This window comes from Rhyacophila brunnea, unplaced genomic scaffold (genome assembly GCF_057557595.1).
Source record: "Rhyacophila brunnea isolate RB1 unplaced genomic scaffold, BYU_Rbru_1.0 scaffold_6, whole genome shotgun sequence".
In the NCBI taxonomy this organism is placed as follows: domain Eukaryota; kingdom Metazoa; phylum Arthropoda; class Insecta; order Trichoptera; family Rhyacophilidae; genus Rhyacophila; species Rhyacophila brunnea.
In genome coordinates this window covers 1,817,171-1,939,066 of record NW_028233276.1, presented here as the reverse complement: position 1 = coordinate 1,939,066, position 121,896 = coordinate 1,817,171, and the positions used below count along the sequence as shown (strand labels likewise).

At 32.2% G+C, this 121,896-nt stretch overlaps 1 protein-coding gene across 4 annotated transcripts; it reads right to left on the bottom strand.

Annotated features, from left to right (window-relative positions):
• Positions 1-14,811: 14,811 nt before the first annotated feature.
• LOC147065090 (scavenger receptor class B member 1-like) lies at positions 14,812-93,872 on the bottom strand. Of its 4 annotated transcripts, none has more exons than XR_015071718.1 (13): positions 93,730-93,872; positions 51,044-51,483; positions 32,964-33,055; positions 31,692-31,855; positions 27,918-28,059; positions 25,799-26,005; positions 22,945-23,072; positions 21,828-21,948; positions 20,645-20,795; positions 20,280-20,430; positions 18,355-18,451; positions 16,163-16,525; positions 14,812-15,928 (listed from the first exon to the last, which is right to left on the bottom strand). XR_015071718.1 is itself a non-coding variant. In XM_085956288.1 (12 exons), the coding sequence occupies exons 2-12, from the start codon at positions 51,378-51,380 to the stop codon at positions 16,313-16,315; spliced, it is 1,803 nt and encodes a 600-aa protein (XP_085812414.1). In that variant the 5' UTR covers positions 51,381-51,483; positions 93,730-93,872; the 3' UTR covers positions 14,814-16,312. The 4 variants fall into 4 exon arrangements, 2 of the variants coding, with proteins under 2 accessions (XP_085812414.1, XP_085812415.1); XR_015071719.1 differs by lacking the exon at positions 93,730-93,872 and adding an exon at positions 52,685-52,937; XM_085956288.1 differs by having other exon boundaries at positions 14,814-16,525.
• Between the last annotated feature and the right edge of the window lie 28,024 nt (positions 93,873-121,896).

Genomic DNA, 121,896 nt, shown 5'->3' with positions numbered 1-121,896 from the left:
CCCTGATCGGTCCATATATAAGGCGGAGAATTTTTCTTTCAAAAATGTTCAGGGCTCGTTCATTTCGCAGAGTTAATGTCCAGGTTTCCGATGCGTAGGTGAGCACTGGCTTTACAAGTGTCTTGTGAAGAGTACTTTCAGTTCGGCGAGATAGTATGCGGGACTTAAAACAGGCCAAAGTAGCATTTATTCGCAGACATGATTCTCTTGTTGATTTCTTCTGTAATATCATTATGTCGAGTTACAAGAGATCCAAGGTATATGAAACTGTCGACCGTATCAAACTTGTATGCACCAATATCTAACTTTGGTGCGACTTCTCGTGGTGTGACATAGAATATATATATATATGTCGATGTTTAATTATATACATTTTCTTGTATTACCTGCATATATATCTTTCAAACTCTTAGTAAGTTGAGATATTGCCAGATTGGCATGCGTCATATTCTCTCAGATTTAATTCTAATTTAACCTATTCATGTAACATCTTGTTACATCATTGCCTGTTTGGAACAATCGTATGCGTTAAATACGTAGGCATGTGTATGTTTAGAATTTGGTTGACTATGTGAGTATTGGAGATAGGCATTTTTGTTCTAAATAATAATACAGCTTATTAATTGTATAGTGTTGATTTTATATAACCAACGATTACTTGAAATAACTAAATTACTTATGGACAATAGTTATGCCTTGAAATAAGAATGCACAAGCTATTTTTGTTGATTTTTTATTCTTAGTTTTGATTTGTGAAGGTAATTATTATATTGTAATTAATGCCGCTTAGTCATCCTAATGAAAAAAAATGACTTAGTTTGACGGAAATATGTGGCAGAAAATAATATTATCTAAAGTCCAAATTAACTAGAAAACCCTATAATGCTAATTAAATGATTTACATTCTTACTTAATTCTACCTGAGGAAAATTAATGGGAAATCTTTGTATGGAAAATAATATGGAAATAAAAATAGATTTTACTGTATATATTTAAATAAACTATTAACCTTTTTCTTTCCAATCACACTTTACAGAGTGAAGACGTGGACCCTGAAACACGCAAGGTTACAAATCTTGAATATGTATAATGTATGATCTGGAATGATAAAATTATCATCTTTTCTTTCGACCATGCTCGATCCTAATACGATCATATGGGCCTCTATAGAGTAGAGGCCCATATGAGTCCCTACAGATTTTGTTTTTTACGAGAAATGGATGTCAGCCACTTGCTCAACCTATTAAGTCCGTATCCTGACAGACACAAATTGAAAAACAATATGTGTACTTGCCAGACCCATGATTCGAACCTGGGACCCACGGCGTTATAGTCCAACGCTTAAGCCGCGCGGCCACCGTGGGTGTTATCAACATGGAGGTATAAATAGTATACGCTGCATAACTTTGCACTCCGGCTCTAGGATGAAAATGCTGTAATATATGCGAAAATATTACTTTTTTACATATATTATATATTTATTATTACATATACGTATTAATACAATCATTTGATCTAATTTTATCGGAGGTAATCGGGCGAAGAGGCGTATCAAGTGTAAAAACGTACACTCTGAATATCAAGAATTAAAAAAGCCAAAGACATAATTTAAAAAAATATGCAAGAAAGCTAGCATGTTACTTTTGACCACGTGATAAGACACCTCGATAATTCTCAACTTCTGCATTTATAATAAATTATATGCAATGGAAAATTGCCATTCACGAATCTCCAGTAGAACAAGAATGTATTAATTTACTAAATAATCCCAGGCACTGGTTTCAACTGCTCTGAATCAGGTAATGGAAGTAGCATAACAATAAGAAAAAATAAACTATGATCTAAAAAAAATTGTATTGCACGATCTTATAAGTTTCGATGGGCGGGAGAGAATACTGAGGCAAGAGAAAATACATCAAACATCATGACCATGTGTGTAGTTACCACAAAAGACCCAATTTACTGAGTAAATTTGAAAAATTGGAGCGAAATGAATTCGGTCAAGTCTTGATTTTGGCTGTCATGCCAAGGAAAAAAATAAGTTGTATAATATCGACAAATTTAATGGATATAACATATTATTGTCAACGAATTTTACGATTTGTATATGATATATCTACGATTAATAATGTTTTAGAATCACGGTAAATGTACCGCAGATGAGATTCTATAACTTTCTTTTTAGACCAAACTAAACCTAACCCTACCAACCCAAACCTAATAATATTACCTAATATAATCTTAGTTGAATGTGATAATGATGCGTCAAAATGTATGAATATTTCTAATTTTAAATTAACAATCACTGGATCGAAAAAAAAAAAAAAAAAGAGTGCGGCACTTCGTACCCTTGTGGCACAGCCTCAAGGGTTCCGTCGCCGTGGCCGGCCCTCCATCACCCTATAGCGATGCTACAAAAGCGACCTACGTGCTGCAGGTCTGACATGGCGGGAGGCACAGGAGTTGGCGATGGACCGAGGGAAGTGGCGCCAACTTGTGCTTGCCCTATGCCCCAATGTTGGGACGTGACAGGGTGAAAGAAAGAAGAAGGATCGAAAAACCTATGCGCCAACAGAAAAAGTTAATTATTATAATAATTTTCTACATGGAATAAACTATTTTCGTAAAGAAAAAAAATATAAAAGCTCATGGCCACCTCTGTGGCACAGTTACCATTAATTGTAACAATATGTAATATAATTAAAATCTACGAGTTAAAATACTACTCTCTCAAATATTGAATATGAATACAATATAGAACCTTCGCGTATCAACAAAACTGGATTAGGTTTTTAAACTGGGATTATATTATTCACGTTTTTGCTCAAACTGGGGATTCAAACATACACAAGAATCAACAGGTGAATTTTCCAAGCCGCGGGAATTCAGCCTTCGAACACTCGTTTAGGAAGTTAACTTGCTAATTTTTACTTTAATTTTACGTCTTTTTAATGATATAAACTGCAGTAATTACATAAAAATAAGATTTAATCCATAGCTATTATTCTACAAATTTTCGTTATAATGTATAAAAAAGGCAAGCAAAGTTAAATAATGCTTCATTCATTCGATATAAAAACAGTGTGTAGTTTGGTAAAAATGTAACATTAAAAACTTAATCAATAATTATAATTGTATTAAAAATAATTAATTTAAAAATTTACCATGTAAATATCCGAAATCCACAGATTTTATATTATATTGAATAATTATTCATCACAGATAATATATTAGTTTTGAATTTAATAATAATAATATAATATTTATTCATAAAACACTTTTTTATATATTTTTAAGTCCAAGTAGACAATTTTTTTTTTCAGAAAAATATTTCTTTAAAACACTATTATTTCATAATTGTAAATTTTGTAATGTTTTTTATTCACGTTTATTATAGTAAAAGGTTTTTTTTCCTATCGATGTAGGCAGTGCAACGCGACTGTTCCCGAAACTAAAGTCGGACTGAACGCGATATGCAGCTTCGATGTAGGACAAAGCAAAAAGTACGAATACTGTTAACATTTTCGAGACGACGGCGTGTTAAACTTCTCTTCGAATTCATTTTAAATCTTTAATTATTATATAAAAAATAAATATTTAATCAGCTTTGGAAACATTCTGTTTAATATTTCAATTGTCGAAAACACAATTGATTATTCGTTATTTATCTTTATTTCACGGTTAGATGAAGGCTAGTAAATTCTTTAGAAGATGTCGCAACAAAATATATTGTTATTCAGAATAATATAAAACGTGCTACATAACTGACATTTAAGGGGGATCATATTATATGCCAACAGAGAACCTAGCGGAAAAATACGAAGCTTGCAATTTGAGAATTTTTTTGATAATTTACAATTTCAACTGTATTAATTAATAAATATGTATCTGAAAAATTTAAAAAGATTTTTTTTAAGTCAAAGAAAGATAAACTTACAATTGTAAAAAAATGTGAACTTGTCACATATTTTGGTACGTAGCTTTCGTTATTATTAGATTATTTTTATGGTTACTTTTATTATTAAAATTTAGTTTATTAAGTTTTAATATTTTTATATATATTTAAAAAAAAAACATCGATTTTTATAATAAATATTAATGTGTATAACTTGAAATCCTTTTTATTTATATCAAACACGGATGTTCTTATACCACGAAATACGGCATAGTTCTCTGCTATCAAGTTTACACTGATTTGTTTTACCTTTTTGTGAATGTTGCATTATGAAATTCAATATTATAAATAGTATTTTTTTTAATTTCTTAGATGCTGTTAACTGTCAATAATTCATGGTCAGAATGCATTTTATTAATAATTTAAATAAAACACAATTTTATAATATAATAAATAGGTTGTTTCTTTGTATATATGCGAATTTTAATAAAATTTTAGGAGTTAAATAGTATAGGACATTTACGTGTCTGGGACATGTATTCCAAACGCCGCCAAAGTGTGCTTGTACCCTTCTATCACATACTCAAGGGTTCCGTCGTCGTGGTCGGCCCTTCCTCACCCTGCAGCGGTGCTACAAAAGCGATCTACGCTTTGCAGGTTGGAGTGCACAAGTGGCGCGAGCTTGTGCTTGCCTTATGCCCTAATGCTCGGTCGTAACAGGGTGAAAGAAAAAAGATGTTAAATTAGTAAAGCAGGTAATAAAGTTAATTTTATCTATTCATTTTTCACATTTTCTACATATTTTCTAAAGTATTATACTAGTCAGTAAAACTAACGTTTGAATATACTTCCTTCCATCACACGGATTTATGATTCTGAATCAATTTAATGAAAATAATAGGTAACTAATTAATTATATGATACCAATATTATGGTTTATTTTTTCCGTTATTCAATATAATGTTTGATCGCTCAGAGCAGGTTAAGTCTCGACTGTCTCTACAATCTACAATGAGTGGTCGGTGGTCAGAAAACGTGATGAGCAGTAGCGTCCAAACTATTAAAAACTATTAGAAATTATCAAAGATTTTCATTTAGTTTTAAAAAATACATCGGCACCCATACAATTTATTTAATTTAAATAATCATCATTCAGTTTAGCCGTTTCTGGGTCTGGCTTTTAAACTTTTCCAACATCTTGGGTCCTACTAGTAGATGATCAGATTTATGGCCTTCACCAGGATGGGAGGCTGACAGGGCACTAGCCTGGAACTCCGAGCTTAGGGGGGCTCACAAATCACCTGCGACGCTGTTTTATTTCAATAGTAATAGTGCATAGTAGTAATTGTAATAATAGTAATTGTGAAATTCAAGTTATTTGTTGTGATATGATAATTCATATAATTCAATGATAATTCACGAGTAGAATTATATTATATAATCATTTTTAGTGCGTTTTTTATCCGATACAAATTTCACAAAAGTGGATAGCGATCTTGTACTTTATAATAATATGATATCAAGTGCCGACAACTCAATAATATTATTATAAAGAGTTATTTTAAAATACAAAATATATTAAACTTATACATAATACCCTTAATTTTACATCGCAGAACCCTGGGGGTCCGCGGAATACTATTTGGGAATAGCGATAAGTAAGGGAGCCCGCCAAAGATCCTGGCCTGGGCGCCCGTTTCAGGATGTGGGGGCCATGCTGATATTAGTAACTGGAATATAGATCACCACGTCATTTTAATATTTCAGGCTAAGAGGAATATTCAAATATACTCCTACGCCTCTAGTATATTCATAAGACTGCTTTCCACCGCTACGGCAGCTATCTAGGGTAGGTTTTTTATCGAAATATTAACACTTATTCTAACAATTACAATAAGTTAGCCGTCTAAACAGTCAAAACTGTCTCGCTCTAAAATTTACCACAGCCAAAAGAGGTGTTGTTAAAATATAGCACTTATTGTAACAATTACAACTAACTTATTGCAATTGTTACAATTAGTGCTAATAGTTCGATACAAACCTACATAAGATAGATGCCGTAGCGGCCGCAAGCAGTCTTGTGTATAGAATAGTTGCGCTGATCCCCTTTTATAAATATTATTTCCTATGTGTTTCTTTCTGAGCAATGTTAAAACATATTATGTAAAAATAAATATGTTTGCCGCCAACCCGGCTGTGTAAGAATAGTTTGCTGTTATTCACACCCCCTCCCAATGAAATCATAACTCGTGAGTTTCTGCCTGCCTCGCAGATAACCCGTAGTTATAACATTACAGTGTATACAATATTATCAATGTGTTATTGCTTAAATTTAAATATTGCGATTGACAACCAACGATAGAATGCCTGATTTAAATAAAATTTCAAAAATCTCACAGACATTCAGTAACGATTTTGCCGTTTAAATGATATTTGTATCCTCGTGGAAAATTGCGGAAACTCCACTGGCGTGCGAGTGTCTGTAGGCAGGTAGATAGGTATTACGAGTTACGAGTAGTGCTCGCAAAATGAGGCTCGTTTTTGTCAAACTTTTTGCGCTTACTTTTGATCGGCAAGCTACTGTGAACAGTAAACACTCTAGGGCTGACACTTTTAAATGCCTACTCAACCTGTATCTGTTTTATAATCTCAATTGTACCTAACTCTTTGTGAATGGAAGGGTAGATATATGTCTGAACTGTTGAAAAATGAGCCAAATGTCGAATCAACGATTCTGAACATATACAAAGTTGTCTTCTTCTTTCGCATACATTGAAGTTAATGGCTCCACCAAACCGCACCCGCCCCGCATCACATCCCGTCTTAATCGGGCGTATCACGCGATCCTACGTTTGCATGTGAAGCATCAATTTTTTATGACTGGGAATGTCTCAGGAGCAGTTACCTAAGTACTGAGGTCGCCACGCTCTCAAGTGAGCTTTGACTGAGTTCACTGATTGCAAAGTGCCGGGGGAAAGAAAAGGCACATATAATTAATAGAAAGAAAATGAATTTAAAATATATATAATAAAAAACGAAGCTAATTATACGGAAAGCAAAAATTAAGTGAAGATCTAAAAGCAAGATAATTGGCCTTTGTGGCGACTGTGCCCGCACTGAGCGTGTCCAAAATTTCGTTCCACCTATAGTTGAAAATTATTTGCCGTTTAATAAATACGACCCTGTGTATATTCATTCAGTTTGTGATGAATAATGATTAAATTAATGATAATAAAACACATAAATAGTCAAATAAATGTGTGAGTAATGAAATAATAATAGTAAGTACGGATATCACGATTGATTTATTAAAATAATTTAAAAAAATACGTCGTATATAAACCTCCTGCTATATTTATGAGAACAGGACAACTGTAATATTATAAATTGGATTAATTTACACAATAATATACAAATAAATTATTTTTCCTTGAAGCGTTTGATGACCCTGCATTCGATTACTTTTTTCGATTCTCATATACTTACCTACGTATATAAGATTATTTGAGAGTGGGGATGCAAGCGCTCACTACATTATTTTATTCTTTTTTAATTTGCTTGCATCAAATCAGTTTACTTCCTCACTACTTCCACAAGATTCGTTGTTACAAGTGATACGTATTTATCACTTACATCTAAGAAAATACAGCAATTCCGGAAATCCACTATTGTCTCCGTACAGAATGCTATAGTACTTTACATTTTTTTTAGAAAATCGACGTTTTTTCTTAAATACATTAAAACCAGTGGTGCAGTGGGACGGGGGCGCATGGAATCGGCGCTCCCACACTTTTTTTAGACAAAATTTATCACCATTGTAAATTTTTAAATTCCTTTAACATTACTGACAGAAAGAAGCTTCTTCTATTGGATGAATTTAGTGAACAGGCCTAGATAGATAATTTATTTATTAATATTATAATAATAATATTATCCACTATAATACTTAATATGTTGAGTTATATTGTAATATTTTGGGGGAATTTATTTGTAAACGCTATTGCACAAACATAATATATTATTTGAGTTTAACTAGTTTGGTTTTGATATTTATTGTAACGTAAATATAATGAAATTATTATTGTAACTATTTATTGGAAGAACGTTTTGTTGGAAACTTGTTTTTGTCTTTTGCTTAGCACTAAACCATAATTAAAACTATGAATAAGTATTCAAAAATATGTTCACTGCTTCATTGAGTGCTTTGTTAACTAAAATGTAATGATAAACAAAACCATAAATTAATATGGCACCGTTAAACTTTAACGAATTCACATTTTAAATATATTTTTTTAATTGTACGTCTTCTTCTTCTTTCGCCCTGTCGCGCGCCAGCATTGGAGCATAATTTCGCGCCACTTTCCTTGGTCTATCGCCAACTCTTGCGCCCCCTGCCTTGCTAGACCTACATCACGTAGATCGCTTTTGCAGCACCGCTCCAGGGTGAGGTAGGGCCGACCAAGGCGACGGAACCCTTGAGGTTGTGCCACGATGGTACGAAGTGTTGCAGTTACTGTCGGAGCGTGAAGCGTTTCTTCGTGATTACTTCCATCACCAATAATTATACTTACCTATGTCAATCTTTGATTAAAAAAAAAAAATGTTTTTGGATAGGTTCGTACTGGTATTAAAATATCAATTATCAATAATTAATTTGTTTCAAATTGCAAACTTCTTATTTTTCCTATAGCATTCGCCTTAATATTTCTATAACAATGACCAGTAATTTAAAATACCCATATGATATTCAATTAGTAAAAATATTTCTTATAGTTAAGAAACTATGTATATATTTATCGACTGACTTTTAATAGCAAATCTTTATAATGAGGTTTGTATTACGAAATATGTTTTCTTTCATTTTCTTTACAGTGCTATTAATAAAATTCGTATACTTACGACAATATATGTTTATTCTTTTATTTTTTTAACTCAATACGACATTAAGAAGACGCCCAATAACCTCATTATCTAATGTAGTTTAAAAAATACGGCCAACGAAACAACAATCAACAAAAAGTCTTGAACGTGAGTAATAAATAATAACTAATCGAAGCGTTTGAACTCGTAAAGTGAGAGCCTATCAAACTGTCTGTATTAAATTATTTGATACATATACCAGAACTTTTTAGAATGGTTGAAATGGTAACTATAAATTTTATATGTCCCACATGTTCATATCGTCGCCCCAAAAACAAAGGGCACATGTGCAATTTTTACGGTTTTGAGTTATGAATGCAGTTTTCTTCGTAATTTTTTTCTCTACATTATGGGCAAAACGGTATTTGTGAATCAAAACCCACAAATTCACAATTTAGCAAAGAAAATAAAGGTTACTTGTGTATTTGTAAAGTACTGATCTTCATTTAATGTATAGGAAAAAGGTAACATGTACACGATTTTAGGAATTATGTGCAATGTTTACAAAAATATTATAGGAAAAAGGTAACAAGTGTAATTATTTAAAAGTGAGTTAGGGCTTTTGTACAAAAAAAAAAATTCTTTGCAGAAAAAGGGCACTTGTGAAATTTGTGAAAAAATTAAAAACATGTTGGCAGCGGACAAAGAGGCCCAAATAAATATTTTGGAAGATCACAATAAGCGTAAAGTGGACGCTCGCAAATCAAAAGATAAAGCTATTCATAAATGCATATAGGAAAAAGGTAACATGTGACTTAAAACCACTTAAAAATCAATAATAATTGACAAATTATAAAAAAAAAATTGCATTTCAATGCAACGAGTAATTAGGTCACATGTGTTCCAAATTTCATTTCAAAATATTAAGTAATAATCTCTCCACGATCTTTTTTCACTCCAAAAACACTTAAAATGCCGATATAATTCTAGGGTTATGTACTGTTATTACGTTATATGATCCCAAAATTTTGTTTTTGTTTTAATCTTTTCTCAGCGAATAATACAAATTTTATATTCGAATATCACCAAAATATTTTTGTAGCATTATGTAATTTTGACTCCTTATTACCCACTTACGCTTTAACGCCCCCACCCCCATGATTTTTCACTCTCCACTTTAGGAAACCACAATCTAGATAAATAATGTAGCGTTATATGAAAAAAATATTTTAGGCATATACCTAACACTAATGTAAAGTGTTATGATTGATTTAAATTTCAAATTCATTTATTTTACATATTATAATGAATATGACAAATTATAATTTCAAATCGTTGACGACATGACGTAAAGTAAGTGTAAGTAACAATTTTCAAATAAAAATAAACTGTAATGTGAGTAAATAATACGATAATAAAATATGAAAAATAAAAGTACATGGAAACACACAGAGTGAACTAGGTTGATAGACCCTATCTTAAAAACCTATAAAATAACGTCCACCTAAATTCACTCTCAGAAGTGATATGATTAAACATAGTTATTGCCCTCCCAATTGGCATTACTAATGGCAGGTTAGTTCTGCACCTTGGGAGAACAAATAACGGATGCCCCCGATTTCAGTGTAGCCCTAGCATTACTATGGTAGCCGTTTTTGTCTTCACTTTTCACGACCCTCCGCCAGAGCAACTACCCTCCTTCGTAACACGAGCAAAATCAACGGCGATTATGCAATCTTTAAGTTTCATTTTATCGAAAAGTAGATCAACGAAATCCAATGTTAATTATGTTTCTATTTGGAAAGTGTCCACTAGGAATCTATTAGTGAATATTTCAGATCGATGGCTTAAGGCTATACATCATTATCACCATTGATGCGTGGTCTAAAAAGATCGTGGCTAGGCGACGCGCGGATTGTGCAAATGACGCGTGCCGAACGAAATATAATTTGTTATAAAAATTCAACATGTGTCCATTTAATTTTATGTTTATTGTTATATTACTAATAATAGTAGTATATTCATTGACATGTTTTCTTTTTTAAGTACATACGTAAAGTTTTGTAGTCATCTTTACATGATTTAATAATATTTTCATCCAACGCCATGACAAAACAAATCGACGTGCGGACACCTCCACTGTCAGTCTCCGATTGGCGACTAGTGAGAAATTTCGTCGCACCTACTGTTGAAAATTATTTGCCCTTTCACTGAGGTACGCTCTTAATCCACAACTAAAGTTTTTTTAAACCATTCAATATAATATATTGTATTAGACCGGGTGCAGCGATCGAATTCATGTACATAATTAGAGAAACGCTCTTGTGATGTTTGTGTTGTTTCAATACATTTTATTTTTTACGTGATATGATTCATATGATATCCCATTTCAGGTCGATTTTAATGTAGATACCTATATAGTTTAATTAGCATATCTGTTTTTTGATGTTTTTATACATTTTCCTTTAATTTATGGGTCTGTTAAGAATTGTGATTTGTATTAATTGAATTTACTTATTTCTTATATTTTTGTCTATAATTCCGCCATTATAATATTAGAGCTCGCGTTTAGTATGACGGTCAGCCACTGCAACACGTTGCAACAGCTAGTGTGTATACATACCCACACACTCAAAGCCTCAATGACATTGAGCTACTTTACAAGCTGCTTGTCGGCGAATTTACAATCTGCTTGTAAACTCGCCCAGTGTCATCATCGAACTAGCTAACAAGCAGATTGTAAACAATCTACCGAGAAAAGTTGAAAGCCGGGCTACTTTACACGCTACACGCTGGCGTGTGGGCCGATATGCGTCTGCGCAGTAGAGCGATAGTGGCAATCTCCCGGTAAAAAATCGAACTACTCAATACGCCCTGTCAAAATATTCCAAAAATCACGGTTTCAACTCGCTAGCCTGTTGGCTTCTGAGCGATTGGAAAGTTTTGTGTATCATCATCACAATCGCACCAACTGACTCGCCCGCTTTTAAACTCGCCGACGAACAGCTTTTAAAGTAACTCAATGTCATCGAGACTTTATGTGTATACCAGACGTGGACAAATGCGGCTCTTCGTAAAAATGTAGGTTTCCCTATTATTTTGTTTTTTCTTTCTCATTTTTCTATTTTCTTATATACGTATTTCTTATACTTTATGTAGCAATTAAGATTTGTGCAGAAATGTAATTAAATTTTTAATTTGTGTATTTAATACTACGTGAGGGCATGACTATGGTGTGGCTCTTTATATATATGAAAATCCAGAATGTGGCTCTCGTTGACCTTATGTATGCCCATTCCTGTGGGTCTATTCTATACCTATCGACCGCTAAAGTGATAAAGTGATAAATATTATCAAACTTAGGGTAGGTTTGTATTAAAATATTAGCACTTATTGTAACAATTACACGAAATTCGTTTGTATTGTTGCAATAAGTGCTATATTTTAACAGCACCTATCTTACTGCTGTTAAAATAAAGCACGTATTGCAACAATAAAAACCAACTTCGTGTAATTGTTACAATAAGTGCTAATATTTTGATACAAACCTACCCTAAGTTTGATACTATTTATCACTTTAGCGTTCGATAAGTATAGAATAGACCCACTGGTGTATGCTGTATGTGTATGAAGAAATAGGAAACGAGATAAAGCGAGGGTATCGCTGCGGAAGTAATAAAGCGATATAAGGTGTGTATGAGGTCACACGGGAGTAATACTATCCACCGAAACGTCTTCTGGTTAGCCCACCAAGCGTTTCGACATGTTGTAGCGACTAGTCGTCGTAGTGGGCGTAAGATGTTACCCATTCATATCTCCAGTCATTGGTGATTAAAATAATTCTGATAATTCTGTACTTGACTATTTTTATTATTTTAGCCATGATTTATTCTGGATCGGAACCGTTTCCTCATGTCAAGCCTATCAGGCATGCATTTTGTTTTTGAAATTTTACTTTTATTAATTAACAAATAATGTTGGAACAACATTGACATCGATATTACCCATTTTATATTTCGTTAAAACATAATAAATATATTATTTAACAAAATATAATAAATTGTGTTATTTCTTTCAACTAGAATATCCTATCCACCAAGACACTAAAACTAAAAATAAAACAAAATTTAAATCATTCATATGAATATCACATATTTATTAGGTACTTAATTAATATTTACAAAACATTAAACCATAAGATTATATTATTATTGTACAATGATACCATAATTTTAACAACAAACGTCGAAAAATATTCAAACTATTATTAAAATTGAGCGATTATAATTTTTGATCACCTATGTTTTTTTGCACCAATATACTTTCAATTAATTGTATATTCTGTGCTTTTGGGTGAAGAATGATTCAAATTATTATATATACATATTCCAATAAACATATATCTATATTGCTACAGGTTTGATACAGTAGTGTAGGTACATATACTATTATATTATATTTTTTTTAGTAAATGCATATATCTTTTTGAAATTCAAAATTAGGTACTAGTCTGAAGATTTTCACTGGCAATAAAAATTGATTGGACGGTTTATTTTGTTGTACTTATTATTTGAGCAGTTCCTTATTATATATTATTTCTAACAGTTTTATTCTTAAATAAGTACTTAATTTTTTTTTTATATTAGCTTAGGTATAATATTAATATTATATTGTAATATAAAATTTATGACAACGTATTTATTTAAATTCTAATGATAACACCATCTGAATGATTTTCCACACAACGTCATCGATTGGTTTGAATCTTTAATAACATAGATTTTTACAAGTTCTTGGAAATAAAGATAAACAATGCAAATAGAAAACTACATTATCGATGGTATCAAAATATCAACATATTATTTATTTACTATCTATTGTATGCTGTTACATAAAACATAATATATACAATGCAAATTTGGATGTATGGGTTGAATATTTGTTTTCATTTATGAATAATAATAGTAGGTAGTTCTTTTATAATATAAATAGTAAATCTATATTCTATAAAATTAATGAATAACCTAGATTTTTACTATAATAATATCTGACATGTCGATTTTAGTTATTAGATTGAGCAGGTTCGTATAAAAATTACATTTAAGAAAATATCAGTAACAATAGGATATAATAATTTTAATTATATTTTATGGAATGTAATATAATATATACTTTACATAATAAGTATTTAGTATCGATTTAACATTATTATAAAAATGTTGCTATAATATATCAGATTCTTATACATAATACTTTCTAACGAATTGATTGTATGTTGATTTAAATTAAATGCAAATAAATATTACAGTATGTTACTTATTTTATGGTGTTATGTACATTATGAATTATATCTCGATTGGACGACTTTCGTGGGAAAGACACGTGCAGAATAGATAGCAGCAATACGTTCAAGTAGATTTTTCGCAAAAGAAAGACGCTCGAGGATTCGATTGCTTGATGGTATCAAAATGCTTTGAATTGGCGCTTAGCAGCGAAGACTTTTTGAGCTTGGAAAATACCACTTTAAGAGGCTGAAACCCGCTCTGCACTATAAAGCGAAAAACGATGATGATACTATTATATGCTTTGAATGTTACAATATGAAGGAGGTACAGAGTATTCTATTAAATTATAAAAAAACTAGTTTTTTTATTAATTCCGTTAATTCAAACATGATAATTTAGATTGTAGCAATGAGTTTATTATTGTTTTGATTACATATATCTACCATGGGATTGTTTTTTTAAATTTTCTTACTATGATAATATATCCATTACTCTACATGTGTTAATCGAAAAGGTAAATCTGTCAGAACGTTTTGTATAAAACGTCATGTCTTAAATATTAAACCAATAACTTACTTACATATAAATAAACAAATAATATTAATATTATATGTAACAAATCAAATCTTTATTATATTTTATAAAATAGTGATCGGCAACAGGCGGCTCGTATACGGCCCAAACGTGCATTTTTCTGCATATAAATGGTTGACCTAGCAAGCAGCCTGTATGTTGAATTATTATCGTCCCATGAGTTTTAGAATTTTTTTTCTCGACTGACTGATGTTTTAATTCGAATTAGGTTTTAATTTTTAATTTGGCTAAAGGAGAACAGCAACAAAAGTTTCATTTGCCAGTTAGACATACATTGAAGTATGTATGACCTGTATTTTTTAAATCTTTTATTTTTATTTTTATTCACTATTATTTTTTCATTCGGTTACGTTTTTATAAATCGTATCCTTTTTTTAGATAAAAATAATAATATAATCTCCTCGTAAATACTTGTAGCAATTATATTTAAATTTAAAGTCGAATATGGCCAATACTTATAAAACGGTTGCCGACCACTAATATTAAATATTATAGACTCTGTTACTGACCTTAGAAATTCCTATAAAAGAAATATACGTTTATTTTTATTTTACAGTGTGTTTGGACTTCACTTCTAACTAGCTATATAATATTATAATTCTACCACGTAAACGACAATTTCGTTTGAAGATCGCGACCAGGTGATTTGGCCGTCTGACAGCCTTCTCCACAGCTTTAGTCCATCTCGATCGGCAATCAGTGAGTAGTACGCAAAGTTTTCTTCAATGTGAAAACTATGGCACCCTTTATTTGGTCTGTCTATCTGAATGGAGGTCTTCTTTACCCTCTCCAACCTTCAAGCCGACGCAATATCACTAGTTTTTTTCTGTTTCTTATATGCGGGCTATATGATCAAAAAAACCGTCGGAGGCAAACCGAGAATAGTCTGTCACGAATCTGGAGTTCGCTGATTATTGAGTCGTTGGTTCGTTTTGACATCCACCAGATTCTCAGCATCTGCTTTCAGCAACACATTTCAAAAGTGTCTAGCCTTTGCTATTCTCTTTCTCTCACTCTCTCACCCGTAATTAAATCCATTTTAGTAGTAGGTAAACGTAAGTTTTAGAGGTGTATATTATATTTATACAAATCGGAAATACAATAACATCGCTAATATTTTTTCTTTCCTAAATTGATTTCAGTTCAACATTTTTTACCATTCGCAGTCTCTTATTGATATCAGTAAATACCAATAGTTATGTCAATAACGCTCGTTATTTAATTATTTAGAATAACAATTTAAATATTCTCATTTAAATCAACTTCTTTCTACTGTCCAATACACATACCGTCGCTGTAGTATTGGTTTCCCGAATAGACCAAATGTTCAGGAGACGAAAAGCAAATTTCATAATCCTATATTTAAATACATGGAGATATTTAAATTGTTATTTTTACAGCATATGAATGATGTATTCGTTACCATCACAAAGTAATTTAAAGAAAGGGATGGTTCTAGTTCAATTAGATACAAAAAAACATTCTGCATTAAAAGGTCGATTTCGACAAAAACGGATATTCGGGAAACCAATCCTATAGCGACGATACATAAAACTGAGCATCGATTTATTTTTAAATTTAAGTATCACATTATCAACCGTTAATCTCAAACTGGATAGTTCAAAAGTCAGTCTACCACTTGCACTTCAAAATCCACAATCGATCACACTCCTGGTATTCAGGATTTATTCCCAAGAGTCGGCACCTTGGTATCGCTGTGTCGACTGCTTCCGCAATACAGCAGGCGATTCCTTAGCGTCATCAGCAACGCTCCGAGAGAGACGATCAGGACAGCAACGCAGCCCCAAGTTAATGATAGTTTGACGACGTTTGCGCTGAAGGTTCCATGGTACACGATATTTCTCAATTCTGGAGGAAGCTCATCTAATGACTGAAAAAATAGTGCATTATAATGGTTAATAAACTTTATTTTTGTCTTCAACATAAACATAATAAAAATATAAAGAAAAAAAGAAAATGTAAAGAAAATGTGCCAAATTATGTGATAGATTTTCACCATAAGCATAAGGCATTATTAGAAAAGGGGAAATGGAGTAAGTCTATTCTACCATCACCATGGTTGGTGCCCTGGTTTGTAGAGTCTCCTTTGACGAGGAAAAAGCCTAAGTTAATGCTGAGGTTAAGAACAGGGCACGCAATGGGCAAAAGATTTGATGTCCTCATGGGAAGAAGCAATTCGCAGCTCTGCAATGAATGTCATGTTTTAGAGGACATTGTACATATAGCACTACAATGCCCTAAATATGAACTTCACAGAGTACAGCTGCGAATTGCGGATATCTATGAGAATGTCGACGAATTGAAATGTGCCCTAGCGGTGGGTAAGACGGAAAAGCTTGGCAAAATTGTAAAGTTCCTTAACAGAATAGGAGTGAGTTCCTGATCGGCGGACCCATTCTAGAAGAGAAGAGGCGATATGACAGCGAGTCGCAGTCAAAGCCTCGGTAAAATCACAAAAAAAAACTACAAGAAAAAAATATTCTATACCGAATACATAAGAACGTTTGACATTCGGGCCCATCCATATTATTATGATATCACGTCTTAATGGGGAGAGGGAATCTGATATATTGCAATAATTAATAATAAAGCAATAAGAGGAAGTTGTATAAAATATCACATCATAAAACCAACAAACTTTATTTTTTACTAATAAAATAACTACTTTATTTTAACATTATACTGAAATTGATAATTTTGGACGAATTTATTTTATTACGAATGATAGGCTTCCAAAATGTGAAAATAATACTAAAAAAATACATAATTTGAAAACACCTCAGATACATGGCTACTAGAAAAAATCTTCTTGAAAAATATACGCCGCCCAGCTGGACTCGAACCCGCACCCAATGGATTCGCACCGATGTGCTTTACCAATTGAGGTATATGTATAGGTATTATCTAATAATGACAAAATTAACTATGTACCTAATATTTTAATTTAAAAGATAATACGTAATTATATCTGAATTGTTTTAAAATTATATGTTCAATAGAAAAATGTTTCATTGTCAACCTTATAAAATATTATTATTCGTTGAATAAAAAAATAGTTTACTTAATAAATAAATGACATACTATGAAAGTGGTCAGACAGAAAATTGTAATATTTTACAACGTTTTTATTAGCTCGTATTCTTGTTTGTCCGGCGGTTGTTTGTCCAGTAAAAGTCTTGCAATCGATTTTTAACTAACTTCCCGACTAGCTAGACATTTTAAACTTTTAGAATATATCAGAACACGATGCCAATGCACTCTTTTAATACTTTTAGCAATCTTTAAGCATAATTGAATTCATTTTCAGTTAATTCTGTTTTGTATGGAAAGTTATTTCAGAAAAATCCGTAAAAAGTAAAAGACTATTATTGGTTGCTAAGAGGGGGGTCTTAGCAACTAAATTATTAATATGTACGTGCGTTACTATGGAAATCAAAATGAAATCTCAAAATGACATTTCAGTATTCTATATTATTGTTTGTTTTTTATTTACTTCATATCAAGTACAAGTTTTAGCATATTGAACATACTAATTCAACAGAAAATTTTAAAACTTGTATATAAAAAGTTCTTTTTATCTTGTAATTATTTTTATGAAACTCGACTTACGGCCAAAGAGTAAGAACGTATCTCGGTTATATGCCGTGAAATGCCTATATAATGAAAAGAACATCGTAGTTAAAATTCTAACATAATTACCATTTCAATCCATATGACTGGCAACATAATTCCATTGGGAAGGAAATCAAGACCGCCAATTCCAGCTCCTTTTCTCACTTGCACATTCAATTGGATGCTGAAAAACAATTTTGTAATAATTAGTATTTTTTCAAACAATATAATGTTATCGTATTAATTCGCATCCACGGTTAATGTTCTTTATCCTTTTTTTCATACCTAGCTTTTATCATCAATTTCCTATTCGGTTTACACTATTTTCCGCAACTCTGTACTACGTTTTAAATGGTGGCTATCTATATTCTAGAGATACCGGCGATAATCTTTGACGCAATCAATTTGTCAACAGATTAAAAGGGGTGCCTCAAAACAGTTCAAACCTGTCATATAAAATAACACCATTAAAAAAAATGCGCATTTCTTACCCAAAGCATAACAAAATCTTTGTTACACCTATATATCGTCGCTATCATCGTCGATAATAAATATATTTACGTACAGTAAGTGATTCTATGAAAGAGACATTGATATAATATTTACCAGATTCTTTTGATAGTTGGAATTCATGACTTGTATTTTATTTTTCACCGTAGAGAACCTCAAAATCAGTCGAAGCCTCGGACCTCTACGTCCCTAAATCTACCACTGTCTGGAAATCTAGAAATTTTCTAGATTTACTCTATGTACACTTTCACAACTACCCAGATTAGTGACAAAATCAACTTTATGATGTTCATTCATCTAATGTTTAATAAATCTTTTCAGAAGATTCAGCACATGATTTCAACCCGTGATAATTTTACAGAAATACGAAGCTTGCAATTTGAGATTTTTTATGATAATTTACAATTTCAACTGTATTAATTAATAAATATGTATCTGAAAACATTAAAAAGATTTTTTTTTTAATTCAAAGATAAACTTACAATTGTAAAAAAATGTGAATTCGTTGCAGAGTCACATCTCATTATTACATTATATTTATGGTCATATTTATTATTACATTTTCAATTTTTTAACGTTTAAATTTTTAACTAGTTCATCGTTTTAATATTTTTTATATTTATTTAAAAAAATGTAAATGTGTATAACTTGAAATCCTTTTTATTTATATCAAATTTTATTTTAGGTATGGTCTCAATATTGAAGCTTGATTTGATACAAATAAAAAGGATTTCAAGTTATACACATACTACATATTTTTATAAAAATCAATGTTTTTTAAAATACAGTTGAAATTGTAAATTATCAAAAAAAATCTCAAATTGCAAGCTTCGTATTTTTCCGCCAGGTTCTCTGTTGGCATATAGGATCCCCCTTAAGAATATCTTTCTACTCTCGTGTGGCGACATCTGCACTAGGATTTGTAACAAAAGACGTTGTCGCCACTTACATAGTAACGGGTTTGCACCGCCAGATGGCAAAATTAAAATCATTCCACCAGCTTGACTAGTAAAATAGAAAATTCACTGATTAATTGTTAGCTTCAGCAGAATCTTTACATTAATTACTTTACATCATAAAGTCATCCGAGCAATAATGTACCTAATTAGATTCATATTATTATATAAATATATAACATCAATGTTTCACACATCATTTTTCCGGCAGTTCAAATCCATATTAATATGTTTTCCATTTTCAGTATACAAAGCTATATATATATATATATATATGTAATTATAGCTTAGGTACTACAATCGATTTCATCTAAGCAGCCTTTCACTATTATCTTGCCTGACTTCCGTAACCGCCCTATGACATTGACAATAACAATTATTTATAATAAATTCAAACATAAAAAATCGTATAAATTAATCTTAAAATACTGTGGTGAATACTGTAAAGATTGATGGTTTTTATATTACAAACTATAACAAAATCATTCTTAGCCTTGCCACCATTATTTTTTCTATATAATATCATGAAGTGGATTCAATATGCACCTGCTTCTTCCTGCAAGAGCAATTCCGAGACTTGGATGAATGTCAACGTAGAGTGCATGTTTGTCAGGACTTGGCTCCAACCCATCGATGGCGTCAACAAGAGCCTGGTCTCCGAGGTAGAAATGAGGGAACGATGCAAATACTGGAGCATCTGAAAGAAAAAACCATAATATTGTTACAAATTTTCAATTAAGTTGTTTTATTGAATCGTATCATCATGGCTGTAATAATCAGTGTTTTACCATCATTGCTGGTTACATTATCAAACCACAAACGTGAAATATGTGAAAAAATAACGTACAGTAGAAAATGAAACGTGAAGAAAGAAAAGAATAATAATGATATTTTATAAGAAATAGACTCACTGAATGCACAAGGACTAGAATTGAACACTCCTTTTGCGGCACACGTGGCTGAGTCCATATGGCAATAGCACTGGTTTTCAGGATTTGTTTCAGGTGTGTCGAAAATATTTTTTGGCGCGGAGTACCTCCATCCTTTTACTCCATTTTGGACCTGGAACAACGGTTACATGAATATTTTATAATTTTTCTCAAAAATTGTCCAATTCTCAAATGTTCCAAGTTGTCAAGTGATATTGTTCATATATTTTCTACAGTATTTCTTTAGAAATAAATCACTATCGTATAATATATAATAAATTATGATAAATAGATATTACGTAGTTTTTTAATGCGTAAATAATAATATAATTTTATTGCATTTATTAGCTTATGATTGCGAAAACTATATTATTTTCTTTTCTGAGTATCACTATTTTATAATTTTGGACACCATAATAATATGGTTATCGTCAAGTTAATGGTAGATTGATGGTGAAAGCATAATTTCCACACCAATGGGTCTATTCGATACTTATTGAGCGTTAAAGTGGTAAAGTGATAAATATTATCAAACTTAGGGTAGGTTTGTATCAAAGTATTAGCACTTGTTGGAACAATTGCAATTACAACCAACTGATTGTAATATAATGCTATATAAGTGCTAATACTTTGATACAAACCTACCCTAAGTTTGATAATATTTATCACTTTAACGCTCGATAAGTATAGAATAGACCCACAAATTCAGGAACTCTACCACTCGACTACGGACGTAATCGAGAAGGGTGAGTAAAATATGTATAATAAAAAACCTTACAATTTTATTACATATATATTATACCAAATTTTATTATGATTATTTTTAATTTATTGTATTCTTTTATTTTTTATATTATATATATGTTTCCATGAAAACTGTATATTTTTTCTGCCTACATAGGTACAAAAAACTTTAATTTTATATTTAAAAAATAATATGGTTGAATGAAAAATATAAGTATGTAAGCCAAGTAATTAAACTATAACCCGGCCATAGTATTCTGATTTGAAAATTTATACAGGCACATGTATGTTTTCTATGAATGGTAAAGAAGAATTTAAGTTTCTTAGTTGTTAGGTATAAAAAAATATATATTTGGTATAATGTACATTATCAGTAGAATCAATTGAAACATTGTTATCATAATTAGCGTTTACTCCGTACCTCAATTTCTTCTTCGTATTCCAACGGTATCCTTCTACAAATCTCTTTGTTGAATAAATAAAGTCTCTGCTTTTTGTCCAACATTTTTGGCGGGAACATGGAACCATCAGACCCGTCGATTCTAAAAATGAATAAAAACAAATGTTATTAGCAAAGTTTAATAACTCGTATTACAGCATAGTCGTGAAAAAAAATTGGAATGAAAAAAACCGTTATTTTTGTTGGAACTAAAACCGGAACCGAACCGGAAAAAATCGGTTTTTTAGGTTCAGTACATGTTCAAACACGCGCGTTAATATGATCTTACTCCCCATTTCAGTCGTCGTTCAGTTGGCGTAGGCGCAACACGTCTTATGTATTGGTTATTGGAAACATTTTAAAAAAAATAATCACTCGGAGCTGAACCGAAAACCGGAAAAATCATTATTTTTTTCGGAACAAAAACCGAAACCGAACCGATATATATATTTTTACTTGAACCGGAACGAAAGCCGAAACAAAAAAATCGCGGTTCGAAGCCCTGGTAACGAATGAGTTGTAATTTTATTAATATACTGATTTATTTAGAAAAGGTTGAAACAATATATTTCATAAAACTTACGAAACAAAAATAAATTAAAAAATATGTATACCGATATTTAATACACGTCAAGGTAACCTAATATATCCTAACCAAACAGGAAAAATATGTTCCAACCCCCTTGCGGAATCAACTATACCCTAACTGCATCATATACCAATCCTAACAAAAAAAAAAAATCAACTACCAATGTTCACTACCAACTGTTTGATCCCATATAGGGCTGAACACATAATTGCCTGTTCAAGTCTCAAGAAGTTTTCTGGTTTCTGTCAATTTACTGGCTGATCCAGACTAGGCAGATGAATAACCACATCAAACATAGTGACTTTTTAATTTACAATACAATATGCCATTAGGCCCAGTATTGAAATAGATTACAGAAATACCCAATCATCAGAAAATCACATCTATGTATCACATGAACCTCTGGTAAGAAAAGCCAATTAGCAATTAGGGCATTGAGCTACGAGTGCTGTCATTAGTTTGATTACGAAATAGATGTTATATTAACCATAGCCATTCAAATTGAATTACCTGTTGCACTCTTGTGTACCCCAATGTCCCATTGAATTTTGTCCGTTAACCATTTCGATGAGTCCCAATCGGTTTAGATCGACTTCTCCTGTATTTATTGTGATGCGATCTGCTGAGGTACCGTTCCGCTGAAATAAAATAATAATATGCTACATAAATAAAAATTTTATTAAAAAATAAAATCAGTGTTTCCTCAAATTAACTATATATTTATAATGAAGGTCTTTCATAAATGACGTCAAACGGTGTTAGATATGTTGCCTAATTTAAATCCCACCATGGTTTAAACCACTCCCTCTTAATCGTTAAAAATAAATTCCTTAAAAATTATTAGATTACTGTCGTCATATTTTCTCAAATCCCCCCCATGCCCTTCGTCATAAAAATGATATTCTACTATCTCTCCTAATTATGACAGGATACAATTTATAGTTGCTCTCTATCAATCTCTGACTAAGAGTAAAACTATGACACGGTTATGACATTTATATTCAATGATAAAATTATTCAAAATAATATTTGATATCATCAATAACAAGCAAAGCAACTGGCCGTTATCAAATATTGATTGAATGAATTCTCACCGCATACGCACCTGTATTGACAATTATACTTATCAGACGACACGGAAAATATGCGAAAATGCAAATTAAGTTAAAGCGAAGTTCAAAGATTAAAGTTTACATACGCGTCGGCTTATAATGTCGTGGGCCCAGGTTTGAGTCCTGAGTCTTGCAAATACAAAAATTATTTTTCAATCTGTGTTTGGAGTCAGAGTATAGACCTAATAGGTTGAGCAAGTAGCTAACATCCATTTCTCATAATAAAACATTTCATCACCTTAATAATACATCTAGATAATTTAATTTTCACTGTTGTTGCGATAGATATTGAATATGAATCTACATTTCCTTCTCTACTAAATGATAAAAAAACTAGGTAAGTCATAAGTAAAAGTAATGGAAACTGCATTAATTTTGTGTTTGAAAAAATATTAGATAACTTTAAAACCATAATTGCATTTAATAAATACAATTAAATATCTACAATATTTTTTCATTTAATTGAACATTATTTAATTGTTATTATATTATAATCAAACAAAGTACAATTTCCCATTTTTATTTTAAATAATACGAGTAACTATAGCCTAGATTTATATTAATCAAGTAAAGTTTAAATTTCATTTTCCCAACAATGACCAAATCAGAGTTATCTAGTTGTAGTATTGAGGTGACGATTTGTTGATACAAACCACCATCTGCGGAGGCCCATAATAATTTATGATCCTATTAGAATCAAATATTGTCAAAAGAAAAGAAGAATAATTGTACAATCAATCAAGTGAAAGACCAATATTTTATTGTCTTCCTAGATTGAGGGACTCTTAATGAGCCCTTCACCTATTTTACTTGACTCCATTTTTCTGGGTCTATATTTCTTTACGCTGTGTTTTAAATCCAAAAATAAAACTCAAGTTTCGCCTTGGGTTCATTGTATTCTAGGTACATACGATAATTACTTTTTTATGAAAGTCTTTGTTAAAAATCTAATGAATTGCGTATTTTGGTTCCGTTGTAAACACGATGTGTGATATCTATAATATTTTTTGCCCTGCATAGGTATTTAATATCAAGGGCCTCTCATTGTAATATTTATATTTTTTATCTGTCTGTATAATACATTGAAGTATTTGAGAGGTCACGGTACTATCTTGTTGTAGTTTATTTTGTTAAAAACGGCATGACGTATGCATACGTCATACTTTTCGATTCACTCGTTTTTCTTCGCTGTTATAAATAAAACCTGTATCTGTAAACTGAGTATCATTAAAACATACATATATGTTCTAGATACTTTACTTTTTTAAATACCCTTAATAATTGGTACTATGTTAGTCTTTTTTTAGTTTTTTACCATTAAATATATTTATATATACATACTTGCGCCCTGTGGTTATAGTGGTATTGTTTGCTGACATTACAGCAAACAATTCTTACAAGTGCTAATATATTCCGATTTGTCTATACCCACGATGGTTACATGTAAATAATTATTCCGCATTATTAATTAATAGGCCGCGCGCCTTAAGGGGGAGAGGCATGCCAGCAGAAAACCTAGCGGACAAATACGAAGCTTGCAATTTGATAATTTACAATGTCAACTGTATTAATTATTAAATATGTATCTGAAAACATTAAATAGATTTTTAATTTTTTTTAATTTAAAGATAAACTTAAAATTGTTAAAAAAATGTAATAAAATGTGAATTCGTTGCAGGTACATTATTACAATATATTTTATGGTCATATTTATTATTAAAATTTAGTTTATTAAGTTTTCAATTTTTCGTCGTTTAGATTTTTGACTAATTCATCGTTTTAATATTTTTTTATGTTTATTTTAAAAAACATAAATGTGTATAACTTGAAATCCTTTTATTTTATATATTTTATAAAAATGCATTGGCATCGTGTTCTGATATATTCTAAAAGTTTCAAATGTCTAGCTAGTCGGGAAGTTAGTTAAAAATCGATTGCGAGATTTGTACCGGACAAAGAACCACCGGACAAATAAGAATACGAGCTAAGAAAAACGTTGTAATAACAACGTCGCGCCTCGCTTACTCTTGAAGAATGAGATTGGAGAGACAGTCAGCACTTTTACGTGTAAACAGTTATTATCATGACAGTTTAAAATAAGCACTATTGCCGACAGTAAATCCATGCACATGTACAGGCGCTATAATGATGATTCACTATTGAATCGACAACAAAATAAAATATACAAAAATTTTTAAAATAATTATTAATGAGAATGTAAATAGTTTTATAAATTGACATGTCATTCTTACCGCTGCAAGTACTCCAAACTTCTCGAATGGCAGTTTTCCTCCCAACTTCAGCAAAGGTTTCGCCATGTCGATCAGCTCGTCGTCGTAACCCCACAGGAACCTGTGCAAAGGCAGCATTCTGAAGGCGTGTACTCCTACGGTGCTGAATAGAGCCGACAGTCCCACCTTCGCTAAGAAATGGGTTTCCTTGGACATTGACAGGGCACTCTGAAAGAGGGAAATTTACATAGTACCTAATTATTTTGCGTTCTGTTTTTAAATACATATTAAAATTAATTTATTGTTTTGGCATCTTTTGTTCATTGGTTTTTTTTTGTTTTTTTTATTAGTTCTTATTAATTGTCATGTTATTTTTGTGCGTTTTGTGAAAAAAATGACTACAGTTATATACAGTCCAAACTCAAAATAATGGATCATTTCTCAACTATCTTCAGAGTATCATTATGAACATTAATGGGATAATACTGTACGAGTTCGATAAATCGTTGTAACCAAATATATTCTAATCTATGTACTTATAAACCCAAAAACTACTCGACCAATATTTAATAAAAAAATTGAACAGCTTATGAAATTTATTGTTGGTATAAACTTAATGGACTTATATAATTTCAGTGGCGAAGGGTGGAAGTAGGCTGTAAAGATCCGCCATAAATCTTCTTCTTCTTCTTCTTTCACCCTGTCACGTCCCAACATTGGGGCATAGGGCAAGCGCAAGTTGGCGCCACTTCTCTCGGTCCATCGCCAACTTCTGTGCCTCCCGCCATGTCAGACCTGCAGCACGTAGGTCGCTTTTGTAACATCGCTGCAGGGTGAGGGAGGGCCGGCCACGGCGACGGAACCCTTGAGGCTGTGCCACAAGGGTACGAAGTGCCGCACTCTTTGGCGGCATCCGGAATACATGTCCCAACCACGTGAATCGTCTCTTCGTGATAACTTCAATCACCAAAGGCTGTTGTGTCTGCTCACGAACTCGGATGTTAGTAACGCGGTCGTACCAATGTACCCCTAAGATTCTGCGGAGACATCGATTCTCAAAGCTCAAAAGCCGAGACTCTTGAAGCTTAGTAAGATGCCATGTCTCACAGCCATACAGGAGCACAGGTAGCACGCACGCGTTAAACAAACGACATTTGGTCCTCACAGAATACAGCCTTGACCTCCATGCGACTCCAAGTTGGTTGAACGCAGAGCCCGCCACACCCATGCGGATTCCAAGCTCACTAGAAATACCACCGTCATCCATCCACCGCCATAAATAGTGCACATTAAACTTTGTTAGTCGTACGTATTTGTTTTTATTAAAGACTATAACTTACAGATGGTATCGGTTAGTTTTTTAAAAATCAATTAAACCCTGCCTAACCAAACCATAATAGTTTTGGTATATTTTGGGCAATACAACAAAATTTTGCACACTTTTTCATTCATACTTCATTTGTTTTCGTTGGATTAAGAATACATATCACACAATATATTGTTGGTTCATTTTTTTTTAATTCATTAATCCATGCCTAACCAAACTATATAATAGATAAAAAATATTATTCTATCTATAAATATTCAACTTTATGTATGATTTAATTGCTTAATTTCAGATCATACATAATTTTGAAAAACACTTCTGAGAAAATATATTATAACCAATTGAAAAAATCTTTTTGAAAAAAGTAAGTCACCCGGCAGGAATCGAACCTGCATCTCTTAGGTTTACGCTCCGTCCGCGCATTATCCACTATGCTACGAGGTGACATACTAATGGCGACAAATTTTAACTATTGGCATTTTAATACCTGCTCATCAACGCTCTTCTTCAGAATTAGAATGGTGAATTCTTAAATCTAATAAATTATTCGTTGAATAAAGGAACTAGTTAATAAATTTTAGATGTTTTATTGCTTGAGGAGTATTTTTTGACTACAAAACTAACCAACACCATCTGTAAATTGTAGTCTTATTTCAATGAAAACAAATACGTATGACTGACAAAGTTTAGCGTGCACTATTTATGGCGGATCATAACAGCCTCCCAGGCCTCCCAGGGGTCCGCTACCCATAGGTTTGGGGAGTACGTATATAAATGACATAATTTATATTTTATGTAGGTATTGGGGCTTACCAATTGTGGTAAATTCGGTACGAATAGCTTGTCAAACTGTGCCCCAACTGACTGTTCAGCCATGAATTGGTACGACCGTTTTTCTTGAAATGTCACCGTCCCATTTGGGTTGTGTTTTATGTTCACTTTTGTATGCGTCTCTCTGGAAACAATAATAAACATTACGATGCGATTTTATTGTTATTAGGATAAATAATTAAAAATAATTACAAGATAAAAAGAATTTTTTATATACCACGTTTTTAAATTTTCTGTTGAATCATAATATAAACTTGACAATTATATGTATTAATAAAAACTTTTTATTGTACTTGATAGAAATACTGAATAAATATAAAATACTGAAATGTCATTTTGACATTTCATATTGATTTCCATAGTAACGCACGTATATATTAATAATTTAGTTGCAACCAACAATAATAACTTTCCATACAAAACAGAGTTAACAAAAAATGAATTCAATTCTGCCTAAAAATGGCTAAAAATATTAAAAGAATGCATTGTCGTCGGGTTCTGATATATTCTAAACGTTTCAAATGTCTAGCTAGTCGGGAAGTTAGTTAAAAATCTTTAATTGTCCAATACAAATCTTGTGACAAACAAGAAAAAATTTGTACCGGACAAACAAGAATACGAGCTAAAAAAAACGTGGTAAAAAAGGATACTCGTAAAAAACACTCTTGTTGTTTTTGATACATTTTATCATTGTTCCATTCACATTGTTGCAGGAACTTTACATAATAATATAGTATAACATTAATATATATATTTATATATTAAATTTTTAATACCATCTACTTGCTTTTTCATACAAGGTGGTTGTTAGTAATTTTCAACAATCACAATCACTCAGGCTTTGAGAAAATCATATAAATATATTGTATCGTCACCGGGTATCGAACCCAGAGCTCTCGGATGGAAGGCCAGCGCCTTACCCACTGCACCACGAGATCCGCCCAACAACATTTTGATATATCAGATTATATTACCGCATTTAAAAATAAGCTTGTATATTGCAGCCAAATAAAATAATTATTTTTTAGATTTTTCCAAATTAGAAACATAATTTTAAATCAGGTACAGACCTACAAACTTGTCTGAAAAATGCGATGGAGGAGCCACTGTCGGAAACTACCCAATCAAGACTTGTAACTGGACAAAATCTATGCGTCCTATGGTAGTTTGTAGTTCCATTTTTGGCCATTCTACAGATAAGTTTGTAGGTCTGTAAGTATCAATTTAAGTGCAGTCTAATAAAGCGGAGAATTTGAGTCTATAAACTTTTTAAAAAGAATGCTTATATTATCCTTGCGATCAACTCATTCATTCATTTCTCTAAATAAAACACACATTTACAAGCAACATGTGAATTTGCTGGAGCTAGATTCATACCAATGATGCAGTGTTTTAAATTCCACGGCTTGTTTCTAATCCACTATAAATTGGTAACATCAATTCCATCACAACTCTCATATAAGTTAGTATATGTAGCAGAATAACCTATATTTTCAGGAGTCTGTAGACAATAATAGTCGTGGGAGTCGTTTATGTGAATAATAAATATAATTTATTTTCAATATTATCTAAACCCATGATAGCCAAGCAACGCATCGGCGTATAATGACGTGGGTCCCAGGTTTGAATCCTGGACCTGCAAAATTCACATATTGTTTTTCAATTTGTGATTAGAGTCAGACTATCAATGTAATAGGTTGAGCAAGTAGTTAACATCAATTTCTCTAACAAAATCTCGTGGGTATACTGCGAATAAGCATTAAGTCAAAAATACTAGTTTTGAGATAATCGAGTTTGAAAGTTTGGACGGTCTTAACTTCTTTAATATATATAAAAGGCAAATTCCTTTCTGCGATATTGCTTTGAGTATGACTTGGTGCAGTTTCGCACGCAGAATTTTGTGAATATAGCCTGAGAATGAGAGAAGCAAATGCACTAAGTCCCTTTAGTGCCTTTTCTCTAAATAGATGTATGTCTTTTTGACTTATAACATAAATTATCTTCCCCAGTTTTATAGATATGACTGTGTGTGTTTTTGTAGACTATAGAGCGTACTCTTAATAAGAAAACCTCATCATTAAGTCAAAACAGCAAAATTTTGACTTAGTGCTTTTTTGCAGAATACCCACGACTGTTAATACAATCTCCACTCTGTGGAAGCTCATATAATCTTCTAAGGATCGAACATGGTGTAGTAGTAGTAGTGTTAGCAACGGTAATAATAATAAATATTATTTCATTCCAAATTGAACCGCGTAATGCGTCAAGAAATAAAATGAATTTATCAGCAATAACAAAAAAATAATGCCTTAACGGCCCACGTGCTCGTCGTAGGTCAAAATTGAGTTTTTATTGTATTTTCAAACCATGATCCTGGACACTCCTTAAACGTTGTAGATAATCTATTTATATAATTATGAAGCCTTATTATCCTTTATAGTTATTTTAAACATTTGATGACTGCATAAAGTATTTTTGTTACATAAAATAGTATTCTTTTAAACCTCTCGCTCTAATGTTTTAGAATATAGTCATATTTCGGTACATAACTGTGTAGTGGTGTTAAGATTTTTTACATTTATTAATTTTTAAACGCATTTATAAAACCATTATTATAATTTATTACGAGATATTTTTTGTAAAACATTCACGATAAAAAATTATATTGATAATCTCTGTGATCCCAAATTTGACAAGAATTAGGCATTTTATTATTCAAAAAATCGGCAAGATTAACACATTTGAAGATAATTCTAAAGATATTTATTATAAGCTATGTCATTGACCATTCAAGCGTGATAAACATCTTATGAATTATGATTGCTTTATAATAATTATTGACCTAAGAATAAGGTAGTGTTTTTTTGAAATACGCCATTCCTTTTGTCATTCCCCAGTGGTTAAGCTACAACAAACGGCCGTAGCCATAAATTGACAAACTATAATTGAAGTAGGGAGTAAAATGATATTAACGTGCGTGTTTGAACATGTACCGTTTAAAAAAAAATAAAAAAAAATTCGGTTAGGTACATGTTCAAACACGCGCGTTAACATAATTTTACTCCCTACTTTATTTATAGTTTGTCAATTTATGGATACGGCCGTATGTTGTAGCTTAACCACTAGGGAATGACAAAAGAAATGGCGTATTTCAAAAAAACACTACCTTATTCTTAGGTCAATAATTATTATAAAGCAATCATTATTCATAAGATGTTTATCACACTAGAATGGTCAAAGACATAGCTTATAATAAGTATCTTTAGAATCATCTTCAAATGTGTTAACCCTGCCGATTTTTTGAATAATAAAATGCCTAATTCTTGTCAAATTTGGGATCACAGAGATTATCAATATAATTTTTTATCGTGAATATTTTACAAAAATTATCTCGTAATAAATTATACTAATGGTTTTATAAATGCGTTTAAAAATTAATAAATGTAAAAAATCTTAACACCACTGCACAGTTATGTACCGAAATATGACTATATTCTAAAACATTAGAGCGAGAGGTTTAAAAGAATACTATTATATGTAACAAAAATACTTTATGCAGTCATCAAATGTTTAAAATAACTATAAAGGATAATTAGGCTTCAAAATTATATAAATAGATTATCTACAACGTTTAAGGAGTGTCCAGGATCATGGTTTGAAAATACAATAAAAACTCAATTTTGACCTTCGACGAGCATGTCCCCCCTTATTGATAAATGACAATGTAAACTAGTAAAGTAGTAATATTTTTCTTACGTATAAATATAAGGGCCAATATCTTCGACTCTTAATTTGGTTTCCTTTCCATCCATCACCTCCTGAGCGTTGGTGTAATTGAAGATGTGAATCTTCAGTATCGGATGAACTGGTGGTTCTCGCCATAGATTGAATGCAAATGAGTCATTCTTTAATACCATGCCCTGTGAAAGTAAAACAATAATAGTTGTTATTTAGTTCCTAACCTAACCTAGTAACCTAACCTAACCTAACATAACCTAACCTTATTTGTGGTCTAAGAAATTATAAGAAAATTAAAAATTTCTCTTTACAAGACACAGACCATTATAAGACAAATCTTTGCTCATTGAATAAATAACTACTACATCTTAAATTAATAAATTGGTATACTTATTTAAAAATTAAAATACAATAACAAACTCATCATAAATAAAATTCTTAATAACATAGACAAGAAATTGTCTTCTCTAATTGCGTCAGTGTCGACAAATATGAAATATATTGTGACATTTGAGATTTATATTCAATTCTAAATCTATCAAACCATTTTGCCCATCAGAAGTCATTGTTATGTTTATTAGTTGTATATAGTTTAAACACAGATATACGCATTATATTATAGTATAATTATTGAAGTGAATATAATTTTAGTAAGTAAATAGTGTAGGAAGTAGTAAGTACGTATACTGTTGCACACCATTACCAATAATAGGAAATGAACAATATACACAACATATACGAACATTGGGTAATTGTGCCGCAGAGGTGGACACGAGCTTTTAATTTTTTTTTTTTACGAAAACAGTTGATTCCATGTAGACAATTATAATAAACACCTTTTTCTGTCGGCCCATCGGCTTTTCGATCCAATAATCGTTAATTGAAAATTTGAAATTTTCATACATTTTGATACACCATTATCACAAACTAAGATTATATGAGGTAATATTATTAGGTTGTGTTAGGTTAGATAAGGTTAGGTTAGGTTAGGTTTGGTTTGGTCTAAAAATAAAGTTGTAAAATCTGATGTCCACCTCTGCGGCACATTTACCGAATATTGTATGTAGTATATGCTTTCCCATTTTGAATAGAGTAAATCAAAAATAAAGTTGGTACCACAATATAGAATATATTAAGTATATAATATATTTATAAGTGAATAACTACTTATTTTTAAAATTACCTACTTCATTTATGGTTAACCTATCATAAAATCTAACTACTTTAATACCCCATAACAATAGAGATTATTCAAATATTTATGTTATATTTAATTCATTGAAGACTTACCGATAGAATTGCAGTGTTAAAAAAGTTTGTGAAGCAAAAGGTGATGGTTCCAATCAGACTCAGCAGGAATATTACGACAAGTGTTGTTAGCACTGAAACAAAAAAAAAATAACAATATTAATCTTCAAATAATATGCAATATATCACATAAACTAACAGTACCTATAATCTCAAATACATAAGTTCATCACACATATTACTAACTAACAGATAACAGGTGTAAATAGAGTTAGAGAAAAAGGAGACGAAAGCAATATTTATAACAATGACAATAATTACCCTTAATTGATCTATCATTAATAAAATTGTACATGTGTATTTTTTTTTAATTAATATTATTTAGAAAATTAATATGTAGGTAAGTACTATCGACTGAGGATATTTGATGGAATTTTAATTTACAAAACTTAAATAATTTATAATATTAATATTAACATCCGTCTGTCTGCTAAAGTTTTAATTAATATTTTTTTGGTTTAATTAATTAAGAGGTCATATTTCATACAGGATGTCTGCGTATTCGGTGCAAATGTAGATAATATGCAGACAGTTGATAGTAACTGATAATTATTGGGATGACAAGTAATTTATTTAGTAAACTTGTGTAATTGCTGGTGCTGAAAGGTCACGTTATATTTGGAGCAATAAGCAGTGGTGTGTTGCAGGTTCTCAAAACCTCCCTCACCGGTTGTAAGTATAAATTTACATTGCATTTTATGAAGTTTAAAAGTATTTTGGACAGCGGTGATTCTTTTCAAATTTAGAAATAACGGAATACTAACTGATTTTATTTATTACTCAGCAAAAATTTGGAATACGAATCAGGTGTTTTAAGGTTCTAAGATAGACGAGGTGCAAACGTATAGACTGTAAAAATACACGATAATTAATTCAATATTTTATCAACTAAAAATAGATTCGTATAATGGTTTTATGTTACAATTTTATATTAGTTTTATATTCATTGGATTGATTTATTTTCCAACGGTAAGAATAGAGTTTTTGGGTCATCCTTAACATACTAATTTGTTAACTATTTTTTTTTATTCAACGCATAATTTACAAGATTTAAGAATGCAACATTATTTTTACTGAATATACATAATTTTAAAACACTTCTCAAAAAATATATAACCAATAGAAAAAAATACGACACCCAACAGGAATCGAACCTGCGTCTCTCCCACGCACATCGTGCTAGGACCAGACCAGATCGAAAAAATCAAGTTATAAATATAATACAGTTTATTGCTGAAAGGCAACACCACGCAATTATGGGTTAAAATTATGTTATCACTTAATAAAAATTATTTTAATAATTTTCACTGGCAATAGTATAGTAATAAATGCGAATTTACCGACATTTATAGTATGACAGTAAATTTTAGATTGCAGATAGTATTATTATGTTCTCGGGATGTAAAGTGATTCATTTAGTAAATTGTCATGTTGTTAAGATGTCCGCCAGACTTTGGTCAATAATTTTCGCTAGGGGCTTCCCACGCGGGGTCATCTGCTTATGACTTGACCTCTCAATTTATTACCCGCGAAAATTAATCACGCGATGCGCTTTCAAACATGTAAGTAGATATTTGGTTTCGCCCTGGAACTGGATGAATCCAATTAGGAACTCACAAAATCCATACGTACTACTTATGCACATGACAGTTTATATTACTTCATACATATTATGCGGTATATATTTTTTAATTATATGGTTCTTATTGAGAAACATATTTATAATATTACAAGCATTTGTAATAATTAGTATATTTAAATTATAAGAACAGAATCCTCTCTCCAAGATTATAGTATTTTGTGACGTCCAAAGCGTTATGTGCAATGCAGTATTTAATTGAAATTTATATCCTTACTAAGTCCAATACAGAGTAGTACTACTCGTATATTTATACATAGGTTTTCAAAATAATAACCATACACCAATTGAGAATAAGAAACGAGAAGAGCTGGACCACTTTGGGTCAACCAGTCAAGGGTTATAGATGCAATAATAATAACCTTAGGTTATAGAAGACTAAAAAAAACAGATTATAATAAGTTTATAAGTTAAAATATATCTTTGCATATTGAATCAAAATGTGAGTGAGTACAATTGAAATTTCAGAAAGGGTAACATACATTTATCTTAAATATAACATCATAATAAATGAGTGATGTTTCTTTGCATTGTATTAAGGCGATACCTCTACCTACCAGAGGCACCTAGCGGAAAAATATAAAGCTTGCAATTTGAGACATTTTTTTGATAATTATTTACAAATGAAACTGTATTAATTAATAAATAATATGTATCTGAAAACATTCAAACAAGCTTCAGTATTGAGACCATACCTAAATAAAATTTGATATAAATAAAAATGATTTCAAGTTATACACATTGATATTTTTTTATAAAAATCGATGTTTTTTAAAATAAATAAATATAAAAAATCCTAAAACTATGAATTGGTCAAAAATCTCTTCGACAAAACATAGAAAACTTAATAAACTAAATTTTAATAATAAATATGACCATAAAATATATGTAATAATAAGATGGGATCCTTTGACAAATTCACATTTTATAACATTTTTTTACAATTTATTGTATGTTTATATTTGAGTTAAAATAAAAAATATTTATCTTTTTAATGTTTTCAGATACATATTTATTAATTATATACAGTTTAAATTGTAAATTATCAAAAAAAATGTCTCAAATTGCATGCTTCGCATTTTTCCGCTAGGTGCCTTAATGTCGACTAAATATGATGGAAGGTCGTTACATGTTTATAAACAACAATAACTATTTTCACCACAAAATAAACGTCTAATAACATGGTTTGGAGTGACGCTCAATTATTCGCGGTCTTTTATTACCTAAATATATTATTTATACTGTTGTGTTGTTGCCTGTTGGGTGTGCTAGTACCATTAGTACAGGGTCGCTTTATTATATAACAGGATAGTCATATCTAATCATAGTATAATCATTAGAATAGACCCAGTGTTTAAGGCCTACGAACATGTTTGGGTCTACAATATTTTGCCACTTAAAAAAATGTAAATACCTACAATAAAAAAAAAACAATAGGAAACATCTAAAATCAGACTTTGAATGCCGAAAATACTAACGAATAATTTAGGTCTTCGCATTTTTCAACAGTCTCAATATTGTATTTGTATTACGTAGATACCTAATACGTGAAAATTATATTTTTTTAAATTTGTACAGAGGCATGCGAAAAGAAATATGCCTGTGATATACGAAAGTCCGGAAACAACTTATTGACCTGAGTAAGTACTAGGTATGTAACATTTACTCTGTGCATGCCTATAATAAACATGTTAATTGAGATGCACGAGTACAAGCATGGCCCCCACATTCTGAAGCGAGCCTCCAGGCCATGTTCTCTGGCGGGCCCCATACGCATAGCTAGACTGTGGGATGCTCTACAGAAGCATTTTCCTAATGATGTTTCAGGTCAAATTAAGGGTATTCGGTGTATTTTTAGTGATCATTTCGAATTGTTGAATAAATTCACTTGAATTATGGAGTTGTCAATTATCAACATACAATAATCAAAAATTGTATCACAGAACTAGATATTTTTAAATGTTAATACTCGTCAGGTAAAATAGCGCCGTAGACGAGTTTTTTCCCATTTGGGAAAATTTGTGATGAATGTTTATCTCACTTATCAGGACGAACCGTCACGCCGCTCCCCCCCCCCCCCCCCCCCGATCTCGGGGCCCCACAAGCTAGAGCCCTGTCAGCCCTCTCCTTGTGGGGGCTATGCATACAAGTGAGATACAATTAAAAAATGAGTTAGAGCAACTTTCAGAATCACCTAATAAATAACCTATTAAATTAAGTAAAAAAAATAAATGAAATCTATTAAGTAATGCTTTATATGAAAAGATATAGGACATAGGTACTTAGGCATTATATTTCCAACACTGGTGTATAAAACGTTGTTATTATTTTTGTAGAAAATGTATAGAATTTAAATGTTTTGGCTTGACTTGTTCTTCTTTCAAACACTAAAAATATAATAAAGGATCATTTTTAAAAACGTGACCTCATTTACAGAATGTTAAAAATAGTAATTTTAAATTTTCAATCGCATATATAACTTTGAATTTGATTTACTCAACTTGCTGTTCGATGTACTTGTATTCATTCAATCCTCAGGAACTCTACTTACCTACTTTTTCCACGTAATTAATATACTTTATTTTTAGTTTGCGTTCACGTACACCAAGCTTTATATCGAGCTTCTGATATCTGCTGTAATGATTTAAATGCTTTTATAAAATGTGTTATCGCAGCCAGACGACACATTATTAATACAATTTCGGTGATAAGCTAACGCGACTATCAAAAATATAATTTTGTAGTTAACATTTTGACCTTACAATATCGATCATGCCATTTCAATATAGCTTTTTTTTACTCAAATATATTTTTGTTATGCCTGTCTAAATACTACGATAGTGAGTACACTAATTGTTTTAAGTGCAGATACGTGGAAGTTTTTAATTAATGTTGATAAAAATATTCACCGGGTGAAATATTTACCAGTCAATACGGTTTACTGACTTTGAGGCTTTAACTACCAACGTACCTACTTAGTAAAAATATTAAAAATAGTATCATTTTTCTTATATTCACATCCCATAACTAAATATAATTATTGAACATACATAATTCTGAAAACACTCATGAAAAATATAGCCAATAGAAAAAATCTTTTTTTTTTAAAGTAAGACACCCGGCAGGAATCGAACCTGCATCTCTTGGGTTTACGCCCCATGTGCATTGTCCAATATGCTACTAGGTGACATACTAATTTTATTACGACAAACTTTAACTATTGGCCCTTATAATACCTGCTCATCAGCCCTGAATGGTTTTGGTATAACTTTTGGTTATAATATATTTTCTTAGAAGTGTTTTTCAAAATTATGTATGTTCAATAATTAGAATGGTTCATTTTTAAACCTTATGAATTATTCGTTGAATAAAATGAACAGTTGATTGATAGTGTTTTTTTATGATTTGGGTAACATTTTATTGCTTATTTATGAGAAATTAATGCCTACGCCCTTTTTAATGATTTCGGTATATTTTAATAATTGTATGACTGATTTTAAATATTTTGGAGTACCCATTTAAACTTTCTGACGAATTGATTGCGTCATCTGCGTTGTTTTGATTTTACCATCGCATCAAATTATAACATAACATAACATACTGAAATGTGGACACAACCATGTTGTCTTAACAGATTTTGTGCGATAAATGGTTTTTAGACATTTAATCAACCCATTGGTGACATTAATGAGGTCCCCTTTACTGTCTGACAGCTTATACATAATATGCTTGCATGATTTTTTAAATATTTCTCAGACGTTTGTGGGTTGTTGCATCTTATCGGCCATTGGCAGTGCCAATTGAGAGGGAAATGACTATATTCATCCAAATCACGTCGGATTTTGATATATTCCATTTGCGTGAGGATGAGTTTGGGTGGACGTTGTTTTATAAATTCTTAAAGTAGATTCTACACACTTGGCTCATTCGGGGTATATTTTTACTCTTCTAATTATTTTTCGTATAAAAATATTGTTAATACTTTTACATAATTCTTTGTTATTTTCTCCAACCCATTTTGTTAACGTCTTGAATTTATAATATATAAATTTTTCTACGTATAAAAATGAAAAAAAATATATATTATATTATGTTATCTCTCAATCTCAGCATCTCAAGTAGGGATTCCAATCCCGGAATTGGAAAGAATACTTTTAAGAAAAAATACTTTTAATAACATATAACTACATTAGAAATAAACTGAGTTTGAATGAAGTTTGATTTATTACCCATGTGTACCCATGATCTCATACGTTCTACGACAGTTTCATATTTGGCTGACTAATTAGATTTATGAAGCGGAAAGGCCGTAAACCATGATTTACTTTACTATTTTTATCTCGCTAACCCATTCATTAAGTCTTTACTATCAGAAACAGCGATCTCAGACTGAACACAATATCGAGTCTACGAAATATAATTGCAATAATCACAATATTATTTACTCCATTAAACCTATATATTTCGAAGATTGAACGTACAAATTACGCAATAACGCAATAAATGTCTTAAATATGTAGTATAAATTTAATTACACTAGATTAATTTTTACCGATTTTGTCAATGTTTTTTGTATATATAAAAATGTAATATTAACTATCAAAAAAATGACGATTCCGGGACCAATCCCGGGATCCCGGGATTGTCAAATTGAAATCCCGGGATCAAAAATTTGGCTCGGAATTGGATTCCCTAATCTCAAGTACCTACCTGATTGAAAAGGGTGCGAAAAGTAATGACTCAAACGTCGTTTTACGAAGTCCCACCGCAGTGTTTAGTCTGGCGGTGAAAAACAGCGCATAATATAAAATTTACAAAAATTAAACTAGCACGTTTTGGTCAGATAACTCTCAAACAATCAACACTATATCATCTAACATACCTTGACGACGTATTATTATGTTGGTAACAGTAGGCACTCAATTCCACTAACGAAATAAATATTTATTATGTATTAATCTCAGTTTACAATGAGACATATTTCAAGAAAAACATCATTGTAAGATGCACATATTTTTTTCCTCGTATTCTATGTTATCATCCATTTGTCGGAGGTCACATCAAGCTGGTATCATTCATGTATGGCAATACGCTGTTATCAAGTATACAACTAATAACTAGACTAATCAGTACCTAATCACTACGTCAATCAAATTTTATGTGAAAGGGAATAACTACTGGACGAGATTTAACTGCTTCCGGTCGTTTTTATATTTTTAAATTGTATTGTCAATATGATTTCAGGGTAAACAAATCTTGCGTTTAAATATGGAATATAAATATTATCTATACCGATTTTCTATTCGTTAGACGAAATCTGTTCCTACCTCAGAGTAATGATAATATATAGAGAGCGCCTATTTTTCGGCAAAATGAAACCGTGTTTCTTGCGTATAACACACAGTAGAACCTCGATTTTATTATTATCAACTTAACTATGATACGTTATACCACCGTGTTGCTTCTCAGCACCGCGATTTCCTAACTATCGACTCGTGTGTCAGCCGACGACATGACGTAATTGTGACGTCAGCCAATACACGCTTGAGGCATGCCGCCCAGCACACAGTGCTCACCTATATGTGTATGGTGACAATGAATAACGCCACTGTCTGACCAGCGTTATTTTCTCGAATGATATTATCACTCCGGTAGTACGTCACAATGATGTCATATGACGTCATGTCGACCGGGCAGCTTGCACTCGCAAGTTCTAACATAAGGCCCTTGTACGGCTACCAAATTTAAACACAACATAGATAACAATATGTTCTTCTTTTCTTTCAAGTGGTAGCTATGTGGCCACTAAACGCCGGTTTACTGTCAAAACATAATGCCAAGATCCCTTAAATTATTATGATATTCGCGGTAGAACTCTGCCATGCATCGAATATTGGAAAAGAATACTGGTGAGTCTCTAGTGAACGAATCCTATCTTGCTAATATCGATTAGATACAGAGTGTCACACTTACTCATGGATTTGCGAAAATAAGCGCATGGATCCCATCCCTGATATATTAATTTCTGTCAACTAATTACATTACTATGCCGCCACTTCGTTTTCCTCCCTTAGCTTAGGCACCAGTTAAAGGTAAGCAATATATCAATGACAGGATCATATCAGTAAGGTACTGTCCGACAAGAAGATCTCGTCGATAACAGGAAGTCGCTGTAGTCGCATATAGAAGACTTCTCAGTGACGTAGCTAACATGGTGCCAACGCGTGTTCAAATAATGTACCGGCTCTCTTTTTAGATGCGACTCCTTTTCTTCTTCGCAATAAACCAAAAGTTTACAAATAATAATTCTAACATCACTTCTGATCGTTGTATACATATTTTTTTTATAAAAACCACCAAAGTATATGAATTGATAGATCCGTACACTATGGAAGTGTAAAATGAAATGATAAATTTGGGCGTTCCTCATTTGAAAACGGAAGTACAATTAACTGCACGGCAGAGGCTTGTTAGTTCACAAGTTTTAACACGTGGTCTTGTTCGACAATAAAAGGAGGTCGCCCTAATCGTACTATGAACTTTCCCTTTTTCCATATCACACATACATACGTGTCAATGTTATTTGTACTATGGTTTTTAATAATTCCCAGGTTTAATTATTCTGACAAAAAAATGTATAACCTTAATCACGCGTAGGTAATATTAAAATGAACATTATGTAAATATGTATTAGCTACATACAAAAAATCTGTTTATGTGAAAGTGTGTTAAAATGGGGTCGAAATCTTGATAATTCATCCTACAAAAAATAAGAATGAAATATAAGCCTTTGCCGACCTAAATTTATTCTAAAATTTGAAAGTTAACTGAATTTGAAACAGGGGTAAAACAAAATAAAACGTTGAATATGCATAGCTAGGGGCGACGCATCCTTATGTGTAATGTGTGCTGTGTACACGAGCGGCCAAACTTAAGGGGCGGCGAAAACCGATCCTTGAATAATTAGTCTCTCTGCACTAGTTGCATAGTCTTTATATTAAACAATTCATTCTCATTCACATATAGGAGAAAGAATTTATTTACTATTAAATAATTACAAGGGTACAATCGATACAATAAAATAAATACAATGACAATGCGGTGTGATGCGTTTTGCCGCGAAGTTATGTTAAGAGTGGCATTCCCAATCAATTGTGATCCGCTATTAATTATCTACGTACTCACAATCTTAAAAAGAATATTTAGAAAATAACTATTATAGTTGAGTCAGCTATTTTATTGAGTCTGCAATAATTGGATATGTAGACCATACGGGAAACGGATATTAAGGAAATCATAATTGGAAATAGTTATGCAGAAAGTAGCCAGTCCACAAAAAATAAAAAAATGAGATTTGATATATATCAGATGCGAGAAGGTTTTGATACACTCTCACATTAGCCTATCGCTAGTGCCTACACTGTAACTTCAGAAAAGGCTGCCTTTATCACATTAAACACAAAAAATATATAAAAATCAATAAAAAGATATAATAAAATCTTTCAAACCTCGGGTCGCCGACTGAGCAAAAACCCCGAAAAAGACCCTGAGGATATGTCAGTTTTCTCTACATTCTGCTGAAAATAGCCAAGCCGCAAAAAAATATTCTTGAAATAAAATACGATTTACAATTTTACATTTTTACATACATTTTTAATAATCATGTTGTTACTAAAGTGCTATTATCTCAGCTCGACATTATTGTGGACTGGCTACATTCTGCATAACTACGTTCAATTGTGGTCAACTATAATATCAGCTATTTAATCTCGCCGATCTATATACTGACACGGCTTGGGTAGTTGATTCCCTTAGTTATTTACGTGTTTCTCAATTTCCTACTTATAATATTAATAATTTATTCAAATAACATGCCTAATGTTTTATAATCTATATTCCACGTCAATACGGAAGGTATTGCAAGCACAAAAAATTAACATAGTTGATTGACAAAAATTACAATATATTGTGAGATAAAATAATCGACTATCCCTGTCTAGACCATTTGAAAGATAACCTATCAACCCATATCTATGTACATATTCTGATGGTGTTATTTTTTATGCATCCTAACGAAATTCGTATCACTTTAATTTCTCGGAAATAATAAAATAACATATATAAAATAATAATACTAGGTATAGTTTTTTTTTATCTTCAATAGTTATTATTTAATGTAAACAACAGATTATAATATTGATAATATCATAGTCACTATTACTATTTTGTCAATGAAGTGGCAGTTTTTGTTATTTTTATAAACAATAAACATGTACATAAAGTATAAATTACCTAGTAGGTATACTTAAACACAAAAAAATAATCACTTTTATATAATTTTTCGGGTAAACAAATTAGGTATTTGTCTTTCAAATTAAAAACTATACGATTGCACAGTGATCGTGCGTTGTCTCACACGTGAGAGTGAGGTGATTAGGTTACGTATGTAATTTTTCAAGAATGGAAGACATCCTGATACCAAAAAGGATCATTTTCAACAGACCACAAGGGAAAATGATGTTTTCGAGACATTGACTACAGTCATCGGACTGATTTGAGTTTCCCCATCTTCACCCGCCATGTACCTATATGCCTACGCGTTTTGTGCACGGCCGTCTTCCGTGACGCTATAAACGAGTCAGACTGAAAAGATTTTAGTGCCACACTTCCTTGTCCCGAAGCGATGCTGCACGGGACTGATGTAGCAACCATGCACCTCAGTGCTTAAAGAAAGAGTTTTAGAAAATAAAAAGAATCTTGACTTGCTATGCCGTCATTTATCTTTAATGACATGAAGTGTCCTCTGTACCCGTGTACTGAAACTCTGTCGAAACAGAGGAGTCTGGAGTTGAAAGTGATGAATCTAAAGAGGGATCGGAATTATTCCGTTCTCCATATGACGCAGCAAATTTTTTGAATGCCTCAAAGTTGGCCTTGGTTAATATCAAGTCGGCGTGGCCAATCGGGCCCGTCTGTGGACGGGGGAATGGGACGACTGGCCTCCGGACAATTGGACGCCGCACTGTCGTAGACACGTGTAGACGAGGTATTTTAATCAGTTTCTATCTACTAATTAGTAGTTTGAATTTATTTTACTCTTAACATAATGTATTCTTTATCGCGCCTAAGGCTTTACATAAAATATAAAACTCTTTTTTCGTTGGAACTTAAACATATGCACGTATAAATCATTGTTTACGTCTGCATATTTACATTCTTACCAACTATTAAATCATAATATAATCATTGAAGTATAAATAATAATATTGAATATTTTTTTTAAAGCATCTATAAGTACCTAACGTCTATTTATTTTCGAATTCCGTGGCGTCCAGTTGTCCGGTGCCAAATCGTCCTAGACCCGTGGACGGACAGTATGACTGTGTAAGAAAAAAATTACCCGAGACTAATGTGGTAGAAGGAGCTTGCGAGAGAGAAAAGGGTGTGGAGATATTTCCTGGGAGCGGCCAATACCCATCTTTGGTTATATTATGGTGACGACGATGATGATTTTTTTAAAGCCATGTCAAATGAAATATTATAAAATATCTCAATATCCAATAAATGGGCGATCAAATGAAAAAGCTTATTGGACGCAGAAACTGTTTACCGTAAGGCAGCGTTTTATTCTAACTACTCGTGCACGTACCTCATGATATGTTTTCAACTTATCACGCACTACACAGAATTCTCCGCGCAACATTCTGGCAAAATTAACGAATTTTTAAATTGTTATTCTCTTGAGAATGGTCTCTCTGCAATGAATCCGAAAGGTCGAGGAAATAACTAGGAATAACACGCGGTGACAACCTAAACATAATAAATTACGATAAAAACAACCGTGAAATATTTGTGATGATGCTCCTATAATATTATCCCCATTTAAAATTATATGTCACCCGTAATCGTTTAAGCTTTCTTAACACTTTTTATCAACCAATTTATTTAACACTCTTAGTTAAACATTTAATTAATAATAATATGTACGTATATATAAATGGAAACTTCATTAAAACGAAGAAAAAAATCAGGATTTCAAGACACTTTTTAGCATAGCAAATGACTGATGAATAAACCATGTTTTTTTTTTTTTTTTTTAATATTTGTCTATATAGAAGCTAAATATTTTTTCAATTTGTTGTTTGGTTATCAAATGCTCAAAGCTTTTTTTAAAAGCCTTGTCAACGTTTGTATCAAATATTCAACGTTTGGATCGAAATATTAATGAAATGCAAGCGACATGTGCATGTTTTTTTTATATTCACTTTATCGTTTTTATCGTTATAGGTAATGTTTAACTATATTTTTTTTGATTCTTTTATAATTAACAATAAGCAATTTATATAATATAATAACTGGCTCTACAAAACCGACATACGCACAGTCGTTGCATACGGGTGCGAGTCATGGACGCTAAATATCAAAGGAGCTGAAATGGTGGACTACTTTGAGAGAACGATCCTGAAGCGGATATACGGACACATGAATGATGGTGGGGAGTGGAGAATTAGGTACAATACGAAACTATACCGCTTATACTAAGATTAAAAACTCTCCACCTTCATCAAACTCCAGAGGCTAAACTGGGCAGGCCATGTCCAGCGCATGCCTGAGTCACAAATACCGAAGAAGATCCTCGAAGGAAACCCAGGGGGGAAAGGCTAGTGAGAAAGCCACGCACACGATGGTGTGATAACATCACAAAAGATGCCAACCAGCTGCTAAAAATCAGAAACTGGAAAAGACGTGCGGAGGACCGTTCCGGCTGGAGGACGGCGGTGGAGGAGGCCAGGGTTCAAATTGAGCTGTAGCGCCATCGAAGAAGAAGAAGAATAACCGGTTTATAACCGGAGGTAATCACACAGACACGTTTTACATGGCTGTGACACGTGTTCCGGATGCCGCCAAAGAGTGCGACACTTCGTACCAACGTGGCACAGCCTCAAGGGTTTCGTCGTCGTGGCCGACCCTCCCTCACCTTGAAGCGGTGCTATAAAAGCGATCTACGCGCTGCAGGTCTGGAATGGCGGGAGGCGCAAGAGTTGGCGATGGATTGAGGAAAGTGGCGCGAACTTATGCTTGCCCTAAGCGTCAATCCTTGGTCGTGACAGGGTGAAAGAAGAAGAAGAATAACCGGATTCTTAAATATGAAAAATTGTACATGATAATCCTCATAAATATTTAAAATATATTTTTAAGATGTTCTATCACAATTTCTTATTCCTATTTCTTTAAAGTACCTACTTACCATGTTGTGTTATATTTATATACTTATTTGGTAGGAAAAAGCATATAGAATCTAATGAAGAAATCCCTGGATTGGGTGTTTTCGATTCCAAATCAGTAAATTTAGAAAAATCCCGGGATTCGGAAATCCTGAATAGCAAACCCTGATGTATACAAATTCGCAATCTCCGACTGACGTCACATTGACCTTTGCCTTGTCGATCAAATTTATCTTTAAATTTAATTACGTGTCCAACTTGCGCAAGTCAGCATGCTCGTGTGATTTTTACCGTTTACACGATGAAATCATTAACTTCGTGAAATAAACATCACTGTGTATAAACATAATAGGTATAATATAACTGACAAAAAAAAAACTCACAACCGAAAAGTTTTGATTATAGGTGCAGAGGATAACATACATAAATTTGTCGTAAATCTAGTCTGAATGAATTAGTAAACAATGCTGTCTATATATTTTTTGTGTGATTTTATTGGGAAAACCCTATATTATATGTATGTGTGTACACCAGTTTCCAAGAGCTCAATAATCAATAACTTGTTGCAGAGAACAATATTTATTTTACAACCAAGATTACAGATAGCATACAGTACAAATTTGATTCTGAACGATAAGTGGCGAGGTCTTTGCACGCCATAGGATCATACGGCCAGGTACCTTCGGCCAGCCTTCTCGGAATTTGGCCAGATCGCTCTTCTTCAGATAATCGACTACAAATCAATCAGCTAATTTATATGTAAAACACACAATAAAACTTTAATTAAGCTACTCTTAGTTATGAGACTACCAGAAGCCGATTCTGGTCAAATCCTCAAAAGCGGTCGATTTAATTGATGTCATACTATGAATCTATTTCACATTTTTATGTAAATCTCTTCTTCTCCTTCCTGTCGCTACTATCTTATTTGAGTACGGTCCTCCTCCAGCTCCCGTCTCCATCCAGATACTTTTAGACTTGGACACCCAAGTTTTTTAAATCCTACTTGCAACTATATCTCCATCTTGTAGGAGATCAACCAACACTTCATTTAGATTAGTCAAACTACCAGTGACACAATATTATGCATTCAACTGCTTAATCTCAAACCGGCTAATTCCATTTATTTTAACATTTCCAAAAATACACATGACTTTTTTTTACAAATAATCTGCACTATGAATTATTACTCTATTTTAGCTTCCCATTTATGTATATAAAAAAATATATAAAGAGCGAATTTATGATATAGGAAATTTGGCGTGAATAACGAAAACGCATTTACTTATAGGTTTAGTTAATAATTAATAATTTAAATTTTATGTGAGCATAGAAAACATGCTTTATATAACAAAATTCTATTGTTGGTCAAAAGTGCAGTTAGCTGGTATTCATATTAAGCAGTCGATTTGTATTTCCAATGAAACATATTTTGAATCACGTTGTTATGCTACTGATCCATACCATCAGCACGTTACACGGTTTATGATTTTAAAATAAATAAATTACTCATACTTAATGCATTCCTAATATTTATAATCAATACCACCATTTCTAGAAATCTCTCAAAACCCGTGTTAATAATTAATACTATATTATTATTAATCAATAACAAATTTTATTTTATTAAACGCCAAAATAGATAAAATTAATATGTATTTATTGAATGAAGCAATTTATCAACTATTGAAAATGTCACGAGCTATCAAATTTGTATGATTTGTGATAATATTTTTCGTAGCCATAAATCGTACGCTGTTCGAATTTGGAACTAAGCTCATCGCGGTATACCAATTTAAAAAAACTAAATGATAATATGACAATTAGTTTAATGTTAGTGTGTAGTACCTTTACATAGCCAAAAAAAATATACCGGGATTTTATACTAACTGAGATTATATTGTAATTACACGACTATTGTAAATATTGCCAACAAAATAATTAAATCTAAGATTTATTTTTACACTGAGAATATATCGGTGCAAACCTAGATGGCAAATAAACAGACGGATAGTTACCGTAAAGAAATGTGTCGTCAAATAAGAGATATTATGTGGACTTTTCTCTCAATAAGATAACTGTGTCACGAGCTAAATGCTATCTTATTGGAACCACATATCGTCCAAATCAAAATCATGTCAAAAAAATCAGTAATCATGACGTTTCTGTAGCGTTCTCTATTGATAGTAACTGCATTGCCATTTTCGTTTTCAAAAAAAAATACGGTCCAATTATACCTCCAGACCATAAACCACACAAAACTGTTTTGTAGAAATATTTCAATAATAGCATGTGTGTTTTCATTATTCCAAATGTGACAATTGTGCTTATTTACGAAGGTATTTAACGAAAAATTAGCTTCATCGCTGAAGATGATTTTTTTTATTAAATAATTGATGTATATCAAGTTGCTGTAAGGCATAAAGCCCATTGACGCAGCGAGTGCGGCGCTCGCGCAAAATTTCTACAAGTGGCGCGTAAATCATCGAAAATACAACGTAATCAAATACGCCAGCGCACACTGGACTTGACGATGCCTTGTGCCCCGCCTGCCGGATGAGTCACCGTTTTTCGCTTCTCGGCGATACGATTTAATGAAAATACAAAGAAGTCCATTCATTGAACACGGCTACCAAAATCACGCTGCTCGAGGCGTCGTCGATCGACGGGCGAGAAGCAATTATTTAATAACAGAGATCTCTTTGTTTAATTTTATTCCGTGTCCTATATTTCGCTGGTTGAATAATGTCGTCGTAAATATTAATTACAAGCCCCGAAATAATATAATATTTTTATTGCTTTGTTATGAGAGACGCTGTAATAATAATTATTTTGTGCTGCTTGGGCCGCTTATTACATAGGTGAAGGGTAATGCGCGGCAAGAGACGTGTGATTATGGTTATGAATAAACGCTTCATACACCGACTTCGCCCGCTCGACGCGTTCTATGGGCACTATCGCTAAAGCCCACAATTTTGACGCACCAAATGGTCATTCGGTTTAAGTTCTTATATTAACTGCATTTTATACGCCTTCAAATGCATTTTTTATGAAGAATATTACATATATGTGATAAGAAAGTCCAATTTCTCGAGAATCAGTTGTAATTGATTGCTTTGGATTTTCATCCACACTTTGATTCACAATATCGATATTTTCACCAGTATGTTTTCGTTTTTGATGGGTTGGATTCTGAACATCACAAAAATTACAATTTATTTGAATTTTCCAAGTAAATTATGAATAGTAATCTCTGTATGTCGATTATTTTGATCATAAAGTGCACGTAGTAATGCCCGAAACGGCTCGAATAGATATATTATTGCTGTAAGTAATAAATTTTAACAATTTGTACACGCTGTATAACTCTTTATTTTTTATGATGATTTACCAAACAATACTCAACTGAACGCAGATGTCAATTTTGGTGGGAATCAGAAATCAAAAATGACTACTATGACGTTTTAAAAATTTATAGCACTAATTTGATAACCCTTTACTATTTTTACTAAGAGTTTTAAGCCAATTTAAATAATCGAAATTTCTGAATCCGTTATACTAATCACAAAAGCAAAAAAGGATAGTGCCAATACAATTTAAAAAATAACCACATTTTCAATCTTCCTTCAGACTTGGGTGTGATGTAATTTTGTATTTTATGTCTAATCATCTCTTTTCGGTGTAAATTATTGATAAAAGTATTATAATACATAATTAAGATATACATTTGTAATCTTTTAAAGAGTCCTTGAAGATAGTACGCTTACGTGTCGATAAAAATCACCAAGCAGTCTGTATGGATTTTCTTATGCTCGAATTATACGAGACATAGAGTGAAAAATAAGACTAGAGAGAACATTATATATCAGGTTTTATGCGGCAATTTTGTGTACGAACTTGATACACTTTAAAGTATCTTGATATTTATATGAATACGCAAAGAAGAACCACAATAAATGATTTATTCAGAGAGTCGTCAAATTAATAATATACTTCCAGAATAACCTTACCATTCATTCATTTTTAAAGTTAACTTCTTTTTCTACGAGTGTAATTTCGTTCAATGGCATTTTTTTATTTAACAATATAACGGACTAAAAGAGTACCAATTATAGTAGTGAAACAATCACAGAAACACCCTGCCTTGAGAAACTTAAATATATATTTTTGTAGAAAAAAACACAATTTTGAAAAACCTCAGAAACTTACATTAATTATTATACGAAATAATTCACATAAAAGACGTGAGTACGAGTCCCATTCGGTAGAACTTTTTTTCAAGATTTTTTTTCTAATATGTATATTTTAACATTGTTTTTTTTCTATTATAAAGAGTCTAACATTCTTAAACCTTATGTATATCAGTGGCGAAGGTAGAGGTAGGCTGTTAAGATCCACCATAAGTAGTGCACACTAAACTTTGTCAGTCACACGTATTTGTTTTCATTGAAATAAGACTACAGTTTACGGATGGTGTTAGTTAGTTTTTAGAAACCAATTAAACCCTGCGAAACCAAGTCATAATAGATAATAGTCAAAAAATACTCGTCTATCTATAAAATGTCTAAAATTATGCAATTAAATCATACACTACTTACGAGTAACATATTTTATAGTTAGAATAATATTTTATATCTATTATAGTTTGGCTCAGAAAGGGATTAATGAATTAAAAAATTTACCAACAATATGTGTAATAATATGTATTCTTAATCAAACGAAAACAAATTTAATAAGCATGAATGAAAAAGTGTGCACAATAATGTGCCGTATTGCCTAAACTATACCAAAACTTGGTTTCGGCAAGGTTTATTTGATGTTTAAAAACTAACCAACACCATCTGTAAACTGTAGTCTCAATAAAAACACAAAAGTAGGTATAACTAACAAAGTTTAATGTGTACTATTTATGGCGCATCTTAACAGCCTACCTCCACCCTTCACTACTGATAGATATTCAGTATTGAATAAAAAAAAAATAAAAAAAATACACACATCATATTGAGATTTGTGACCTTACTGGAACTTGAACTTAGACCCCTTAGTGTGTAAAGTACTACAAGGGCCACCGCTTTACAATCAAATATATTATGTAACACAGTACAATAAACTTTATGAAGCTATCATGACACTACTGCTACATGGGACGATTTGTATAGTATTATAAACACTCAAATGAAGAATAAAATTCTACTTACTGCAAGCTGATTTTCTTGGCGATTTTCTCTCCCAGCACAAAACAGGTACACATTTGATTCTAGCGCTTGTAATCAACCTTCCTCCAGCGCACGCAACGCACCCTGTGACCGCTGTATCCTGCCTCGTCAGCGCGTTTCCATTCGGCCCCACCATCCGCGGGCTCGCGTGCGTCTCCAGCAATAGATTCCTGTACTCTTCATCGTCTTCCTTCTTCAGTAAACTCCGAGAGTTCAGTTCATTGTTTGCGAGCAAAATATTACAATTTTTCCGAGTCTCGTCTTTCATTTCCATGTTGTTCATGAGTAATATGTTTTTTTGTTCACTTTCAGGCAGCATTTTCGCTGATCAATTTTTAATATTTTTTATTCAGTAAAAATATTGGTGTCAATAACATGTCACCTAGTCAGTTTTTGTTGTTACTTCTGGCACACTGTTTGATCTGTGAATAAATTTAATTAATATATTAATAAAAAAAAGATTTACATTTATTTATAATGCTTAAATACGTCATACTGTGTTTGACAGCTGTTAATTATTATCGTATGATTCAATTTAATTTAAATATATATATGTATATATTATAATAGACTTAAAAAAGTAGTTACCAACATGACATTCAAAACTAAAGAAATATCCGCAGCATTAGAAAAAATTTGAAAAAAACAAAAATTATAAAATAGATACATGGAAGTACCTACACCGAATGAGCTAAGTAAACCTTATACCCCGTTTACACGTGCATGGATATACTGTGCACGATGAAGATAGTGAAGGTTCCAAATGTTTATGATTTATTGCGCGCAAATAAGATTATTTTCGATCTGCGCCTGCGAGTAGAGCGATAGGGGCGAACATGCCGGTAAAAAAACGAACTACTCACTTTGAGCTTGACCATTTTTCAATACGACCTGTCAGATAGTAGTATAAAATGACAACCTCGCGTCTCTCTCACTCTTGAATAATGAAATTGGAGAGACAGTCGGCACTTTTACGTGTAAACAGTAATTGTCATGATAGTTTAAAATAAGCACGATTGCCGACAGTAATTCCATGCACGTATACAGGCACTATTATTCTAAGAATTTATAAAACAATGTCCACGTATACTCATTCTCACATAAGTGGAATATATAGATTTGGTTGAACAGAGTTATTGCCCTCCCAATTTGCGTCACCAATTAGTTCTGGGAAAACAAACAACTTAATATAATCATCAGGGACACACTCGTCAATACTACTAAGAAAGACACAGTTCTCATTTACACCGTGTATAAGTCGTAAAAAATAATGATGCAAATCAATTCAAATGCAATGTTTTTTTGTGACATTAGTACAATAATAATTATTAATATATACAACGACGAACGTTCAAAGTATAACATAACGGAATTAAAATGGAATATGTCAAAATATCGTGACGATCCGACAATTGGAATTGATATTAAACAAAAACGATTTATACATATTTTTATTTTTTATAACAATCGATTTTTGTTAAAATAAATAAGCTATGAATTAGTCAAAAATCTTTTCTATACATTAGAGCAAACTTAATAAACCAAATTTAATTAATAAACATTACCATATAACAGTATGGTACATAATATCAGGGAACTCAGAAATAATGGGAACTGAAATACCTAACGGATGTGGAGAAGCAGGCAACCTATCTCGAATGTGGAAGAATACGGGATAAACTTAAACACGTGTCAAGAATACACCATACGTCGAATACTGACAACTTCTCTCCGTTTATGCATTGACGCTCATTTAATATTGGCGTATTGACGGTTGCAACACACACTATTACACGTCCGTAATGCGTGATTAATTTTCGTAGGACACTCACACATTCAAAACCCTATATTTAATAATCTGTTCTGTGGTACATATAGTAAGATGTGATCCTTTGACAAATTCACATTTTGCAACCTTTTTTTCATTTAAATTTATTTTTGAGTTTAAATAAAAAATATTTTTCTTTATATTGTTTTTAGTTATTAATTAATTATTAAAACACTTTAAACTGTAGATTATTCTTTTAAAAAATGTCTCAAATTACAAGCTTCGTATTTTTTGCTATGTGCCTCTAGTAGGCGGCGCTTGACATTAAATAGGTATCGATTATTACAGATAAAATATAAATTTATGTCGCAAAATAAAGAAAAAACAATAATAGTATTTCGACACAATACAACGTGCATTAAGCGCTGAAACCGAAAACCCACTCACGTTGACTGATTTGATCAGTTCGTCAAATGCGTTTTAGACGATGTGACGGCATTACACTACGCCAGCGGTTCCAAAATCGGTTCCGTGAAGTAAAATCAAGGATTCGGTACTGTTCGGTTATCAGGAATACAGCAGAAAACACATTTTGAAAATAGCCGATAAACTGGATTATTTGTTAGGTTAACCTAACCTAACCTAAACTAACACAAACTAACATATAATCCAGTATATCGGGTATTTTCAAAATGTGTTTTCCGCTGTATTCCTGATAATCGAACAGTACCAAGAATTCTACGCGGGGGTCTGGTTCTGGAAGGTTGATTGAAAATACCAGTCAAAAATATGTTTAAACATAAAACTGTGGTAGACTAAACGATCCAGATTTATGACTGAATGAATATACATAATTTGAAAACATCTCATGTATATACACACTAGAGATGGGAAAACTGGTCGATTTTGAAGACTAAGTATACTTACCACCAGTATAAAAAAATACTTAGTATAGAAACTTATTCCAAAATACTTACTAGTATTTAGAATACTATATAGAGAGTTTGACGTGCGTATGCGACAAAAATTTCATACTCAACTGAAACTAAAACCATTAGTATTTGAAATGCGTATCGGCTCAGGGAACTCAGACAGGGCTTCAATAGAATCGCTAAAAATATGCTGGGCTCCGCTTGTCGAATAGTCCCATTTATTATAAAATTTTAAACACATTTTAAATTTATGAGTTATTTTTCTGTTAGATTACAATATTCTTGTTAACAAAAATGAATAACAGTGATTTTTTTTTTAATTTTAAACATGTTTTGAGCGGTCATATTATAATGTGCGTCATGTCACCACTGTGCTGCGACACAAAATTTATGACCAATTATTCATACATTCGAACGCAATAGACTAATAAATTAAAATATACCTATATTCAAGTGCTATTTCGTTCGCGCGTATTTAATGTCAATAGTGTTAAAAGTCTACCAACTGGCGAGTGCACAGAACAGCGACTCGCGATGATATAATCACAAGTTTTTTGGAATAAGTTTATTGGGCCACACATACTGAGTATGGGTAGTTTCATCCGAAACATGAGTACACAAACTGGTGACAGTATTTCCAACTCACCTCTAATACACACTAGAAAAAACAATTTTGTAGAAAAAGTACGACACCCGATGGGACTTAAACCTGTATCTGCTAGATTTGCGCCAGTATGCTTTTCCAATTAAGCTACGGGATTCTTATTGAATCACGACAATTTTTAACTAGTACTTGTTATATGAAATGCTTATCGAATGATGACGAATTTATGACTATTTTTAAAGTCGATCATGACACAAAAATAATGGGAAGTGGGTTACCTTCTGGGTAAGACGATAACAAGGTTTAAATCTCGACTATGGATAAATATGAGATAAATTTCAACACGTGTCAAAGAATATGTTATTTTAATAGTTTTTAATAATAATACATTTAAGTTTGTCACGTAAACGAAACGCGCATTTATTATCCGTAATATTTAAGGACACTCGATGCACTTTGTATTTCTTGCGTTTTATGGCCTGACCATTATAAAGTAATAAATAGAATCTGGCTTCAAAGCCTTGGCCCATGACGACTGGCTGTCACATTTTATATCTTATTAATCCGTTCTGCGATCACGATAATTTAAAAATGTAGGTAGGTATTTGAAGAAATGGGTAATTACTTCACGAAATATTCTCGACATACCTTGCCTATTTACAAAAAAAATCTGTGTGTGTACTTATGTACGCGCGTTAGAAGTTACACTTCTTTGGCGTAACAAAACAAAAACAAAACTTATGATAAACTAGATTCTTTGACTAACTCTTAATTATCTTGTTAAATTACACACTCAAGAAAAAGGACCGCTTATTGGAACGCCGTTAGCTTATTTCTATACACTTTAACTTATATTACTAAATTAGATAGTGGTTTCGTTGTTTTTATTTTTAAAGTACCAACTGTCACTCTGACGTTTAATCATTTGTTTTCATAAGGAATTGCGGATGGCCGACAATAATAAATTCGCTGCCTAGGCAACGAAACAATTCTAAACTAAAATATTATACTGTATAATCGTCACGATTGCAGTATCACACTGTGGCGTAAAGGTAGTGCGTTCGGCTGATAACCGAACAATCTGTGGTTCGAATCCAATCGAGTGCGTTTTTTTTCGTGTGAAAAAAAAATTATGTGTTACATGTCACACGCCAAAAATACACTCTGATCTGATTTCCCAAACGCACCAAAATAAGTATAACTTCAAAAATGGTTTTTTAAAGCCCTGTTATACCATTGAGATTTTACAAGGGGTCTATAATATTGAGTACTGTCATTTTTCTCGTCCATTTATTTCATTAATGGTCATAATTGGGTATAATGTGTAGTTTTATTTTATAGTTTAATGTTTCGTGAGGTTTTTAGAGATCAATTTCATGTGTATGTTGTATGCGTAAAGCTCCTTAAGCCCATCACTTCTTTTATAGTATTGGCCAGTAGTTAATGATATGCCTCACTGTTTGAGATTTGTTGCTGTCGCATACAGTCATCGTACTACAAATTGAATCCATTTAAATAAGCTCTCAGTACACCGTCGCTTGAGAGTAAGATGAGCGATTCTTTGATAACCAACATTTCTTCTTCACCAGTATCACATCTGCCCGCTTCACAGAGATACAACAACGGCTGATGTTTTAACCTATTTAAATAAGTTATGTACCGCTGATTTCACAGTCGTGAAAATTAAATCAAGGGGGGACTACGCATCCTTCAAGGTAGGTATCCCTTCTGATGTCACGGATACTGTTTTGAGGGCGGATAACTGGCCACTTCACTCATTCATAAAAGAATGGGTGTCGAGAGTGGAAACTCCACGGTTGCCGGTTAGCTAAAAATTATGTATTAACACTTATTTTATGTCATGTCGTGAACGTTTTGAATTTGTAATTTGTTATGTTCATTATATGTAAAATAAATAAATTTGATTTGATAATAGTAGAAGTAAGATGTAGAGATCCAACAAAAATAATGCATACTTTATCAATAATACTTATATATTTACATTGAACTAAAAATATAATTTACAGATTGGTTTTTAAAATTCTAGTAAACTTTAACGAAACCATAATAAATGAAAAATATTCTTCTATCTATTAAATATCTAAAATGATGACGTATGATTTAATGGCATAATATTAGATATATCTCTACCTACCTATTCCGAAAAATACAAAGCTTTGAATTTGAGACATTTTTTTGATAAAATTATAATAAATTGTAAAAAAATGTGAATTTGTCAAAGGATCCCATCTTATTGTTACATATTTTATGGACATATTCAGTTTTATATGTTTTATCTAATTCTTAGTTTCAATATTTTTATAGGTACTTTAAAAAACAATGATTTTTATAAAAATATAAATGTGTATAAGTAAGTAACTTGAAATCCTTTTTATTTATATGAAATCTTATTTAGGTATGGGCCAATATTGACGCTCAATGGATCTGGTAGGTAGAGAGATCACCTTAAGGTTTGCTTTAGGCAGGGTTTAATTAAATTTTAAAAACTTACCAATACAATCTTCAAATAATGTTCTTAGTTCAATGAAAATAAATAATTACTATGACTGACAAAATTTAGTTTGTACTATTTATTGCGGATCTGCACAGCTTTAATAATATTATGAAGTGTTAAACTTTTTTGTTAATCCTTATTTTTTGTACTGCATAAAAATATGTAGGTAAATATAATTGGGAAACGCTGCACTATATACCTACATCATGGCGTTATTTATATTCATTATGCATATTATATATTCAAGGTAAGGCCAATTAATAGGTGAATCGCGAAACAATTTTCGGTATTTTTATTATTTCTTAGTTTTTGCACAAACCGCGTTTATGGGATCACAGCAAAAATCTGAAATATGTAGCGCAAAAAAAAACGATGCAATCTAATTTTAACTAGGTACCTATGCAGTTTTAACGAAGGTTTTTATAAATATTTCGTTGGTCGGAAAAAATATTAAGGACCAATCTTCTTTTGGATCCACATACATATTTTACCACGTTTTTATTAACTCGTATTCTTGTTTGTCCAGTACAGATTTTTTGTTGTGTCCAGTATAAATTTTTTCTTATTTGTCCAACATTTGTATTGGACGATTGAAGATTTTTAACTAACTTTCCGACTAGCTAGACATTTGAAACTTTTAGAATATATCAGAACACGACGACAATGCATTCTTTTAATACTTTTAGCCATTTTTAAGCAGAATTGAATACATTTTCAGTTAATTCTGTTTTGTATGGAAAGTCATTATTGTTGGTTGCTAAGGGGGCCCTAGCAACTAAATTATTAATATATACGTGCGTTACTATGGAAATCAATATGAAATGTTAAAATGACATTTCAATAAAAAGTTTTTATTAATACATAGAATTGTCAAGTTTATATGATTCAACAAAAAATTTAAAAACGTGGTATATAAAAAGTTCTTTTTATCTTGTAATTATTTGTACAGAAACCACAGTTTTCATTTTTTAAATCGAATAAGGCGATTAGTATTGTCCCTTACTTACTAATCCCTATACCTACTTAAGACGTTAATATTAATCTTATATGTTTATACACCCGTTTGCTAAAGGATACGAAGTCGCATTTTTTCTTATATAAACTTTTAGTCATAAGTTATATAATATGTTTACATATTCAAATCAGGTACATACGTGATCAAACTTATTTTACCTAAAAAATATTTTTTTACTAATTTCACGAGTTTGTTGCTAGCTCGTGTAGGGATTACAATACCGGTTTTAAACGTCTAAAATACTGGAATTTTTCGTATTAAGAAAGCACAGCACACTCGTTTACTTTTTTGAAAATGAATATAAGTTATTTTTTCATTACTTTGTACTATTTTGCCAAATAAATTGAGTGTATAATTTATGTGCTGCTAAAATGCAAATATATTGACTGTATCAAGGTGATATAATAATAAAACAAAAACCAATCAAAATAAATATATTTATAAAATTGTTGCGATGAATTTACATTATATTATTTTGAAATATAAAACATCCGTGACAAAATCTTTAATCATAGTGTACAAGCGTTTAATTTAAGAAGCTTTTCCTGCAGCCAGACTTATTTGCACTTGATGAACTAGCCTATTTAAAACTCACCAGTTATACAATATGAATACACATTTTTAAATGTCAACATAATAAATGTAGGTATGTAGGTTTTTGCTACGAAATAATGTTTTAAAGAGATTTTAATAGCTATATGTACTGATAAATACTTCTGCTTATTTATATATTTTAGCGAATACCGGTATTGATACCGGTATTCAATAATAAATACCGTAAAACCAGTATTAATATTTTCATTCGGTATTGCAATCCCTACTCGTGACTATTTTGTATGTAAATAGTCGATTACAACAACAAACAAACTTAGTTAACCACTTTTAATAATATTGTGAATAAACATTTTTTTTTAATATTGACTGTCTGTTTCGTCAATTATGGAAAGATGTGTTTATATTTTTTTTTGTCAAATTATATTAACATAAAATAAAATTTCAAGACGTTCACAAGATGATATGATTATATAGATTATTATTAGATATGATTGTCTTGATAATGTTACAACCAAATACAAGAACTTTTTATATACAACGTTTTTAAATTTTCTGTTGAATCATATAAACTTGACTTGACTAGCTTAAACGATCAAAAAAAATTGTACTTGATAGAAATAATACTGAAATGTCATATTGATTTCCATAGTAACGCACGTATATATAAATAATTTAGTTGCTAGGACCCCAGACCCCTAGCAACCAATAATGGTGTTGAAATAACTTTTCATACAAAACAGAATTAACTGAAAAATAATTCAATTCTACTTAAAGATGGCTAAAAGTATTTTTAAAAAATGCATTGGCATCGTGTTCTGATAATATATTCTAAAAGTTTAATATGTCTAGCTAGTCGGAAGTTAGTTAAAAATCGATTGCAAGATTTGTACCACACAAAGAACCACCGGACAAATAAGAATACGACCTAAGAAAAACGTTGTCAAAATTATAAACTGCGTGGAAGTACCTCGAATGATGTAAGTGGACCCTTATTTAAGAATTTATAAAACAATGTTCACCTAAACTCATCCTGAGGTATCTACTTGGAATATTAATATCTGAAGTGGTTTCATTGAACACAGTTATTTCCTGCCCTACTGAAATTTCCGGTGGGAATTCTACACATTGGGAAAATGATGTTTCCGATGTCTAAGATAGTTATCAAGGGGACACTGGTCAACTCTACCAAGAATGGCGGTGTAATAAGTCGGAAACATAAATAAGCATTGATCCTTTTTTGTTTGCTGTACTTGTTGTTTGCGCAATATGCATAATGTTTTCTTATACATAATTATTTTTATATATTTAAATAAATATACATATAGCCCTCGAGTACAAGAATGTTGACTATCTATGACTTAACGGTCATATGAACACCTATAATCACAGTTACACCATCATAATAATATAACTAGCGTAATGTGAATCTACGTGAACATGACAATCTACGATTTATTAAAATAATTACAAGATAAAAAGAACTTTTTATATACCATGTTTTTAAATTTCCTGTTGAATCATATAAACTTGACAATTGTATGTATTAATAAATACTTTCTTTGTACTTGATAGAAATAGGTACTGAATAAATATTATAGAATACTGAAATGTCATTTTGACATTTCATATTGATTTCCATAGTAACGCACGTATATATTAATAATTTCGTTGCTAGGACCATCCCCTACCAACCAATAATAGTATTTTACTTGTTACGATTTTCTTCCGAAATAACTTTTCATACGAAACAGAATTAACTGAAAATGAATTCAATTCTACGTAAAGATGGCTAAAAGTATTTAAAAAATGCATTGGCATCGTGTTTTCATCGGCACAAAATTTTATGTTGAACTGTAAATGAGATTAAGAGATAAATACAATATACATCACTTAAATGCATTGGTGAAAATCTTAAGCACATATTATATTATTATATGATTTATAATAAACTATTTTTTTTTATTCAACAAATAATTCACAATATATGAAAATGTAACATTCCATATATTGAACATATATAACTTGAAAACACCTGACAACATACCCACTAGAAAAAATCACATTTGAAAAAAATACAATGCCCGACGGAATTTGAACCCTGATTGAATTGAATTGCTTTATTGCCGGGCGTCGTTTAGTAATTAAAGTAATTGATATTCCTTGATATAAAACACAAACACCGATGGTCAATAATTGCGCAATTTTATAAGCATTTCATGTAGAACCTACTTGTTTAAATTATCTTATCACAATTAGGTAGGAGGCTCGTAGATTAATTGGTTAAAGCATATTGGCGCGGGTACCTGTGGAAATACGGGTTCAAATCCCGTCAGGCATCGTATTTTTAATATATCTGAGCTGTTTTTAAGTTATATGTTCAATATATATATGAAAGTGAATAAGAAAAACGTTACTAATGCGTCAATTACATTGAGCTACTTTACGAGCTGTTTGTAGGCGAATTTAAAGGCGGGCGATTCAGCTACTGCGATTGTGATGATGACACACAAAACTTTCCATTCGCTGAGAAGCCACAAGCCAGCGACTATTTTGACAGAACGTAGTTCGTTTTTTTACCGGGAGGTTGCTACTGCGCTCTACTGCGCAGACGCAGTGGCCCACACGCCAACGTGTAGCGTGTAAAGTTGACCGGCTTTCAACTTTTCTCGGTAGATTGATTTGCTTTTTAGCTTGTTCAATGATGACACTGGGCGACTTTACAGGCAGATTGTAAATTCGCCAATAAGCAGCTCGTACAGTAGCTCAATGTAATTGACGCATAAGACAAATAGATACATTATATGCAAGTTACTTCAAACTTACTTACTGTGAGATATAATATTTTTTAACCCGGCACAGAGAAAAATGCCTTGCATTAGTATTACAAACGTAAAATAATTAACTGTCATTGTTTTTAGAATATGACCAATGACAAATATCGAGCATAATATTACACGCAGTATTTATAACTATATATACTTACCTAATCATTTTTCAAAATTTCAAAATCATTTCGCATTGTTTAGTAATCTCCAACGTGCCATCTTTTATTTTAATAAGACTGTAATAAACCTCGGATGTACACAGTCATATCGGCCATAGGAGATATAACAAAATAATACTGGATGACGACGACCCTTACTATTACTGTGACATCTAGTTAAGATGCCTCAAAGATCAATTTATATTAGATTATAATTTGACGTATATGCTTCGTATTTTGGGTAATAGATGTCTGTATGAAATTGAAATTTTTTATGTGATCCCTTTTAAATAAATGAATCAGAGTTTTATAAAAACTAACTCCCCATTAAAACAGTCACTTCGTTGGATTTAAAAGCTTAACAACGATATATTACAAATTTGTTGAATACATATTATTTTACTTCAATGTTTTACTAAATTAATAATATTTACTGCAGAAAACTTAATAGGTTTAAGAATTATGTTATCGTATGCAATATAAAAATGCGAATTCAATAGAATATGTCACCTTGATATGTTTTATGTGTACCTATATAAAATGTGTATCTTCTCTTCTATTGTATTCAAATTCTAATGCATGAGAATGTATGTCAACAATAACGTGTTGACTTTTGCATAGCCAAGTTATAGAAAATTATTATATAAGTGCGTAGTCAGAGTTTCATTGAAAAATAATGAGAAAAGAGTTGAATGTTCTGGGCGAAATTATCAATAAAATCTTTTTAATTTGTGTTAGAATAAATGAATGGTTTATAAAGTTCAACCCAAAACGTTTGGATCGCTTGAGATCTCATGTAGACCCATAAATGGCCGCCAAGACGCAGTTATCGATACCCGATTTCATCCACCTGTCTGGCCGATTTTGAGTGTCCGATCAGTTTATACTTGAGCCAGCTTTCACATCAAAACGTGACCTCATCGTTATTCACAAAACACACGTTGCCAAATAGAGCTCCGCAGATTTGTCTACTGCGACTTTTTAGTTTTAAAAAAACATCTACTGTTGCATTCCACAAGTTGCACGCTTCTCGGGCTACGAGTCAAAGATGCCAGGACGCATACAAACACCTACGAATTGGCCATTCCTAAACCGGCTCGCCGATCGCCACATCCAAATATCTATACGTTTCGAAGGTTACGTGCGACTATCGCTAGGTAGATGTGCGCGGTCTTCATTTGTGACACCGGATTGACGTTCTTGGAAGGTTTGATTTATGGCTGTGCGGCAGACGAGGCGAGATGTGAGAGCCAGCTGATACTTATTATCGGGGTTTTTTTTTGTCTATGAAGTGGTATTTTTTTTTAATTTCACTAGGTTATCTACTTCAAACAATGTAAGCAATTATAATGTCACTTTTTCATATGTTTAGATATATTTTGTTAAAAATTGTTTATCCTATGATGATTTCATTTAAAAATTGAAAATTTTTAAATATCTTGTCTGTAAGATATAGATTCGGTTTCTATCTTTTATCTCAGTGATACCTGGTCTCAAAAAAAGGGTACAAAGTCCATAGATTATTCAGACCGCAAATTCATCCTTTTTGGCCATTATGCGGCACCCGTGCCATTAACAAATAATCATTATAGTTGCACAATGTAAGTAATTATTTATATATGAGTAATGGTTACACTAAGGAATGTTGATTTTTTTTAATCCTGTTTCTAAGTAAGATAAAATAAATAGATACAGACTTTATACTAGATTCAATGATTTATAGTTTTTGTACCAGTTGAAGGTTACTAACTTTTTTAATAAGTAATTAAATTTGTTTATTAATACGAATAATATGAATATAATATTAATTATTCGACGCATGTACTATATCCACAGTACTATACCCTAATAGTAGTACGTCTTACTATTGAATACAAATATGCTAATTTTATTATTAATGAGTCAAAATTGATATGATAAGATTAATTAATTAGTGTATGAATGTAAGTGCCTCCTCTGGAACCAGTATTAAGTAGGTACTGAGCGTGCAAAGTCCTTAATAGTCTGCGAACCTTGGCAGGTTCTACTTAAGTCAAATACTAAAATATATGATAGGGGCAAAACTTATGATTTATCGACGTTTTACAATCCTCGACAGAGATATTTTTTAGTTTTATTTTTTTATTCTATGAAATTAAAAAAAAAAAGTTTTACTTCAGATCAACCAGCAAAACACTTTTACCCAGGTCTATGATGGTATTGTTTAGCCCATCGCGAATTTAATAAATTATGTCCAAAATTAAATTCAAGTGTATTTTTTATGTTTTTCCCGTACGTTGAACAAATTCCGTTCAATTGAAAGACTTTTTTGTGGCAACACTACTTCCGATTCTCACATTTTTATACATTCCTGTTAATCATTTCTTCAATTAACGAGATTCTCGTTAATAATTTCTCAAGAGATGACCATCTAAGAAATTTCTGAAAAAAATCTATCTCGAGATACGAAAATCAACTTTTCTCATAATATCTCAAGAATTCTCGAGACGAAAAACCTCGAACATAAGCTCTACTCATGATCAAGCTTGAATATGCGACGAAATGCAAGATCCACTAAAATATAACTTCAATAAGATACTACAAGTTAATGAGGCGTTACATTTAACAATTTCTTCCCTAATGATATTCTGTAGTCAGGGGCGGCTCTACCTCAAGGGTTCCTAGGGACCACCCCACATCCCTAGCATGTAAAAAATACACGTCCGATATTTTAATTATTGGACATAATATACCTACTTCATTATATGATTAAAACTATTTAATTTATTTTATCCACCTAAACCCGTCGCTATTCTATATATATATTTATTATTATTATAGAAATAAATAAAGCAATGATTTTAAATTATATAATAACATAATGATGATTACGCGGTATTAAAATAATTATTAAAAATAAATACGCTCTGACAACTATGTACAAATTAAGAAAGCTGTGGCGTCTATTTTTCGCTGACCGGGATGACTCGGTTCCACCCGTCGTCGCGTTACAAATCTCTTTCTACAAAGGGTGCGATTGCATTAGCGTTAGTACACGCATACCGGGGAGCGATTCAAATTACCCCGAGGTGAGTAAATAAAGTATGTCGTTGCTCAAAACCGATAATGGTAAGTCTATAATAATTAATTATTATTAATTAAGTTAATATTTTTAAGCACGCTTTTAGATGTGATTAAGTAACGACTCAGATAATCATATTATTTATTCTAAAAAATTACTCATTTCCCATTAATAAAATCATATTATTATAAATAGCTCGGTACATAATATATAATAATTATGAGGAAGTAGGTAGGTAAGTAGTATGTATATTTAATAATTATTAATGGCTAAATTCCACCACTTGAAAGTCGCCACTGTATGTAGTCATTGAAGACCCGACAAGAAGAATAAGTATGTAAATATTTAAACGTTACTAGCCGCAAGTGTCATACAAACTAAGTTTTTGATCCCATTAATTTCCACACTTCTTGCTAATCTAATATATAAAAATTAATATTTGTGTGTTTGTGTGTTTGTTTGTTCGTATTTAATGCGCAGCCATACCGTTCATCCGATTGCGATAAAACTTTGTAAACTTATTGCTTGCACTTGCGGAAAGAGTATAGGCTATACTAATATATAAAAATGAATGTCTGTCTGCCTGTATGTCTGTCTGTCTGTGTGTCTGTCCCGTATGCGTTCCTATACCATTCATCCGATTGCAATGAAATTTTGGTAAGTAGTTATATGCACACCCATAAAGGTTTCTGAATTAGAAAAATCATCATCTTCTTCTTCTTCTTCATTCTATTTTCTTTTATTCGTATGGTTTCTATACCATTCATCCGATTGCAATGAAATTTTGATAAGTGGTTGTTTGCACATCCATAAAGGTTTTTAAATTATAAAAATCATCATTTTCTTCTTCTTCTTCATTCTATCTTCTTTTATTCGTATGGTTCCTATACCGTTCATCTGATTGCAATAAAATTTTCGTCAATAATTGTGCCAACACCCGCGAAGGTTTCTGAATTAGTACAACCATCTTCTTTTTCTTCTTCTTCTTCTTCTTCATTCTATATTCTTTTATTCGTATGGTCCCTATACCATTCATCCGATTGCGATGAAACCTTCGTCAGTTATTGTGGTAACACCCGCAATGGTTTTTGAATTAGTACAAGTATCTTCTTTTTCTTCCTTGGTTCCTATACCATTCATCCGATTGCAATGAAATTTTGGTAAGTGGTTGTATGCACATTCATAAAGGTTTCTGAATTAGAAAAATTATCATCTTCTTCTTCTTCTTCATTCTATCTTCTTCTATTCGTATGCGTTCTTATGCCATTCATCAAATTGCGATGAAAATTTGACCAGTTGTTGTGCGCAAGCCCGCGAAGGTTTCTAAATTAGTACAACCAGCTTCTTCTATTCGTATGCGTTCCTATACGATTCATCCGATTTGGTGAGTTGTCGTGCGCACGCCTGCAAAGGTTTCTGAATTAGTAAAACCATCATCTTCTTCTTCTATTCGAATGCGTACCTACACCATTCATCCGATTGCAATGAAACTTTGGTGAGTTGTCGTGCGCATGCCCACAAAGATTTCTGAATTAGAAAATCATCTTCTACTTCTATTCTTATGCGTTCCTATACCATTCATCCGATTGCAATGACATTTTGATCAAGTGTTGTGCCCTTGCCCGCAAAGGTTTCTGAATTAGTACAATCATCTTTTTCTTCTTCTATTTGTATGCGTTCTTATGCCATTCATCCGATTGTGATGAAATTTTGACCAGTTGTTGTGCGCACGCCCGCGAAGGTTTTTGAATTAGTACAACCATCTTCTTCTTTTTTTATTCATATGCGTTCCTATACCATTAATCCGATTGCAATGAAACTTTGGTGAGTTGTCATGCGCATGCCCACGAAGATTTCTAATTTAGAAAATCATCTTCTTCTACTATTCGTATGCGTTCCTATACCATTCATCCGATTGCGATGAAACTTTTGTCAGTTGTTGTGTGCACACCTGCGAAGGTTTCTAAATTATTATTATATAAAATACAAAGTTTGTTGTTTGTTTGTTCCATCCAATTTTGATTTTTTTTTTTACCACATATTAATAACATTAATAACGTTTTCATATTTTGGATTCGATTTTAATTTAGTGTTCTTATGTTTGACCTTTACTCCTATTAGAATTATTTTCATATTGCCATATTGTATTACACAGATATTTTAATATTAAAAAAATAATTACCTCTTATTATTTTTCAAATATCTAAGATAAATATAACCACGAAGCGACCCTGTGCGAAGCCGGGTACTTCAGCTAGTATAATATAAAGAACTATAACGTACTTTATAACTGTAAAATCAAATATTACCTATAATTATTATCACTATTGTCGAAAACGGGTAAGAGTACGTAGAAAAAAAAGAACAAACCAATAATGTTTCCTGGCTGCTGTAGTATACAAACTACTCATCGAGTGCCACAGAACCTTGAAAAACTCGTCAGTTTTCCAAGGTAAAAGGGTTGATGACGTACACTAGTGATTCCCAAAGGGGTTCCGCGGAACGGATATCATTCATTGGCATCGTAACGGAAAAGTTGAAATTGCAATAGCTATTGCAATATTTAATGAATTTAAATATCATTTGAGACTAGAATTGTAAGGATCGTCACTTAGAATCTGCTTATGATCGACTATCTGCTTAAGTACTGTGTCACTGCCTACTGCGTAGCACAGCCATTTTACAACGTTTTTATTAGCTCGTATTCTTATTTGTCCGGTGGTTGTTTGTCAGGTAAAAATCTTGCAATCGATTTTTAATTAACTTCCCGACTAGCTTTTAGAATATATCAGAACACATTTTTTTAATACTTTCAGCCCTCTTTAAGTAGAATTGAATTCATTTTCAGTTAATTCTGTTTTGTATGAAAAGTGATTACGGATTTCTTCCGTAATCTAATCCACTATTATTGGTTACTAGGTCTGGGGTCCTAGCAACTAGATTATTAATATATACATGCGTTACTATGGAAATCAATATGACTGTCAAAATGACATTTCAGTATTATTTCTATCAAGTACAATTTTTTTTGATCGTTTAAGCTAGCAAGTCAAGTTTATATGATTCAACAGAAAATTTAAAAATGTTGTATATAAAAAGTTCTTTTATCTTGTAATTATTGAAATTAATCACCCTGGATCTTAAATGTGTATCAGCCAAGTACGGGCTCCGCATGATTTTTTGAATTGTTGCGCCAAACAAAAAAGGTTGAACATCACTGACGTGGACTAATGAGGTGGTACGATCAAGTAGGAAGAATTGCTGAGAACTTTTTAGTATATATCCCAAGGCTGGCAGAAGACAGAATAAAACGGAGACAATAATAAAATTATTAAAATTTGCTGTATTACCAAAGATATTAAACTAGTTATGAGGTTAGCTACAAGGACAATGAGTTATACGGACTCCTTGGATAATTACAAATCTTGGTGTTTATACGCGAATATTAAAGTAAATTTAATATTCTCCAAATTGGTAGTACCGACTACATTTTTTTATATATTTAAAAAATATCGTAATAAAACAGAGTGTTGTTGACGTCACGCTTTGGTTACCTACATAATTGTCAGGCGCACATACAAGAAGGGGTTTTCGGGCTTGGGCCATTATAATATACCTAATATTATCAACATATATACAGTCGCACTTGGTTATTAGGATCACGGATATAGCGAGAACTCGGATGTAATGAGAAAACATTCGTTGACATTTTAGTTTATGATTTTCTTCATACACTTATTCACTTTTATAACAAGCTACTTATCGGTTATACCGAGCTAAAACATCGTCAAAATTTTTCTTAAAACTGTTAATCTGTCGATCGTTTAAAAACATTTAGACCCTAAGCAATAAAATCCGACCGGACAAGATGCCGCCGGAATCTGATTACGTTTATGACACTAGTCACTAGACACTTGACTCATTGAGTGCTAACAACGCGACCGGCGCGTTTGCATTAGTTAGCCATTAGATATAATTAACATGATATTTAAATGCGGTGATTAATTAGTAATTAGTAGGTCAGCAGTGAATCTCAATCAGCTGACAATATTGAAAAAGTATACACGCATATGGTTGAAATTGCATCTAAAAATCCAAGGTTTATGAAGTCACTAGGTACCTACCAGCGTTCATTACAATAAACAACTTCTTTTGTAGTTTATGAATGCCATGCTTATTTCGGGGGAAAATTCTAATTATGTATTTTTGTTGGAATATATTATTATATATTATAAAATAACTGTATTTAGTTTTCTAATACGAATGTAACTCGCCTTTATCTAGCTAATTGAATTATCAGTATTACTCAGTGGCGAAGGGTGACAATTGGAAAGAGGTAGGCTGTGGAGATCTGACGAAAAGAGCACACTTGTCAGGTATACTTATGGGAAATAAGAAGATAATACGATATTACTACTAATTAGTAGATACACACTAATGACAATGACGCACTAATTCAATGAAACTTCAAAAACTTACTGCCGACATAAAATTGAGCGATGAGATTAAATTGCGTATTTTTCAAAACATCTCTATACACATCAAAAATCATTAGTTAAAATTTGTTTCTTACAAGTCGGTTATGGGGAAGCCAGGTGGGCACCGCCCTTATTTCCATGGCGGATTTTGGCAAATTTCAAGAATAAAAACCTAACCTAACCTAACTTAACCTAACCTGAACTAACCCAACCTAACAAATAATAATCCGGTATATCGGCTATTTTCAAAATGTGTTTGCCGCTGGCTTCCCCATAACCGACTTGCACTATTTATTTTCATTTTTAATAATATGCAATTAAACGCCATAGAAATTATTTTTTTTAAATTATCTAAGCTACTTTGGACAAAGTGCAGTCATGACAACAATATTATGTGCGAAGAATTTAACCTTTGCGATGGGAGCTTACCATATTTCATACATTTCGATAGACTGACTGAGGGTGACGTACATACTGTTAATACATCTATGCGTACAGTCCATACGAAAAAATTCAATTCCTTGACAAATAATCGACATGTATTTACGTGACGACAGAATGATGGCGCGCTGTGGTATATTGTTTTAAACATTTGCAGATTGTTTTGTAATATGTATAATACATTCCTACATATACGAAATCTGTCGTTGGCAAATTAAATTATTTTTATAAAATATAAAAATAATCAAGTGTATATATAAATATGTCAATATGCTTTAAATAATCGCCTAGTATGTAGTATGGAATTTACTAGTGTTTCTTACGTAAAATGATTATGAAATTGTTTTTGTGTTTTAAATCAATGTATCATTAATTACCCGTAAATAAAATTATTCGTAGAATAAATTAAATAGTTAAATGGTGAGATATATTACATCAGATGTTTCAATTATTAGTTACTCCTATTTTAATTTTGGTGCTATATAGATCATTGATTTTTTTACTAAACCATACGGTCTAATATAAATAAACTAACAATAGAAAAAATCATTTTAATAAAATTTTCATAGCAGATAGGTAGTTTAACAGCAGGTTTACAGTTAGCAAAAATCATTTTCAAATAACGCTGGTTGATGACTTGTTAATGGTTAGATAGGAAACCGCGGGTCTATTCATGATTTAAAAAAATGTTATTATTATTATTATGTCAAAATGTGTGAAAAATATACATATACGGTTGTATTCAACCTTGAACCGGACCTAAAATCAATTACGGGTAATTTTAATGTAGGCAATTCTCTGTTTATTTGCAATCACCGTAGAATACAGTGACATGTCAGACTAGCAAGGTTTTTTGAATGTGATAATTGACGTATTTGTTTTAAATATGGTGTGAGATTTTTTTCTGAAAAAAAACGGTCGATAACCTGCAAACAGGTAGGTATATGATCACGAGGTTTATTTCTATTAAATTGGTAAAATTTAAATATTTTAGAGGTAGGTAAGTATTTGCAAATAGACAAAAAAATATTTATTTACAAAGGTATTATTCAACTATTTAATGAGCGCCTAATGACGAACATTACTTTAAATTGAAAATATATTGTCAACTTTAATATATTATAGTAAATATTACTAAAATATGTGTATTGTTTTATTTTGCCTATTTTAATAAGTTTCCTTTAACCAAGCAAGTGAATATAGGTGACAAAGGCGTTCATAAAAATTCATATTTCTTGAATGAAGTATCTGGGGTTTGGGTCGAAATCCCGAAGGCCGAAATACCTAATGCTGAAATCCCGAATGGCCGAAATCCCGAAAGCCTAAATCCCGAAAGCCGAATTCCCGAAAGCCGAAATCCCGAATACCGAAATCCCGAACGCTGAAATCCCGAATGGCCGAAATCCCGAATGGCCGGAATCCCGAAAAATAAAAAAATACAAACATCAATATTTGCGCAATTCAAGATAAGTGTTAAGATTGCGCGTTTTTTTGCATGAGAGACAAAAACCCATTTGTTCTACAAAAAATGGGTCTTTGTGCAATTCAAGATTGCGCAATTATTGATGTTTGTATTTTTTTATTTTTCGGGATTTCGACCATTCGCGATTTCGGCCATTCGGGAATTCAGCATTCGGGATTTCGGCCTTCGGGATTTCGGCCTTCGGGATTTCGGCTTTCGGGATTTCGGCCTTCGGGATTTCGGCCATTCGGGATTTCAGCATTCGGGAATTCGGCCCTCGGGATTTCGTCCGGCACCCAAGTATCTGCGACCGTGATTCGACCAAATATTAGGGTACTAATAGGTACGCCAGTGGCTTCGTTTGCCGATTTAACAATATTATATTTCAAATTGTACTGTTTTTTCTTCACTTTTAAATATTCGATCACATTAAAAAAAAAAATTCTCGTGCTTGTCTTAGGTTTTTTTGTAATACCCCGATAGAGATGGGCTATTCATTGTAAAACTGTAAACATACTAGTAAGTTATCATAAACCAATTAAGCTACATATATTTTAATAATTTATGCATCATGCCTCGATGTCTAAGTATACAGTTAATTTGATACTAAGAATACTCAAAAATTGACAATTTCGCAAACTCATTTTTACCCTTGTAGCAATCATATCATTCAGCATTAAATGAGTGACACACTTTAATATGTATGTTTTGTTGTCAAAACAAAACAATAGAGTGATAATAATCGTCAGTCAGCATTTCCTCAATCATAAACTAGATCAGTTGGGTCTGTTATGATTTGTAATATCTCTTGTAATATATGTACTGCATTTGTATAAATTAGAAGGACAATGCAAGAATCCTGACTCAAATCATCGAGTCCATCACGAGACGCACTACCATTGTTACGAGTCATTCACTCGATTCAATTCTCTCAGTTTATATCTCTTGATCACATCGATCTCACCAGTACATCATAACCCGCGATTGTGATCTCACGCCATCATCCGTATTATTGTATTCAGTGTATTATTGTAAGATCAATAATCTCTGCTCCGAACATTCACGCATCAACAACCTTTTATCTTCTCCACCTTCATCTACCGCCAAATCCCTAACTCATCAAAATAACATATAAAAGAAAAGAGTCAAAGAACTACATATTATTATAGTAGTGTTAATTCGAAGTTATCAACGAAGCATACAGCATTAAAACAGTCGATATTCATATCAAACGCACCGTCTAGTCTGAAATTGTTATGTTCTGATATGTCAATTACATCACCTATATTCAATCTCGAAGATCAATAACTCAACTTACTAAATAAGTAACCTTAATTTGAATACTATTGGACTGCGCAACTTTTCAAGGCAAACTTAGTTTTTAGACACGTCACTGAAGTTTTGCAAAAAATACCCGTATTTAATAATATGAAACGCATGACAACTGCCTACTAATTACTAATTATATAAAAACTTTACTTTTTTTAAAAAGATTTTTGAATATGCATGTTTTGAGGTTGCCCTAAATTGTGTAAGTATGTTCAATGAATAATGGTGAATTCTTAAGGCTATTCAGAGGCATGGTCTAAAAAGATCGTAACTACGCGACACGCGGATTATGCTAATGACGCGTGCCGAACGGAACATAATTTGTCATAAAAATTCAACATGCGTCCATTTAGTGTTATGTTTATTGTTATATTAGTAATAATAATAATAATATATTCATTGACATGTTTTCTTTTTCGAGTGCAGGCATAACGTTTTTTAGTCATCTTTACACAATATAAGAATATATTCTTACGACGCCATCACAAAAAAATGTGCTCCCACCTCGAATGCCACTCGGCGATTGGCGACTAATGCGAAATTTCGTCCCACCTATTATTGAAAATTATTTCCCGTTTCACTTATGTATGCTCTTAGATCTTCTGTATTATATATTATTGAATTAAGCATTAGCATAGCAGTTGCAAATACAGTAAAAACGTTTGATAATTCAATTCAATTCAATTAATTTATTTTACATATTGTGGATATTATAAATTATAAGTTTAAGACGTTCACAACATGACATTTAGAAACAACGAAATATTATTAAAATAATATTAGGTACATAACAAAAGAGATAGATCAGTATTAAGTTATTCTACAGTATAATTGTCTAAATACAAAAAAATATATAGGTACAAGGAAGTACACCGGATGAGTTAAGCAGACCCTATTTTAAGAATTTATAAAATAACGTCCACCTATACTCATCCTCACGTAGATGGAATATATCAACATCCGAAGCGATTTGGTTGAACAGAGTTATTGCCCTCCCAATTGGCATCACCGATGGCAGGTTAGTTCTGCTCCTCGGAGTGTGGATTATCTTTTAATTGTTCCAGATATCGTTTACGCTGACAGGCATACAGAAGATAACGTGGATGACGATTTTAGTATATAGAAGATAAATAATAAATCGCATACATGAAACGATTAATAAAATATCAAAAATAAATAGAATCACAGATTTTTTTTAACAAAAATTGTCACCCAACATAAACACGTAAAACTATAGTCGCCATTAAAAATATGTAACAGTATTTTTAAACGAATTATCCTTGCCTCCCTTCCCCATCATTAGCCCGGATCATCGGGAGTTTACTGTTATTCAAATTTGAAATAATTCCTTAAATGCATAATTGATAAGAAAATTCTCTGTAATTATTTATTAAACTAGTAGCTTATTCGGTAAAGCTCACCACCCGAATTGCGAACGACATGGGTTCTAGTCGCATTCGGTAAAAAAAATCTAATTGGTATGTTTCTCAAAATCTAATGCGTTATATTTACGCACTTCACTTATTATTTATATTTTTACCTATGCAATAGTCCTCTCTTAAAACGTTTTTGAATAAGTACCCAAAGAAATTTCAAGTCACAATATTTTTCTGTCATATCGTGAGAGCTACAATCATTCAGTTTTATGAAGAAAATTAATTGTAAAATTGTAAAGTGTCGTTCTCTAGATGGATTCATAGCCCGAAACACCAGTCAACATAAATAATTTAACTATCTTAGAATAAATAATGTAACTATCGTAGAATTAAAAATAAATAATCTTTGTTTTTAAACCATTTTATAATATTTACGTACTTTTAGGTGTCAACAGTTTTTCGCTAATTTCCCATGTAGGTACCCAAAGACGTAACATTTTGTATACATACTATGTATGATATTATTTTTGTTGTTAATGATTATACCATTTCAGGCAATCTATACTTGTCACCGATCGATTTTTTATTATCAAAACATGTTTACCTACTTAAGATAGTGGCATTTTTTTTATTTAATTGAGATGTAAAAATTAGTACTAACGTACTCGTAAAAAAGTTTTGTATTTTAATGTTGTTGAGATCAAAGAGACAAATATATGAACACTTTTTCATCAAACTCATTACAATTATATGCTGTGGATACCTTTTAAAAAGAAAAGGAATGTCAGGGTAAACGTCCAACAGCTATGTATATTATATAATTTATATCAACCCGTATGTGAAATATATTCTTTATTAACTTATATAAAAAGTGAAATTATATTCCACAAGGTTAATAAAATTATTAACATAATAATTTACAAATATATTTCGATCGTCTATCCTTAATTAAATTCTACCTAAACAAATCACATCCAATCATCTTTGGAGCGTGAAAAATATAGTTTAACTTTCAATGCTCCATTACACTAATTATTTACATTTCACTATTATCAGCCTTGTAGTAAATATAATATAATACGAATATGTATGTCCATCATTTTCTCTAGCGGATTGTTTTAAAAATGAAAATATTTCGATATTTGACTATTAAACATAGGTAATATGTTTTAAAATACTATGTATTGTCACTAAAATTTCAATCAATGAGAGATTGAAGTACCAATAAATCAATATAATTTAGATTATAGGTAATATGCTATAGTCAGGGAACTCAGAAATAATGGGAACTGAAATACCTAACGGGTAAGGAGAAGCAGGCCACCGATCTCGAGTAAAGAAGAATATGGGATAAATTTAAACTCGTGTCAATAACACGTCACGCGTCGAACACTGACAACTGCTCCCGGTTTATGCATTGACGCTTTAATACATTGGACGCTAAAGACGCACCTAGCGCGTAACGATAAGTTGGCCATTCGATATAATTAGCATGCTATTTAAATGTGATAATTAAAAAGTAATTATCTAGTCAGCAGTGAATGTGTTATATTGGTGTATTACATACACTATTGCACGTCTATAATGCGTGGTTCATTTTCGTAGGACACACACACATTCCAAGCTGTGCGTTAAACTTTATACTTGGTATGTATATAGCCTATCGGAATTATATAATATATAATTCCGATAATATATTATATTATCTGTTCTGTGGCTGTAGTACAGCTTTTCTATACTTACTGTTACATTTTGTTAACAATTCCAGAACATTTTTTTAGAATAAAGTTCTAGCATTTTTGATAAATTTGGAATTAAATATAATTTACACAATTATGTATTATATTTAATGGACAATAATACAATGAGCGAAAAAAGTGCATCATAATACGATGTATGTATCATTCTGCATATTTAAAATGTATCCTAACCTTGATTTAATAATTTATTCCCATAAAATAATCACACCAATCTAGACAATGAGCAAATATATTTTTATGACTCCCATTTATTATAAATACCTAGTACACATATAAAATAAGTTTTTTTAATACTTCACATTTTTTCTTCAAAATCTTTGTACCTACACATCACTGTTCATATTTTTTTTTCAATAACTAAATTTATTCCGGAAATCAGATAAGAAGACACTAGTTGCAATATTGTATTGAAAACAAATCTCTAGAATCAACAAAAATTTCATTTAAATTTAACCGACTCATTAACATTACTCAATCAAATTCGTCTCATTATACACGATCGATTAACATTCAATGACAAAAGTGTTCATTGGTCTTCGTAGGGATCGCCAACCGGTGGACCCCGGGCCGCATTCGGCCCAAACCGAGAAAATCGTTGAAAATAATTACGAGATAAAAAGAACTTTTTATATACAACGTTTTTAAATTTTCTGTTGAATCATAATATAAACTTGACTTCTAGGACTTCCATGACTCCTAGGCCAAGCAATATTGTTGAAACTTTCTTTCTATAATCGTGTCATATCATTACTTCAAAAGGTTCTTAAATAACAATAAAAACTCCTCGAAAATAGCGCACGTGCAGTAATTCATCACGAGTAGGTAAAGTGGTCAGATAGCAGCGGCGGAGTGGTGAGGTGAGGTGCATGCAGAGAAACACCAGCATTAATCCAACCGTTGTTGAATTGATTGTTAAAAAAATCCCAATCGAATCAGTCTATTTCTTAGTTCTGTATATTTGTTTACATTTATTTCCGTATTTCGTGCGTCCGAAGTTGACTAAATCTAGATTAATAATAAAATAATTACAAGATAAAAAGAACTATTTATATACAACGTTTTTAAATTTTCTGTTGAATCATAATATAAACTTGACTTGACTAGCTTAAACGATCAAAAAAAATGTACTTGATAGAAATAATACTGAAATGTCATTTTTACATTCCATATTGATGTCCCTAGTAACGCACGTATATATGAATAATTTAGTTGCTAGGACCCCAGACTCCTAGCAACCAATAATAGTGGATTAGATTACGGATTTCTTCCGAAATAACTTTTCATACAAAACAGAATTAACTGAAAATGAATTCAATTCTACTTAAAGATGGCTAAAAGTAATTAAAAAAAATGCATTGGCATCGTGTTCTAGTATATTCTAAAAGCTTCAAATCTCTAGCTAGTCAGGAAGTTAGTTAAAAATCGACTGCAAGATTTGTACCTGATAAACAACCACCGGAGATATAAGAATACGACCTAATAAAAACGTTGTAAAATCTATATGATTTTTATTTTAAAACTTTCAGTTTTCTGTTAGTATCCGCAGTTTGATGGAAAACATACGAAGTAATTTTCGTTGGTTGGTTGATTGGGGAGAATATTTTCAAAATGAATTTTCAATAAGTATATAAGTTTCACGAAGTAAATGTTTCAATTCTAACTTTCACCTGAGATATTATAGTAAATATAGGTAATTTTCAAAGGGAAAACAGTCACAAAAGTTACATTAATCTGGGAGTTAAATATAGACTGTATTTTTGTTTAGTCAATAATATTTTTTCATCCAGCTTCATTTTAAAAATCGTATTCGTTTCACGTCACGTATTTCAAAGAGTTTAGTATTTTTAAAGATTGTTATAGGTAATATAAATATGGCCCACGATAGCCGCGCGGCTTAAGCGTCGGCACATAGCGTCGTGGGTCCCAGGTTCGAATCCTGGGTCTGGCAAGTACATAAATTGTTTTTCAATTTATTTATGAGTCAAGGTATGGACCTAATAGGCTGACATCGATTTCTCGTAAAAACAAAAATTTGTTAATACAAACCTCCACTCTGTGGAGGCCTATATGATCTTATTGGAATCGGGCATGGTCGAAAAAAAATAATATATTTAAGTATATATGTTTTTTACTCTTTTATATTCTATTAAAAAGTTTATTATTAAAACTAAAAGTTGATTGTGGTGAATAAGTCTTAAGGTTCTCGATCCCTGGTCTTGATAATCGCTTTAAAACAGTCATAATAATTGTCGCTAATATATTCTTCACGTTATATACATTTTTTTAATTATTAATAAATTCAAAATCAATCAAAGAAACTATTTGAATATTAAAATGTGTATCGTTGAAATATTTTAAATAATATCGTCACCTCAATACTACAACTATAGCTATTGAATAATAAAATTCTACAGTTCCTTCTCTACACAATGATACAACTAGGTAAGTCAGACGTTAATGAAAACTGTATTAATTTTGTGTTTGAAAATATTAGATTACTTTAAAACCATAAATGCATTAAACATACATAATATATTATGTACATGTTACACCGAATGTGTGAAATTGCGTATTACACGAAATCGGCAATATTTCGCCTAATTCATGAATAAGGCAACGGGCTTGCATTATTCATGAATTAAGCAATTTATCTGCCGAGTGAGTGAATTTGGCAGGTTATGGAATTCTTAAACTGTCAACATGACAGTAGAAAAAGTAAATTTAATGCGGATGGTCTTATTAGTTATAATTGGACATAATATAATATTATTATTATTAGGTTAGGTTAGGTTAGATTTTCTAATTCTGAATTCAACTGAATATCCATTTTGATGTTATGCCGGGTCCACACTGGCAACATGTCGCGCGACAACCTCGTTAAATTTTACGATAATTATCATAATTGTTTAAGAAATTTTACGATAATTATCATACTTATCGTAAAATTTAAAGAGGTTGTCGCGCGACATGTTGCCAGTGTGGCCTATCAAATCATACTATCGCAAACAAACAATCGACCATTGCCTGACCCAAACACGAATCAAATCGCGAAAATACTTTTTGATAAAATTCTTCCGTTATCATATTATAGTTCTAGATTTTTTTTGGGCATAGTAAATGGAAATGAACGTTATTGTAGTTATTGATTGGTATATTTTTATATAATCAATGACATTTGACACATTTGGTTAGTTTGATTAGTTGCAAAAAACACCACCGTAGCGCTACTATTTAATTTGCCCAATGCATAAACTAGGCAGAATAATTACTGCCGAATTCACGCACTCGGCAGATATTTTGCCTTATTCATAAATAAGACAATGGGCTTGCATTTTTCATGAAATATGCACAAATTTGCCGATTTTATGTAATACGCAATTTCACACATTCGGCGTAACATATACATTACATATGTATACATGTATGTTCAATAATTAAAATGGTACATTCTTAAACCATGTGAATTGTTCGTTGAATAAAAGAAATATTAATAAATGCATTGAATAAATAAAATAATATACTTATCTACAATATTTTTTCATACAATTGAACATTATTTATTTGTTCCCAATAAGACATGCACAATTTTCTATTTTTATTTTAAATAATAATTTTAGCCTAGATTTATGATAAATTTCATTTCCCCAACAATGATCAAATCACAGTTATCTAGTTGTAGTATTGAGGTGACGATGTGTAATATTTGAGTTAAATTATTCAAATTTGCATAGCCATTGCCACGGTCACATAAATATTTCAATATTTTCCCATCATCTATTAAATGTGTATGTGCAAACTTTGAATAAACTTTTTGTACAAAACAACAATGCTGCCAGTAGTTATCTTATTAATTATACTTTGTGGCAAGCTCACTGCCAAGGATAAACATAATATCATATCTGTCTATTTTCATTGTTTATTGTAATATTATAATATCTGACCATAAAATATCGTAACATAGTCTATGATCGTAACTTATTTTGGAAATTATTAATAACTATAATCGATTATAACTAACTGCCTTGTTAATTTGATCAAATACTTTATTTCAAATTTAATACAAATATGCAAGTTCGGTTTTTAATCAAAAATGTATGCAAAAAAATGTGACAGATTTTCTACGCAGATATAAATAAAACAAGTTGTCAAATTTTTAATTTTTCTATAATTATCGATTGCGTTGGTATTTTCTGGTGCTGAATAATGATTTGAAATGAAACTTTATATTTTCATATGAAAGCCTATAAATACCAAGGTGGCAAACAAAATGCCAAATGTTGTCTGATTTATTTCTATAAGCTATGCAAGCTATATCAATATTGATCCAGAAAGATTCAAATTATATTATCTGTACATATTGATAATTTTTCACGTTCTTGGATAAAGATGATTTCTTTGCATTCTTATCTGAAATGCGACTGTTTCACAACAACCAAGAGGTAATGTATAGGTAAATCATTATACAGTAACACCATGGGTACCTATTATTGTTAGCAGTAGCTCCATACTAGGCGATTATTTAAAGCCTACCTTATAAGAAAAATAGACTGGAGACATTATAAATTTTTAAAATAAACAGAACCATTAACTGTCGTCAGCGTCTTCAAGTATTGAATTTAGAATTCGTTAAAAAAATATGCTAGAGCGCCATCTGTTTTCAACTATTGTATTTATACGGATTATTCTATAATATGGACTTTATAGGCCGTGATGGTTACGTGACATCAGCCCCGTCTACCGAAATGTATACAATACTCTAGGCTCGTAAAGCGAAGCCTAGCATCTTTGCGCATAATATTATTTTCTATGAGTGCAGCTTTGTCCAAAATAATTAAAATTTGTTTTTAAAAATACAAATTAATCTCATGATTTTTATTGTAAGAATAACCTTTAATTTAATTGATTAATGCACAATAAAATGGTTCAGTCATAGACTAATGTTCTTTTTTCAGTTATATTTTGTCATATCGATATATTGATGAACGCTATTTGAATTTGCAATATATGTTATCTATATTCAGTGCATTATTGTGTTTTCTGAGTGTAGATAAATTATCTGATATTATACACTAAATCATTCGTCGGTGTTTTAAATATTTAAGTATCTATCTATACCTATCGATATTGCTTGCTAAAATTATTGAAACAAGCATTATAGCAAACGATACCAATCTGCGAATCACCGATGATGCAAATGTAGAAAGATTTACGTATACTAGTAAGGAACATACAGGCAGAGAACTTTGCTAATAATTATTATAAAAAGTATTATAAAATTTATTTTAATCTGTCACGCTCTGTGATGCATTCAATCACGATACAGGAACTTGTTGTGTCTTATAACAAAAAAAAGTTATATAACAAGGTGATTTAAATATTTTGTAAATATTTTGTATCAACACAATTGTAATTATTAATCCTGTGCCGGGCGTTGTTTAACCACTGATAAAATTATTTCGTTTTATATAAATAATGACATTCCAAGAATAAAACTATTCACAGTCAATATCAATATAATTAGTGACTTATGTACGTCAGAGTAGACATTATTCAAGGACTTTAGTTACATTTTCTTAATATTTTTCGTTGCAAATCTAGTAAAATACGTGTGCTAAATTATTATGTATGGACAAGGGCGTGACTGCCTCATTAAGAATAAGTGGTGATAATATTGCATAACGAAATCTGCAAACACAATAGAAACATGTCCTGACATATCACATCAAAATAGCTGCTAATTCATAATATCAATGATGAATCTCAAGTTTTATTGTTTGCGTTACCAAGCCGGTATAATTGATACTTGAATATTTTTACATCGATAAACACTAGACTAGACTGACTAGACAATAATGTCCAACGCGTTGATCGTGATCGACCGGCCGATGGATCGATTTTGGACGATCGTTCCATAGGGCATAAGCATTGCCCACTGAAGAAGGAAGCCGATACATTACACGACTGGTCCTACTTTTCGCCCCTCCCGTTGTCTATGGATGACATGTCATTGCCTGTCATTGCCTATAGAGTGCTCATACTGACGCGTCTGTCGTGTTCATTTCTCGGAGTACTCTTAGTTTCAGATTTCTTTTAGACTATTTTAACGTATCTTGGAGACCTTGGAGTTCATCTGATTTATTGGTTATGTGTTATTAATAATTGAAAGTGACGATCAAATAAACTAAACTTCTTCTGTGTATAATGGTACGTTTACATTTGACACTAATATCGTCATATTTATGTATGACACCATATTCACTTGAGTGTAAACAGTAAGTATATTTGTATCTGCCACTTATTTTGCGTGTGTCGACTCTCACCTGCCACTTATTCAATCTACTTATATACGCAAATGTAAACACCGCGTATTCGACAAGTTCGAACTTGGAGCGATATATCACCGAAGTTGGACCACCGTCTACTTTTATGTCAAGTACCTGACACATTATTCGTAGTTTAACAGGTACCTAGTGAATTGCATATGTATATTTCTAAAACAACGGACAATCAATAATCATAGGTACACCATGAATGTATGCCCAACGTTTACGTTAATAAATGTACTGTAGCGATCTGTCAAAAATCATAGACAATGAGAAATAAATCGGATGTGCCGTGTTCTATGGATTTTGTTCGAAAATAAAATATCGCTTGTTCTCGGCACATACGATTAATTCTGATGCACTCTGTGAAGAAAAAATGCGCTTTAAATGGTATTACCGAATTCATTTTGGCCCACACCTGCACTGGTATTATGATAATATTATATTGAATATGCAATGACGATCAAGTGCTAGATATCGCAATGTTACTGTTAATCGTTCTTCTACGCATTTCTGAATTGTGTGTCTTGTTTTTTGGCAAAAGGTCCAATCTTGCAAACTAAAGTTCACAAATTGAGTTGGATCTTCGATTTTAAACTCTGACATTAAACGGAAGGCACCTAGTTCTTCTCGTCGCTGAATCCATTCCCGCATCCATCTAGACCATTTTTTCCTCCTTTTTGTTGCCAAAAGACTTATAGAAAGATAGAAAATAATAACACTCGCTGCTTTCTTTTTTAACATTCCCATATTGACAACTGACATAACGTTTTTGAGAAGTATACGAAATAAGTGTCCGAATAAGTTACAATACCATATGTAAACACCGCATATATTTATTCCAAATGTTGCCATTGAATAAAGTGTCGAGACTTTATTTCAACGAGAAGTATACGAGCATTTTATGTCAGATCCATGCAGGTGTAAACAGTAAGTGAATTTTTATGTCAGACACATAAAATAAGTATAACGGTATAAGTGTCATATGTAAACGTACCATAACACAGTATATACACTTCTGTGTATACACTAGGACGTTTGTCAATGTTACAGTCGATTCTAAACGACAATAACTAATATCTTATTTTACTCTTCAGTCATTATAGAATACCAAACTCTGCTTGCTAGTACCTACGTTATCAATAAATAGTATGGCAGTGGACCACTCGTTGGTTGCGCAAAAAGTTATGCTCAGGCTTTATTAATATAAAGATGGCGGTGGGATAGGCCATAAAAATGTAAATGGCCAAAATTGGTTTTATTATGCAGGAGTTTGAAATGAGGTCCGTCCAATTACTTATGGATAATACATAAATTTCCGTCACCAAAAATTACTCATTGAGCAAAATATCTCTTGAAAATTACATATTAATAACTCTGGAAAATTACTTTCTTCGTACCTTGACAAAAATAATTACCATTTTATGTGTAAACGGTTATGGTGCAATAATTACATTATGATCACGTCATGTACTATCATATGCTTGTACGGCAGAAAATTTAGCAGGTATATGGATTCGTAATTCCTCGGAATATTTTGAATGATCACTATCTCTATAAATTCAATTATGGAGAGTGCTTACTCTAATTAATGTATTATTACTTGCGGTATTGCATCCATAGATAATATTTTGAACAGAATCCAATCTGCAGACCATAGATAATCAGCGCTCGAAATGGAAAATTTTAAGAACCGGATCGCTCGTTAATTTTCTAAAAATATTAACATAGCTGTCTAATTTTATGCGTGTTTTATAAAAATAAGTATGTTAGATTTTTTGTATTCCAGCTAAAATGGTAAAATTATTGTTTCCACGAGACAGAGCAACAATGTTGCCGATTTTACGACCCGGAACGGCGCTCTGGTACTCTCCGGTTCATTTCGAGCCTTGTAGATAATAGATAATAATTTAATAGAAAATCCTCTATAGAAAGAACCACTAAAAACAAAGAATATGCGATTTTTACACGAGTCGAAAATGTGTAGTTTGTATAAAATGATAAAAAAAAACGTTAATTGAGTCATGCGAGTGTCGATGAAGCACGGTACGCGTGAGGTGACCTCATTGTTATTCTGGCGATTTCGGCAGATTTTGCTAACTGACAATGTTCGTTAAAAGGTTGTATACAATTTGTTATTTTGCTATATGGGCCTAAAATCCGTGGCTTAGTTTATTTTCTAAATAAGCAACGTAAGTCGATCTATCAAATACTACGATACATATTTTTATAATTTAATATCAATGTTGCTTTAAATTAAACAAATAATATTATTGTAACTTAGTAATATTCCACGTCTTATTTTATTTATCAATATACAATCAGGCTGTACTTGCAGATAGGTACATAATGCGTACATAGGAGAGGATAATAATTAAAAATCGTATGATTGCTGTCGCGTTGCTGACCCAACAGTGACTTTAAGATACTAATATAATATTATCACATAAAAAAACCAATTTCTTGAATAATCTTCAGAGAAAAAGATATATTATTATATGTTATCAACCGAAAATAAATAATTTGTAAAATACTCGGTGTAATTATTTTGGTGTCAAGCAAAGAATCTGTGAAACAATATCTAATAATTTTAATTTCGCAAAAATATGTTACTCAATTATTATTACAAATTGATTGAAAACCGTCTAGAACATGATTTTAGCTAAACTCGCCTAAATTTACGCGTACACAGTTTTTGACATTTTTAATGCAATGAGGGAAATTTATTTGTCGGCCACAGACATAATATTATATAATTGAAAAGATTCAAATTGGCGGACGATGACTGTTTTCCATTTGACGGCTACACATCTTAAACTGCGTGGCATGTCATCAACGACTGCTCTATACTATAAAATAAGCGGTGGACTCTCAGAACTCTATGTAGACAGCATAACCATGAAATTGACCCACAAAAACATTACGAAATACTAAACAACACAAGAACACTACACAAAATATTTAATTCTGGCCATATAAATGCAGGAACATAATTAACTACTTTACTAATGTAACTAACCCTCCCAACTACCTTGTACGAAAAAGTAATGGCATGATTATTTAAAAAAAATATATACATATATACCTACTTATATATACTTAACTGAAAACTGAAAGTTGCTTTGTGAGATTTTTGCACGTATCTCAACAGTGCAACGGGAAAAAACAAACCTCATTGCTGCTATTGCAATATTTTTTTTGAAGTTCATGTACTTAGTTTCATTACAGTAAAGACATACAGTTAAAATAAATAATTATTTAATTAGCATAGTTACTTAGAGACTAATTAATATTTTTAAAATATAATTAAATTATATTTTTATTCAACAAATAATTAATATTTTTTAAGAAATTCTTTATTTGAAATAGGTAGTCTATAAAATAAAAATGTGATACAATTTATTTCGAATATTTTATTTGTAAAAATTAAGATTTAAATGCCGCCTTTTGGCGTCCACATGATATTATCTTCCACCACGCGTAGTCACTTATAACAAAGAATACCTAAATAACTACAGGCAGTCTGCAGTTATTTAGAATCCTATAATACCTACATGTTTACTATACTATTAAAAATAATGTTGAAAGGCGAAACCCGGGTATAAGGTATTGTTCAAAGCGTTCAAATCATTATCAAGCCATCTAAGCACTTCGAATAAAACAACTGTACTTTTATTTACAAGCAAGTCGCGTTGCCAACTTAGAGTTTTTTGCCAAATCATGCATTTTTTTAATTAAAATTTTCAAAAAAAATTACATATGTTAAACATAACAAATTATTAATTTAAGACGTTCACAACATGACATTTAGAAGAAAATAAATATTAATAGACATCTAGCAAGAAAAATACGCAATGGCATTAAATCTAGCGTTTTTGACATCGTAAACAGTTTAAACATTTTCACAGATTTGCATGAAAATCAATATTCTGGCTTCTTGTACCCTATAATGTTATTTTACCGATAACCTAATTAAGCGTCGTGGGTCCCAGGTTCGAATCCTGGGTCTGGCAAGTATATATATATATTGTTTTTCAATTTGATGAATGAGTCAGAGTATGGCCATTATAGGTTAAGCAAGTGGCTGACATCCATTTCTCGTAAAAACAAAATCTGTTAATACAAACTTCCACTCTGTGGAGGCCAATTTATAAGACGATACATCAGTGAAACGGCAAATAATTTTCAACTATAGGCGCGACGAAATTTAGGACTCGCTGGCATTCGGAGAGCGAACGTCGAGGTGTCAATACGTCAATTTGTTTCGTGATGGCGACGGGGGTATTAATTCTTAAATCGTGTAAAGATGACTAAAAACGTTACCCATTTACTTGAAAAAGAAAACATGTCAATGAATATAATATTATTGTTACTAATAGAACAATAAACAGAACACTAAATGGACGCATGTTAGATTTATATAAAAAAATATATTTCGTTCGGCATGCGTCATTTGCACCCGCAACCCGCAATCCGCACATCGCCTAGCCACGATCTTTTTAGACCATGCCTCAACTGAGATATAGCCTTGTCGAAAAAATACGATATACGTTATGACTAATTTTCATACCTGATTTTTTTTTTTGATTCTGCGACTTAATACGATTTTCTACGGCAAAATAATTAATTCTTTTTCAATATGTTTTCTTATTAAAAGTATGACTGTTTTTTTACAGCTAGTTTCTTTTCTTTTTTTCTTTTTTTTATTATAAGAAAATCTATCGTTTTTTTCTGCCAATTAGCTTATTTTCTTCAATGGCGTTTGGCAACACTGCAATCAAGTTACTTTACTTGTCATATGACTTTGCATACATAAGTGTAGGCAATCGAAATTAACAAGTATTTCCATGAAACTAAGTTCATTTTTATTACTTAGTAACAATAATTTATCAATTTTCATTTACTACTGTAACTATAAGGTAATATCATAGGAAAAATTAAGTGACCGTTAATTGAATGACTATAAGTGAGTGATATATAATTAAAAAATGAGTTAGGAGTATCACAACATCGGTCAAATACGTATTTAAGCGTGAAACACGATTCAAACATATTGTAACTGATATGTATGAAATATATTATAAGCATTTTAATCTTAAAATAAAATTACATTCCTTGATATCATATCATACTGCGGATGCCAGAAGAGGCCTGGATGGCCTGTTCTTTAAGAAAACCGAATTCCAGTATCATGGAAGGCCGTCAAATACTATCTACACAGTTTATACGGCGTAGATAAAGGTAGGGATTGCAATACCGGTATTTAAAAACCGATATTCAATTATTAATCTATACCGAAATACCGGTTTCAGAAATAAAAAAATACCGGTATTTTTGGTACACATTTACATTTTTTGGAAATTAATATAATGTTATTTTTCATTACTTACTACTAACTCTATTGTATATTAAATTTAGTGTATAATTAGTTTATCCCGCCAAAACACAGTTAATATAATATTGACTGAAATAAACAAAAGTTAAATAATATTAAAGCAAAATCTCTCATATTATATACATACTTACATAATTATTGTTGATATGAATTAACATAACGAAGAAGAAAACATCCGTAGTAATTTTTTTTCAATTATTCTATAACTTTACTATTGATCCAACTTGATAATATAATCCAACAGACGTTGATCTCGAGAGAGATTTTCCTGTAAGTATAGTATTTTGTAAAAATTATCGGTTTTAAAATATTATGATCTATACGTACATATTGATAAAAGTCAACATTGTAAATATAGGTAGGTAATTTAGGTTGCTACAAATAGTATTTAAAATAAATTTTATTAGTTATATTTATTATTGGTACTTTTTTTGAATGACATGTTTTGATGAATACCGGTATTAAAACCGGTATTTAATACGAAATACCGCTATTGATATATTAATTCGGTATTGCAATCCCTAGCTACAGAATGCTGGTATGACTGAAGAAGGTATGACGCAAGAAAATTGGCGAGTGACATGGATTCTTGGAGGCGTCAAGTGGTGTTCATATACTCCAACTAAGGGGTGGACATGGCCGAAGAAGAAGAAAATAGGTAAACAGAAAATTTACCACAGACAAAATATTAATATTGTAATACCACTGTGTTAATCGTCGTTATAGTTACTGCCTTTTTCAAGAATTATTACAAAAAAAACATTAATATAGCCATAAGCCATGTCAATGGTCATAATATAACATTCAATTGGCGGAAACTTAAATAATTCAGATACATATTATACAAAAAGACGCGTCTTTCAGTATTATAAAATGTTCATGGTGATTAATAAATTTATTCTATATCAGAATATCAAAATATCAGAATTATTATTTGCATAGGAACTATGTAATTTTAATATCTTCTTAAAACATTAAATAAACAATATGCAGTAGGTAGGTATATCAATATTTTTCCTCGGAACAGTAATAAAGTATTAGTTTTAAGCAAGACTTCATTTACATCATGTTGAGAATTATAGTTCATAATAAGTAGAATTTTTAATTGTAAATTTAACTTTTAAGACAATTTACTCAACTTGGTTACCGCTGTACCAATGTTCAATCCTCAGCGCTTCGATTGTTTTTTACTAAACATTTATATTGAGTGTTGTTTGATTTAATAAAACGCAAGTTTTTCTAGTACTTATTCCACTTTTAATCAATAAATTAGGACCGGTTTCGTCCGCCTCAGAGGGACGTTTTCAACATGGTTAGTTATAACATAAGTTGCATTATGCATACATTAGTTGAAAATGTCCCTCTGAGGTGGACGAAACCGGTCCTAATTTATTGATTAAAAGTTGAATAAGTACCCACTATAAAAAATGCGTTTTATTAAATCAAACAACAATACAATGCAGTTCCACCATGAATTATTGACAGTTAAAAAAATAAAAGAAATTTATATTGATATTATTTTGTTAAGAAGTGCAAAATAAACCTACATTCTCCACTTTGATTGTGTATTACCAATATGAAGTAGTGCTGCAATAATTTTAATGGCATCCTATCGAATAAAAAATGCACAGTAGGATATTTTATCGCCTCTTTCATGCATTCTCAGCGATAAGCCTGGTTATAATCATTTGTATAGTGGTAACACTATGAACTCTACGTAAGCTAGTATAATAAAATACCACAAATTATAACAAATTTAATCTACATAACTTAGTAACAATGAGCACTGATTTTTCAACTTAGTACATGAAATTCGGTAGACAAATTTTCATCAGCTGAATGCAGAACTATTCTAACTTACATTTGAAATTTTTGAGGAGAGAGTTTTTTGAAACAACTTACTGAAATTATTTATTATCTTAATGGATAAATGGGTGCATCATATTTTAGTAGGAGTTTGAACAAAAAAAATGGTGCATACACTTGTCCATATAAATAATAAATAATTGAAGTAGGCTGTTTCAAAAAACACTTCTGCAAAATATTTCAAATGTGAGTTAGAATAGTTCTGCATTAAGCTGACGAAATGCAATCTAATGCATATTTTCAACGTAGTCGAGGAATGAAACTAAAATAATTTAATAAAATCAAAATTGAATAATTATGCCAAAACGTTAAAGTATGGTAAGTCAATACAACAGAATATTTTAATATTATAATGATTACGATAATCTACATTACATTTTCATTACATCTATACACTACATTTTGAAGCAGGGTATTGAATGCGAGAGTGTCCTACGAAAATGAAACAAACATTATAGACGTGCAATACTGTGTGTTGCAACCTTCAAACAGTGGCGATGGTTAGAGGTAGGGTGGTAAGATTCGACATAAATAGTGCACACTAAGCTTTGTCAGTCAAACTTATTTGTTTTCATCGAACTACGAATACAATTTGCAGATGGTACTGATTAGTTTTAAAAATTAAATTAAACCCTGCCTAAACCAAACCATAATAGTTTAGGTATGCTATGGGCGATCCGATAAAAATAGTACAAACTTTTCAATAATACTTATCTGTTTTCGTTGAATTAACAATACATAATATTACAGATGGTGTTGGTTAGTTTTTTTTTAATTCTTAAGCCCTGCCTATACAAAACCATAATCGAATCATGAAATATTCTAATAAATATTTGTAACGCCTTTTATATTTTTTTCATATAGCTTTACAATCCGGTGCAGGGGATCTAAGCCGCCCCACGACTGGTTTCGTACCAGATTATTCAGCGAGAAATTGGTGTTAACCACTTTTTCAACTTATTCGATGCACCCTTTAGGTCCTAAACACTAGTGGCAAAGTGTTGAGGTAGGCTGTTACGATCCACCATAAATGGTTCATACTAAGCTTTGTCAGTCATACGTATTTGTTTTCATTGAAATTAGACCACATTTTACAAATGGTGTTGATTAGTTTTTAAAATTCAAATAAACCCTGTGAAAACCAAGCCACAATAAATAAGAGTAAAAAAAATACTCGTCCATCTATAAAATATTAAAAATTATGCAATTAACTTTGAATATTTTGGAGATAAAATAATATTTTTTATCTATTATAGTTTGGTTTAGGTAGAATTTAAAAAAAAATGAACATGTGTAATATTATGTATTCTTAATCCAACGAAAACGAAAACGAAAAAGTGTTCAAAATTTATCGTATCGCCCAAAATATACTAAAACTATTATGGTTTGCTTTAGACTGGGTTTAATTGATTTTTAAAAACTAGTCAATACCATCTGTAAATTATTGTAGTCTTAGTTCAGTAAAAACAAATACGTTTATCTGACAAAGTTCGATGTGCACTTTTTATAGCGGATCTTAAAAGCCTACCTCACCATTTGCTAGTGCCGGAAACACATATTTTGAAAAACAAAATGTGAATTTTGTCAGACCCGGAATTTTAACACGAGACCCTCCGACTTAGGGATTGCAATACCGAATGAATATATCAATACCGGTATTTCGGTAGATCTTATTGAATACCGGTATTTGTCAAAATATATTATAGAAAAAAATAAGTAAGTACCTATCAATAATAATAGAATTATTAAAATCTATTTTATAGCAACCTACCTACATTTATTATGTTGGCCTTTATAAATAATATGAGTATAGATCATAATATTTTAGAACTGCTAATTTGTACAAATACTTTAAGGCCGGGTACAGGAAAATCTATCTCAAATTTAACCTTTGTTAGTTGTACTACCACGTTGGATCAATAGTTATAGAATAATTGGAAATATTTTCTACGAATATTTTCCTTTTCAAAATACATATATTAATTCATCGCCAAAATTCTATACATTTGAGGAATTTTGTTTTAATATTATGTATTTAACTTTTGTTGGTTTCAGGCAATACCTATACTCGTATTTGCATTTTGGAAACATTAAACTTATACATTAAATTTAATATTGTACAATATTATAGTAGTAAGTAATGACAAAAAACAATAAATTTATTTTCAAAAAACGTAAACGTGTATGCATTCTTAATACCGAAGATACCGGTATATTGGATTTTTGGTATCGATAAATAATTGAATACCGTTTATAAAATACCGGTATTGCAATCCCTACTCCGACTTAATGATCAAATACGTTTCCACTCGGCCATCGTGGACCGTTTTTATGTTATTATAATTATTTAACTATAATTATCGTCATTTTTTCAATGTATGTAGATACTCACTTACTTATATTAATTATTTTGTATGCATGCTATATGAATATTTAATTATAATATATAAGAGATTATTCATAACGTGGAATATGTCAATACAATTAATTCAATAAAAATAATGTTTAATCAGGTGAGTCGAATACGTCAAATTGCAATTCACTTTTCGCATTCCGTTTGAAAAATATTACAGATATGCGATAAATTTTAATAAGTATATTAAGCTTGCGATCATCCACCAATTTATTCGCGCGAAATACGAAAAGAAAGGGTAGAATGAAAAAAAGAATAAAGAAATAGATTTCTACCCACGTAGCACCTCAAATTGTAAGTTCATTTTGAAGTATAGTGAATGGAGATGATAGTCTATTAAAAATCAACTAAGTTCGTGCCAAAATGTGTGAGTTTTATCAATATAATAATATTATACTGACCTGCCGTTGGTAATACCAATTGGGATGGCAATAATTCTGTTCAACCGAATCACTGTTTTATATAATACTGTTTTATTAATAATATGTCTTTGTGTGTTATGTTGTGAACGACTTGAATTAATAATTTGTAATATTCACTATACGTAAAAAATAAGTAACTTTTGAATTTAAATATTTGGCATGTAGTTTTTATAACCGAACAAACGGATAGACAAACAGAAACTAAATTTTATTATTAGAATAGACATTATAAATTATGAAATGTAAAATTGTGCACTTAATACCCGTAAGTATCACAATATTGATAAGTAAATGTAAATTGCGTGTAGTAATTTCATTTTACCACATTTTTATTGGCTTTAATATTTAATTTTGTTGACCATCAACAATAAATTGATAATTATTGAATTACTAAAATATTATAACAATATAAAACAGTAGCTCACACAATATAATATTATAGATAGGTATAATGTAAATTTATGCAGTTAAAGAATTATTACAATGTACTAAGTGTATTGTTGTAATAAAATAATAATTCTTTGATCAATTCTTAAATATTATGCAGTGAACAATGATATTGCTAAATAAAATGTTGATTGATGACAGTTTTGTACTATTATTATTATTATTATTATTATAAAAACGGTTTTAGCGTCCCTCGTTTCACATTTCAACGTCGCCTGTGGATATCAGTGGCGAAGGGTGGAGGTAGGCTGTTAAGATCCGGCATAAATACTGCATATTAAACTTTGTCAGTCATATGTATTTGTTCTTATTAAACTAAGACTACAATTTTACGGATGGTGTTGGTTAGCTTTTAAAAATCAATTAAACCCAGCCTAAACCAAACCATAACAGTTTTGATATGCTTTGAGCGATAATAATAAATAAAAAATAATATTATATACTTATATAAAATATCCAAAATTATGTGTGATTTAATGACATTATTTTAGATATTCTATAGATAGGCGAATATTTTTTTGACTATTTTTTTCAATTCAATTTATTAATTTTTTTAACATATTGTGGACATTACAAATTATAAGTTTAAGACGTTCACAACATGACATAAATATAAATATAACAGTGTTACATAAAAAAGAGATAGATCAGTAGATAAATTAGATAGGTACAAGGAAGTACACAGGATGAGTTAAGCAGACCCTATTTTAAGAATTTATAAAACAACGTCCACTTAAACTCATTCTCACGTAAGTGGAATATATCAACACCCGAAGCAATTTCGTTGAACATAGTTATCGCCCTCCCAATTGGCATTACCAGTGGCAGGTTGGTTCTGCACCTTGGGAGAATAAACAACTGATGGTCTCTATTTCTAAGATAGTTATCAGGGACGCACAGGTCAACACTGCCCAGAATGGCAGAGTTCTCATTTATCTAGTATGGCGTGGTTTCGCGGGGTTTAAGGGAATTTTGAAAAAACTAACCAATACCACATTCTGTAAATTGTAGTCTTAGTTCAATGAAAACAAATGCGTATGTCTGACAAACTTTAGTGTGCACTATTTATGTCAGATTTTAACAGCCTTTCTCTACCCTTTACCACGTGTATATTAACATATTAGTATGGTAAATATTGTTTATGTAAGTACCTGGAAATCAACATCATTAAAAATATGAAAATTTATTGCCCATTCATAATATGGATGACGAAAAACCGAAACTCACATTGCTTTCAATTTAAATTATATTTCCATCAATAGCGTTGATTTTATTTAAGTAAATTAAATTGTATTTTGAAAGTGATTACAAGTTTCATATTATATATTATTTATCAATGGGTTCATTTTTATTATATACCTACCTCATCTCATTAAAAATTTTGCATAAAATGAAATATGTATAAAAGAATATAGTTATTTAAATATTTTTATAGTTTAATCAGATTATTGTAATGTTAAAAAAGTAAAACAGGTTCTATAGATTATTTATTAAAAATGTATATAATATGAATAAATTATTACCGTGTGGATTCCCCGTGCGTTGGAACACCACTTGTTGATAATACAGAAAACACACTGATATTAAAAATAATAAACAATAATCAAATGCCTAACAATTATTGTTCGCATTCACATCCATCTGCGATGGAGTACCGGGTTGAACTGAATCGAGAATCAAGTATCAACTGAGTATTGACCGTAAGGGCAAAGCCTATCATTCAATTTTCCCTCCTTACTACGAGTATCACCCATTTTCAATGTTGTTTTTAATGTTATCATAAAAAAATAGTATTAAAATGTAATCAAGCGTTTTTACACTAATGAATAATCATTTATATTTTGCGAGTGTATTAATAAATTCAGGACCTGAGGATTGTACGAATACAAGTGCAACAGTGGTGCAGTAACTTTTATATTTTGTAAATAATTATGTATTATTCTCAAATATTTCTTATCATTCTAATTATTAAAAATACATATTATTATGTATTACTTTAATTACTAACAGACGTCACGGATCACTCCAAGAGTTTTATGTATGTTCAATAATTAGAATGTTACATTCCTAAATCTTGTGAATAATTCGTTGAATAAAAAAATAGTTAATTAAAAATTGTTAGCAAGCTCAAGCAAGTTACAACAAAAAATCTTGGAGTGATCTGTGATGTCGGTTAGTAATTAAAGTAATACCTAGTTTGATTTCAAAATACAAAAGCCGATCGCCAATAGTAACTCAATTTGGAAAGCGCTTCAGAGAGTATTAAGATCCATCAGCTAAAATTTGTCGGAATTAAGTATGATGCCTATTGCATAGTGGTCTATGTGCATGGGCGCGAAACCTGAGAGATGCCGGCGCGATTCCTGCCGGATGTCTTACTTTTTTCAAAAAAGATTTTTTCTATTGGTTATAATATATTTTCTCAGAAGTGTTTTCAAAATTAAGTATGTTCAATAATTAGAATGTTACATTTTTATATCTTGTGAATTATTCGTTGAATAAACAAATAGTTAATTTTGAATATAAGCAAATTTTCAGTCTAGAAATTGTTGTATTTTTCTTATGCAGTTTTAAATCGACCTTTAATAACTTCTAAGTAATCGACTTACGTTTGTACTTTTTACACTAATAAAGTTCGATTAAATGCTGAATAATTTTGAAAGCTTATTTTTGACGAAAATTTATTTTAAAAACATAGAATTACTATTTTCTTTGTATGTTATCAAAAAATGACGATGTTTCATTAACTCCTCAGTACACATTAATTATATTAACAAACCAATTAAACTAAGACTTAAAAGCTATATGCTTGCACTCAAAATATAAAACATTCTAATGAATATGTGTCATAACTAGATGGATGTTTTTTGTACTATATATTTATCAATTATAACCTTTTATGTTTGTTGACTTGCCGTGCTCTTCTCTCTCATGGGCATTTTTCATTAGAAAGTCTCTGTAAACTCAGTCAAAGCACACTTGAGTGGAGACATTCCTTGACGTAAAAAACTGCTGATGCTTCACATCAAACTTAGGGCTTCGGGATACGCTCGATTAAGACCGAGTGTACTACGGGGTGGGTTGGTTTGGAGTGGTCTATGTTTGTAGCTTTATTGTTTAATAGCTTGAAAAACTTTTAAATGGTCCTGCTAAATTTGAATTTTGCGCGCGCAATATTTTTTTGAGTTTGCCGCCACCTCGATGGCGCCCGGTTTTTACCACACCGCCCTACAACCACCCCTGAAAATGGTAAAATATTTTTATAATTAATGGGATAATAAGTAAACTTGGACGTCATTACTCTACCTCGTCAATATTTGGTCTGGAATTGCTATTTTATTAAAATATGCAAGAATAATTGTTAATATAACATTTTATATGATCGGAAATGTTTTAACCCAAGGACAGACAATACGGTCTTATTAGGTATCGCGCCAATGTTTAATTAGCGTTAAAATATTAATACGAGTATAATAAACCTCGTAAAAAATAATTACTAACTTATTATAATTTATAATTTACTGAATATAGAATGTTACATTCCAAAATCTTGTGTCTTATTCGTTGAATAAAAAAAAAATAGTTTATTAAAAAATATATTGGCAAGTCTAAGTACGTTATAAAAATTAAATAATAGAGTAATCCGCGATGTCGGGTATTAATTAAGGAATTAATAGATACCTACCTTAATTTAATACCTATACCAAAACCGAGAGCCAACATTACAACGCAATTCGATAAGCATTTCATGTAATAACTACTAGTTAAAATTGACGTAATTATCTAAGGCGCCCGTAGTTTAATTGGTAAAACATGTTGGCGCGAATCCAGCAGATACAGGTGCAATTCCCGTCAGATGTCGTATTTTTTTCTACAAAAACGATTTTACCTAGTGTGTATATGGATGAGATGTTTTCAAATTATGTATATTCAGTATATACCTCAATGACATTATTAATGGACGACGCACTCAATATAGTAGCTAGCAAGTAAATTCGCGCATTCGCATGTATAGGTAGACGACACGCAATTTCATTATGCGATATCACGCGTCGGGAATTTATAGCAATATGACCTTTATTGTAATGGCGTTAGAGCAGTGTTTCTAATGTCAATGTTCATTTGAGCGAACCCGTTCGAACCGAACCATTCGGCAGACCCAACAAAAAGCATCAGGAATTTATAACAATATCATCTTTATTGTAATGGCGTTAGAACAGATTATGCCATTCGGCAGACCCGACAATAAAGTGAGTGTCATTTTCTTTTCCATGTGATTCGTCCATTGTCATTGAGGTTGATATACCTAGAATGTTACATTCTGAAATCTTGTGTTCTATTGGTTGAATAAAAAAAAATATTTTTTACTATTACAAAAATATACAAACCAAAATATAATCTGTTTTAATTTATAAAAAATAATAATTATAGAGAAGCATTTCCCAATACAATATGATGTTGTCTATAATGTTAAAAATTATATTTTTCGAGTTTTCCACATGTCCTCTCCTCTACCAAATTCTACCCACTACTGTCCGACAACAATAAAATGGCGGTAACAGGAAGTCTATGTAGTCGCATATGGAAGATTTCTCAGTGACGTGCCTGTCATGGCGGCAACGCGTGCTAGTGGCGCGTTTAAATACTCTATCGGTTCTACTTTCAGATGTGACTCTTTTCTTCTTCGCAATAAACCAAAAGTTTACTAATAATAATTCTAACATCACTCTTGATTGTTTTAGAAATATTTTAATTATAAAAAGCTTCAAATTACGTAAATTGATAGATCCGTACACTACGGGAGCGTAAAATAAAATTATAAATTTGGGGACGTTTCTCATTTTAAAACGGAAATGAGATTAGCTGCAATGGAGGGGATATTTAGTTCACAGTTTTAACACGTGGACAATAGCACATTAATTTAATGTATAGGTTTTTTTTTTAATTGTGAATAATCTTTTGAGCTTTTCTTTTAACGTTTAAGATATGTCTATATTGATTACTTAAAACACTTTTAACTGTAAATATGTAATCCAACATTGATATAAGGCGCCCCTTCCCCACCCCTTAAATAGTGGTGATTTTCCATAAAGCATTAACGGCCCACGTGCGCCACGTACGTCAAAATGGACCTTTTATGCTATTTTCAGAGCATAAACCAGGACATTCCTTAAACGTTGTAGATAATCTATGTATATAATTTTGAAGCCTTATTTTCCTTATATTTATTTTAAACATTTGATGACTGCATAAAGTACTTTTATTACATAAAATAGTACTCTTTTCAACCTCTCGATCTAATGTCTTAGAATATAGTCATATTTCAGTACATCCATGTACAGTGGTGTTAAGATTTTTTAGATTTGTTAATTTTTAAACGCATTTAAAAAACCATTAGTAAAATTAATGTTATCATTATATAGTGAAATATTTACGATAAAAAAATATATTTTTAATCTCTGTGATCCCAAATTTGACAAGAAATAGTTATTTTATTATTCAAAAAATGGGCACGATTAACACATTTGAAGATAATTCTAAAGATATTGATTATAAGCTATGTTTTTGATCATTCAAGTGTGATAAAACATCCTACGAATAATTATTGTTTTATAATAATTATTGACCTTAGAATAAGGTAGTATTTTTTTGAAATACGCCATTTCTATTGGCATTTCACAGTGGTTACGCTACAACATACGGCCGTAGCAATAAATTGATAAACGATAAATGAAGTAAGGAGTAAGATCATGTTAACTCGCGTTTAAATGTGCATTTGTTTAAGTTACAATGAGAAGAAACCTCTTTTATCTTTATATAAAGCCTCAAGCATGATAATTCTCAATCAGCAATAAAAACATTATGCTAAGGGCAAATATATTAAAAATACTAAGTAGTAAATAGAAACTGTATGAAAATTGTCGTCTACTTTCTGTATAAAACGTATATTTATTTCATTCGACAGTGCGGCACCCAATTGTCCCATTCCCGATTATTATCCCTAATCGTAACTCCATTCAATGATTGGCAGAAGACTCAGAATACAAATTTTTAGAATACAAGTTCATCATATGAGAATAGTTTTTAAAAACTCCGGAAATCTTGACATGTGTATGCGAGTAGCAGTCTATATATTGTGATAGCTAGTTTTGTTTCAACACGATAATACGATAACCCTATATTAACCCCCGGTTAACCGAAGCGAACTTGAAAAAGTCTACTGGGGTCATAACAAAGTTTTATCTCTGATCTCTTTTAAACTATATACAATACGTTGTATGTACCTAGTTAATATAATTTATTTTAAAAAACCTAAATATTTAGAAAGTCACACTTTGTCGTTAGTAACTAGTGATGAACAGTCCTTAATAGCGCCTGTACACGTGCAAGGAAATACTGGCAGCCATAGTGCGTATTTTAAACTATCGTGACAATAACTGTTTACACCTAAAAGTTCTGTCTCTCCAATCCCATTCTTCAAGAGTAAGCGAGACGCGATGTTGACATTTTATGGTACTATTTGACAGGTAGTGAAAATCGGTTAACTTCAAAATGAGTATAGTTCGTTTTTTTGCCGGCAGGCTTGCCACTATTGTTCTACTGCGCATGCGCAGATCGAAAAATCTTACTGTAGCATGGAAATTCAGAAGCTTCCAAACTTTTTTGATTCGTGCATACAAGCTTGCAACTGCAGGATAATACATGTTTACCCATATATTTTTTTGTTATGGCTGCGATAATACTTACTGTCAACAGTAAATCCATCCACGTGTAAACGGGTATTATAGACAATTATTTAAATCCTACCTTAAAAAAATACCTCAAGAATATATTTTTTTAAATATCAACATATAACCAATGTTGAATCTCCCGAAATCATAAATATTTTACGGCAACAGCAGCCTTTTCCGCGCATATAAAATATATACAAACAAGCCGATGATGTCCCAAATACTATTGCAAACTGCATCATAGAAATAGGCGTTTTTTTGAGAAACCTGTCACATATCATATCGAAGCATATCAGAAAAATAAAACGGTGTGTTTTAAATTAAGATGATTTTTGGGGGGAAGGGGTAAAACATGGATTAACCCGCGACCACGTCAAGTATAAATTCGCACCTGTTTAACGATATTAGATGTACTTTTAGAACTTACTTCTGATTAGCACGTATTATGAAAAACAATTTCATGTATTACAATATGCAATAATAATTGCAATTTTCCTCAAAATCTTACGTAAGTCAAAGACAAACAAATAATACACTTTGTTATTTTATTATATTACAACGGATATAATAAGAATGCATCGCAGAATATATTAAACTGTTGAACATACATAATTTTGAAAACACTTCTGAGAAAATAATATATTATAACAAAAATCGCGCCCATGCACATAGAACCACTATGCTAAAGGAGCCATACTTAATTGTGACAAATTTTAACTAATGGCTTTTAATACTCACTGAAGCGTTTTCCAAATTGAGCTACTATTGGAGATCGGCTGCTGTATTTTAAATCAAAGTAGGTAGGTATTACTTTAATTACTAACCGACGTCACGGATCACTCCAGAATCCATGATCATCACAAGATTTTTTACATATATAATTTAGAAAAACACTTTCTGAGAGAGTATATTATAACCAATAGAAAAAATCTTTTTTGAAAAAAGTAAGCCACCCCGGCCGGGAATCGAACCTTGCATCTCCACGGGTTTACGCCCCATTCCGTCGCATTTAACCTATATGCTATGGCGTGACATACTAATTGCGACAAATTTTAACTATTGGTCACTTTTAATACCTACTCATCAGCGCTCTTCCAAATTAAGCTACTTTGGCAATCGATTTTTGTTTCTTAAATCAAAGTAGGTAACTATTTACTATTACTTTGATTACTAACCGATGTCGTGGAATTTCTCCAATATTTTGTAGATGTAATTACTTGCACTTGCTAATAATTTATAATTAAGTGTGAAAGTGAAATTAAAAGTGACCAATAGTTAAAATTTGTCGCAATTAGTATGTCACGCCGTAGCATTTAGGTTAAATGCGACGGAATGGGGCGTAAACGCGTGGAGATGCAGGGTTCGATTCCCGGCCGGGCTTACTTTTTTCAAAAAAGATTTTTTCTATTAAATAAAATAATTAAATAAAACTGTTGATTAATTTTAGTAAAGTGCTGTAATTATATACTCGTACCTACTACTAACGGTCACCGCGACTTTATCTGCGTGAAACACGAAAATAAAAAATAGACAGCTATATACGTACCTATATCATAAAGAAAAAATGTATTCGATATTATTTTTAATATCAGCAGTTCCATTTCTATAAATATCAAGTCAGTGTCTTTAGACACAAACGTCAGTATCACACTCTAGAAAGCCCGTGCGATAGACATCGATTGGATTTATACGCACGACCTCCTACCCGTATCTCTCCTCATCACGCAACCGCTGCTATCTGACCACTTATAACTATCTACTTTCGATGAGTTATTATTTGAACTTTTTAAGATATCATATAAAATTTATAGGCAGGAATAAGCAATGCAATTTTCATTGATTTATAGATCTAGGCGGCATTCGTAGTCCTGTGCGTAAGGTGCCGGCCTTTTCATTCGGGGGCTCAGGGTTCGATTACCGGTGAGGTCACAATTTGTTTATACGATTTTCTCAAAACTGAGGTGTTTGTACTGTTTCACTTTATGTTACTGATTAGGTTACTGTTTCACTGTGATGTCATTGGGCATCATGGCCTGTTGTAGTCTTAAGTTGTTCCACTATAGAATGTTTTATGACCATAATGGAACAAACTGTGTTTTTTGTGCTCACGTATCGTGGAAATAGTCAAAACGCTGATCGAATGATAAATATTTCAAAATGAGACACAGTTTAAAGTTATTATTACCGAAGATGGTTACATTATTATTAAATATATATTTGTTTTTATCTTCAACTAAATATTATGTATATTTAAAAAATGGCCATTTCTTATACAACTATTTATTTCCTAAATATTTTTATCTTTGTTTACTTTCAACCATGGCAAACTTGTCTATTCCAATAATACTATGAATTATTGTAATACCAGCACATCTATTTAAATAATATGTATTTAGTATTTACTACGTTTTTGTACAAAATGTATAAATCTATTTAACTCGTTTTAAGCAGACATTTTTTTTTTCAAGAAATATGGACATTGAATTGTTATTATAACAATAAGGAAACAGTATAAACAATTGCACATTGATTGCAGCAAAACAAAAAGGTTTTTGCGATGATTTATATAAGTACTTAGATATTTTTAAGCAGTGAAAGAAAAAAAAGTTTATAGCACCATTCACAATAAGTATTGTTATCTTCGTTTAATAAGCTTTATCACTAGCATCTATGTGAAATGTCCATTTCCGGAAACTAATTTTCGACACATCTAGATTATTTACTTAGTGGAATCATTTACTTTACAATCATTCTAGGACATAGATTGTATTCGGATGGGAGTGACAAGGTAGTCACCGAGAATTTTTTTTTTTAATTATTAATAACCATGTTCTTGCTTTTTCGTACAAGGTGGTTGTTAGTAATTTTGAACAATCACAAACACCCAGGCTTTGAGAAAAACACATAAATGTGTCACGACCGGGAATCGAACCCAGAACTCTCGTGTGAAAGGCCAGCGCCTTACCCACTGCACCATGAGAGCCGCATTCACCGAGAACCAAAAAAAAAATGCTTAGGAAAGTGAATGCCCTTCTTTTCACTAATTATTTAAAGATATTTTTCAATTATTAATTTGTTTATAAATAAATAATTAAAGTACACATTTTATGTTTTACTGGAAGTCCGATGTCCTAATTTATTTTAAGTAATATAATAATATTATGTATGGTACGATAAAGGACGATGATAAATAATTATAAAGAAGCAATATGTATAATTCATCATTCATTCATTATCCATCATCCTTATCGAGTTTGGAGACCACTATTCTAAATAGTATTAATTTTCCTCCGCCTGCCCTGGGTAGGCCTTGACCTCATCAAGTTGTACCCCGTTTATAGGTAAATCATTCTACAGTGGCACCATAGGGGATTCGCGCGTGTATTGAATTGCTTGCGACAATGCCTGTTTCAATGCTAGCAAACAATACCACTACAACTGCAAGCCGCATTTGCAGTACCCATGGTGCCACTGTTAAACGATTTACCTATACACTGCATGGTTCAGTGACGTCCCTAGACAAAATTCCGCCCCTAGGCAGCGCCAAAATGCCGCACCATTTTTTATACAGTATTTTGTTTCATCCTTTCATCACTCCAATATCTAAGAAATGTGTAGAATGTATGAATTAGGTACTAACAAAATATATACCACTAAATCTAATTTAAAATATTGCGAATCCACGGTTTCAAATTCATATATTTAAAAATACAATTGACAACTTTCAAAACTCGCGAGTGACTGGCAAAAAGATTTGGATACCTACCTATAATTCAAAATGTAATTCGCAAATCTCCACGTGTCATTGCTGGTCATCAAGGACGTGGCGTCCAAGAACAGCAGAATTAAACTAGACATCGCGAAACCGACATTGAAATTACAGTCCTGTTAAACCTTTTAAGTATGTTAATTAATACATTTTGTTTCCAACCAGTGAGCTGATTTTTTTTTCAATGGAATGATATTTTCGTTATTACTAAGTTTATTTACTTACCTATTTCTATAGAGGTAGGTATACCTAATGATTCTCCTCAATTTGCCGCCATTCGAGTAACTGCCGCCCCCAAGCGACGCACAATCTGCCTAACCCCACGGGACGTCACTGCCATTGTTTTACTGCTGACAGTACTTGCCGGGATTTTTCTCGATATCGCGGGCGCGTTTGATACTACGTGGTGACCCTTGGTTCTGGCAAAGCTTCGGCTGAGACAGATCCCCGGGGACATCTTTGCCTTGGTTCAAAGCTACTTCAGCAATAGGGAGATAACCTACGACTCCGGCCCCAGCCTGATTCACAGGTGGACCACTATGGGGTGTTCCCAGGGCTCCGTCCTGGGACCCATTCTGTGGAACATACTGTTTGACGACGTTCTGTCCCTGCCACGGCCTCCGGGCTGCACGCTCATTGCGTACGCCGATGACTTGCTCCTGCTTGTTGGGGCCACGAACCGACCGGCACTTGAGCGTGCAGCCACGGACGCCTTGGGCAGAATCCTTAATTGGGGGTTGCTGAACAAGCTGACCTTTGCCCCGAGCAAAACGGAAGCTGTCCTCCTCAGGGGTAGTTCTCGGGTCAACATAACTCGACGGCCGCCCACGGTTCGTTTTGGTCAGACCTCAGTGCGTTTCTCCGAAAGGGTTACGTATCTGGGAGTAATTATTGATGACAAGCTGTCTTTCGTTCACCACGCCAAGACGGCCGTCTCTAAGGCCAATTCGGCCTATCAGAGAATGGCCCGAATGGCGGACAGCAATTGGGGACTTAAGCCTAGAGCCCTTAAGGTTGCATACGGCGCAATTTTCATGGGAATTGCCGGTTACGCCTCCAGCATTTGGCATTCCCGAGTTAACTCCTTTACTCTCGTGAGACGCGCACTACTAAGCGGGCAGCGACTTGCGCTGATTTCGCTTACCAAAGCCTACCGCACAATTTCTACTGACGCGCTTGCCGTACTCGCGGGAGTGCTACCCTCGATCTGCACGTCCAAGTCAGAGGATCGATCACCCTCCTCTTGAGGGGGATCAGCACAACACTCGCCGGTGTCCATCTGACACCACCGCAGAGATCCGAGGACGTTCCTTACAGGAAGACTGTAAGTGACATTGTGTACAAAACCGCATTTGCGGCATGGCAGGCGAGGTGGACCGCCTCCCCCAAGGAGCGGCACACTTACCGTTTTTTCCAGACGTATTCTGCAGGTACCAAACTAGAAGACTCCAACCTTCGCACTGGATTAGCCAGTTCCTCACCGGCCATGGCAACTTCGCCGCCAGACTCCACGAGTTTGGCTTAATAGTAGATGGGCCGGGTTGTACTTGCGGGCATGACCACCAAGATGTTGAACACATCCTCTGGGATTGCCCGCTTATGGAATTCGAACGAGCGGAGCTGTTTGCCAGGGTCCGTCCTCACACGGACCCAATTGGTCATGGAGATCTGGTAGCAACCGAGGCCAACTTTGCGGTATTTGAGAAATTTGCAGCGTCGTATGGGGAGCGGGATAGTCCCGACTCTTCTGTAGACTCATCCATTTCAATTCGTGACACTCAGTATGCGGGTACACAAAGCGCTTAACGTCAGCGGACAGCAGAGCCAGTCTAAAAACAAACATTTTCTTTCTTAACTTTCTTCTGTAAGCACTACGGTGCATGGTTGCAGCATCAGTCCCGTGCGGCTCCGTCTCGGGACGGAATGAGCACTTAAAATCACTTCTTTCAGACACGTTTAAAGCGTCCGCTGTGCATATCCACGGTTGTGCATATATGACGGGTGGTGGTGGTGGGCACTTTTTAGTACGTATTAACGCAGCCATAACAAGAAAATGTACGTGTGAATACGTATTATCGTGCAAGTTGCAAGATTACATGCATGGATCAAAAAAGTTGAGCTGCTTCCAAATTTTCACGAAATGGTTGTTAGAACTTACCAGCCAGGAATAATGCAAAGCATTTTTTACGTTTACCAATTTTCACAACCTGTCAAATAGCACTATACAATGACAACATCGCGTCTCGCTTACCCCTGACGATATCACGCCAGTAAATCCATGCACGTGTACTTACAGATGCTATTACCTTTTTCAATCAAACTATTTCAAATGCTTGCAGGGTAACCAAAGCTTTTCAGCTATCAATAGTCTGACACGCTGCACGCATGTTCTTACACGCATCATGTTTAATTTCATTTATCGCTATCCATTAAACAGCCAATAGACGACAAAACAGGATATTATAGAGATTCCTGACATTTCATATATTTTGTCCTTGGTTCACAAAACTAGGTTATTTTATGATTTTAAATTTTTATCAGAATTCTGGGATTCCACCATTATAAAACCCTGAAAATATGGATGAAGAATTTTATTTTGGCACTATGAACCCGAATTTAGTCTATACTTTAAATCCTTTAACAAAGTATGGCATGTTTTGATTAAGTGCTTCTAGAATTTTCAATTAAAGGTGTTTACATGTACACACATGTTAAAATGTATGACGTTGTTTCAGATGAGAAGATATTTTGGTAAATCCCACAAATCGTCTTGTAGAGGAAATTTGATATTTATGTTCGTTACTATCCTGTACTCTGTACCTACTTAATGAAATATTACGTAATCCTTGAAAATTAAATTAGATACATATTCAAAATAGTAATACTGGTATTTGCAGTTCTTTCTAGTTCTTTCTTGCAAGTTCTTTCAGGGGCCCAGTCTGACTTTTTCTATACAAGAAAACATATTTATTTTTTAATAGGGTTACTGATATTGATATTTTGTTTTATCACGTCTCGCCAATAACTTGTGGTTACTACAACTATTTTTATAAGGGTTATTTGCTAGCCATCATCACTCATCAGTGTATCAGTGAAATAATACCACTGTATCGCTCTGTTTCGTGTCAAATTTATAAATTGCGTTCCGGTTCGTTAATTATTAACGAAGTAATTAAGTAAATTCAAGTACTGTATACGTTATAATAATATTTATTACGTGTCTTAAGCTCTTATTTCTACAACCAATAATGCACTTTTGGGTTATTTTTCTACAAAAAAAATGTATTTAATTTTGACTTTCGGCTACGAAACACTCATATATATTTTTTTAATTATTACGGTAAAACAAAAGCAAGAAAGGTAAAGGATACAGGTAATTCATTACAGTTCTTACGATATAATATTAAGCAATGTAACCCGTATGTTAACGCTTCGTTACCAAATCGTTACATATCCTAATAATTATAATGCATATTTGATATAAATATACATGAATGCAGTCAAAGATGTTGCATTATAGAAGGTGGAGTTTTCTAAGGTTACCCTATGCCTATACCTATGTAAAATGATGAAGGAAATTTTAATCCGTCTTCAAAATGCGTTTCTATGGCAATCAACATGAAATGTCAAATTTGTACAAAAAGTACTGTTTATAAATAAATACCTTGCTGTAAAATTACAAAATCAATATTGACGGCATTTGAAAGAATACCTCAAGTGAATTATAGTTGTTAAGAAATTTTAAAACTCACTGACGAGATAAAATTGAGCGATGAGTTTGAATTACGTATTTTTCAAAACATTTATACACATCAGATAAATTTTCTTTTTATTTTTAAAAACAAACCACTTATATTATTATTAATATGCGATTAAACGCAATAGACATTATTTTTTTAAATAATCTAATTATTAATTATTTTGGACAAATTGCAATCATGCCGACAATATTATGCGCAAAGGTTTTAGGCTCTGCTATAGGAGCTTACCATATGTCATACAATTCAATAGAATTACTGAGGTTACTTGACGTAAAGTCCATACAAAAAAATATCACAATTCCTTGAGAAATAATCCGACATTTATTTACGTCAAGATGGATGGTGCGTTGTGGTATATTTTTTTTTAAACCTTTGCAGATTATTTTGTAATCTATACTATTATACTACATTTTTCGTTGGTAAATTAAATTATTTTTATATAATATTGAGTGATTATATAAATATGTCAATATCAAATTAAAAAATATTACGCCTAGTATGGAGTGTTCGCCACTGCATTGGAGACATTTTTTCCCAAGAAGCATATTTCTAATATGTTATGTGCAATAGTTTAATACATTCTAAAATCCTGTTTTCTTGAATGGATTTGTCATTGATTCGTTATATAACCTATGTCATTATTGCGTCGATTATCTCATTTGAATACTGAATTTGATATCCTTGTATCGGCAAATATATATGTCAGCAAGTGCCATTTTAGACGTTATATCGATTCCTTAAATAAATGAGATTTAGTTAGACATATGAGGTAGGTGCCTATGTACTTCAGATAGATTAAACAAGGTTGTAGATCGTTACGTTTGATATAGAAGAATACAAATACGTTTTGGAGTGTGAAGGTTACAGCTTCAATATTATAAACAAAGTAAGCATCTCCCACCTGTGGTTTACTGACGCTACAATAGTAATTGCCGAAACACCTGAAGGACTCTTGACGCACATTAAAGTGATTTTAAATATTGATATACGATATTGATATGTTCCGAATTAGGTATATTTGATAATACACAATATTGTTATTATAATAATATATATATATATATATAATATGTCGAGTGTCGACAGGTCAGTAGACATAGACAATAGCATACGATTCGACTACAGATTCGGTTCCAGTGCTTAAAAAAAATATATAGTACATTAAAGTTGTGATTATATTGAAATTTATGTCGCGTACTATCACGCTGTCACGGCGATAATTTTAGTCTATGCTTTCGTCATTTTGCAGAATATTTTGAACGAACATGATCTCTGTAAATTCAATGATGAAGTAACCTAGTAACGAGTCTTTGTAAATTCAATAATATTTTGAACATAACCTAACCTGCAGACCATAGCTAACATTCTTATAGAAAATACATAGTGCGAACCGCTAAAAAACATGCGATTTTGACATGATTCGAAAACGTGTAGGCATGTATAAAATGATAAAAAACGTTCATTGAGTCATGCAGGTGTCAATGCAGTGTAGTACAACGTGAGGTGACCTCATTGTTGTTTTGGTGATTTCGGCAGATTTTGCTAACTGACAATGTTCGTTTAAAAATTAAAAATGTGCTACTGGATGGGAGTCTGTCTGATAACATTTTAAAAACCAAGAAAATTTACACAATATTTTCTCGTAGCGGCATTTTACTGTGATGTCACGTGATAGTACGCGACATGCACTACCATATTATATTTCGCGCTTTTCTCGTAAACCCAGCGTTGCCAACTTAGCGTTTTTCTTACCAAATCTAGCATTTTTTAATAAATGCATCTAATTAGTAAAATTTCCGTTTTTAACACGACAAACAGCTTAAAAAAATTATACCAAAGATACTAGATTTTCTTGAAGATCAACATACCAGATTTTTGTATCTTATCTCTTACAAATTAAATAAATATTACATGCAAAATCAGAATTATTTTTTTACCATTACCCGCATTCATTATAAGTTTTCTGGTTTATTTTATTAGTTGTAAAATATGAAATTCTTCACCGATCTTTGTTCTTGTACAAAATATGCTAATTTCTAGACACTTTTTAATTTTGAGAAAATTTAACATTTTTTCTGCCATTTAACTTATTTTCTTACTATATCTGGCATATTTTTGAGAATGACAGTAGTTAGCAACACAACAAGTTTAGATAATCTGGACTCTACGTGCCCTTTCATGAAGAATGTATGTCACATTTGTTAAATTTTGTAGGCTCCGATGGGCGAACATGTAGCAAGGATAAACAACCGCCGATGGGTATTAGTAAATAGCAAATCGGATTGTTGAACGGAATCAACCATTATGCTAGTGCGGCTGGTCACATAAGCCACACACACGCTGGATAAATTGGCTCTTCTATATATGCTCGTCTGCATCAGGGATAGATTTAACCGTTTGGAGGCACTACTCGCAGCATCAATCGTTCTAATTCGCTACCAAATTGAACTACCGTTCCAAACCAAAAATTTCATGAAAACCTTCATTTCATAATTATTGACCGGTTGAACTTCTATCTAAGTGCAAAAAAAAATCTATAACAAGTATTTCACTTCAATACAATCTATACGCCAAGCCTAATGATATATTCTGAAGGCTCTAATTTCCTAACTCTACCATTGTAGTTGTGTTTGTCACACAAATACATTAAAATATGGGCGGGGGTGTTTGTGCCCCTACATACCCTTCTACATAGAACGTTTCAATATTGTCCATGTTTAAAAAATGTATTCTTCATTTGTTTATTGTATCTTTAGAATTATGTAAACTTGCATTTTATGATGATGTTTTTCTGTAACTTTGTAAAAATAAAAATGTAAGTTTTCATATTATACATTTTTGTTATATCTCAGTTTCACGTTTTTGGCACTTAGACCCTATAGACTTTCAACCCTTCAATTATTAAATTCCTTAAATGGGGCTGTTAGTTTGAAAGACAATATTTATTTTTACAAACACATAAGTAAACCATTAAAAAATGGGGAAAATATTCTAAACGTTTTTAAAATTAGTAAAAAATAATGTTAAAAGTAAGTCGTAAAATAAAAATATTGACGGCTGATAAATATAAACGATTTAGCAATCAACCTCCGATTTAGCTAACAAATGGAGTTGACTTTGAAATTTTATGAAAATACGATGGTTACCTACTTATAGAGTAAAAAAAATATTAAAAAAATAAATAAAAATGGAGGTTATCGACTTTGAAACTAATAGCCTCAAATGGACGTAGAGTAGAGCTTCACAACTTTACACTCTGGCTCTAGGATGAAAATGATATTGTACTTAATACATCTAAAAATATTTGTTTTCACAAATATTATCTATTTATTTATTTATTTATTACTACATAATATATTAATACAAGTGAATATCATTTTGATCTAATTTTATGCGAGGTAATCAGGCAAAAACGCTTATCAGTGTAGTAAAAAGTGCAAAAAAAGTTATAAAACGTATTACACTACCTTCTCATCAAATTTTAATGCTCTCATTTCTCTTTGCCCCACGTAAAATGTAATTCAAAAACTAGGTATTACATCACATAAACATTAAAATAGAAGCATTTTCATATTTTCAAACGTATTTTTCAAGGATGCGGCATTTTTGCTTAATATTGTTGATTTATGATTATCATTATTTGCCTGGCAACGCGGACCACATTGCCACAAGAGCCATGTTAAAAATGTAAACTTGAGCTGATTATTTCTGGTTGCACATCGTGCTATACTAAAACGACACCATAACATTGTGCAGAAATGGACCACTAAGAAGATAATTAATTACTGTCTTTAAGACAAACGCAAGAATACCCAAAGACATTGATATTAATAGCCACACCAGGATTTAATTACATCCGGTTTTCATGATAAGTTTCACGGGACCCCACGTTTGATGTGAAGTAGCAGTATTTTTTATGAATAAGAATGTCTCTGAGATCACCATGCACTCAAGTGTAGGTACTTTGACTGAATTTACATAACTTTAAGTCAAGAGTGTCCACGAGAGAAAAGACCACACAGAATCGAAATAAAAAATATTAAATAAAAAAAGTATCGATCAATCTAAGTAAGTAATGAGACTTTTACGTTGACAGAATGACGTCAAAAATTTTCTAAGTGTAACAAAATTGGTCTGACATTCCGATGGGTCCAACAGCTGATTGAAACGACTTAAACATGTTTAACCTTTCTGTATACATTTTAGGACATTTCCAGAGGATGCAGTTTACACCCTCTATTTTTGTATGGACATGTTCAGCAGGTAACATGATAAACCTCATAGATCGTGCCATCGAAGCTACTATGTCCAGTCAAGAATTAACTGGTGTAATGGTCCAGAGGCAAAGCAGTTATCTCCATTCGCCATTTGATATGCCTGCCTTTGGTGGAGGCGTCCTATTTTTTCTGTTCAATCTTCAAAACCGTATCACAATAATTGAAGGCTCTTATTTCATAACTCACAAACTCCACAACATAGCAAAAATGAGTTTTGAATGCAGCAATGTTCTTTATATTCAGACCGTTCATTGAAAGTATGATGTAACAATCTAAACACACAAACTCCTATTCAAAACTAATATCTTCAAAACTTACATTCTCCAAATACTTGTTATTTTCTAAACTACCAACCTCCATTCCAGCCAATAAGAGTTCCACATTGAACTGTCATGGCCGAAAGTTTTTGTTTATCTGTGATGGTATAAACGTCTGTTCCATGGTTCTAAGCTAACAATCTCTATAAACTAACAGCAAAACTAACATTCACCATGTTTAAATTGAATGTATTTTGTATTTCTAGCGGAAGTCAACATTTTTTTTATTACAGCCCATTTCTTTATCGATAATATACTAATAATAATACGACAATAACTAATAATACGACAATAATCACACTATTCATTTTAAATTGTACTGAGAAAACTGTTTTTTTTTCAATTTGCCAAAAACAAGCATTAACGGAAATTGTGAGTGACCAGAGCCCTCAATTAATTATCACTATAATAAATAAATTTTAATTATTGATTCCCAACGCATGCATCGCTTGATTTCTAAGGGGTCGTTAGCTACTCTCAAATAATGATGAAAAGTAACACTTTCATAAACTAGTTGGGAAACACTGCTGTACACATAACACTGCCCTTAGCAATTGGTAGGGAGGATCGAATGTATAACCATGTTTAAGAATGCGATATTATTAAATATGATAAAACCCTTAAATGAAGAAGTACCGGACACAAGCTCGTAAATGGGATGTAATGTATTTTTGAGTATATGAGGGATATCCTGAATACCCACTGAATTTTAAAAAAAACTTTATTTCGAAGCACTGCAGAACATGCCTAATTCCATGAACTTTTATGGTTGAAAATGATTTTTTTTTAATTAATCTTAAACTGTAAAAAAATTTACAAAATATTCTCCATAAAAGATATTAGTCCAATATATTCCACAGTCTAATACCAGCATATGTCATATTTAAATATTATAATACATATTATAATATTACAGCCTAAGTATTTAATTAGTCAACATTACTCGAATTTCCCAGCGTTATTTATTGTTGTTCAAGTTAACGTCTAAAACATACTGGAAATGTTTTCCTTTACAATAGTGGATATTTTTACAAGTGCTAAATATATATTTTTAAATATATCATATGTCAGCAGCAAACACTTCAAATACCTTACGAATACTTACAAAAGATAATTCAAGGATTTTCCGTAAACTTGTAATAATTTAATTAACAATTCATCATCGTCAGATGCTAAATAATGAAAATATTATCCAGTCAAATATTTCTACTACTTTGATATACATACTAGATTAGGCCTGGCCAGACATTTTGAGTTCAAGAGCTACTTCAAATTTTCTCCTACAGTCATGGCTCATAATGTATTATTTAAAACAGTCTAATATACTTATCAATAATATACATAATTTTAATTGAATATTAATTTAAACATTGTCACATCTTATGAATTAGCTATTGAATAATAAAAATATTCTGTTCATAATAATTATCATACAAGACCAAAATACGATTTTTAAGACAATACAAATTAGTATAATATAATTTATCTGTTTTCTCGGTCGTTCTCTTATAGCTGAAGATCATGACTACCCTGAAATGCAGTCATTTACTGAGCGGCTAATTCTATAAACACAGTACGATCACATCACGTAAGCTCACGTGATCTCACATCAAGTTCACACCAAGCTATAAAGTGGCAACTTGATAAGTATTTAAAATGTTATCAGATAGATGCTCCCATCCCGTAGCACATTTTGAACCGAAAATCAATAGTGTCAGTTAGAAAAATCTTCCAAATTATATCACCACCACACTAAGGTCATCTCACACGTATTATACTACACCACTAAGCTCACGCGTGATAGAACTATTTTTTCTGAAAATTTACACATTTTTGAGTCACGTACTATAACCTATCTTAGTTTTAAATGATTTACAGTGGAGCTAGAATGGTTTTAAGGTTCTCAGTAAGTTTATAGTATTGAATGTTCTGGTATGTACTTCTAGCATATGAGCTCACGTAACGTGATGGTAAGATGTTTTTAGGATTAGACTCTCCATCCCTGATGATCTTTTGCTTCTCACAGAGTAGAGTGAAGGCTGCCCCCAGTGAACACCTTCACTTAGTCACCCTAATGCACCGACGCTCGTCCTGTATTTCACATTCCCAAGAGGCCGAATAATATGTCCAAAAACTTCTACTATACTTCCGTATCGTTCTTCACACATCTCATTGTTGGTCAAAAGTGCAGTTAGCTGATTTGCTAATTAAGAAGTTGATTATATCGTTTCATAAAAAAACGTTCTTCAAAATAACTAGCATTTACGTGGTAAAACTCCATAATAATGTTTTTGAAATATTTTTTTTTAACTCTACGATACTCATGTAGACTTTTGTGTTATTCATTTTCCACCACATATATAAAATAAAATATATTTGAAACATATTTAGCATTAGCATGCGGTGACTTACGATTGTGAGGATTCTGGTGAAATATGTTACGAAATACACTTTCTATGTACTTATGATTTGGTAACGAATTAGATTTTGATGGGCGGTCGATGAATTTGTATAATACGTGGTCTTTATTGCGGAGAGCTACCTATTCGATATTCGAAAAATCAATTAAATACTAAAATAATAATATATAATAACTCTAGAAGAAGTGTAAATAAGAAAATAATGACCATACTAAATACCTATCGTTGGGCCAAATATGCCAACCCTCATCCTTTCTCCCCACCTTCCCTCTAATCCTTATTTATTATTGTTTCCAGACCAGGTCGACCGAGCAATTACCGTTCATCAGGCGAGCGTGATTGAATACCAGGAGTTAGCTCGTGATATCCAGAAATCGGACGCGTTGCAAGCTTGTTATTAGCTTAGCCGTCGTTAACTACCGAGTGACTCAAAACGTATCTGTTCGATCTTCGTTTCACTAAATCTGTTACGGTTTGAGTGAACGTTGCATCTATATCATCCATCCTGAACTTATCATCATCATTCATCAACCTCATATATCATCCATCAAAAGTGTACCGTCCGCTTACTAGTGCGTGAGTGCGTGAACACCAAACCGGCCCAGCACGCACCAGCCCTCTCAACATAAAGTTCAGTGTCTGGCATCTTGTTTAACCCCCCCCCCCTCCCCTAGATCCGTAATGCACCAACCAGTAACCACCAGCATCACATTCAAATTACAGTCCAATGCTACAAGCGCCACCAACCTACATTATACTGTGTTCATTATTTATGGGGATGCTGCGCATACACAGCATCTATTTGCCGTACGTCATTGGCATTTATATTTTACTAATTGAATCACATTATATTGGCATTTCTTACCAGTTTAAATCACTTTTAATGGCAACACAACACAAATGACATAATGCGCCCGCGCCACGTGCGAGGATGCGCACCGGATACAAATGTAACCGGCAGCGTCAAAGTGTCATAATTTGTTTTACGGTTAACTCCACTCCACATGGTTCATTTTAAGTAATACAATTGACGTTTCATACAGATTTGGTTTAAATATGACCTATAATGCAGATGGTTAAAGGCTAAATGGGTTCAATTGGGATACTTTTTTTATAATTCTGACCGCGATCGACGTTTTGACTAGGCCTACCCAATGACATTATTAATGGACGACGCACTCAATACAGTAGCTAGCAAGTAAATTCGCGCATTCGCATGTATAGGTAGGCGTCACGCAATTTCCAGTATGCGATATAACGCATCGGGAATTTATAGCAATATGACCTTTATTGTAATGGCGTTAGAGCAGTGTTTTTAATGTTTAAGCAAACCCGTTCGAAGCGAACCATTCGGCAGACCCAACAAAAAGCATCCGGAATTTATAGCAATATCACCTTTATTGTAATGGCGTTAGAACAGATTATGCCATTCGGCAGACCCGACAATAAAGTGAGTGTCATTTTTTTCCCCAGATGATTCGTCCATATTAATGTCATTGGGCCTACCAAACAGTACCCATTTGTTATGATGTCCTTCTTTATAGCATTAAATATTGTAAATACAACTTTTTAATAAGTTTGTTTATTCTGATAAACATCTGTACATACTGTCTAATAAGTAAATAAAAATCGGTGCGCTTTTTTTCATTTCGGCCGCAAATTGTATACATAATTTATTACTTATGGATAACACGTGTTGTTATATTGTCGAATTTTGAAAAAAAAAACTATTCATCCATATTTCGTTATTTAAAGTACACGTAAGTATATATAATATTAACACTATCGACCGAAGGTATTCGATGGAATTTGAATTTAAATTCTAATGAATTTAAGTTTAGTACTATTCCATTTGAGTCGTTTTTTGCGACCCGGGTTTCGCCTTTCGGCATCTTCAAGCACCGTGTACACTCACCAAAAGGCAAACACACACTGATAAAGAACACTATTAACTCTAACTTATATAAAAACATAAATACAATAAAGAAGGTAAAAACTGTATCATCTACCTATTAAATCAAGGATTCAATAAAAAAAATATAACAAACTAATTATGAATATTTGAAGTGTTTGTAAAAAAACCCCCTACCTTATCAATAATGATACACTCGATAAGCGTATAATAAATCGTCAAAATCCAATCATAGATCATTAGTAATGAAAAATAATAAAAACACTACACTCAAGAAGTGTAAAATCGTCCATTGTGGGAACAATGGTAACGTATTGGGTATTAATGGAGTTAACTAATGAGATTTATCTATGATATCAGTTCTCGATCTTTAATCCCGCCTACTATTTCACCAAACTGAAAGTACGCTTTATAAAACACTTGGACTAATGCTTTTCTGCTTTCTGTGCCATCTTGTATCGAATGTTGACAAGCAACGTTTAATACACCCCCTTATTCTGGACCAGTCTAATGAGACCCTTACACCTTTTAAATTTAGCCATTTACGATAATTATAAGTTGTGTAGCCAGGATAAACTCCTTCTACCTACGCTTATGCCACTCTCTATCCTCCCCTGCATTATGAGTTGAAGTAAATTATACTTCTTATTGCGAAAAATATGGCCAAAGTATGCAGCTTTTTTGTGCTTCATATTTAGCTTTACATTATAGGCTCGTCCTCAATTTCAATTTCAATTTTTTTTTTTAACATTACAAATTATAAATTTAAGACGTTCACAACATGACACGAAACATTATTATAAAGAAGAAAAGTAATAAAAGCGATAAAAATGAAAATATAAAAAGAGAACATATTATAAACATACAAAAACAGTGAAAATAAAATGATACATCAATAGAATTTCAAAGAAGTACACCGAGTTTGCTAAGGAGACCGTATTTTAACACAATGCTTACGGGCCCTTTTAATTAATTTTGTAATTAACGTGTTAATTTGCATTTGAAAAGTAATTAGCAAAAACACAAGTTTGTGCGGCCCGTAAGCTATGGGTTAAGAATTTATAAAATACCGTCCACCTAAACTCACCTCAGGCAAGTGGAATATATCAACACCCCAAGTAATTTGGTTGAACATAGTTATCGCCCTCCCAATTGTCATTACCAGTGGCAGATTCGATCTGCACCTTGGGAGAATAAACAACTGATGCTCTATATGTCTATGATAGTTATCAGGGACACACAGGTCAACACTGCCCAGAATGGCAGAGTTCTCATTTATACCTCGTATACGTCGAAAGAAATACGTAGCTAAATAAAGATCTCTTCTAAATTGCATACTGCAGTATGTAAGCATATCTAAGAGAAAATCAGTTGGATAAAACCATGGATAGTATCCATACAACCTCAAATAAAGGAGTCTCAAGAATTTCGTGTGAACTCTCTCGACCATAAGGCCATACTTCAACTGATGCGGTACCAAAACAATAGACCCACTCTCAAGCTTGCTTGGAACTAAAAAATTAAACAAAAGTTTTAATACCGTAACATCCGAAAAGACGCCCAGAAGAAAACCATCTCAATCACCTTGTTACAAATGATAACTTTATGGCTTATAAATGTCAGTTTACTATAAAACGTAATGTCAAGATCCTTTACAAATGACATTCGTGACAGAACTCTTCCATGCATCGAGAATTGGAAAAAACAACACTTTTGAGACTTTGGTAAACGACAAAAGATTACATTTATCAATATTGAACTCTAGTTTGTTACGCCTGCCCCAATCTAATATGATATCTATATCAAGTTGGAGCTGACGACAATCGTCCAAGGTGACAACTTCCAAAAAGAGTTTCAAGTCACCAGCGAACAACAAAAACATAGCATTTTTTATTACCAATGCTATGGCATTTATAAAAATCATGAACAGCAACGGCCTCCTCATTGGTCGTGTAATCAGCCAATGATTATTATCTTCATAATACGTCGATGTAACCACATCTCGAAAGCTTCCAGTGATAGAACTAATTTTAATTTTAATTAATTCTAACATTTAAAAATTTAAGAAAAAAATCTCCACCGTCTTTGAGGACGAAAAGAAACAATACTGTTCTCTATAGTTTATGAGACAAAAAATGCAGGACTCTTCAATCAATTAATATTAGGATACAGCGCAATCAGCGTCATGTATAAATAAACCGCCAACGAATGTAAACTTAAGTAATCCAATTAGACGCATAAGAAGTCAAACAAATCTATGGCTATGTGAGCTAAAATGACCGCCATATGCTTAGACTAAGTACCTAATTGTAAATCTTCTTCTTCGATGGCGCTACAGCTCAAGTCAAGCCCTGGCCTCCTCCACCGCCGTCCTCTAGCCGGAACGGTTCTCCGCACGTCTTTTCCAGTTCATGATTTTTAGCAGCTGGTTGGCATCTTTTGTAATGTTGTCACCCCATCGTGTGCATGGCTTTTCCACTGGCCTTTTCTCCCCTGAGTTTTCTTCGAGGATTTTCTTCGGTATCCGTGACTCAGGCATGCGCTGGACATGGCCTGCCCAGTTTAGCCTCTGGAGTTTTATGAAGGTGGAGAGTTTTGAATCATGGTATAAGCGGTATAGTTCCGTGTTGTACCTAATTCTCCACTCCCCACCATCATTCATGGGTCCGTATATCCGCCTCAGGATCTTTCTCTCAAAGCATTCCACCATTTCAGCTGCTTTCATATTTAGCGTCCATGACTCGCACCCGTATGCAACGACTGTGCGTATGACGGTTTTGTAGAGCCGGGTCTTAGTATTTCTGTGGACATTTCTGGATTTGAATATGGGCAGCAATGAGAAGTGCGATTTATTTGCAGCGGTTATTCGGGCTTTCATTTCTTCCAGTTCCTCGTTCTCTTTTGTAATATTGGAACCCAGGTATGTGAACCGGTTGACAACCTCAAATTGATGGTTTCCAAAACTGGAACTTAAGCCCAGCCTACTCTGATTTTGTCGGCTTTGTACCATGACTTTAGTTTTGTTTTCATTTACTCTTACGCCAATCTCTAGTGCGGCCCTTTGTAGGTGAGTAGTCAAATTTCTTCACAATCTGTATGGATCTGCCCATCATGTTGAGGTCGTCTGCGTAGCCAACCAGTTGGCTCGGTCTGCTTAATATAGTGCCGCTCTTGTTCACTTGAGACTTTCTGATAGCGGATTCGAGGGCTACGTTGAACAGCATGGGGGCCAGTGACGTCCCTAGACAAAATGCCGCCCCTAGGCAGTGCCAAAATGCCGCCACATTCTTATTTATACAGTACTTTTTATCATCCTTTCATGACTCCAATATCTAAGAAATGTGTTGTATGGATACATTACTAACAGGATATTATTATATACCACTAAATCTACGGTTTCAGATAGGTACATTTAAAAATACACTTGACAACTTCCAAAACTCGTGAGTGACTGGAAAATATATTTGGATAAATTTTAAAATAGGTATGCACGTGTCATTGCTGTTCAACAAGAAGATGGTGATACTGATGATGAATTTGGTGATGGAATTCATAAACTGGCCAATGAATGATGCTTCGCACAGGGCTCTACTGCAACACACTTGAAATAATAATTTCATAACCTCAAACTGTCAAAAATCCATTGTCTTTCCTACTTCATTCAAAGCTTTTTCCGTAATATCTTTAAGTACGGAAATATTCTGGCAGTATGTAATTATACAGGCAGGGGTATTTTTCAACTTCTGCCACAAATTTTAAATTAAAAATCCGTTCGCCCATCTTTAACCTTTAACATCTTGACTTGTTAATGCTTGTTCAGTTCAGTCTAGTGCTACCAATTTTGGTAAGCAAGTATGATTTTTCATCGAATTTACTGATATTGGTACCACTGTTTTATGGGCGACTTGAAACTGAGAAACTGGGAGACTAGCATGTCGCGTCTCTTCGGTTTCGGTCGCGAACGTTGAAACTAAGAGATTCCAGGCTTGCCGTCAGCAAGCCGCCATTGAAATACATTAGCTAGATACTGGCTGGAATTTTAGTTTCAGTCTCGTCTTTTTTGAGTATTCTCGTGAGCGGAAGGCCTTATACAGCGCTCGAAATGTTGCAAACCGGAACACTCAATAATTTTCCGATAATACCTATGTGTTCGGTGTTTTATGTTGGACGAATAAATTAAATAACAGTCTTTGTAAAAATGTGATTTTCTAAATGTAGGTACTATCGTAACTGGGCGTCTTTTGATATCCTCATCACACGATTTGAGACTATTTTTTTATATTTCTTCAGTCTTAACTGTTTCCACGAAACGGGGCGATAGTCCGAAGTATTTCACAATCCGTAACTGCCCTCCGGTCCGCGCCAATCTATTTCGTTAGTATGCAACTTTTTTGATCAGCGAAATCTTTTTTACCTCTATTGACAATATTTTTTATCCGCATATTAATGCATTCCGTCCGGGTTCAAAGTCGGGATTTTTTTTTCGTTTGGTATAGTATTTCAAAAGTATAATATTTCACATTAACTTATTGTACAAAAATGTCGATATATAGTACAGTTGGCGCACTATACCTTTTTCATACCGTACATGGACCAAACCTATAATTATTATATTGGCAATACTGGCACCACTTTAATACAGAGACGAGGGGTGGAGGTAGGTTGTTTAGATTCAACATACATAGTGCACACTAAGCATTGTCAGTCAAACGTATTTGTTTTAATTGAACTAAGACAACAATGTGTAGATAATGTTTGTTTATTTATTTTGGTACTGTTCGGTTAAAGCGGATACAGTGGAAACCGCATTTTGAAAATAGCCGATAAACTGGATTATTTGTTAGTTTGGGTTAGTTTAGGTTAGGTTAGGTTAGGTTAGGTTTGGTTAGGTTAACCTAACAAATAATCCAGTTTATCGGCTATTTTCAAAATACGTTTTCCGCTGTATCCGCTTTAACCGAACAGTACCTTTATTTTTAATACCACATAAACAATATTAATAAATATACTATAAATTGCCCAAATAGTTTTTTTATTCGTAGCTATTTTTAGTGCATGAACCATGTAACACGAACGTCATAAATGTTTTTTGCAAATAAAATATGCATTATCATCAATACTATTATTGTGAGTTATTAACTTTATATTAATTTTGATTTAAGATAACAACATAAATATACTTATCACGAGTTAATCAGATGCAAACTGAATTATAAATAATATCTAATAAAACTATTGTATAGGTACACGCAACAATAATACAATTTAATAATCAATTTATATACCTATTTTAATAATAGTATAGTATGAGTAACAGGCAGTTAGTAAAAATTAAATAATAATATGTCTCAGGTCTTTGTGTTGTAATGAAAACAGTATCAAGAGAGGGGAGGGGGACTTTAATGCGCAATAAATAATGGTTCGCCACCTCCATTCCGAGAACTCCGCCCTCTCCGCGATGTCATAGTTCCTTAATTAGTAATCACCAAATATCAGTGCAGTGTTTTCAGATTGCTGAAAATTTTAAGAGTAGAAAGCGGAAATAATTAAACTCACAGAACAGGTTAATAAATACAAATGTAAAATCCGTCGCCTTGGACCAATATTTTGAAGCAAGGTATTTTATGACGGTCAAGCCGCAAAACCCAAATATAACAAAATATGCCGACGGCACTCAATATTAGATGCACGTTACATTTACGTAACAAACTTTATTGCATATTATTATCATACAGACCTAACTATTTAAAATAACATGTGTTTAAAGTAACACGTGTTTAAGATTATCCCATATGTTTCCACACTTGAGATTCGTTACCTGCTATACCACACCCAGTAGGTTAAGCCAGTTTCCATTAATTGTGTGTTCCTTGGTTAAACTAGTTAAAAGGATATGATATAAGTGATGAAAGAAAAGTGTTATTATTTTAAATTCACCAAATTATGAGGAGAACGATTCTTAAAAATTAATGTTTTATTAATTTAAAAAAAAACATATTTAAATTAAACCCTGATGGCTAAAATTATTAAACATGGAACATGCTTTGCCTACTGATACTCTGAATACTGGTTGTCCAAAATCGAAAGAAAATAAAATAATTCCCGAAGCGCCGTTCGCGGCCGACTGGAGTCAGTGGAGTCTCTCGCGGCCGCGCGACATTTGTGACTTTATTTTTCGTTACTTATCTAATCTACAACTAAAGGGAGGTCAAGCCATAAACATGTATCCATGCTAAAAAAAATTGCCTCCAGTAATCATTACGTGTAGTAAATAATATTGGTAAGATTTTGTTTATTGATTGTTTTGCACTTTTATCTGTATGGTTTATGTTGAATCTTCACTGTTTTTCATGCATCAATCAGCATGTATATGAAGAGTTTTCATAAGTATAATATTACTTAATGGAGATGCACATTTCTATAATTAGTTATTTAATCAGTATTATTTAAACCTGTGAATGGTAACCAAACACAGATAGATGGAGGCAGTATAGATACAAGTG

What these genes read in the sequence shown, in the direction of transcription:
- LOC147065090 (XM_085956288.1), bottom strand. Translation starts at nt 51,380, where the DNA reads ATGCTGCCTGAAAGTGAACAAAAAAACATATTACTCATGAACAACATG. An exon ending in AGTTTGGAGTACTTGCAGCG is followed by an intron (nt 23,073 to 25,798) that starts GTAAGAATGACA and finishes ATTTTATTTCAG; the next exon opens with CGGAACGGTACCTCAGCAGA. An exon ending in GCTCTTGCAGGAAGAAGCAG is followed by an intron (nt 18,452 to 20,279) that starts GTGCATATTGAA and finishes ATTGTTTTTCAG; the next exon opens with CATCCAATTGAATGTGCAAG.